Source organism: Megalops cyprinoides, chromosome 10 (assembly GCF_013368585.1).
Source record: "Megalops cyprinoides isolate fMegCyp1 chromosome 10, fMegCyp1.pri, whole genome shotgun sequence".
Lineage (NCBI taxonomy): Eukaryota > Metazoa > Chordata > Actinopteri > Elopiformes > Megalopidae > Megalops > Megalops cyprinoides.
In genome coordinates this window covers 18,577,329-18,710,080 of record NC_050592.1, presented here as the reverse complement: position 1 = coordinate 18,710,080, position 132,752 = coordinate 18,577,329, and the positions used below count along the sequence as shown (strand labels likewise).

At 40.6% G+C, this 132,752-nt stretch overlaps 8 protein-coding genes across 13 annotated transcripts in view; 3 read left to right on the top strand and 5 right to left on the bottom strand.

Annotated features, from left to right (window-relative positions):
- Window positions 1–26,226: 26,226 nt before the first annotated feature.
- On the top strand, window positions 26,227–30,593 carry LOC118784765 (hairy/enhancer-of-split related with YRPW motif protein 1-like). The gene is made up of 5 exons (XM_036539176.1): window positions 26,227–26,383; window positions 26,578–26,653; window positions 28,634–28,717; window positions 28,938–29,019; window positions 29,800–30,593. Exons 1-5 carry the CDS (start codon window positions 26,298–26,300, stop codon window positions 30,390–30,392), a joined length of 921 nt encoding a protein of 306 aa, XP_036395069.1. The 5' UTR covers window positions 26,227–26,297; the 3' UTR covers window positions 30,393–30,593.
- A 2,037-nt stretch (window positions 30,594–32,630) lies between these two features.
- Window positions 32,631–40,005, bottom strand: LOC118784767 (stathmin-2-like). Its single transcript, XM_036539177.1, has 5 exons — window positions 39,652–40,005; window positions 36,542–36,637; window positions 35,977–36,152; window positions 34,800–34,991; window positions 32,631–34,046 (listed from the first exon to the last, which is right to left on the bottom strand). The coding sequence occupies exons 1-5, from the start codon at window positions 39,668–39,670 to the stop codon at window positions 33,987–33,989; spliced, it is 543 nt and encodes a 180-aa protein (XP_036395070.1). The 5' UTR covers window positions 39,671–40,005; the 3' UTR covers window positions 32,631–33,986.
- An 11,781-nt stretch (window positions 40,006–51,786) lies between these two features.
- Window positions 51,787–77,640, top strand: LOC118784639 (rho family-interacting cell polarization regulator 2-like). Its single transcript, XM_036538981.1, has 23 exons — window positions 51,787–52,047; window positions 62,862–62,979; window positions 63,657–63,815; window positions 64,094–64,172; window positions 64,595–64,618; window positions 65,017–65,070; window positions 68,044–68,193; window positions 68,637–68,700; window positions 68,946–68,989; window positions 69,332–69,457; window positions 69,938–70,086; window positions 70,194–70,323; window positions 70,712–70,858; window positions 71,418–72,080; window positions 72,648–72,814; window positions 73,258–73,423; window positions 74,109–74,241; window positions 74,516–74,677; window positions 75,218–75,388; window positions 75,926–76,128; window positions 76,692–76,775; window positions 77,280–77,370; window positions 77,473–77,640. Exons 1-23 carry the CDS (start codon window positions 51,978–51,980, stop codon window positions 77,571–77,573), a joined length of 3,255 nt encoding a protein of 1,084 aa, XP_036394874.1. The 5' UTR covers window positions 51,787–51,977; the 3' UTR covers window positions 77,574–77,640.
- A 3,573-nt stretch (window positions 77,641–81,213) lies between these two features.
- c10h6orf62 (chromosome 10 C6orf62 homolog) lies at window positions 81,214–86,128 on the top strand. Its single transcript, XM_036539806.1, has 5 exons — window positions 81,214–82,883; window positions 83,195–83,371; window positions 83,911–84,036; window positions 84,409–84,543; window positions 85,088–86,128. The coding sequence occupies exons 1-5, from the start codon at window positions 82,755–82,757 to the stop codon at window positions 85,211–85,213; spliced, it is 693 nt and encodes a 230-aa protein (XP_036395699.1). The 5' UTR covers window positions 81,214–82,754; the 3' UTR covers window positions 85,214–86,128.
- Window positions 86,129–91,587: 5,459 nt separating this feature from the next.
- upp1 (uridine phosphorylase 1) lies at window positions 91,588–96,444 on the bottom strand. Its single transcript, XM_036539398.1, has 8 exons — window positions 96,280–96,444; window positions 95,625–95,675; window positions 94,650–94,767; window positions 94,250–94,408; window positions 93,680–93,794; window positions 92,931–93,140; window positions 92,307–92,453; window positions 91,588–92,119 (listed from the first exon to the last, which is right to left on the bottom strand). Exons 2-8 carry the CDS (start codon window positions 95,669–95,671, stop codon window positions 91,971–91,973), a joined length of 945 nt encoding a protein of 314 aa, XP_036395291.1. The 5' UTR covers window positions 95,672–95,675; window positions 96,280–96,444; the 3' UTR covers window positions 91,588–91,970.
- Window positions 96,445–99,353: 2,909 nt separating this feature from the next.
- On the bottom strand, window positions 99,354–106,897 carry gra (granulito). Of its 4 annotated transcripts, XR_005005261.1 has the most exons (7): window positions 106,743–106,897; window positions 105,764–105,846; window positions 105,287–105,345; window positions 104,357–104,432; window positions 102,284–102,390; window positions 101,084–101,135; window positions 99,354–100,077 (listed from the first exon to the last, which is right to left on the bottom strand). XR_005005261.1 is itself a non-coding variant. In XM_036539734.1 (6 exons), the coding sequence occupies exons 2-6, from the start codon at window positions 105,840–105,842 to the stop codon at window positions 101,103–101,105; spliced, it is 354 nt and encodes a 117-aa protein (XP_036395627.1). In that variant the 5' UTR covers window positions 105,843–105,846; window positions 106,460–106,525; the 3' UTR covers window positions 100,871–101,102. The 4 variants fall into 4 exon arrangements, 3 of the variants coding, with proteins under 3 accessions (XP_036395627.1, XP_036395626.1, XP_036395625.1); XM_036539734.1 differs by lacking the exons at window positions 99,354–100,077; window positions 106,743–106,897 and adding an exon at window positions 106,460–106,525 and having other exon boundaries at window positions 100,871–101,135; XM_036539732.1 differs by lacking the exon at window positions 99,354–100,077 and having other exon boundaries at window positions 100,874–101,135.
- A 1,849-nt stretch (window positions 106,898–108,746) lies between these two features.
- On the bottom strand, window positions 108,747–120,425 carry LOC118784999 (type 2 phosphatidylinositol 4,5-bisphosphate 4-phosphatase-like). The gene is made up of 7 exons (XM_036539521.1): window positions 120,117–120,425; window positions 116,265–116,413; window positions 112,386–112,492; window positions 112,063–112,186; window positions 111,296–111,348; window positions 110,003–110,093; window positions 108,747–109,372 (listed from the first exon to the last, which is right to left on the bottom strand). Exons 1-7 carry the CDS (start codon window positions 120,220–120,222, stop codon window positions 109,229–109,231), a joined length of 774 nt encoding a protein of 257 aa, XP_036395414.1. The 5' UTR covers window positions 120,223–120,425; the 3' UTR covers window positions 108,747–109,228.
- Window positions 120,426–125,917: 5,492 nt separating this feature from the next.
- Window positions 125,918–132,752, bottom strand: part of LOC118784538 (protein CBFA2T1-like) — a 25,111-nt gene continuing 18,276 nt past the window's right edge. For 2 of the 3 annotated variants that reach the window (XM_036538817.1, XM_036538815.1), the window contains exons 5-11: window positions 132,005–132,186; window positions 129,995–130,233; window positions 129,327–129,421; window positions 128,723–128,924; window positions 128,171–128,239; window positions 126,533–126,723; window positions 125,918–126,275 (exon numbers count right to left, since the gene is read on the bottom strand). In XM_036538817.1, the coding sequence (XP_036394710.1) occupies window positions 125,958–126,275; window positions 126,533–126,723; window positions 128,171–128,239; window positions 128,723–128,924; window positions 129,327–129,421; window positions 129,995–130,233; window positions 132,005–132,186 (1,296 nt within the window). In that variant the 3' untranslated portion in view covers window positions 125,918–125,957. The remainder of the gene's footprint in view (window positions 126,276–126,532; window positions 126,724–128,170; window positions 128,240–128,722; window positions 128,925–129,326; window positions 129,422–129,994; window positions 130,234–132,004; window positions 132,187–132,752) is intronic. The other variant, XM_036538816.1, reaches the window with a different exon arrangement.

Genomic DNA, 132,752 nt, shown 5'->3' with positions numbered 1-132,752 from the left:
AAGGATCTCCAAGGAGTGAATATTCATCACTTGCCACAAGGAGATGTGTATCTTTTGCGATGTGCTGACGAACCCAGTTGTAACTGTCGCTTGCCATAAAGTCATGGACGCCAAAAGGGCACAGTGACTTTGGATTCATTTTTGGCGAGGCTAAATTAACCCCACAACAAGAACTCACTATTCTTGAGCTCTGCACTCACATGCTGGCAGTAGAAGTTGCAGCTAAAATCTTGGACCAGTTCATGGCACCCTTTGTTAGCTAGGGAGCCCTTATTAACTCCACAGTAATGGTGGCAAGGTGGGGAGAATAAAAAATGTGCTAACTCCACTACCATGCTTAAGCAGCATCAAGCTTGTGCGTGCAATAAGGGGTCCATTAGTGATGTTATGGGGGTTGTATAGAGTGCGAAGGTATTTTTCTCAGACACATACTTCCTAACAGGATCAATTTGTTCAGGTTCTGGAGGGGGATTCTTTAACTTGCTAAATTCACTTAGTTTATGGGTAACAACAGTGGTTAGAGGTTCGTCAGGTTTGTGAAAACGATCAAGAATAGCTCTCCGGGTCCTCTCCTGGCTATCTGTGGGGAAAAAAAAATCTGCTTGGAGAAGTTGAGAGCATGAGACCATGAGATGATATGAGTCTTTAACACACTGAACCATTTCTGTGGTTCTTTGGCTAATAACTGTGGCAATACAGCCAGAATGTGGACATCAGTCAACACAGGATACTCCACTTTGGAATGATGCAACAGAGAGGAGGAAACTTTGCATGCGTGGCTCATGTCCAAGATGCCAGTTTGCGAACAGTAATTCCCATCAGTAGTTCTCCAGAGGCTTGCTTCTGCTATGTCATCACTGATTAGTAACACATGCTTAAGGCCAGCAGGTACATGCGGCAGCCATGGGGTAGAGGTGGTAAGGGGGCCGAGCAAGTGCCCCCAAACAGTGTAGGAAACTTGGCCTTACATCTCTCACCGCAACTTTTGTGTGTGTAGCAGCGGTCTGAGAAAAGTGGGAAACACTCTGTCTGTGGCTCACTCCCCTTGTAACATCAAAGACTGGGAACACAGGCCCTGGAACCATGTGTCTGCTGGGGGGGGGGGGGGGGGGCGTTGTCGGGGGGCGATGGTGGGGTAAAATGTTTCCCCCGTCCAGCATGGGGGTGTGGCCCATCACATTACAGACACTCAGCAGACACTCTTATCCAGGGTGACTTACATCACAGTTTTTTTTTTTTTTTACAATGTTATCTATTTATACACCTGGATATTTACTGAGGCAATTGTGGGTTAAAAGTACCTTGCCCAAGGGTACAGCAGCAGTGCCCCAGCAGGGAATCAAAATGACCTTTTACTTATGAGTCCTGCTCCTTAACCACCATGTTACATTGCCACCCAAGACCTCTTTCTATCTAACTTTGAAGAGCTTCAATATCCATGCTTAGGTTTTGGAACTGTCTTTCTACTCTTATACGGTCAGGGCGAGATCAGTCTGTTTCAGCTATCACCCTGCCTGTCAGTAAATGTCATTTTCTTGTCACATCCTGTAGAATGTTTGTTTACACTTTCTTAGTTTTATAGCACATTGCATTTGACACTGATAGTGTATGTGTTTGTGCATCAGAACTTAAAAAAAAAACATATGGGTTTGTTAGTGTGAATACCAGTCTCTTGGAAACTGATAATCCCACGCAAACAACTCTGCATGCAGAAGCCACCAATGCACGCCGAATCGTTCTGTATGCACTGATCTCCGGTATGCACTAGGCACGGCCTGCTGTCCAGAGGTCTTCTCCGCAGCAAAACGTGATCCACTAAACCCCAAGTCCTGTTAGCCTATTCAATTAGATATGCAACCTACTTGTAATCATACAGAACAAGAATGTCAAAATAAACGTTGTCCAATCTGAAGCAAAAATACAAAATTCAGGAAAATCCTACAAATTAGCTTGACTGGGCATACCATTGTTGCAACGAAACATTAATCTCCAAAATGCAAAACGCCTAGGAGTGGGATGCTACATTGCCTAAGGAGAAATGGGAGGAATTGAGAAGATGGAGACACTCTCTGAAGGATCTCCAAGGAGTGAATATTCATCACTTGCCACAAGGAGATGTGTATCTTTTGCGATGTGCTGACGAACCCAGTTGTAACTGTCGCTTGCCATAAAGTCATGGACGCCAAAAGGGCACAGTGACTTTGGATTCATTTTTGGCAAGGCTAAATTAACCCCACAACAAGAACTCACTATTCTTGAGCTCTGCACTCACATGCTGGCAGTAGAAGTTGCAGCTAAAATCTTGGACCAGTTCATGACACCCTTTGTTAGCTAGGGAGCCCTTATTAACTCCACAGTAATGGTGGCAAGGTGGGGAAAATAAAAAATGTGCTAACTCCACTACCATGCTTAAGCAGCATCAAGCTTGTGCGTGCAATAAGGGGTCCATTAGTGATGTTATGGGGGTTGTATAGAGTGCGAAGGTATTTTTCTCAGACACATACTTCCTAACAGGATCAATTTGTTCAGGTTCTGGAGGGGGATTCTTTAACTTGCTAAATTCACTTAGTATATGGGTAACAACAGTGGTTAGAGGTTCGTCAGGTTTGTGAAAACGATCAAGAATAGCTCTCCGGGTCCTCTCCTGGCTATCTGTGGGGAAAAAAAAATCTGCTTGGAGAAGTTGAGAGAATGAGACCATGAGATGATATGAGTCTTTAACACACTGAACCATTTCTGTGGTTCTTTGGCTAATAACTGTGGCAATACAGCCAGAATGTGGACATCAGTCAACACAGGATACTCCACTTTGGAATGATGCAACAGAGAGGAGGAAACTTTGCATGCGTGGCTCATGTCCAAGATGCCAGTTTGCGAACAGTAATTCCCATCAGTAGTTCTCCAGAGGCTTGCTTCTGCTATGTCATCACTGATTAGTAACACATGCTTAAGGCCAGCAGGTACATGCGGCAGCCATGGGGTAGAGGTGGTAAGGGGGCCGAGCAAGTGCCCCCAAACAGTGTAGGAAACTTGGCCTTACATCTCTCACCGCAACTTTTGTGTGTGTAGCAGCGGTCTGAGAAAAGTGGGAAACACTCTGTCTGTGGCTCACTCCCCTTGTAACATCAAAGACTGGGAACACAGGCCCTGGAACCATGTGTCTGCTGGGGGGGGGGGGGGCTGTCTGGGGGCGATGGTGGGGTAAAATGTTTCCCCCGTCCAGCATGGGGGTGTGGCCCATCACATTACAGACACTCAGCAGACACTCTTATCCAGGGTGACTTACATCACAGTTTTTTTTTTTTTTTACAATGTTATCTATTTATACACCTGGATATTTACTGAGGCAATTGTGGGTTAAAAGTACCTTGCCCAAGGGTACAGCAGCAGTGCCCCAGCAGGGAATCAAAATGACCTTTTACTTATGAGTCCTGCTCCTTAACCACCATGTTACATTGCCACCCAAGACCTCTTTCTATCTAACTTTGAAGAGCTTCAATATCCATGCTTAGGTTTTGGAACTGTCTTTCTACTCTTATACGGTCAGGGCGAGATCAGTCTGTTTCAGCTATCACCCTGCCTGTCAGTAAATGTCATTTTCTTGTCACATCCTGTAGAATGTTTGTTTACACTTTCTTAGTTTTATAGCACATTGCATTTGACACTGATAGTGTATGTGTTTGTGCATCAGAACTTAAAAAAAAAACATATGGGTTTGTTAGTGTGAATACCAGTCTCTTGGAAACTGATAATCCCACGCAAACAACTCTGCATGCAGAAGCCACCAATGCACGCCGAATCGTTCTGTATGCACTGATCTCCGGTATGCACTAGGCACGGCCTGCTGTCCAGAGGTCTTCTCCGCAGCAAAACGTGATCCACTAAACCCCAAGTCCTGTTAGCCTATTCAATTAGATATGCAACCTACTTGTAATCATACAGAACAAGAATGTCAAAATAAACGTTGTCCAATCTGAAGCAAAAATATAAAGTACAGGAAAATCCTACAAATTAGCTTGACTGGGCATATCATTGTTGCAACGAAACATTAATCTCATTAATGCAAAACACTACACGTCGCGTTAAAAAGTTGACATAGCTACGAGCAGCAAATATAGCTCCACTAATTAGCCAACACCTAGCTCTGCTATGTCAAGAAAAATTTTGCTACACAAATAGGAACTTAGCTGTCCATTCAGAGTCTGAAGTCCCAGGAAATTATTGTTTGACGCTCTTGTCCAGATTTGGATGGTGGTGCAATTTCCTCCCATACAGTGTAGCCTAGGTACTTGGCTGGGATTTCTCTGTTGACAAGTTCACCTTTCAAGTTGCCATCGGTGAGAAACCCTACAAAGGATGTGGTGTGCTGTCAAGAGTCAATAGCCTATACAATCCCCTGGGATTTTTCAGCTACTATTGGGCCATCCTTGGGGAAGTCAAATCTGAAACCTAGGAGAGGGATGTTCCATTGCCAATGGAGAAACAGGAGGAGTGGAAATGGAGAGACTCTCCGCAGGATCTCCAGGGAGTGAAGATTCATTGATTGCCACAAGGAGATGTGTATCTTACATCCAAAAAATACTTACCATTTCCCAACATTCTACACAGTTGTGTGTTAATCTCTGGGCAAATGTACAGTGATGTTTATTCCAACTGTTAAAGAGGCTGGTAAGCCCAATAAATGACATCAAATTAATGTTTTTCCAGTAACTAGCAAGTCTGAATCTGCCTGTATATTCTTAGCAGGCACCACGCAGATGTTTTCTCATGGTGCAGTGTTATTTCTGTTGTTTTTCCATGGTGTAATTTTCTCATAACATAGATGAAATATAACTTAGTTTTCAACATGATGTTTCCCTGAAAACTTCTCACAGTTTAGATTCCTTTCTATAGGTTTCTTATGGCCTGGTTTGTACATTGTAATTTTCAACAAGATACAGGCTTTATCCTGTAATCTTCTCATGGTGTAATTTTTGATATTCAAGCATTTACATTTGTATACTTGTACACCGATTAGTAGTGGTAAAATACTGCATGACTGTGTACAAAATGATATGCAAATGCAATTATGCAAAAGCAGACAAAAGAAGGAACTGCTGGCATTCAAATAACAAAATGGATGGGTGCTTTATGGGTGAATTAGATTTAATTTCAGTCTGTGTTCATATTGACAATACATTTATGTATAAAGATAAATAAAGTGTTGATATTCAGCCAAATGTTATCATCGTTTGAGGGTTGTGGTTTTCTGAGAAATGGAGAAGCTGCTACTAACAGCTAAACCTTCTCACGCTACTCGCATCAACAGCTTTCTTTATTTGGACTAGTCCAAGTCATCTGATGTATTTTTGATCAACTGAATACACATTAAAGTTGTGTTCCGTCAGGCTGGGTCCATTCCATGGGTTCAGACCACGGCTTCCAGGTAGCCTGACCAAGCTCAGATGACGGCAATGAAGTCATTGAGTTGTTTCATGGCCGAATGAGGGTGATAAATCGAGCATAATCCTATCCTTACCAGGTGGCCAGGGCCATACACATTTTGAAGATGCAGAGAGAAAGCATTGTAATACTTGGTTTTGGTCAAAAATATGTGTCCATATCCCCTACACAACAGCTTGTCTCTTAAAGGGAGGCAGTGTTTTTTATTGATTTTTCACCTGTCAAATAGGCTCTCAGTGCTCATATTCCCTCCTGCCTCACCCTTGGCCCCCTCACAATTTAATGCTTTATTTTCAAATTAGTTTATATGTTTAGTTTTCACAATGTGTGGCTCAAAATGTAAGGACTTTTATTCACATGAGAAAATTACTAATGAGAGCACACATAATATATACAGTTACTATCAGAGCAGTTTCAACCAGTATGACATAAAGGAATTATCTAAGATCACATTATTCAACATGTACAATTACTGTTGGTAGGTACAATGTGAAATGTTTTCAGACCTGTATAGGGGTACACCACAAAAAATATTGCCAACTGGTAGTCATTGTGATCACAGAATAGGACCATGTAATTGCTCTCCTTTACAACAGATCTAAGATCTGCTTGCTCATCCCCAGTCTTAACCTTAACCATTACAACATTTATTGTTACTAGAATTTTACAAACCTAAGTGCTGTTTTTTTTTTTTTTTTTTTTCCTAGAAGGCTATTGAATGCCAGCCCAAGTGAATTAGGTAACAGCGTTTAAGTAATGAAAGAGAACAACGGTAGAATCTGTTATGACATTCTGAGGCCTTTTTAAGTTCTTCTTTTCCGAGAGAAGCAAAGGCGTTTCTTAACGCTGGTCTTAGCTCATCAAGTGGCTCTGGAAATGGCGCCTCAATCGATAATCTGACCTTAGACACTGGCCAGGCCACTGTGCTCAACTCATACAGGGTGCTTGACTGTAACCCCCTCTCCTAACTCACATCCCAGTCACCCTACTCAAGCATGATTTTTCACTCCCTTTATGTGTAATTGCATATGGGGGTAGACAAAATAATGGAAGCACCACATAGTATATGAATATTTATTGACTAATAAGGAGTTGGGCAACACTTTTTCTTCAGCTTCTTTTCAACTGTTTTAGTGGGATATTGGACCATTGTTCAGGAACGAAAATCTCCAGTTCTTTTAGGGATGAGGAGGTTGAAATTTGTGCACACCGTGTTCTACATTTCCCATTAAAGATCAATTATGTTAAGACCTGGTGGGGGGGGGGGGGGGGGGGGCAATGGAAAGTGAGTGTTATCATTTTGGAATATGAGAACATCTTGATGAAGCAATATTTGCACCACAGGGAGGGATGCACCTGGACCCCAAGTGGGGGGGTTGAGTTTTTTTGGGGGTTGTCTTCTTGGGGAGAGTATGTTGAAATTAATCAATTTCCCTGTATTGGGATTTTAATTACATGATGCTGACATTAAGTGCATCATCATATTTTCAATACCATATTAATGAGAAAAGATGCAATTATCCACTATGTTAGCTTTAAATTACAAAGAATGTAAAGCCGTATTCTGTGCTGCATTTCTTAAAATCAAATGCAGAACACCAGATACGTTTGCTTTATCTAATCGTGCAATTTCAAGTAGTTTATTAGTAATTCTTTTTCAAAAAATAACTATATAGTGGGCAAGTTCGCTGGCACATTAACAATGTGCTAATGCAAAACTGAAATAAAATTAGGTAGCACACAGTAACGGTATTAGGCAGAATTAGGTAACTATTTAATGAAAGAGAACAACGGTAAGATCTGTTGAGACATTGTGAAGCTTTCTTAAGTTCTTCTTTTCAAGGAGAAGCATGGGAGGAAGGGCACTCCATCTTAACTAGGAGGCCATTGATGCATGTGAATTGGTGCTTCTTTCCAACCTAAATAGCACTCCCTGCTGACCCAGACTGATGGGGTTTGAAAAATTTCCACTCTTGGACTCCTCTGACATTTTTGAAGCACATCACAGATTTCAACAATCGAGTGTGCAAAGCGGATGAATTGCACTGGGTTGTCATCAGGGGTTGCCCATTTTAAAGACAGGTGAACATTTCATATAGCTTAGCCCGCTGACACACGAAAAAAGCAGATTTAATTTGCAAATGGGGTTTTTCAGTAGTTCAGTAGGAGTGTTGCATGTGACCAAAAAAATTACAGGTTTGATTTCTAAGAGATTCTAAGATACTTAGCAGTCTACTTAACCTCAATTGCATCAGCAAACTTGCATCTAGCTGGATGAATGGACTAAACAGCAGGGTGATGTGGGACAACAGGGGACTGTTCCTATAACAAGATTTGGCCTCCTTAGTGTCAGAAATGATTTTTTTCACATATGGAAGGATAGTCCTGCATAATGATGCGGATGCTCAGGCCTAGCATCTGGAAAATAAAATTTTTCTGCAACAGTAGTTTTTCAGAATCACATCAAATTAAAAGTCTTTGTTCTCCACAGCAAAACACTACGATTTGTTCAAATCAGTGAGTCATTGATAACACGATAGGTCTGCTAACTTTGGGATTCATGAAGCCTCACTCTCCCATCACTAAATTTCTCTCCCAAGTAAAAAAAAAGGTTTACTGTTGTGAGCACTTTGTAGAGCTAGGGAATGCAAGAGAGATGTCACATCAAAGCTCTGTTATTCATATGTTTCAACAAGTGAGGAAAAACAATCTATGTATGTTTATACAAAAAAGTTATATATACTGCATAACTGCAGGTTGACTGCATAAGTATTGACCTTTGACCTTATATCTTCTTGATGAGAAAATTCATCTTGCTAAACTTGCCAAGTTCATTTACTCATCACACAACCACACTGAAAAATTGCAGAGGAAGTTATGCTTGTATTATTTTAGATCACTGTGGTTTAGCGTCAGAAGAAGAGGTTGATATAAATTTATCCAATAGTGAGGGGGTGTGAATGAAGAATTTCCCCTTTTTTTTCCATTAGTTCCTTTTTTGCCCATCTCTTTTATCATTTTGTTTTTGGTTGTTTGGTTTATTTGTGCATTTGTATTATCAGTAGTGTAAGCCATTGATTTTATTGATTTATCCTGAAATGTGCGGAATACCTTGAAACAAAATACAAAAAGACATGAAAATAGAATGTTACAAAAGGAAACTTACAAGTCTCACAGAGAAGATAATTACAGTTGCAGTCTTCTGTCAGAAACCTAACTGAAATGTGAGGCTTGTAGGAGTAGTGTATGACGAGTGAGTTAAAAATTCACCAACTGACCACCAGCCCAAGGCATGTTTGCTCATCTTGCTATTTGTGATATACCCTAATATTAAGTAACCTAGCATTAACAGTCCAGCTGTGCTGCAGTTAACCTGATTGGCTTTGCTTATTGCCAGTAAATTTACATTTTACATTATATCCAGACCAACTTGCAAAGTGCATTTCATAAAGTTGCATGAAAAGAACCATAAACAGGACACGTATTCCACGTATGAGGAAGCGTCAGTGCTAAGTGTAGTGTGTGTCTTGATAAACATGTAAGTGCAGAGGAATACACACAATATAAGTGCTTAACCATTCCAAACGGTAACACATACCCTGACATATATAGTTACACATAACCCTGAAGTATGCTTCTGCATATACAGTATAATTGCACCCACGATCACATTTATGTAGGGGCGCGTCATTCACTTTTCTTGTGTTATGGAACTTGAAGACTCTTACATGCTTAAATACCGCTCTCTAGTGGTTGACTTGAGTAATAGATATTTCCTAACAAAATACAACAGGCCGGTTTATCAATATTTATAATTGTAACGTTGTATGGACTACTACTTTTTCATGTTACCAATCTTTCATTATTCTTCAGAACATATTTGCATGAGTGACTTGTTTTGAAGGGTGAAATGCTGCTTTATTCTGGTTAAGTTGTATGTCTAATTCGAGACTATCAACAATCAAATTAAAAATTTTTAGGGGAGCCCATGAAAAAAAAATTAAAATTTGGAATGTGTAGCCATAAAGGGGATCAACATTCAGATGACCAGAGGTTGCTGAGTAGGGACTGAAGGTTGGATGGACTGAAGCTAGGAAGAAGCCGTGCACCTGATTCCACAATAAGTTAGGGTTTTGCATGTGAACTGAACAATAATCAAAAGTCAGTGAAAAGGGTTAAAGAGGCTTATGTCTTTTTTGAAAAAAATATTTGGCAAAATTAATCATGTGAAAACAGATTCATTGAAAATGTACAGGTTGTAAAGAACCAGGGCCCTCAGGTGGGAGAGAAAGGTGACAAAAGGTTAAAATGCCTTTATTGTGTCACAGGATCTATACAATCATATTTTAAAAACTCACATTTCTGCATCATGCCTTCATTAGGGAGTTAAATAGAGTTGAAGTGAACAAAGTATATAGTTGTCAATTCACACCAAGGGGTCAATTATGATAAGCAGGACATATGTAAGAATCACTAGGATTACAGGAAATCACAAACAAGATCAAAGAGTTAGCCAGTTTACAAAATGAACAAAGAGAAAAATGCATAGGTTTCAAGTGCCATTTATTCAATATGTCATGAAGTATGAGGTCCATCAGAGGGCACTAGCGGGATAGGTATGGATGTTTTACAGATATTGGGTTAGATCTTGATTTTTCCTTTAGGTCAGTTTGTAAATCTGCATACTCTATAATCGTGTTTATGATTTTGTGTAATACTAGTAATTTGTCACTTTTATTTCTGTATTATTTCCTTAGCAATAACAGTTTACTGTAAATATTCATTATTTTCTCTCTCCAGCTCGAATACTCCCTCCTGTTGGTATTTACCCTACATTACTAGTACATTTCCCAAAACAGGCAGTCTTTAGGTTGCTGTGACTATAACTAATCATATGTCCTAATTATGATAGTTGACTCTTTGGTGTAAATTTACTGCTACTTATATATATTTTTACCTTTATTCACCTTCATTGAGTGCCTTAGTTCTTTCATTTCATTTATACTATCCCTTTATCAAAGAGCACCATCCATTTGTGGCTTTAGTTTATTTCCTGAGGTTCACCTCTCTATTTCTGTCTTTATTCATATACATATTATAGTTCAGACAGAATACCAGGTCTGACAGCGTTATTATTCTTATTCACCTGATTCAACACCATTTGCATAGATTAAATCTGTCTAATCCATTCTATGTTTTTTATGTCAGGAACTGGATATGCTGGAGTATGCACAATAGTTGCATTTCAACCTGCAGTTGTTAGTTATATTTTCTTTCAAAAATGATCTCTGTTGTAGCCATGTAATATGACAGGAAAAACACACACGCAAACATGTATGTTTCTTACCGTTATGTATTACCATGTCTTTCTTACCTGCATTAACTCATGCCTAAAAGTACACTTCTTCCAGTTATACAGTTTACAAGCGGAATTACTCTGGAGTGTGAGTGTCTGTATTTGTGTGTTAGCGTCCTGTGCTTTGTTTACAGGTGAAAATAAGAAAACAATTTTGCCTTGTTTTGGATGATGACATCTCTGATTTCAAGTGTCATCTGAGAGCTTCTCAGCTGGCCCTTATATATCCCTATGAACTCCCCACCCCTTTTAGGCTGGCACAGAGAGATGAAGGGCGGGGGGAGGCTTTTTTTGTGCCCTGTGTCTCCTCGGCACTTTAGCCCCTATTGATCCATGAGCAGTGGCCCCAGACAAAAGCTGCATATACTGTACAAACACAGGCCAGAGCGGCAGTATACTGACCCATTCATCTCTGTGTGTGAGAACGGAGGGGGACCTCATTCGGGGCCTTTGTGCGGGTGTCTGTCAGCAGTGTTGTTTGAGGCCAGGCCCATTGTGCCAGCTGGTATCTCTTATTGACTCAGGAGCCCACTCTGCTGGTTCCCAGGGTCCGTCATGCAGGCGCCGCCAGTGACCGAGGCTCACAGCTCCGCCGCTCTGTGTGCCAATGCATCGGACCTGAACTGTGCTGTGCGTTTAAGCAAACACAGGTAATCGTCTGGCCACAGCTGGCACCCCAAAGCACGGATGACGTCCCGTAGTTGATCTCTTTTGCAGCATTGGTACTTCTAGGGCAACATTGCCAACCCTTTCTGGGAAAAAAATAAAATCACCAGATTATATACTGCTTGTATATATTTAGTATGTTTATATTAACAGACAACCATTTAGGGCCTGTATGAAATGTCTCCCTAACCCCTTTTCTTATTCCCTAACCTTTCATTTAGCCCAGTAATACCCAATTATGTGTTTGGGGGTTCCAAGCCCTAGGGGCTAATTTGGCCTCCAAATGTCTCCTTCAATTAAGTCAGCATCTTACAATTCTTGTTCAAGTTTGCCCTCTGCACTCGCATTGGCTTACGGCCATTGCTAGGACTACACCACACATCATGTTGGCCTCATGTCTTGATACTGCATTGTTATTTATTTGGTTATCCACACAAATAGACTCTTGGAAAGTATCCTTCCTGGCACTTGCAGACTTTTCTGTAGAATCTATGAACATAAAGCAACAAATACAATGCATAATGTGAGGAAATCCAGACTGAAGAAGCAAAGGCATATTTTTCCCTTGGGGTATCTAATGTGTGTGTGTATGTGTGTGTATGTGCACGCATGCATGTGTAAAACCTCATGTGGATTTGAGAATGTGAGTTACTGTATAAGATCACGTTTGTGTGTGTTTGAATGTTCAAAGGATGGTCATATGGCAGGTATAACACCTCAGAAGACTGGGGTAAGCTCTTGCGAGTCTGTGCTGGTTTTGCAGCTTTGGCCCATGCTGTAACTTCAGCACTCACACAGTGAGACACTGGGTAAAACAACAACCGCCTAATCTGGATGGATTTCAACTGTTTCCATCATGCATTCTCTCATGTGAATCCTGCTACTCCCCGTCCCAGCTTCACCCACCCCCGTCCCTGTCACTTTATGGTAAGCCCTCACCTAAACACTAGGATCTACCACCTCATACAGCAGGATTACGGTCATGGGGTTAAACTGTAACACAGCCCTTTATGTGATTGCTGCGTGCCAGCAGCGGGGAAACGCTTCGGGGCTTACCTTCAGAGCCCATCTGGGGAGAGGCCTGATTCCCTTGGTTATGCTGAAAATCCCTCCTTTGAGGCCTGATTTTAGAGCAAATTCTTTACAGGGAAGACCTGTCACTCCGGAATGCCCTGGGACAGCCACTCAGGGACCCTTAGCTCTGGCTCAGTGATGTCATGTGTGCCTTCAAAGGCATTCTCCCGGGATGGGAATTCAGAACAAAGAAGAGCTGATGTTCCCTGTCTGGGTTCTGACAGGTGACTTTGCTCTCTGATGCTTACCCCAGGCGTGTGATCCCAGTGTTATGCAAGGGTAGGTTTGGACTTATAAAACAAAGATGACAAAAAGATCTGAAAGATGTGAAAGTATAATGATGAGAACAGGTCATTCAGCCCTTCTTAGCTTGTTATTTTTCTTACAATCAGGAGTGAATCCATGTCTGTGTCAGATTTGGTTTTGTTGGGTCCAAGGGTCTGACTTCACTACAAGCCCTGGCAACAGTACAGTACATTAATCAGGCTTTGTGTGAGGAAGTACAATCTGTTATGAGTGCGAAATCTTCTTGCAACAAATTTCAACAACTTTGCAGACATTAGCTTAAAATAGCTATCATCTTAGATCAATTTAATCCGTTTTTAGATCAGAAATACTATTTAAATACTTCAAATGGCTGTTTGTCTGCACATCGTAATACTGTGACATCACATTGAATGGTAAGACTGTTGAAATGTAACATTTGCAATACAGTTTTGACTTTCAGTGGAATTACGTGATCAATGTCAAATCATCTAAACACAATATGAAAAAGAAATTAAGCAAAAGTACATCAAAATGCGGAGGCAAAAGTAAATTCCTTCATAGACCATTGTTCAGAGCAACAAACCAGAAAAACACACCAAAGTCAGCCATCTGAGGTAAATTAGCCAGCTAATTGCCGAGGTGATGATAAGAGACATTCATAAATAGGTTAAGAGACATCTTTAAATAGGTTGGTGCAGCAGGACTGATTGGCTAATGTTATGAACTTGAAATGTTAGTCATTGTGGCATTTACAGATATGTTTTTGCTGTAATTATAAGAATTCGAAATACTAATCTTGTCAGAATTTGACATTCATTAATTTAATTAACAGAGGTAAAGTTACATTAAATAGTTGTGATCACTACAAAGAGATCAAGAAACACTTAACTTAAAAGCAGATGTTTTTTTATAGTAACTAAAGTTGTGCATTAAGATAAAGCTATCACAGATACCCTCAAGGGAAACAGTCAGCTGCTAATGTTTGATCCATATTCAATTTGGAATGTTTGTTCATTTTATAAAACAGCACAAAAAATGGCAATAAAATTTAAAGTTAAATTCTTTCCTTACCTTATTTGTAGCTGTCACCACCAATATAGATATGTATTTATACATAATTATACAGTATATGTGTAGTCACACCCATTTTCCTGCAGTTAAATAGGATGCTCCATGAATTTTGGTAGGATAGCATGCATATGAATTCACATATGCTTCTAACATTTGTACTCCATAGGCCTAGTTGTAACCCTCCAATCCTGTGAGTATGAAAGGAATTCACTCTATATGGGTTATCCATATCATCTACAAACTGATTTGTTTATCATAGAAACATGTTTTTTAATTATGAAAAAAAATAAAAGCAAGTTCAGGACAATTAGCATTTTAAATGTGACATCGGTGAGAATTGACTCAGGAGGTGTGATGTGAGGGGGTGATGTGTGGATAAAGGTCAGTGCCTCCACAGACAAGGGCAGTGGGACAGAAGGTTTCAGCCTCGGTCTTCGCAGCTGGTCCCTGTCACATCTGTGACACTGCATGTATGGCTGCTGAGACCCACCCCAGCCTCTCCCAGCTCTGTTTGTTTACACTGCGTGAAGCTGTTAACCCAGGTGGGGACCAGCGGGGCTGAGGCAGTAGACAGCTGGAGGGGGAGGGGTGGGTAATTGGGGAGGGGGGGGGGGGGGGGCAGAAAGAGGTGGCCCCAGTTGCATTATGGGAGTCCCTCTTTCATGCATTCCGCTTTTGATCTACTATGCTCTGGAGCTGACCTCTCCGTGCACACAGCGGTGCATTACAGACCCTGGCCTGCACATCAATCAACCGCTGACCCACACAAAAACGTTACTTGTTCCAAATTAGTTGTAGCGATCGCTGCACGTGGGCGCAGGGTAGAAGCGGGCCCCTTCGAGGACGGTGCATGTTGGTGTGCGTGTGGTGGCGGCCATTCACGGGGAGGTGAGCCTTTCATGTTTTCACGGGCTGCCTTCTTTCAGCACGGCAACAGTGGGCCCGAATTCTTGCGCGGAAAAAAAACAACTGCCGCAATACTTAAACAGTCACCTTCTGACCCCTGACGACATGGGAAAGTGAACTTCTCAGCTGTTGGTTATATAAAGACTCCTGCAGTCATGAGAAATGCTGATAAATCAACCAGCTCCAGGAGGCTCCAGCAGTCTATGAAGGCTGTTCTTTAAGTCAGACTTAACACTGATACAGTTTAAAGTCAAGTCATTGTCATAAAAGCTCTCTTTTGCACGGTAAGATGAGGATGACTATTGTTATTGCTAAATATTTTTGATGTGCAGTACAAATTGTTGTCAGCTGCCAACACCAGTGAAAGTGGTGCATTGATAGCCAGTCAGCTTGCTTAGCTAAGTATGTGCTCTAAAACCATCATATTAGATGAATGATAAAAATACTTTCACAACCTTTTTTCTTGATTTCTACATGATCATGGTTATTAGTATTTTGCAGTTTGAGGAATTGCTCTGTCTGATTAGAAATCTGAAATGATCAAGTAATGTAATTTAATGACAAAAATAAAACTTGCCTGGTAAACACCCTTTATCTACTTACATACCTTACATTGTACATGCTATGCTACCCCTTCATACTTCTAGATCTTAATTAAGTCATTTTCCCAGCAGTGCCATGACAGAGACCAACATGGGAATCAAACCCTCAGCCTTCTGTTTACAAATGCAATTGCTTAGCTGCTATGCCACAATGAATTAATTTAACTCTTTTGGGAGCCCACATTAATGCACACCTTAAGCCATTTAATATGCTTTTGCCATACAGGACAAATATGAGATGCTAAATGGTGTGTGATGTTAAGCAGGTCTAATATGTGTGAAAAACACCACAAGACACAATGACCAAAACAAAAAACAGCAAGCCAAACACTTGTCTGTTTTTGTTGCTGGCTAAAAGATAGCCAGCCATGTGAATGTCCATTCAGCATTCTTGACTTATCTCAGGGAGTGCCTTTGAGTGTTGACGCTCTCTGACTTCAATGCAATGCACACCTGTTTCTCTCACCAGATCATCAAAATATAAAATGCCAGTGGCTTTTCAATAAAATACAGAAGATGAACACAGCATTCAAGACATTCACCTTGAACTTTTTTTTTTTATTTTGTTCCTAAGCAATTGTTCTGAAATATGCAAAAAAAAAAAAAAAAACAAAGCAATAACTAAGAAAATGTTTCAACTTAAAAATGTTTCAATTTAAAATACTGTTTTGTTTTTTTTGTTTTGAGAATAACTATTATGCAAAGATGTAAAAAAAAAAATTAACAATAAGACAATGCCATATAAATATGGCATGTATGTGGGAACATATGAATTTCAACACGCCCCTATACATGCACAAACATCTCCCCTGTGTCCCTGTGTCTCTCATTCTCCCCACCCCGACACTCTCACACTCAGTCAAGTGACACACTCAGATGCACAAAGCAGAACCTATAATATTGAATAAAGTGGAAGGGTGAGCACTTACTTTTAATTAGACATGTGGCCACAGTGCCCAGACCCCTCATATCAGCAGCTGGCTGTAGTTAATATTTAATGTCCACAAAATGGGGGGACAGGTATAAAAGGCTGATTTAGACCACATATTAATTGCAGTGACAATGCATAACCAATCAGGAGTGAGGTGCTGTCTGTCAGTTTTTAATCTTAAAATCAGACGATGAGGGAAAATAATTCCCTATTATGAGAATATTGTTCGTAATAAAGGACTCCTTTACATTGCACCATTTTCTCCAAGAACTATAGTTAATACAATGGTGTGTCGTATTAACATTACATGCAAGGCAATACAACTTTAAACTAGCATGTCTGTCTTTCAAAGGTAAAAAGCAAAAAGGGGGGCATGAGTAATAGTAGTAATAGTATCTAGAGAACGAGTGACTTCCATTTAGAAATTCAGAAATCAGTCATATCAATCAATCAATCAAAATGAAAACATGGCAAAAACAATACACACACTGTGCTAAAACAGATGAATAATCAAAATCTGGTAAGGAGCAGTGCATTGTAGTGTTCCTCTTGCATTCAACAAATGATGAGCTGGCTGAGAAAAAGCAGACCCTTGCTGGTAGATGGAGAGTTTGAATGACAGAATTTTCACAGCCCTCCATCTAAAATTGAATACCAGTCGCATACTGTTAAATACAAATTCAGATGTCAAATGTAAATGACCCCACAAAAAAGGGAATTATGCACTCGGATAAAAAAACGTATTTCTTGTGGACTGAAATCCATCGTCAAGATAACAGTCCATGACATTACGCCCATGTGGTTAACACTGATGGTTTGAAAGGAGGTGGTGGGCGAGGGTGTACGTGCGTGAGTGTGTGCCTGCGTGCTGCACGGCATGTGTGTGAGCGTGTGTGCTGGAACTGCCCCCTGTGTGCATTGTGCGCCGGGCCACCGAGCACATCAAAAGGGGCTGCATATGCACTGTCAGGTGGCCGGGCGAGCAGACAGGCCAGGGTCAGCCTCTGCAGCACGGCGGGGAGCAGAGGGGCCACAGAGGAGGCTGCTTTTCCAGGAAACATACGGAGCAGCAGGAGAAAGAAGGGAGATATGGGGGTGGGGAAAGAGAGGGAGAGGAAAGGAAAGACTGAGAAGGAGAAAAGACAGGACGGCAAGTGGGAGGACTGTGCGAGAGGGCGGGCGGGGGGGGGGGGGGGGGTGCTAAAAGGCGGACTGTGAGATTGCTGGCGGATTGACTGCGTTGTGGAGTAATGGAGGTGGCAGGGCGGAATCAATTACTGGCCAGTGCAGATTTTTCCCACAGGCCCGGGCTTGGGAAAGCAGGGGCTTTATGGAGGTCCAGACAGCTGGCACAGAGTGTCCACTGGGAATGGGGCCTGATCCCAAAAAAATAAGTAAATAAAGAGGACATTTTTCTGTGATAAAATTGTGACAGACATAAACTGCTTCTTTTCTCCCCTCCCACCCCCCTGGCTTTTTGCGACACTAAGTTCACATTACCTCTGCCACAGTATTAACAAATTTTTTTGCCAAGAATTTCTGGCGAAAATCATACCGCAAGGGAGGGGGGGATGGGTGAGCAAAATTAATTGGGGTGACACAAGCTGAAGGGTTTCAAGGCTTGGGCCAGGGCCTACCACTCTGCGCCCCCCTCCCCCACCCCAAAATACACCACAGCGATTACACATCACAGAAAAAAAGGCAAAAGGCAGTTTGCTTTAGTTATATGACACCTTGTGCATTGTTAAAAAAAAACTGTGTTGTATTTTAAACTACTAAAATGCAGTGGACCTATCAAAACAGTATAAATCCAGATCCCTGTTAAATCCCAACCCCCACATCCCTCAGTGAGGAGGGGCACTAAATGAAGTCTGGGGGGCTGGGACTGGGGGGGGGGACTACATCTTCAATGGACACCACTAGGGAGCAGAGCCTCCCTGACACCAATCCAAAAGCCACTGTGGCTATTCTCACACACCCTACCCCACAGATAATGTGACGTGTGTTTTTGTGTGTGTTTGTGTGTGTGTGTGTGTGTGTGTGTGTGTGTGTGTGTGTGTGTGTGTTGGGGGGTGGTGGTTTGCATGTAGTGTGTGCTGGAATTCCAAAATGTTGGTCTGGGTGGGGTCAGCATTGAAGGTAAAATGTCTGGAAAATAAGTGTTTGTCCTGCAAACAAACCAGTAACAAGACACAAGTAAGAACACTTCCGCCCCCTGTCATCACCAGCCTGAGGATCACAGTGGAAGGACCGGACAAAGTGTTCTGGGGGAAAACAAAGGGAGGAAAGAGAAAGAAGAAAAGAGGAGGTGTGTCTGGGGGGGTGTTGGTGTTGGTGTGTTGATCATTCAGAGACAAACATTTTCACGTTTGCGGAGTTGACCCCCCCCCCCCCCCCCCCCCCCCCGAAAAAGTTAAATATATAAATAAATAAAAACAGGCATTTTACATCCCCATATACCACTTAGATAACCATTTACCTGTATCCCAGGAAGTTCCTGTTCCTTCTAGTCAAATCTAGTCAATAGACATTTGAAAATTAGCAATGATAAAGGCCCACCTGGAGAAAATTATCAATGAAAAGCTAATACTACTGAGGAACCCCTCTGACACCATCAGTGCTATAATGAACTTGTGCTCCAGCATTGCACTGCAAAGGCACAATGACGCAGATGTGAAAAAGCCGTGCCAAAGGAAGCCTTTGAAGACAGAAACTCGCTTCCCTCAGGCTCGTTAGTTAACAAGCACTCTTGCTGTCGTGTTGGGTGTTATTAAGCGCGGGTCTAACTGTAGGCCATGGTTTGAGCTGATGCAGAAGACAAGGGATGAAGGTCACATCCCCAACACCCCACCAAAGATAACCCACAGACTCTCAATCTCCTTCACACACATCTGTGGTCTTTTCCACACAGTCTGCTTTCAGTACATCCCTCCTGGCCCCTGCAATCAAAACACCATGGAAGAACCCCCCCCCCCCCCCCCCCCCCACCTCCTCTCCCTCCGCACCCCTCCTCCACCCCTTCCCCTCACCCTCTCCCTCCCCTCCTTGCAGTTGCTGAATGGCAGGTATAGAGTGTCGGGATGGTGTGCAGACAGGATGCACAGGAGCATGTGAGCGCTGCGGCAGTAAATCAGTCCGGGGGGAGCCTGCGAGGCTGACGGTGGAAATGTGTGAGACACCCGGCCAGCAGGGGAGGGAGGCGGCCGGCGGGTGGGAGAACGCTTGCAGAGCAGCGCTCACACGGAGATAGAGTTACAACTGAAATAGATCAGAGCTGTGGGAAACAGCACCCCCCGAACACACACACATACACACACACAGACACACACACACACACACACACACACACACACACAACCTACTCACACATGCACGTAAGCACACACACACACACACACAACCTACTCACACATGCACGTAAGCACACACACACACACACACACACATACATAAGTACACATACATATGCACAAGCACACACTTACATTTTGTCAGTCAGGGAGACCACAAGCAAAAAAAAGAAAGGCAACTGGAGAGATGCCAGAATTTAACAAATGTTCACTTATACCTCCTTGCTTCCTGGTATTGGAGATGGCAGTTTTTTACTTGGTAGGGGGTAGGAGGTGGGTAGTGTAGGGATTGGAACTGCTGTAAGTAAGCCCTGGCCTTGGCTGTAAAGCTTTCATTAAAATAAAAATGCAGAGCAAACTACAAAAAAGCAACCCAAAAATAAACAAGCAAGCAAACATGGGATGATTCACTTTTGATTATTGCCATTTGATATTCTGAAGTTAATGGCAATGCATTTGTTTGGCCATTTTCTGAATATAGTCCAGAGTTAGATAATAAGCTTTATCTTTGTGGGAGAGCTGCTAGGCAAAACCCTATTTAATCTTTCTCATAAAGTGCTGTCAATAACGATGGGGAGGTTAGCAATCTGTGCCCTCATTTATTGCACATTTTTAATCTCAGTAAGAGCACTCTTTGTTCCTTCCTGGTTCATTCTAAGAATTCTGCTCGCTAAGTTGTTGGGAGGGGGGGGGGGGGTGTACAGGCTTGAGGATACCAGAGTCAAGTGACATGAGCACCATCAATGAAGCACTCAGTGGCAGAGACAGATTTCCCATTGTTAAGGAATGTATATAGAGTTAAAACATCTTGATTTAAATGCAGAATCTTTGATCTTGCTGTTTGCACTCTTTACGTCCCCCTGAAGAACAGTGGTGCCACACAGACTGGAGTGGCAGAGAAAGATAGACAGATAGGCAGACACCCTGGTTGAGTGATGGTTTGGTATGAGTACAGAATGTGAATCAGTCACAAATCAGTCGTGAGTATCTAGACAGCAACACACAGCAGACTCAGGCCTTAACTGCATGATTTTTATGCAGTCATGTTCAAAAGGTTCATGGTCACCGATCTATACTGCTGAGATAGACATACTCCAGATTTAATGTGCCAACAGCAGGAACAGAAACCTACATGTGAAAAGCAAAAATAAACTGGCCCTGCCTCCCAAGACTGGTGTGTCCTACACTGCAGTGTCTTCTGGTGCCTTGGAGCCGAGCACATGTTAGTGAAGGGGCTGTCATTCTCGAAGAAAGAGAGGAGTTTCAGAGTTTCAGCAGGGGATTATGGATATATTAAGGCCTATAAATTGGGAATGATAAAAACTGATCTTGGAAAAGCAGGCATTAGGGCCACCATCTCGGGATTTAGTGAAGTGGGGGTGGATGTGGTTGTGGAGGCTGGGGCTATGGCCTGCTGACTCTGCAGGGTAAGCAACCGGCCCACGTTTTGGGAAGCTCAGGGCGCGGGGGCATTGCGCAGGCTCTGTGCAGTTTGTCTTTCACTGCTGACAGCCCTCTGACATCTGTAAGCCGGCCGCTGGCATGCAGTTGCTCCCTGAGCTCAAGCGTCTGTCTTCACTTGTCTCGCATGCAGCACAGCAGGTTAGCAACTGACACAGAAGGGTGTAGCTGGGAGACAGGTGCTCCACCTCAGAGTGTAGAAGAGAGTCAGAGAGTACACGGTGATGGAGGGCATCATCTACACATCACAAACAATATCATGATGTCACGATGTCTACTGATCAATGGCTAAACATAAGTGTACAGCGCAATTTCCACTGTATTTGTGTCCACTACTGGACAGGGTTTGAGCAATGTGCCTAGATATTCCCCATGGTTTCCATTCCTTTAGTAAAAACTTATAAAGGTCCACATACATACAAATTTAAATTTCAGATTCGGATGGGAGAGAAAACCTGTTCTAACACAGTATTCTGTACCTCACAATAAACTGGTGTAAGATTTCATCAATTAGCACTTCAGAACAAGTACACAATTTACGTATACGATGTGTACATTTCGCTTGCGTGATTAGTTATGTGGAACACAAGCTTCTGGTTTATCCTACAGCAAATATATCTGTGCAACCCTGACCCTAACATAACCCCTCTGGCAAAATCACTGACACCAACCGTAAACCTAAGCCCCAAACCAAATCAAAAACCTTTCCGGTAACACTGAGAAAATATTCAGTATTTGAACTGCATTTACACTGTTGTCTCAACATTCTAGGTCATAAATATCTGTAACCCCTGCCCGCCCCCCTATCCTGATTCAGAATGACACTACATGACACATCATTAAATATAATAACATGATAAAACATTAAATATATTAAAAAATAAAAAACAGACATTTTAAAAAATGTATACCCCTGTCCTCCCAAAATATTTTAACAATGAAGAACAGACAAATGAAAGTCTTTTTTTTCCTTTTTTAAGAGGTCTACATGGTGACTGGTATTTTGAGGCGCAGCATTACACTGCCAATGTCTCATTCCTCCATTCCTGTTTCTCAGCTGTTCTAATGCAGAAAACAGTCCTGTCATAGTCGGCCATCATGCTGCTCCCACCCACACCCCACACACAAGCTCTCTCTCAAGGGATCATTTATACGGCATGACACAAACCACACCAGTTCCCAGCCACACACATGACCTGGCTCCTGACCTTTCCTCATTCCTGTGGTCACAGCGACCAGCTACTGGTACAACTCTCCCAGAGGGCCCAACAAAGACTGTCTCACAGCCACTTGGTCAAAGCAACTGTTGAAATCGACATGTTATATTCACAGCTTACTATCAGATAAGGGAGTGTGTGTGTGTGTGTGTGTGCGTGCATGCGTGCGTGTGTGCGTGTGTGTTTGTGTTTGCATGTGTGTGTGTGTGTGTGTGTGCGCGCGCGTGAGAGGTATGTTGGTGTGGTGGTTGAAACCAGCCACACTGAACGGGGTGTCAAAGAACTCAACACAATAAAGAACACTGAAGGTCCAAAGTTAAATGGTGACAATTATATGTTTGTTATTTTCATTTCCATTTCAACTTTCGCTACATTCACTTACATGAATTGCGGAATACAGTAGCAATGACTGCTTAGAAATTTAGGAAAGTTGTGAATTTAAAGCCCCAGTGGACATTACAGTTCTACCCTCTGACAAAGTGCTTAACTGGTTTCCTTTTGTAAATATCTAGCTGCATAACTGTTTGCTATGTGAGTCATTTTAGACAAATTCATCTTCTGAGGAAAAGATTCATTTTTTAATATTTCAGTTATGGCAATGATCTTATACCAAACTAGAAAAACTAGAGTTTTTGCTTTCTGTTGTTGTACAGGTATTTGCTAAAAAGGGATTAAATACCCGCATGGTTCTTATACTTACTATAATTATAGCTTCTTGACCATTTCTAAATATAAGCAAAGCATTATGATGATGAAGCCTACATGGAACCGTGATCCAAAGTGTAGAAAAAAACACAGAGGATTCTTCAACCATATCCCTTGTGCGATCTGTGAGTTCTTGGCTCAGTCTGGCAAAGAAGCATTCATACAACAGCGTGCATCCAAGAACATTCAGAGAGCACATAATAAGAACACACTGGGAGAAACCCCATTTGTTTAAATGGGCTGCCAGCCTTGAAACATCCTCCACTCGTGCTACAGGAGAAATAAGGAATTTCACAGACTCAAAGAAGGAAAGCAGAGTGACAGCATTGGTACAGGGATCCAAACAAGTGCTTCGTGGGACAACGTCTTTTAGGAGACTGGCCACGATGGCAAACAATATCGTTGTTCGCCAGCACAATGAAAGGTGTCTCACTCTTTTCAAAGAGGAATCAGTGTCGGCTTCCTGTCTCTGTTTCTGAAACAAAGCCAGCCTTTCCTCTGAGCAGGGGAGGATGCAATGTACACTGCGATTCTTCATAAACAATGTCATCTTCCGCTTTTTGTGTCTCCTGGAGCATTCTGGTTGTTAATGCATTGTTTGTAGGAGGAACATTTGCCTGAGTGGGGACACTCTGCTCTACGATGCCATACTTGCTGCCAGTTTAAATGTTTCCATGCCAAAGTTGTACTAATAGCATAGCTCATGTTTGTCTGACTGTGTTTTTCTGGTCTAGGATTCACTGTCACATGTTCTTCAGAAAAACATCAATGAGTGGCTGTCTTGATATAAAAAGCACAAAGGAGATAAATACTTTGAGAAAGATGGAGAGAAACATAGGGGAGCAGGGATAGATAGAGACAGAGATGGAGAGAGAGGTGTCATGCTATGAGGAGATCTATCATGCTGCCTGAGCATGCTAATGTCCAGCCCTCGCCCTCTAAGGAGCGCCTGCAACTGCTAATTAGAACATATGATAGGAACGAGGAAAAAAAAAACAGTAGAAAATAGCAGCGTGGGAACACTGGGGAAACTCAAATTACAGCAAGCCATCCTAAACAAAACATTACCACCAACAATTAGGCGCGAGGCAGGAGGAAAGAAACAATGCAGCCACTGAGTTACCCTTTGTCATCTTGACCAGTGTCGGATAGTACAAAAACAAACCAAAAAAAAATCCAAGGTCTTCCTGTCATTCATGGAAGCTAAAAATGAGAGCTTCTCAGAGTGTTGATGAACATTATGCATGCTGTATTTAGACTGATAAGAATCAATGTTTAAGGATATCAATCTAATCATAAAGGAACTCATGGTGACCTACTGGCGGCTAAACAGGATAGCATTTGGAGACCACAGCCACTTTGTCTTCCCCTTTTTTCTGAAAGGGATTTTGAAACTTTGTTCTTCTTTGTCTTTTAATGTTTGACTGTGCTGTTAATTAGTGATGTCTAGTTTGAGGGAGAGAATATGTCACATGTCAAGATGACAGACCATAACTGTATGGCTGTGCACTGTAGTATATCTATGTACCTATAGCTGTGTGATGTGCCTATGTGCCTATAGCTGGGCAATATGCCTTGATAACTAACTTTAACAATTCATCATCTTTTGTACAGCATCACTAGTTTAATGTCTTAATTTTTTAAGGTATGAAAGATGCAACGTGCAAGAGTGCTTCTGTCTGTTCTGTTCTTATCTGTAAACTCTCTATGAATTTAAAAAATAATGAATCTTGTTGCAGCATCCTTTTAAGTATGCTTGTCAGATTATTGGTATTCACCCACATGGTTCACCACAAAGTTCACCACAAAGTGAAGGGCACTACTGCAGGCCGTGCGCTAGCCTTAGGTACAATAAAAAATTATTAGTTATTAAGCATGTTATTATTATATATATTATATTATTATAAGTGCAATGCAAGGTATGAACGGGCAGATTCTTTGTATGCTAGATATTCCACATTGGCAGGTGATGGTTAATGTCACATGCATTCAATAAGAAAGACTGTGCAGTATTACTGTGAGGTTATTGTCAGTTTGGGAGATGGACATGCAGAGGAGCTTAGAATCATGGGTTAGCACGTGAATGTCTGACAAACAAGGTGACATCATCCCTTACAGCCACTTTGGGTACACCATCAGTTTCATTTAGTAAAGACTTTTACCTCTGCTGAGCTAATTGTATTTCATACCAGTGTCTTGTGTGGACAGCAAGGCCCACAGTTTGAAACCTGCAACATACCTACCTCCTTTACAGATGTTGGTGGGATAAGTGAGATCCTGGACCAAAGGGCTTGGGTTTGACTTTGTGGACAGCTCTGATGAACAGAGATCTGTGTACAGAGGAAGAGTTGAGACTCATCTGCATCACAGCTAAAACAAAACTCAGAGGATGCTTCTAGGGCCCAAGGAATCTGGTGTCCAGAAATCAGGTGAATGCGTAAACTGAGCTCAGACAAACATTATGGTGTTCAAAAGGGATTCAGCTAGGAGCCATTTGCTCCTCAGAACGGCTAAAAAAACACCGTCTGCATTGTGGAGCATCTCTGTGGCTTTGATCACGCAGCATAGTTGTGGGTGGGTTTTGTCTTTACAAGACAGAGTTTTGATGTAATTACATTTTGCCTTTTGATTCAGCCTGACGCTCAAACGCCAAGCACGCTGCCTCGATGCGGCGTTAAATGTAAACCTGCTGGCTTTCCTCTCCTGCGCTGCTCTAGGTCGGATGAGTTAGTATTGAATTACAGGTTCACACGCTCGACCGTAGACCGCCCGTCGCCCCCCACCAATGCAACCATTCATTCCGGCACAGGAGATTGCCGTCGCCTCTCATTGGTTATTATGACTCTGCTTTGGAACTTTCCCACGGCCAGCGCGTGCTGACAGCCGGCCAGCCACTGTTCTACGAGGAACAGACAGCCACAGTTCTCGAGGAACAGGGGGGGCGGGGCGCGGCAGTCGTGAACTGTAAGTCTATTGGACCGAAGTCAAAAATATTCAAAGGAGAAGGACGCAGTTGGACCTGGCGCCGCTTAATAGCACTGTCACTCAAGTCAGAATTCGTTCTTGCATTGGCTCACTGGCTCAGACCCTGCCCCCTTCCCGCCCTTCGCCTTTCAGATGGAGGAGAAATTACATCGTGGGAAACAGTTTTGCTGTTTAAAGTTGAGATCTACGGGGCTGGTGACAGTCACTGACTGGCAAGTGGAGTTCTGAATTACTAGGCATATTCTGTTCAAAACTACGGTGAAAATGAAACGGAATCACGACTATAGCTCATCTGACAGCGAGCTCGATGAAAACATTGAGGTAGAGAAGGACAGTTCTGACGAAAATGGGTAAGAAACCTCAAGCTTTTGCTTGAAAGCTAGGCGATTGTAAACATTGTAGACTATATAACTTGCATAACGTTATCTTACTAGAGTAAACATGCTTATTTTTTAAATGAGTCGCTAGCTAATTTAACGTTAGTTAGTAGCCATTTGCAAATTTCAATTTGATTTTGAAATGCGATCACACTTAACCACTTTAGGAGCTTCAGTTCTCCCCATGGATCGATGTCCCCATCTACAACAACCCAAGTTCAAGCAAGGAAACGCCGCCGAGGAGTAAGTATATTTCTTAATCTGTAATCCTGCTTAAATGGCTATAAAGATATTTGCAAACATCTTTATTGGTTATGAGTTTAATCACTTTACCTCCCTTTCCAGCTGTTGGTCAATAATTCTTAATATCAATACCCAAATATGTTTCCAGCGTAAAAGTACAGCTGTGTACAACGTTGAGTGGTCAGAGCTCCAGTCATATATTGTATTGATAGTATTTCTTAATGACACGTAAAGCTTACTTGATGACATTTTGCCTGTCAGCACCTTAATAATCATAGCTGACGTCAACACGAAGCATGTCCAAAGCTTTGTGGCCTCATAATGATCTTCAAATTTCCATGATGATGATCATTTTTCTCACTATATTTCGGAGGCCTAGGTTTTATTTGGGGAATTGATCTATTTTAAGTAGACAGGAGGAGGCTGGCTAGATGGAAGACAATTTATGCCTTTAGAAACTAATCTTGAACCAAAATCGGGATTTTACATGAAATCGTTGGGGCTAGGATCGTAAATGGGAGAGGTGATCAGTTGATAATTGCAGCCAGTACCTGAAGTTAGTTTGTGATCACAGTGGCTGCCAGTTGGCAGTGGTCTCCCGACAGAAAAAAAAGAATCAACCCGCTCTGTACATGTTCCTACGAACTATATATGCATTGTAAGCATTTACAGTTTAATTTATTATTATTATTATTATTATTATTATTATTATTAAATTATAATAATAATAATACAAAATGAACTTTTCTCATTTATTATTGTTACCATAACTAGCAAGTTATCAACAAATATTGGTTAACATTATTCGCTGTGTTGAACCTGAAATACAGACTGGTGTCGGACGTCATAGAAATACTGTCCATACTGGCTCATCGCATTGACAGCTACGACCCACAGACGTACTAGCCGCTGTCCGCATGGCTTAGCGTTTGTTTCATCTAGTGAGCATCACTTAACATATAACGTGTTTTAGCTTGCCAGTCAGGTAACTTACTGTGAGTGATTGGGCATATTGTTCTTTGGCCCACTGTAAAATACAAGAAGACACAGTGACTTCATTGATTGTGCTGTATGGTGCATGACTGGAGTATAATCACAAATTGCTTTATAACTGATGTAATTGCTAAACTTCTCCATCAAACCATTAAAAAATGTTTCCTGTCTAATTGTTGTCTACTCAAGCAATTAATCAATCAGTAAATCAATTTTATCAATCTTTTTTTGGCATTCCCAAGAAACATAATGACCTAATTTTAAGAGGTTCTTGCTAAAATATTGAATATTATTGAATGTTAAGTAGTAAATTTTATTTCTTTCTACCATACATTTTAGCTACATTAGGGACACACGAAGTTACAGCACTAGGAACGTTTGTTCAGCTGTTTGACTCAAACGAATTTGACGTGAAACAGACAACGGTGTAATCGTTCCTGGATGCAAATTTAAATAAACAGAACAAGATCACTGCAGAGGAGTGCTCTCAGTCTATATGGTATTGAGCTTGATGTTTTTGTCACTTTGGCCCACTGCTCTCTAATTTCTAAAGATGGTGGAAAAATATTGCAAAGCACAGAAAAAAGTAAAAGTTGTTTTGTTCAGTATGTGTATAAAAGATCAACAGTGAAAGAGAATTAGCTAATTTAGGAAGAAGATTGCAGTTAACTTTCTGATGATGTGGCATGACACTTCTACATTATGCAGGTTTCTGTGTGTGTATATCATTTTGTTTAATCCTCTGTATGTGGGATTTTTTGTAGACCATAAATGAATACACACACATCCCTAATGATCCCTTCTGTTTCAGTTACTCTGTATTTACTTTCTCTTGCTTTAAGCACCTCCTTTTTAAACCCCCAGTGTGCTATGTCCTTTCTGCTTAGCTAGTTAGCTACCTTCAGTAGGTAGGTACATCTGTGGTTAAGTTATGGAATGTTGATTGTACTTATACATAATTTGTTAAACCAATCCCCTGTCCTGCAGATCATTGAGAAACGGCGCCGTGACCGGATCAACAATAGCCTCTCAGAGCTCAGAAGACTGGTTCCCAGTGCTTTTGAGAAACAGGTCAGTACAGACAAATTAGTGCACCTTTTTATGATTGCTTTAATTTATTTTTTAAATAAGGTATGGGTGGTTTATTTTTGAAATATGAAAATACTTAAAACATGTGAAAGTTACTTCCCTTGTGGAACTGTAATTTATTGAAGCTATAAGACTCATTGGACTTATCTTGAGCTCAAAAGCTTGGTTTATATTTATCTGTCTTCATTCTCCAAACTGGCAGGGCTCAGCTAAACTGGAAAAGGCTGAAATTCTGCAGATGACTGTTGATCACCTGAAGATGCTGCATGCTGCAGGGGGAAAAGGTTGGTCACTGACTGTCCTGTATGATGTCAATGTTTGTTATTACATGGCAATATATGTATATATATCATGTATCATGGCAATATATATATATATATATATATATATATATATATATATATATATATATATATATATATATATATATATATGTTTTAATGTATCATGGCAATATATGTATATATATATATATATATATATATATATATATATATATATATATATATATTTGTTTTAATGTAATTGTTGGGAGGCATAATCCCACAAATTTTGTCAGCATTGCTTTTGTCTACATTTGTCTGCTTTTAAAGTCTCACCTTCTGTGAGTTTAATACTGTTGTCAGATTTTTCTGGGCGCTTGTTCACTTATTATTTTCTCTGCAGAATTTTATTTAGTGTGTTGATATATGATGCACTTGTATTGTAAACCTTTTTAGGTCCTGGGGGTGGTATGCACAGGTAAACTTGCACAGGTGTTTTCATTCCCAGGAGAAAGTATCTTTTTCTGCCATAGGGCAGAAAATGCCTACTGGATTTACATGTTTGGACTATTCACATGAAATGTGACCAGCTGACATGAAGTTGATTAATTGATCTTTTTACATGACCAGGAAACCAGTTCACAACTAATGCACAAGTGCTCTCAGCTTATTTGAGTATTGCTCCTGGCAGAACTATAACCTTGCTGGCTGTGGTAGGATTGCACTTACTGGTAGTGCTGTTCTGTTGATGTGGTCCAGAGACACAAGGCTTTACTGACCGCTGTGCCTTATGACTTGCAGGGTACTTTGACGCCCACGCTCTGGCCATGGATTACCGCACCCTCGGGTTCCGAGAGTGCCTGGCCGAGACGGCACGCTACCTGAGCTTCATGGAAGGCCTGGATGGCGCTGACCCGCTGCGGATCCGTCTAGTCTCGCACCTCAACAGCTACGTCTGCCAGAGGGAGACGCACTCGGGAATCGGACACTTGGCCTGGGGCTCCGCGTTTGGGACGCCCCCTGCCCACCTGGCCCACCATCTTCTCCTTCAGCACCAGCAAGGCCAGACAGCTCCCCGCGGCACCGGCAGCCCTTCCTCCTCCTCATCATCTCCCTCCACAGAGCCTCACACTCCCAGCAGGCTTGGCAGCACAGCGCACAGCGAGCCCGGGCTCCTACGAGTGCCACCAAAAGGCACCCTGCCCCCCGGCTTACCCGCCTCCACCTCTACCTCCACTAAACTGCCCCAGCCACTTCTCTCCTCCCTCCATGCATTCCCTCTATCCTTCAGTGCTTTCCCCCTGCTCTCCCCCAGAGCTCTCAGTCCCAGCACTCCCCCCTCCAGCCTGGGGAAGCCATACAGACCCTGGGGCACGGAGATAGGGGCCTTCTGACCTCTGGCCCCTGACAACGAGGGTGCCAGCAGAGCAGAACATGACGGAACACTCTGAACTCATGTTTTGTTCTTTCCATAGAGGGGAAACGGACTGATGCTCTGTATATAGTTTCATTGTTTTGTTTTTGGAACGGGGTGGATGGCTGGATAATGTTGCCACACACCTCCTCAAGAATGTATCACTTCTGAGTGTCATCAAATTGGGAACACAATTAGAATTAAGTGCTGAGTTGCTGAATGTTGATATTTGTCAGGTAAAGATGTTCTCTGTTCTGTGTGGTTTTCATATTAAAGTTTCCAGTTAACTTTTAATTTAGTGTTCGGTTTGGTAATAATGTAAAAGTGAATCTGTTTTTACCCATAGAGAGAGTAGCCTCATTTTTGCCAGTTGAGTCTGCTAGTTGCAGAATATTGTGACTACATGCAGGTTTGAGACTTGAGAAACTAACTTCTTTTTTAATATTTTCATTTCTTATCAATGAAGTGCATGGAAGTGAAGATTCAGTGAATACCTTACGTTTGAATTTGACTGGTTGTCAGCACTGCTACTTGTCAAGCTGTTGACTCTTTACCAAATGTAGAGACCATAGTATCCATAATACTTCACAAAATAGAGCCAAATCACCTCTATGCAAGTTATTTATTGTTTTGTGGGAAAGGCTTTGTTATTCACCACGTTATCTGCCGTCATGCTACCCTCTCTCTGAAGACTGTGATCTTATTGGCATGCATGTGAAAATGAAAACAACACAATTCCAGCACACACCAGCTGCCTCTTCCTGTGTGCTTACATGTTTTTCTTGGGAGTACACATTAATGACGGACACAGTAGGTGTATGTTTACATTTGTTAAAAGGAAAACAAAAGAAGAATACTTTGTACGTTACGTTTGAGAAGAGAGCGTGAAACAATCAGTCTGATTTTGAGGTTAGAGGTTAAGGGGTGGTAATGAATATTGGGAAAGAGTGACACCCTTCAGGGAGTTTAAGACGCTGTATTCCATTACCATGCCCTTTGTCCTGTGATGTTGCAGTACATGAAACACTTTGTGTGACTTTTTTCACAGTGTTTCAGTCCCTCTGCCTCTAGATTGATTGGGCAAGATTTGCCCTGTTAGTCTGGTAAGAGTATGCTTTTGTTTTGCTTAAATTAAGCTGAACTTCCTCAGTTTGTTCCAGATATTCTATGCATATTCTCTAGTGTTGTCACAATAAATTGATTATAACCCCTTCCCAGTCTGTGTTCTAATTACAGTTCTAACAAATAAGTAAGCCGGGTCAATGTCTTGAAGTACAGAGATGTCATTAATCTACGTTTGGTTAATGGCAAGCTGAATATTGTTTTAAACCTTGAGCTGTAATCCTTAAAATAATTTTTTATCTTTGAAACCTTTAGTCACATCAATGCCTTTTGTTTTACATTCATGGTTTTTATGGTGATGTAGTGTGTTAAAAGTGGTATTGTGTGCAGAACAATAGCGTATAAATACACTATCTGTAAGAAGTAACTGTGTGAACGTCTCAATGGGCTATTGAAATGGAGCGCTTTAGACTTCAGACATAACGCAGTGGGCCCTGTGGGCTTGCCTGCGTGTCCAGGAAACGATTAGCAACCAGAGGAAATCCTGAACAATGGCCTCCTGGCCCTGCACTGTGGACTGGCCAGGCTGGGTGGGAAAGGGAGCGGTGGGGGTGGCGACAGGCGCACGGTTCGCCACATGGCCGGTCGCTGCTGTTACGTCCTGCTGTTAGTGGCCACTTATGCACCAGGCCCTCCCGCTCGCTATCTTCATCTCCCACTGTCTCAGGCTCCTCCTCATCTCTCTCCCTCTCACGGTGTCGTGTTTGCAGAGGAGTCAAATTATTCCTACTGCTGATATAACTGATGTACCAACACATGAATGTTTGGTGTTGTGGATTGCTTAGAGAAACTGTAAACCACTTACCCCACCTACTGCTCAGTTTTAGTATCACAGACATCACTTGTGCTGAGAGAGCACTAGTACCATATTACTGTGCATTTAAATATAAAGTTGCATTTTATTGCTGGAAAAGTGATGAATTAAAATAAATTACTTATTGTATAGTCTCAGCATTAACATGTCCACTGCAGCCACATATACACACCCACTCATCTCACAGGGACCCAGGGACACAAGTGAACACCGACACCCTCCTCCTTAACAGAACCCTACACCTTTATTCACCACAGCTTGCTTACAGAGATATAAGGGGGGGATGGGGGACACAGACAGGAGGCTGATGATACAGGCAGGCAGATTCCTCTGATAAATCCAAGCAGAAGATCTGAAGTGTACTGGAGCTACAACACTGCGCATATCTCCTGTTTGGCATCCAAAGGTAGAGGACACATTATCCATTACCCTCTCCGGACAGATGCATACATGTACACAGTGAAAGGGTTGCAACGGACAAATTCATAGACAAAGGCTCTACTTCGCATCTTTATCATGACTGTAAACTAGAGCTCTATCTCCTAAAAGTGTGTCAGTAGGGATGTGCTCTCAAGTGTCCTATATTTTGAAATACTGTGTGAAATACTTTTGAATACTGGTCAGGCCAGCTCAATACATCTACACTCCTGTGCGCATGTTACCTTGTATTCATGCTTATGACTGCTTGCTTGTACCACAGGCTAAATACTTCAGACTATACATATGCAAATCAGCTTGCTCTAAGGGTGCATTTAAGAATTTGTTCCAGAAAAGGTTCACCAGTTGTGTAGTGTAAAAGCACAATGCATTCTGCCACTGAATTGGTGGAAGGAGGAATGACCTCACATTAAGTGGCAAACCTGGGATTCGGCCAGCGAAAGAGACATGCAGGCTGGATGCCATTGGTTCTGACAAAGAGATCAGGACAGAGCAAAAAATCCAATTCCATGTGTTTGGATTAAAATTAGATCCCCAATATTCTTCTTCAAGTTTTTACAGAGAATGATACTTGCTCTTTATAGTAAAGGGGAGGAGGTATGTGTCTGTTTTGTGTGTGTGTGTGTGTGTGTGTGTGAGAGAGAGAGAGAGAGACAGAGACAGACAGAGAGAGAAGAGTGATGTTTTTTTATATAAACTAAACCAGTCAACAGATGCCTACATATACCTGGAGCCCGAGTGTACCAACCTCTTGCATCAATGACACAGAAACAGTCACCTTCAGTCAAAAACACTGCAAATGCCAGCTAACTGCAAATTCACAACACAAAGTCTGTTACGAGAGAAACAGCTGCAGGTTTTTAGAGCCCATAAATGAACAAATAAATACAATTTGAAACTGCACAGCGCAATGCCCTTGTCTCATATATATTTATATATAGATATATGTATATATAACAAAAAAAGAAGTATTTACAAAACAATTCCCAACTATACTTTTCTATGTTGAATAAAGCAAACCATTGCTCTGGAAGGAGTGTGACACTTTTTTTTTTTTAGTTTGGTCTGAATAACGTTGACAGTGTGGAAGGGGGCAGCTTTGTCCACTGCCTTATGGGTACCCAAGGCTTATTTTACGCTGAAGTAGCAGGACTGGGGGTGGGTGCAGGGGTGGGGGGTGGAGGTGGTGGATGACCAGACTCATGCTGTAAGGTCCTCCCTCAGAACTTTGTTCCTGCGGACCATGGCGGCGTGCCTCTCCTGAACACAGAAGAGAAATACTGTATGTTATAAACCAACGCTGCTTACTTAGCCACTGTAGCATGTAGCATGCAGCCTGTGGTCATGGCACTCTCCCTTCAGGGAGAGATGGAGAACTTGTAGTGGATGGAGTGTTGGAGGTAAATTAAAACGTCAAGCAGAGAAGAAGACATGGTAGCATGTTGTTCCCCTCACCACACACAGCGTTCGCACTTCAGTGGTGGCCCAGAGATTTCATGCACATCAGAAAGAGGAGCTCAATTGGTTAATTATTAAACTGCCTGCTTAGAAAGTGTAGCACTGCCACTCTCAGTTAATCAGTTAATCAATACCACCAATAAACAGTAGCCTGCAGCCCTGCTACTCATTCAGTGTGTCCTAATTATTCACTAATACTGCCTGCATAGTCGCTGTAGCTTATTGCAGTACCACTCTCATTTCGCTTTATATTTGCGTTTCAATTTTCACTGTATTTAGATTTCAGGTTACTATTGTATAACATGCCTTTAAGGCAATAGCACTGTCTATTCTGCTAGTGATGGGAAGGTGAGATCTGAGGAACCCTCTAATGGGGGAAGGTATTTTGTGCTATAAATCACTGACACGTACAAAGGAAAAAGACTGTGCTCTCCATAGAAAAATGTTATGTTTGGTTCACATATTGACAGCACATAACAGCTTTCATCCACTTTGGGATTAATCAAGCCTCACTCACCTGTCATTGTCCATCCTTGGTAACCCCCCCCAGCTCACCTTCTCGTGCAGGCGTTCCATCATGGCCGCCAAATAAGCCTGGCGGTTCTCCTTGATCTGCTCCATCTTCAGGGCCAGCTTCTCCTCGGCCATCCTGCTGAAGTTGCTGTTCTCCTCCATGGCCTTCAGCAGGACGTCCCGCTCGTGCTCGCGCTTCTCCGCCAGCATCCTCAGCACCTGCGCCTCCTGGGACTGGGGGGGTGGGGGGGGGTGTTAACTTTAACTATTTGAACTATCAATTTTATCACTGTCAAAACAAAGCATCATTACTACCTTCTATTTGTTTCTTATCTGTGATAAATGATCACCTCAGAACACAAATAAAACTACTGAACCTAAAATTTCAGGTTCACAATGAATAAAAACCAAGAACCCAAAATAATAGGAGTATTAAGACATGATGGTGGGTATATAATAATAACATCACAATAGGTAATTATATTTACTCATGCACCTGTGACCTGGATGTACACAACAGCATACAGTTACTGTTTGTTGTCATTTTTGGTGCATAATAATAATAAAATTTCTTTTCTTATAGTGGGTCATGTTTGGCTCCTGAGCCAGTACTGAATAAGATCTACACCATATATAATGTAGTACTATGTGTGTATAGCAAATGCATACATTCATGTATACAGTACTGAAACAGATGGATTTTAATCACCACAATTTTGGTGATTAAAGTCATTTGGGAACCATTCCAAAAACACAGAGATTTAGTTACTTCACCAGCACCTATGTGTGAAAGGTCACCAGATCCTGCTTTGTTACCTATGTACAGTACAAGTATAATGTATATATATGTGTGTGTGTGTGTGTGTGTGTGCATGTGCGTGTGTATACATTGTATAATGTATAATATACATTGTATAGTGTATTATATATATTATATATAATACATAATACACACAAGATATATATTTGTTCACCCTTACAATTTGTTGCTGAGTGTTCAGTTTAATAAATGCATGCAATAAGCAACACATTCTCTCGTACACTTTGAAGCATAGTTTCACCCTTGATCAGAGGGTATTTCTCTTGCCTTCATCTGCTGTCTGATCAATACTTTATTCTACCACTAGAAGGCATCTGAGAGGCAGGGACATGCAACCTAGGATGAATAGGAAATCAGTCTTGTTGAACTGCAATCAGAATGGCCAAATGGGACACTCACCCTCCGTCGGTCCTCGGCTGCCTCCAGCTTCTTCTGGATGTCCTCCAGGGAGACGTCCCTCTTTTTGGGGGGAGAGGCGATGCTGTGGGCTGCGTCCGACACTGGGGAGGGCGGTTTGAGGATCACCTCAAAGGCCTGGCCTGAGGCACGCTTGTTGATGGGCTTCACCTCCATGTCTGTGTGTTAAACAAGACATAAGAAAGGGGAAATTAATATATATCATTTGCAAAAATATTTTAAAGTGTAATGAGACCAGAAAAAAATCAAATGACATATCCATCCAAAAGACATGTATCTTGTATCCCCATCATCATCATCCAGAAGCAGGCAATAGAAACCGTTTTATCACTACATTTACTCTTATTCTTATAGTTGTTTTTATGATTTTTTCTACTATTTATAATTAGCTATTTATTCATAAAGATGGTTATTTATTTTCAGATTGAGTACAGTAAAGTGATGACTCTCCCTGATTACATTTCAGGAGTCTTCCTGGAATTCCAAGCCAAGTTCTGTAACAGTTAAGCACAAAGAGTAGAAAAAAACAATATGATCTGACTCTTACCTTCAACCTCACACACTAGGTTCTTGCGGGTTTCTGGGTAGAAGCAGGAGCAGATGAGGGAGACAACAGACAACTCCTTCATCTTCTCTTTGTATGCTACGGAAATGAATAACACATTTCTCTCAAAATCTTATCTAATAACACCTTCAGATGCTGAAATGAATATATATTACTTTCAGGAATTATGTCATATCATTTTTTTTCTTTAAACTCCGATTATAGCATTGCAGGACGATATACTGTAACATCTATCATATGCATAGGCTTGCATCTATATCCTTTGAGGATTCTGGGAGCATTTTATTAAGTGTGAATCTCTTTGTATTTGCAAATGCAAAATTGCTGCATTGCTAATTCCCCAGTGATCTTTGTGATGCTGCCACATGAAGCCAGGAGGTTTTCCTTTCTTTCCAAGATCACAGGGGCACGTCCTCATGCCAACCACCACAGATTACAGCAATAGTCTGGAGGGAAAATATGCTGCATCCATTTTCTGAGGGGAACCCTGACTAATCTCACAATATGGATCAAAGTGTATATTATGAGGTTCACTGCAGACAAAGGTTCTGTCACAGACAAACGCCACTGTCCAGCACAGCATCTTACTGGCATTCTGCTCTTTATCAACAAGTTTGCCACACCCCTCATGTATCAACTGATGGCTGGAGATAGAGACATGGTATTTGAAATGATTATGGTTAAATTTGTAAGCTGTTGATGCTCTGAGATGACTGCAGCCTCCACAAAGGACTTTTCCTCTTTATTATATTTTTGTAGTGTGTGAGTTCCCTTTATTTGCTCAATATATGGATGGACCATGCTCTGATGGAGAGAATCTCTGTTAAAGAATGGGGTCTCTCTGAGAAAGAAAATCAATATAACATATACAGTACACAAAGCAGTACTGCTTATTGGTCAAAAGATTTATTAAAGATTTATCATTATCATATCTTATCATTTCATTCATGACAATACTATAACTCATTCATACAAACGGAAAAAAGATTAGGTACTTCTCAGACAAAATCCTTGTCTGTGCCGGTCCTTCAGTGGTGGAATGAACTCCCCACGGGGGTCAGGACAGCAGAATCACTGGCCACTCTAGATAAGAGTGTCTGCTAAATAAATGTAATGTAATGTAATGTAACTTCACTAAAAGGTAAAACTGCCTACATTTCTGTTATCTATCATGCTAGTCCACAACGCAGAGGTTCATAGCACAGTGCTTTAAAATCTGTGCCACACTGCTGTGTAGTGCTGCTAGCATGACTTTATAATGTAATAAGGTTATTTTACTCAACAAGTTACAGACAGCTCTCAGCTGAAGCTATGGACCCTTTAGGGTTTTTTTCTGCTGTATTATCACTGTAATATGTCTGCATTAACCTTTAAACTAATGCAAAAAGAGTTGATTGGGGTGGTACAGTCCTCAGTACTCTGTGATTAGTCATAACAGACCTATGTGTGTGTAGTGCATGATGTAAGATGAATCCATGGTGTCCTACCAGCTGTTTGTTTCCTATAGCGAAAGTATTTATCAATGGTCAAGCAGCACAACCTCAACCCCAACACAAAAAGCAGGAGGATCTTCTCCCCACAGTAACAGAGCGGCACCCACTGCACCCTGTAGCCGTCTCTCATTGGCCACTACAGATTGTCAATAATGATTGGCTGACCGCTGCTGCGCAGGCCACCACGCCACAAGGCTGGCCTGCTTCCCACTTTACTGTCTTTAATGTCCACCTGTCTGTTAACCTGCACAATCTGGATTGGCTAAGTATTTAAATGCAGTCCAAAATAATGCAATAGACCAGCATATTGTAACACAGCCACACACAACATAGCGCAGTCCAGCATAATGTAACACAGTCCAGAGCAGTGCAGCATCATGCAATAGGAACTAAACAGTCTAATAACATGCATCACCCTCCCAACATAAGACAACACAGTCCAGAATACACATTCCATAAAGATCCAATGAACACTATGACACCCTCGCAGATAAGCATGTCTCCGTATCTCTCTCAGTATATATCTATGTATCTCAACAGTCAAAGTGTCAATACATTGCTGGAATGGCATCAGTGATGCTCATTTATATGTCTAGCTGCCTCCCCTCCTGGCCTACAATTCATGCCACTAACAAGACAACACCATGCCTTTATTTATACTCCTGAAGGTTCGTTCATCTATTAGCATTCATTTATCTACCAATAAAAAGCATAATTACACCTGAGAAAGACTGATCTAATTGCAGTATTTATAAAATACTCGAAACGTGTTGCATTCTATTTTCAAAGCCATTAATAGCATCTATTTTTACCCTTTGTTCAAATTTAAAGAACCCATTACCTGTGGAGTTGCTTTCTTGGCCTATGAGGCAAGATCTAATGCGCCATTTTATTTCAATAGTAGGAATTTAGATACTATTAAGTTTAATTATTTGGCAGTTTTAATTTCCGTAATTTATTATAAAATTCTTGTAAATGGGTGCTCGTACGCAATATCCGTTATTGCTGTTTACCTAACAGCTTCTTATACATGTCGATATGGTTCCAATTTTATTCATCAAAACCTTTTTTGGGAGTGACTTAAAATGTCGAAGAGACGGAGTATCTTGGGTGGGGTCCCTCTGCATTATGCTGTAGTAACGCGCGCCGGGCTGAAGCGGCCGGTGCAGCATTATAAATAACAATTCTGCTGGTGTTTTAGGCGAAACAACATCACATGAAAATTCTTTTTTCTATCTAATGTCTAAATTTCACAAAATAGCGAATGCCCTGACTTACACTTGCCCTCCTGAGATTTAAGAGAAAACAAATTCCCCTACACGTCTTATTTCATCATGAGAAGCCTTGTGTACGCAACAGTATTAGTAATGCCGGCGAAAAGCAGTTAAACGTATTTTAGTGATTTGCAATGAAGAGATATTTAATCGCTTCGTTTTAACTTTCTTTTTTTCATGGCCGCTCCCTTGAATTGAACAGGCTCAGACCCCTACACGTCTTTTGTGGTGAGGATGCTGTCGCATCTCACGGCATCATCTTACCAGGGGATTACAGACAATTGCATGTCCCCGACCACGAAAAGAAAGACTGTCATCCTCTTACCGATTGCGGTTTTAGCCATGGCTGTTGTTGGCGCAGTAACTCTTCGGTACCGAAGCGAGCCTTGCAGTTCTGGTCCGGCGGTTAGAGAGAGGCAGCTTTAAGGCACTGAGTCAGCAGATCCGGGGTCGGTGGGAAAGAAAGAGCTGGAGACAGGACCTGGTGAATTACCATCATCCTCTAGCACGAGCAGATTGGCTGCCGTGGTCCCCTGTGACGCAGCGAGAAACAGTGGCGCTCTCTTTACATCCCAGTTTGAAATGCTGTTAAAAGAGATCATTCCCTTTCTTCTTAAGGATCGGATGCGACATCCTTTAATGGCTGCTAAGGATTACACGGAGGAATATACATTGTTAAATGAGGCGGAAATACTTGGTGGGATCAGGCGAAAGTTCGGGTGGAACTGGGTCTACATGGTGCACAGTTGTTTTAATGAAGCTTTTCCCCCTACAACTCCGCAATAACTAGTTATTCCACATTTCCTATATATAAGTGTCCTATATCATGTCGCAGCGATGAAAGATCACGTTAGTGTCACCCTCCTAAACAATATGATCAATTTTCATATTAATATTGATGCCTCACCTAAAAACAATATCTTACGGTTGCTTCACTGAAATCCCGTTAACGCCCTGCAACAAAGGGGTTTAAAATCAATGACAAAATCACAAATTTTATCAACATAATTATTCAACGAAAGTCATAAAATGTAGTAAACTAACATTGGGCAATATCATTCAACCGGTGAACAGACAGGTGAATCACCACATGTTCAAGGCTCATGAGATAAAAATAGTAGTGGTCCTGTTTTTGATTATTTTGCATAATTAACAGTTGTGCCACTTTAAATGCCTCAACCACCAATAAGTCATTTTGTGTGTCCTATGTAACCGTTGAGCACTTCACACGAAAATTTTAATAACAGAGAAAAACAGCATAAAGACTTGTCCACAGCCTCCTCCTTACAAGTTATTTATCACGTTGCAATGATTGAAAAATATATGTAAACTGAAACACACAAAGGCTGCAGGTTTCCCTCTAGCTTTTGCAGAATAATGATGCCACTGATTCTGCAGTAGTTAACTGATATATTGAAACATAAAGACAGCTTAACACCTGTCCTGTGGTTAAAATGTACCTCTAAGCATTCTCCAAGCATTACTAACTCTGCACAAATCACACTGACATCAATCACAGCACAATGAATACGTGCTGATATCCCCGCTTAGCCAGCCTGCGCCAGTGCTCACGTCCATCACTGCATGCTGCATCTGCTTCATCTTCCCATTGGATTTCTATGCAGACTGAGAGCAAAAAGATACTGCAACACACCCGTGCACGACAATACTCAGACTAAAAGTCAAAACATAGCTACGTAATCTAAAATAACATGTAATGTAATGTGAAACACTTTTTATTCTCGTACTTTGAGAACAAGCCAATTGCTGTTTTGTTCGTAAACCACAAGATGGCAGTAGTATTTCAGTGTTTCAACCATAAAACTTGAGAATGAGTTACTAGTGAGGCAATTGTTTCAGGTGACCGACAGTTTCCACCTACGAAACACAGTGCAGAGGTAGTAGCCTGTCCTGCAATACCTCAAAATGGGCAGGGCTGGATGGTAAAGGACTGGATGAAAATATCAAAAAAGATTTTAATTTATAATTTATTCACATGCAAAGACTAATAGTTTCTTTATATGTTGTTGCACTGTTCTTGTTTCCAGTTAGCAATGAGATTTTCCTTCAAACTGCACTCCCGGAGTTGTTCTAGATAGCACCAGTGTGTGTGTGTGAGTGTGTGTGTGTGTGTGTGTGTGTGTGTGTGTGTTTGTGAGTTCGTTTTTGTGCTTTGCTTTGTTCCGGCCTTGTCTGGGATCATGTTTCAACGGGTTGTGTGGCCCCTGGCTCAGGTGCTGCCTGCTGACAGGCCCCGTGACGTGGGGAAAGGCCACATTGTCTCAGCTACAGCAGGAGTAGTGTTCCCATGTCTCATGCATTAGTGATAGACCTGAGTGACCACACACAGGATGTTATTTGTTACCACTCAGACAAGAGGGAGCAGAATACATTGAAGTAGAATTCTAAAAATAATATCACAGAGACTAGCCCATCTGGTTGGCTCTTGGGCCAAGTGGTCTGCCTGGAGGATTTGTCATTGACCAGAGGACACAGACCAGGGGTTAGGGGGAGGCCTAGTAGTGCAACTCTTCCCTCCCTGACAAGTAACAGGCTATGGATGTACTGCAATGGCAGGGATGGATGTCGGGTCCTGCAGAGTCCAGGGCTACTGTAAGAGTATGATCTGTGTGCTGTGCTGAGCTTGTACCAATCTGTGCTTTTATTATGTTATCCTGTGACTTATGTTCTTTTATTGTGTGTTGTGTGGGTAGTAGTGTGATGTAGTAGTTAGGAAATTTGACTTGTTACTGCAATCTTACAGGTTTAAATCTCAGGCTGAGCACTGCTGTTGTACATTCTTCCGGGTTCTGATGCATGGTTAATGCCTAACTGTATAAGTAGATAACTTGTAAAATGTAAGATTCCAAAGCTGTCATGGATATGTGCATCTGCAAAACGTGTAGAGTAATTATTTGTTGATTCAGTCAAACCACAATAGACAGTGGCTCTGGCAGTATTGTGGTGTAGTGGATAAGGAGCTGGGCTTGTAACCTAAAGCCTGGGGGATCAGTTCCTAAGCAGGATGCTGTTGTTGTAGCCTTGTTTAATGTGCTTAACCTGAATTGCTTCGGTAAATATAATCCATCTGAATTGATGAGTAATGTGTTAGCTGTTTAAGTTGCTTTACTCTCTCTAGGAAAGACTCTGTGTGTTCAAGGTACCAAAATACTCACTTGAAATTGTAAGAGGATGCAATAATCAGTGTAATGAATGTGGTTTATTAGAGCATCATTCTTTCAGAAAAGAATCCTCTCGGTACACCTGTTTGATGATGAGCTCTTTTGTTTTGAGTGTCGTTTTCTCCTCATGGAATGCAAATCTGTGCATAGGAGTGAACCTGGCTGATAAATGAACAACCAGAACGTTCTTTGCATGACCCAGATTCCCCTCTCCATCTCATTACATAAGTAAATTACATTGTCGCTATTCTTAGCCATGGGTGAGATACCCAACTATAAGCAGACATTGTCAAGCCCCAAAGGTGGTTGCTCATTAGTCTCTTAATGTAAAATATGGTTTCTTTTTTAACCCGCTCCCTTGTGGTATTTTCTCCTAAAATAGCTGTGGAAGTGGCCAAGCCCACGCAACATTTTTTATGGTCACTATTACAATAGAGTTTTTCTGTAATTAGGTGAATCTGTACCTCTTAACCAGAATGTTCTTTTGTAGAACGTAGAATGCAGAATGTTCTTTTCCTGAAGTACTGTGCTTGGGAACAATAAGAAATTAACGCCAGGAGGTGCCGCCTGATCTGCAGTAATGCTCAGTTTGTCGACGCAATTCCCTTTTCCAACGCCATTGACATTTTTAGTACTATCCACTAGGGGACAGTGTTGCGCAGTTGTAGTACTCTCCGTCAGAAATTTTAACGAAACGATAGACCAGATAGAGGATCTTACATTACTCTGTCTGGCATGTACTGTTTTCCCCGGTTATCCAGAGTTATAACTGATGGCAATGAAATTGCATCACAAGCGCCTGGCTTTGTTTTATTTTCAGTGAAAATGTTTCCTGTTCCTGTTGTTGAGCAACTCTTTTTAATACATTGAGCAAACTCTTTGGTACAGTGATTGTAGGACAGCAATCAGTAACACTGGTATTACACTACATATATTAAAGCCATATTTTTGATTTCATTAAAGTGGGGTATGCAAAGAGGATACAGCATGTCAGTGTTGCCAACCGTTGGGGACAGGAAGCATAATTGGGGTCAAAGGATGGATAGAGAGAGAGTCTGGCTAAAACACAGATGCCTGTCAACAGAGATGAAGATTCATATTTCAAACACTGCAATAAGTGTAATGTTTGTGCCTATTTTATCCCTTTCCCCATCCTGCTGCTCACATGTGAATAGTAAATGGTTTTTAAGGCAGTTCTGAGAGCTGATGGAGAGAGAATCTTCCCACTCTAAAGCAACAAACCCTGTTTCATAGCTCAGCTCAATAGATGTGTTGCAAATCATGAGGTCTGAAGTATAACAGACTGAATCAAATATTAACTGGATAGCTGGGACAGCTTTAGTTCGGAGGAGTATACAGAGTAAGAGTAAATATCTTAATGCTATTTTATTATTAATTATTATTTGTTTCTTTAACTGATGCCCTTATTCAGTGTGGTACTTGATTTTACGTACCGTGTCCATTTATGTTATACACTGGAAGTATACTACAATATTGTTTATTTCAATATGAAATGCCTTTTAGAGGGCAAAATCAACATTTTATACATTTTACGTATTTATTTTATTTTACTTTTAATTTTTTGGTTTCTGCTTTTTTCCAGTCTGCTAAGAGACAGATACTGTAAAAAAGCAAGCATAATTAGCATATGGCTTATGCACATCTCTTGCAGCTTCTTTCCATGCAGCTGGAACAGACTGTCTCCTACTACTGGCCTCTCTAACGGCAGGTTGGGACCCACATCACTCACTAAAGACTACTTCCTTCACACTGTCTTGTCAGAATTTATTTACTTCAAAAAGGGAAAATCACCTCAGAAATGGGCATTTGGAGACATTTGTGCAAATCCACACTATAACACAGCTTTATGTATTTTTTATTTTTATCAAGAAAGGTTCCATTGAGATGTAACATCTAATTGACAAGGGAGTCCAAGAGACAGCATCAAAAATTACAATACATGTGAATTTCAGACTCAACACACATTAAAAGACAATATAGATGTATACTGTATCCATGGATAGAATCAGGATAGAAACAGTTTGAAACAGGAACATTCCTCTGTAATAACACACCCAGACACACACACACACACACACACACACACACACACACACACACGCAGAATAATAAAACAACCTGTACATACACACACACACACACACACACACACACACACAGACCAACAAATAAATTAACCCACACATGTACATGCATACAAACAAATACACAAATACATACACATATAAATGAAGATACACAGAAACAGATACATATATATATCATGTATGTAAGCGCACAAGCAGACTGCTATAAGTACATGTACACATGCACGCAAATAAATATACACACACACACACGGGCACAAACCACTATGCTCACACATACTCAGCTACACATACAATACATACACAGATGCTATGCCATGGGAGTTTCCAAGGCAACAGAACTAAACAACAATTCCGCCTTTTAAATAGCTCTGTCTTGCTCATAAATCAGGGAGAGTGGACGGAGTCAGAAATGAATCATCCAAATATGTTTATAGCACACTCTGAGAGCGGTAAATTATCAGAATAATGCTGTTTCTTGAGGTGGCATTTTCACTATGTCCATGAGATTTGTTATTAGAAGGTTTTATGTTCATTGTTGCTGTACCTTCAGAAAAGATGCAGATTAGAATAGGAAGTGGACCTCTAGGGCAATGCACTAAGAAAATGTAGGTTCAAATCAAAGCAGGGGCACTGCTGCAGTACCACTGAGAAAGCTGCTTATTTAACTTAAGTTTATATCCACCTGTATGTGTGAATGGCATGTAGATGTAAAGAGTAAGAGTGGATGGTATGGAAAATGTAAAGTAATTGTTAATCCATCACATTGCTTCAAGCATAAACGTGTGGGAGGTGTAGTGTTCTTTTCTGACTTGCTTCTTTCCTTAGAGACTGAACTTTTGACCAAAGCACAACAGCAAGATATGTGGGCAGAGTCTACAAATATCTTCTCCCCTGCATCCTTGATCTGCTCGTGTTTACTTATTGATATTTTTCATGTTATGTTATGCCACTCAGGGCAGAAAGTTTGAGCTGTAGCAAATCATGGGAAGACACTAGTATTATATTTTTTTCACAGTAATAGGAAAAGTCAGACTTCACAAACTCCATAGTGGGTGGACCTAGCATGTTGTCAGCCACAAACTTGATTGGTTCACATGGCGACTCATCGCCAGCACATGTGACTCCACACATTCCGGGGTTTATTAACCCTCACTCTCACATAACTACTGTTGCTATCCCATTTTTCTGAGGGAAGTACACACTCTGAAGTAATAATCAACCTATAGCCATCAATTGTTCTTAGTCAGACAATGGAGAAAGCTGTATTGTTTCACTCGGCAGTGCCATCCTCACAGCTGCCTAAGGGTCACAGCTGCAGAGCTGACATGTGGATCAAGCTCAGAATGTGAGCAGAGGCGGATGCATAAGCAGCTCTTGCATAAAGCTACTATTTATACAGAACAGAACTGTGCCCTAAATTGTGCCTTTGTCAAAAAATGGAAGAAATAAAGGCACTTGGCTGAGTGAAATAAGCCATTGTTTTTCCTCAGTAATCATGTCTGAAAGGTGGACGGATTGGCAAATCTGGTGTCTTTGTTCCTGGAGGTTGAGGATTGTACCCAATGTGGTAAATTCCCTACCAGACCATGGTGTCTGGCAAACCAGAGCCAGAATCATGTTTTACAGTGCTGCCTTCGTTATCGTTACCATGGATACCCTGCACAATTTCTAAATGAGCCATCATTTTATGTAAGTGTGGAATCTACTGTGACAGAAAATGGCTGGTGGAGTGTCCACTTTATTTACTCACAGGCTGTGCTGTCCAGGGAATGTGAAATGTGGCTGAGATGCACGGAAAGAGTTTTAGCATGAAACCTGAACTTGGCCTTTGAGAACTAGTTCAGCTTTCCTTACCCGTTACTTCCTTCCTGATTAATTCACCTGCACAAAGTCACTCAGCAAGAGGTTTCACATCGGTAATCATATGTGTCACTTTTTCCTGAAATTGGTCTTTGCCATGAGGCTGTTGGGCATTCGAATTTACAATACGCAGATAAACAATATATACCGTTATGAAAAGAAACCAGGTGATGTCGAAACAACGTCTGATGGTATTTATCACCGTTTACAAGGCTGAACACATTTATTTTATTGTCAGCTCATGAAATGTCAATTGCAAGGAGGTAAACTAACAATGGCTTAGGATTTGCAGTCTGATGTGTGTTCTTTGTGTTAGAAATGGATTCTGTGTGGCTCTGGAAACAATGTCCAATCTGAGTTCAATCACAGTGGCAACTGTATGTAATCTGCTTTCTCCAGAAACATGGAACTTGGTTTGTGCTTTTGGATCAACTCTGCACATATTCTGCAGACACTCACTGATCTTTAAATCCTTTATATCTATTCACATGCGCCTACTGTGTCTGAATCTGCACAGTATAGTTCCAAATGACCTGGCCTGTAGTCACCAGGAGCAGGCAACTCTGGACACATTCAATCAATATTGCAGCTCAGCAGGTTATGTGAACTGGTTGAGACAGTGGACTTGATGAATAGGTGGAGCCATCCAGGTGAATGAAGGACCAATGCATTTGTTCAGCTATGGTGAATATCTAGACCTAGACACATGTGTTTCCTGCTCCTGGAGTGCCACAGAACGACAGATTCACAGAGTATCATGACTTCATTTTCAGCATGTTTAACTGAGATACATGACCGCATGTTCACCTGCATTCGTTTAATCTAATACTTGATCCGATTACATCATTAGGGTTTAGCCACTTTCACTAGCTTGCTATTGAGCTATGCGCCTTGCTTGCTTGCTACATTCTGTAGCTAATTCTGTGAGCTAGAAGCTACAGCCAAACAGACAAGCTGCTTCCATTAGAGCTATCAACTGTCTGCAACAGCAAAGATCAGGAGGTCAAGAGAGATTAAAAAACATGGAGCAATGCCCCTCTGCCCTGATATTGGCATGCAAACCCAAAAGGGGATGAAAATGGAACATGCATGCTAGACCTTCAGGAAAATCAGATGAGGATGGTATCCTGACAAATGACAAAATTTTCCAAAATGACTTCTGTGACCAACAATCATAGCTATAATAATAATATAATAATAGCTTAGCTGTCAGCTGCACATCCATCTGGCTGGATTGGCACTGAGATTTCAGTGGCAGTTTGCAGTGAACAGTGATATTTACTGACTACAAGATATAATCAATCAAATGTCTCTCTTACAGTTTTTAGTTCCAGAAATAAGCACCCTTAAATGAATACCCTTAAATTCCTGTGCAAGCTATTGTGCACATCTGAAGTGTGAACATTGCACAAGCTTGGAATAACCACATACTGAAATCACATGAATGCTAATATTTTTCTCTTCTCACACCACTGAAGGTTTCATTTGATCAGAAATGCATTTTTGCTCACAGCCCTGAAACCAGCCAACATGCAGAGGCAAATCACGGAATGCAAAGCAAATCGACTTCAGACTTAACAGCTTGTTGAGTGGGATGTGTTTAGTGGGGGCTTGAAACATCCTTTTAGTTGTGTGACTAATGGATGTGGCTGTAATTGGCATATCTGCTCGACGACAAGAGGCTTTCTGGTGGCAAACAAATTCAGCCACTAAAATGGAGAAAAACCTATCGGCAAGCGTGGCCCAGGAGATCTTGGAGAGGGTTAGTCTGGTATTGAGAGTCTTTGAGTACTGAGGTCCTCTTTGGGTTATTTTCTACCTAAGACATCAATTAATACGCTAAAAAATCTAAAAGGTCTGAATGGCCATAAATAAGGTGGTGGTGCTATGTATTGCATAAGCTATGGACCTATGGACATCCTTTGAAAACGTAAGGGATTTAAAGACAGTACCTTTGCCTGCAGGGATAAGCTTTCTCTGCCCTCTTTTTTCATTCTTATGTATTATCTAATTTTTTTCATATTCTGCTAAATATCAGTTGCATCAACATCTCTTGTATTCTCAGTAGTCAGTTTTTGTAGTAGTTTCACTGGTTTAAAATCTTTCAAGCACACAGGTACAAATAAATGATCTTAAAGCAGGCATGGTAGCAAGTGGTAATGGCACTGTCACAACGTTCAAGCCTTGTGGAAAGAGAGGGAGAGAGAAACAGAATCTTTGAATGCCAATAAATGCCAGTGCCATTGTAATGCATTAGCCCTCATTTGGTGCTGATAATACAGAAAAACTGACTGTGAAGAACATAGGAGCAGTCCAAGAAGATATGGCACCAATGCAGAGCTTCACTATGTGCCTGGTCTGCTGTTTCCTCTGCTGACTGCTTCATTATTTATAGCGGCCTGCAGGGGTATATGTGCATTACCCATGTAGCTGTAGACAGATCTGTCTTAAAGAAGATGTAACAACCCCTCTTAAAGAAGATGTAACGACCCCTCCAAGGGACATCAAAGACATTACATCAAATTTATTTGTTTTTGTCTTGCTGTCCATGCATGGACATCAATAGTCATGCCCCTCCAAGTTATCGTATTGGTGCTCAGCAGAGGTTCAGAGTTAATGAAGTCATAGGATGGTTATGTCACTTGTTTTTTTTTAATTTATTTGTTTCCATTCATATGCCCTACCCACTTCTTTAGGTTATTCAGCATACTGTTAATATGTGATGAAATGGGATAATATCGCAACACACGCTGAAGAGTGGATGTCATTTATGGTATGGTATGTCCATTCCGCGTTATTATTAATTCTTTCTGCAGGTACCCTTAACCAGGGGGACCAATATAATATATTTTTTACACATTGTCCGTAGACACTATTGGACAGCTCTGGCATGAAATCAGTTAGGGAACAACATCAATATTCCACCTAAATCTACAGCTATACACCAATGTAGTGCTTTTAGCTCTGCTTTAAACTGCTTCCAAGAACTCTGCAGAACATATGTCAGTCTCACTTCATTTTACATCATTTGCTTGCTTTGCAGACACTTTTATCTAGGGTGAATTTCTGTACAGAGCTTACATTTCAACCAATTATACAGTTAGTTATTTTCATAGAGCGCTTTGAAGGTAAACCAGGACACCCTACCTGGGAATCAGGCCTGCAGCCTTAGGGTTGCAAACTGAGACCCCAGCCCTTGAAGTGAGATGCACCACCTGTGTATGCTAGGGGTTAAATGTTTTAACTGACCTTTTATTTGGCAAAATGGCAGCAGTGTGGTTGAGTGACTGGCTGAGGAATTGATGCCCTAACCAGAATATTTGGGGCTCATATTCCAGGTGGGGTAAATCTGTTGTAGCCTTAATCAAGGTCCTTCTATCTAAAAAGCTTTCGTCAGCATTGTATCTCTAGCTGTGTCAATCGATGACAGAAAAAAAGCAGGAGCCACCCAAGTCAGTTTGGGTAAGTGGATTTAAAATAAATAATTCACTAAAATGCTCTGAAGTAAATAAGTACCACAATCTTCTTCCAGTTGTCCATATGAACGACACTGCAATAAGTTTTACATCTGACCGGTACCATTGGGTATAAGAGGATCAGATCAGCGGAGAGAGTAGAAATCAAATCAACCTAGTTGCTATTTCAGGCCATTCACTTTCATCTAGCGGCATCTAAATTTCTTTTAACCAACTGAAGTCCCCATTCTCCAAAGTGAATGAGTCACAGGGTGCATCTTGTCCAGGTAAAACTAGAAGCAGGACCAAAGGTTTGGATTATTTTCACACTGTATTGAATGTCAAAAATTCAGAAATAGATACAGGTATAATACTCTGTAAGGTGAAGGTCTTTATTTCATCTCAGACAGAGTGCATCATTATGAGTGGTAGCACTGTGGGATTACATTTACTGCATGGTTATTATGGCTTTTGGAGGAGGTTAAGGAATTCATGGGTCATCTTAACCATTAAATTGATTGTTGTATATTTTAATATGCTTTTGGCAACTAAATCCAGCAAGAACTGATTGCCTAAGTAAGAACCCCAATGACATAAAAAAATGACCACTGTACAAGCATAGGCTGTCATGCCAGGAAAACATTCATCTTATTGCTGTCCTTTCTTTAACTACCTGTAGCTTCACCCCCCAGCTCTAATACTGCAAGTGGTTTAAGGACAGGTATGGCCTTCCAGAAAAAGACTCGGTGTCCTTTCATAGAGTTTCCATGCTAAAGTTTAGGGTTCTACTAACTTCTGTTGGGTAGGAGTAGATGTGTGAATCTAACATCACCAACGGGGCCTAACATGGGGTCTTGCAGCCATATTGACTTACACTGAAACTTTTGTTTCACAGTGTAATCAGTGGGCTATGAATAGACTGTGCACAACAAACCTTTGCAATGACAAGTCTTGCAGTGTTTGGCTAAGTAGGATTAGCCTATTTAAAACTGAATTGTCTCATAACTACAGCGTCATACAACAGCTTTTAAATTTTCACAGCAATTTGAGGCCAAAATAAATGTGCCCCTGTGATGAAGACTCTTGAATATGTGTGAAACAGCCAATAATCATCCATCACATAGACTAGAGGAAAAAACACTACTTATATTTAGTCATTGACTAAAAAAAGATGCTGTCACCTTATGGTCAGAACTGTCTATTATCTTTCAGGAATCACAATTGACTGACCTTTGTCATGAAAATCATTTTCTGTTATTGTGCTTGAATTCTTGAAATTAGGTCTTTGTCTTAGTACTTAGTACTGACCAAAAGGCAGTGCAGCACTCCTTGTGCTGAACTAAACTGACAGATGGCTAGTTAGCACACTCCTATGGAAAAGGTGCTGACTGGGATTCATATTTGAAGCCTGCCTATCAAATTGACTGACACTGCACCACTCCATAGGTAGCTCTTGCTTATTCAAATGTTTTCCTTTTTAACTTTCAGCACACATTACTTCATATATTTAATTATCTCTGCATGAATCCAAAGTTTTTATTTTTATGATATTCATCCTGCAAGTGGTGGTCACTTAAGTGAGCCCTGTTAGTGGTCATTCTTCACCTTGTTCACATCAACAGCACAAATCAACTTGTTTTGGTCCAGGAGGGGAACAATCCCATGATGCCGAAGCATGTAATTATAGATTGAAACACAAAGCCTGCCTGACACCCTTCATCACCACCGCTGTTGAAAAACACTTATTCCCGTTAATTACCAGCAAAAACAAGCAGATCTGCATTCGCGTTCCCCTGCCTCTCCACATGAGAGATTATGAAACAGGCGCTGGTGATGAAACTCAGCCAGGGCAGTGGAGGCTCTTGTACAGTCATCTCCGTGCAGTGAGAAGACACGTTGTAGCAGCCTGTGCCTCTCCTCTGAGGCTGAAGCTGGGAGATAGGTGGTCCGTCTTTCTCAGGAGATCACCCCGAGGGATCTGGTTTCACTGACAGGGGTTCCCCATTCCAGAAACTGCCATTTGACTCAAAAGGAGTGGTCATCATGTCTGAGATTGCTGAGGATGACCTAAACGTCGTGATACGAGGGGAAGCAGAGGATGTCTTCTTAGAAGGTGGGTTTGTCTCGGGGGGGGTGGGGGTGTCTAGGGGGGGGCTCAGGGGCTCAGAGACTTTGTGGTTTCATAGTGAAAGGTGTGACCTGTCATATTCAGGTTTTGAGTTTGGGAAGAACACAATGTCTCCAGGAAATATTTGTTAGTGTGAGCTAATGTCTGAGGCTGCAACAGAGAAGCCTCATTAATTAATATTTCAATTTTACATCCTCTCATGGCATCTTAAATCGTCCTACAAGATATGCAAGGACGGTCTTTGCAGAGGAAAATTCAAATGAAAAACAACTATCGCTGAAGTTCAGTGCTTCTTTAATGTTTAAAGACATATATTTTAAAGAGGATAAGAAGCTTAGGTTTCATGTCCTGGTGTTCTCATAAAAAATGAATGTGGTCCTCGTGCCAGCAGAATTTGTTTCCACTTATGTTTTGTTCCTGCTGTAAGTAATTATGATGAATGTTTTCAGCATTCTGTTTGCTTCATATAAGATTGGGCACCATAGGGATATTAAGACACTTTTTTACTTTCACATCTATAATCAAAATATGCAGTGTGGTGTTGCGTTTTACAACCTTTCTATATTATATGTCATACGGGCGGTTAAATCTGAGAGATATTATTATATGGCACTTCAAAAACAATGCATTTACTCACCACATTACTGAATTTCTTTTCCCTGAGCTGCTCGGACAGACTTAAAAATAATAGGACTTATGTTCTTACACTGGTCTGACAATGTTACACTGCCCTACATTGGTCTTGGTCTTGTTCATGGGGAGGACTTGTATGTAGCTGTTTATATCAAGTCTCTAATGAATGTTGCTGTACTTTACATTTAAAAATATGATCATTTTAACAGCACATTGATACGTCGAGGAGAAAGGTCATGGGTAAGACCAGATATAAAAGAAATTTATAGCCAAGTTACACATGCAAACAATATTACCAGGAATAGCTCTTTTGAATATTTCATTGTTTGTGGAATCATTTTAATAAAAATTTACCTCAACATCTACGATATTGTGATATTCTAATATCTTCTACAACCCAGTAATTGGAGCAATAAGCTTTATGAATTCCATAATAGGTGGAGCTAATGTGCTGTGACTTCCTTTAATAAATCAGACGCTGCTTCCCACAGGAAGAGTGTATGACTGATTTAAATCAGAGAGTCACTGATCTAGATGCCATTTGATAGCTCCATAATTTTTGGGCTCATTAAGCCTAACAACATTTCTAGCACTATTACGATAATTTCAATTTGTTCTGTAAAGCCAAACATTTTTAGCATAGATATTTTAGCATTAGATTCTTTTGTTGTCTTCTCACATGGGGAAAAGCAGGTGGCCACTGAAGGTCATGTAGTGACCATCATTATCGAAAACCTGTGTTTTTGCCCAGAGACGCATGTAGACTTTCGCTCCAACGTCCAACTGCAGTGTTGCCCCATTGGACGCACTGTCACCGGCAGAGTATTTTTCATCATAAACAGACACTACCCTTTGTCCGTTATGGTGCAAGCTCAAAGCACTGGTGTGTGAAGACCAACCAAACCCAGTAAACCGAAAGACGTATACTCCTCTCACTGGAGCCACAAAGATACCTGCATCAGAGGTCAGTAAATAAAGAGATGATGAGATCACTCAAGAAATGATAGTATTTCATCTCATTGTAACATGAAAGCCATGAAGTTAAGCTAGCAATTCATCTGTTATCTCATACAGATATACATGTACAGCAGATGAATATACACAGTACCTGTAGTTGGGTTGTAAGCATTGCCAATGTTAGTGAAGACCTTTCTGTAGACCACAGTGACATCAGTGTTGAAGGGTCCAAAGTATTCATGACCAGATCCTAGCAGGGTGGCTGAGAATGCCACTTTTGGTCTTTCTGTGAATACAGCAGTCAGCACACTCTTTTACTACAATACAAATATATTTCAGATAGATAACGAATATCTAATGTATCTAATATCTATCTTCTATTCAGACCTATATCCTGGCAGAATAAATTGTTAAACTTTAAATCACAGAGCAAATGTAGGTTTCAAGACATGCTGCTGTTATACAAAGACTCTGTTATCAAAGACTCAGTGGTATTCTACCACATTACAGTGTACTGAGATGTATTACCTGAGTCTTCTTCTCATTAGAATTCAGGACTGGATTGTACACAGGGATCTAACTACTGTTCTGTAGTTAGATTCCTGTGTTTTCTGTGGCCTGTATTTTGGACCCACAATTTGTTGGAAAACTGCCTTTTGTAAGGTAATTTGCTGTGATTAAATGTTAATTCATTCAATAAATAGATCAATGGCAGTTTCATTCAGTCCCTTATACTGTATCATTGTAAGACCTCTGTTCAGACCTCTGATTCCAGCACTTAGCCTATGTGCAGCCTGGAAGCAATGGCAACTATAAAATCATTAATCATTATATAATTTCCCAACTATAGATAATGCTAACTTTCAACAACAGAGTCAACTTTTTCCCAGAAATACTTAGTTTTACTTAAAACACGATTACTTTAATGCAAAATATGAAAAAGTGTAAATCTGAAGTTTGTGAAAAGTTTCTCACTTTTATTTTACAGCAATGAAGAATACACACAATTGCATGCTTAATATTCTTTGTTAGACACATCACTACCAGTTGGTTATACACATTAAAGGCAATGCTGCTGAATTGAATTTGATCAATAGACATACCACTACTGTAATGGATGTATGAAATGAATAGCAACTAAATGACTTATTTGTAATGAAACAATCATGCACAATGTGGCTTTCCCTGATTCAACACCTTAGAGCCAGGGGGCTGAATTGCAGGTTTCAAAATTAGGTTGCAACACAGGGCCATACAAATAATACACCACCGTGGACTGAACTGCACAGTAAAAATGACTCACTGACAGGAGTCTGATTCCCATCTTTGCATTACCTTCATTTTGTCTGATCAGCTCCATCAACAAGGTTTCCTGCTTTGCCAGCTTTGTCTCGGTGCTGTTTGCTCTCACCTCCATGGCTGTAACCTCCGCTGTCAGAACTAAAATGACATACAATGAAATAAATAATCAATGAGATATCTGAATGTCATCTCCATTCTGACAAAAACCAATGACGTACATTACCTTCATTCTCTCTCTTCACCTCACCCAACAACGTGTTCTGCTCATTCACCTGGCCATCGGTGGCTTTTAAATTAGCATCCATGACTCCCAGTTCCCCTGTCATGATTTCCAGTTCAGTGGTAAGCTTTGCCACATTCATTTTCTGTTCCTCAAGCTGGTTTTCACTGACGTATAACCTGCCATTCATAGTTCCAAGCTCTTCTCTTGTGAGTCTCAGTTCAGCTCTCAGCTCAATCACTTCAACGTTCTGTTCTTCCACCTGGCTCTCACTGGCTTTTAATCTGGCTTCCATGGCTGTTAATTTCTCCTCCATGGCTCTCAGTTTCTCCCCAATGACACCTATGATTTTCAGCAAAGAGCGCATATCAGCCTGGCAGCTGGATTGGCCAGCTGCAGCAGCAGCCTCTGCCGTCAGATAGCTTTCAGTTTTAACTTCATTCTCGTGGCTTTTTCCATCTTCAGCGTGAACATGCTGAGTTATGTCCCTCATAGCGACCTCTCCGCCATCTTTCTGCAATTGTGCGGCAGATTGATACAGCAGTAACAGCGACAGAACTACAGCGGTCCTCATTTTTAACTGGATGTCCAACCCTTAAGCTCAGGGCATGCCCCCCATCTTTATATACATATGCCAAATTAATCATTACATTCGATAACTGCCTCTTTAAAAACGACATTGGGTAAAATGTGGCATGAAGAGTCGGAGATTAATCATTTCACATGATTAGGATGATCACGTTTACTCAGAACCTGTACAAAACCTCCTAAAAAGGCAATGGAAAAGCACAAACCTGTTCTATTTGTCAGTCTTCTGTCCCCCCCCCCCCCCCCCCACCCCGTATTTACTTTTGCGTGAACGTGAAACTTATCTGCAGTTGAGGCTGCATGTGTTGAACTTCTCAGGACGTCCTTGTAGAATTAATCAGTGAGACACAGGTCTCATTGGTAAGAATGAAGAATTTTTATAAACATTTGGTTTCTTTACTGGAAAGTGAAGTGCTCTGACATAAAACCATAATTTGATTCATACCCAGCATATCGAATAAAGGTGTGTAACTAATTTGATTGTGGTCTGTAGGTAAGTCGATCTGGATAATCGCGTTTGCCAAATGACAATAATGTTATGTCATGTAATATTAAACGATATACAGTATGTCACTGTGATAATTGTTTACATGCAGTCGACATGATCAGAGCAATGCTGCATGTGTTACTTAACCTCACAAATTATTTGATTGTCTGGAGGACCAAATAATGTAGAACCATTTAAACCCACTGTAAAATGAACACAAGGTATTCCTTCTCAATACTATTGCAGTTCAAAAGACCCTGTCTGCAAATGGCCATAAATATCATTTTGGGTGACACTTTAACACTGCGATACTAAATTTTAGTGCAATTGTTACTTTGCTTTCTGTTTACCTGGGGGGGGGGGGGGGGGGGGGGGGGTTCGGGTAATTTCATTTTAATACTGCAATATCACCACATTACATAATATACATATATTATACTGTATATATTATTATTCATGTAATCGAAACATTACTGCCCCTTGTTTTCCAGTTACTGTGTCTTTAATTCTTGTGTCCTCTAACATTCTGGGATGTATGCTATTAAAAGCCAGTCAGCGCCTCCTTAAAGCGCTGGATGAAGTCTTTCAAAGCAGTATCATTAGATTTTATTGAGGATTATATTTGCTTTTGAACATCTGAACATTCTATGAGCGATATGTCCTTCAGATTTCTGCTTGAAGAATTAGAGATTCTCACACAGCCTAATTCAAACAATTACAAAGGCAAAAAGCGTATGGCGAGTGGGCTTATTTTTCTTCTGAAAAAGGCTATTTTTGTCATAGGATCGTGAGGATATGTAACTAAATCTGAAGTTGTACAGTGTACAGTGCATTGTACAGTGCAATTCTACTTGCTCCTCGTGGGTGACTCCTTGTTTTTGAGACTTTGAGATATTTCATAAACGTCACTGAAAAACTTAACTGCTGTTGTTGAGCATTATCATCTCCAGTTGATGTCAGCCTGGTCTTTGACATCCTCGCTGGAAAGATGTGTGGAAGACATTCGAGGGCTGATGGTCGCTACTGAAAAGGTATAGTATAGAGTATACTGGCTTGTTGCATGTGGAATTATTACACAGCAGAAACACGTTATCAGCAGTTGACATCAGCTAAACCATCAAAGCCTTGATGGATGAATACTTTCGCTTTTATAGGCTCTCGTTCGTTAAAACGTTGCAATTCAACGCAACAAACGGCGCTGGTTGTTAGGCATTGCTTGGTGGAGAGACAGTTGTTGAGACATACTGATTGGAGAGCCTTGTAAATTTCTGCTGTACTTTGCTGTGGGATTCGGTGAAAGTAGTTTTCTAGAGGTGGGTGCGATCATTTGTGGATACAGTAGTTATGTGCTGGCGTTAAATGTAAAACACGTCGTATGTGCTGTAAGTACAAGTCTAAAACTGTTCTTGTGTCGATATTGCGCACTACTGGCATGTCGCAGTACTAGCGACTTGTATGACTTAAGTAGCAGCAGGCAAAGGGATGTGCACTGGGTGCGCTTGCATAAAGTTAGTTTCTCGATGTGTTTGCGATATTTAATTTTATCATTGTTATGTTTGTGTTTTCTTGGTAAATGGTGGGGTACTTTCGTCATGGTAACTGATGTGTAATTGTCTTTTCTTTTGAGGAAAAGATAACTTTGGTGCTATGTATACAGATGTATGGACCCAATTCTCTTCAGTGGTTGTCCATAAAGCCTTGAGTGGCTTTTACAATTTTACAATATGAGGTGCATTATTGCTGTGAAAAGGTCATGTAAATTACGCAGTCTGCGCTAAGGTCAGAAGCGTAAAGTTCTGTTTCTCAGAGTTTAAAAGAGGATGGTTCTGGTCAATTAAGTGATCTCTGTGGACTCCCACCACCTTCCCACCCCCACCTCATGCGTGTATGTGCATGGGTGACAGAATGGTAGAGAGTGCATTACTTTACATACTAACTGGAGACTGCTGATGTGAGCACTGACCAATATCAAACCAACTTAATACTGAAAATTGTTAAACTGCAGACCCATGTGTTGTTAGAGATGCCTGGGTTCCAGATGCCTATTTTTTCACACTAGGTACCAGGTGTTGACAGACAGCCTAAACACCTGCTCATTTTGGATGGGACAATTGTGTATCTCTTTTTTTCATCTGTTACCTGAAAGATAGGTTCTCTGCACTGCATATGACCAACCGAAATGGTGTTAACAGATGGGGGTGAAACTGAGATATGGGGATACATTAACTTCTCTGCAAAATATGAGTCTTCAGAAGTGGGGATTTACTACTGAGCTGTTTGTTATGATTCGCCTGTCATGAATTATTGTATGGTCTGGATGGTACTCTCTTGCCATTGTCTCTGAGAGTGACATGTTTTGTCCTGTGGGCAGCCATGTGGTACAGTTGTTTAAGAGCTGGGCTTATGACTATAACATTGCAGGTTAAAATGCAAAGTAGGGCATTGTTGCTATTTCCTTAAGCAAGATATTTTACCTGAATTCAGTAAGTGTTTACTGTTTGTCTTGGCCTGAGGGATTTATTTAAAAAATCTTTTAGCAGCTTTAAACAGATTTATTGCATATGATAAGGAAAACATTTATGAAAACATGAAGGAAAAGTATCAGGCAAAGAAGTACAGATGAAATACCTGAAGGTGTGTCTGACCAGATTATCAAGAGGAAAGAAAACAGAATGTTGAGTGCACATTGTAACAACCAATCAGACCCCAAGGTCTGTCAAAAAGATTTTATTTCATGAGCTTACTTGTCTTACAGGACTTGTCTTTGCAGTGAATTAAGGTACCAGTGAAACTTGTGCTGTGGGTTTTTAAAATGCATGCTGTTGTTTAAGAAATCTGGCAGAATGCATTTACCTCTCAGAGGGAAGTACATGACTTTCCCTCTTCAACAACACCCACTCACAGTGTCCAGAAAAAATGTTTCCTAAGGGGTAATGGTTAAAACAGTGTGTGTGCATGTGTGCATGCGTGTGTGCATGTGTATGTGTGTGTGCATCTTTTTCTTCGTCTTCTCTCTTTTTTTCTCTTTCTCTATCCCAATGAACATTGCTATGAGCATTTTTGGAAAAGGAGTGCCCAGTGTTTTCTCAGCTGATGGTCATTTACTAAGGCAAGTCACATTCTTGTTAACTGTAATGTCACACGCCGGTCATGCTCTCCCATGGACAATATAGGCCCCTATATTCCTCTGAATGTTTATCCTAGTTTGCTAAAAACTAAGAGATGGAAGTTCAGTACACTGTAGTGACCCAATGATTCATGTGTAATGATTATTTTATGCAGCAGTGGCATGTGCCATAGAGGCCTTTTTAAATCCAGTTGGCTATTTCTTGTAGCTGCTTCTAGTTTTTGTGCCTCTTTTTGACTTTTAGAAGCTGGCTAGCAAGCTAACTGTGACTGATAACTTCTAGCAGAACTTCAAAATGCTCATAGCAAATTAACACAGACAATCTCATTATTTTTCCTAAGTATCTAATGCAGGCAGATGCAGCATGTATTGCATTTTTATACAGTGTATGGGTGTCAAAACATAAGTAAAGTATAAAGTAGTTGTTAAAAATGTTGCATTGTAATTACAAAGTTGCACAAGTAAATTTGTGTTTTGTACATATAGGAGGGTGTGTTGCTGGCAGCAAGTTATTTGGAGAACTGAAGAGCTTCAGGGCAGAGAGGTTGCTGCTTTGCTAGTTAAATACAGTTCAGGTGTTTTTCTGTTAGAACACAGACAAGTCCTATTGATGTTTGCCACATTCCAGGGGAAAGCTATTTCTTTGCTCCCTTATTATAAATGTGCAAATTAATTGGAACTGAAAATAATAAAGTTATTAACAGATAAGCAAAGTCTTAAGTAATGGTTTTGTTCTGGAACATTGGAAATTAATTTGGTTCCGTATGTGGTTCTGCTCCAGGGAAAAGGTGTTCATTTTTGTCTAGTTCCCTGAACCAGTTCTATTCCCTTCTGTTCCCTGAAGTGAAGATGCATCTGTTTCAGTGGTTCATCACTTAAACTGATGCTGTTTTCATGCATTGCTTGGGAAAAAACAGTGCCACATTCAAACAATTGATCACAGGAACCCTAGAATATTCAAATATCAAATGAATCTCAATGCTTATCCTTGGAGTGAAGCTCTCTGACAGGATGTAGAGAAGGCAGTCAAAGGGGTTTCACAGGGTTCGCCCTGGGCTCTCTCTCTCCTCGTTGTTTAAGCAGATGAACAAGCTTTTCTGCAGCTCTGCAGGGAGTGTCACATAGCCCCCCTGATGGATGTGATGGATATGCAGTGTTGAAGCAGCATGTGGCTTTAAGCTATTGCACATTTCAGTAAGCTGCTGTGCCCTGCTGTTGTGGCTTGATACTTAAAATGAACTGCTTCAGCAGCTATCCAGCTGTTGAAGGGAAAATGAAAGCTGGGCAAGTTTCCTTGATGTGCTGTGCTGTGCAAATGAACTATGTGATAACTATGTGATAATGAAGCTTGAGCCCAGAATCGCAGAAAGCGCACCACTGACTATAAAAACTCCAACATACAGACACGTACAATTGCTGATAACCTTTTTAAACAGCTCTTTAAAATATAGCTCTCCAATCTCTTGGTACAGTAGGGAGGTAATTGGAGATGCTGGTTGCTACGTGAGTGGGTGTACAGACAATTGTTATCTGGTTGTTGTTTGTAACAGTAGGTAAAATAGCAGATCCTTTTTTGTGTGTTTGTATTTGTTTTGGGCGACCATTTACACTGTAGATGGCTCTGTTTTAAAATAGAAAGGGGTGCTTTTGTATATATCTTCATGAACCATATTTTTCACATTATATTATTTTACATTTTATATATATTACACATTTTACGTATCTACATGGCATTTGAGAGACCTGTACCAATTTGCATAAAGGAATTTGACACAGATGTACAATAATGACCTTTAACAGATGGCTGTGTGTGTTTTTATATGCATATGTATATGGCAGTACTGACCTGCAAAAACATATTCTGAAACAATTTGTTCCACAGAAATTTCATAGTTCAACAGGATGTACTTAGCCCAAATGAATTTACTCTGTAAATGAAATTGTATCCCTTAACAATGAAGGTATAAGATTGCTTTATCGAGTGTAATCTCAAATAATGTAAAGAATAGTAGATCCACCTTTAAAGTAAGAGCAATGACTCTTTGGCAAAAGAAACATTGCTCAGAACCAGCAGAGGTTGCAGTAGAAGCCACCAGACTGAATCAACTATACTTGATCTAAAGGAATGTCTTTCAGTGATGTGTAAGGTATCATATCAGTAACTCACACTTGAGATGTGAAAAAACTATAGTTAGTGAGAAAAAATGGACATCTTTCCGTCCTTCCTGTAATGTTTGCTAAAGAGAAACTGTAACAGCAAGTTGTATGAGTTGCAGCATCAGTGCCACATCTGGAAGAGGATTTTTACTGAACTGGTTTGTGGTGGGGAAAGAACAAAGCCCCAGTGTTTGAGCCAGAGTTGGCTTCCCACGTCTGCATGGTGGGCTCATAACAGCCCTGTTGTTTTATTTAATGTACATTGTTTGCAGTCACCATAGGGAATGTCATTTCTACTGGAATAGCAATTCATGACAGGCTCCCATTGAAAGGATAGCGTGTGTAGTCATCTACAGCTCCCACACTTTTCTACTCCACTGTCCTGCTCCCTATTATGTGATCACACAGGTTGGTTTGATGCCTGTGCCAGCATGGAACAATGTGAAGACCCACCTCAAAATCCATTGCTTTACACAATACTGAGTATTATGTAAATATTAGTATTACAGTATGAGTACACAATGCATAAATCACAGCTTTTCCACACTAAGTGATGTAGGGAAAAGTTTGGGGTGAGAATCCTGTTACAGGTCCCTTGAGGTCAAGGACACAGAGGGGCTGACATCAAATTGTTCTTGGCAGTTCTTAAATGGCTGTTTTGGGGTCTGATTGTTACATCATGAGATTATTGTTGGAAAAAGTAAGCCAAATTTGAAAAAGGTTCACCTCTATTTGGAGCTCATCAGCTGACACTTATTTGTACAAGATATGCTTTGTTTTGGTTTTAGTCTAATCACAACTCAAGAAATAGTTTTATGGATAATGTGTCAAATGCTGCAATTAGGATTTGAGCAAACTTGCATGTGAGGGCCTCATACCAGGATCTCTCTGACATGGCCTTATGAGCATAAGTGTCATGTGTAACAAAAAGATCAGACTGGTGTCTCGGTTGAGGTTGGACCATACTAGAAGGACACATGTATATACCCACAGTTAATTCCATTTTGAAAAGTAAACTTTTAAACACAAGGAAAACAGTTTTTTTTTCTTCTTCTTCTTGTGTTAACTTTTGTTTCATGCACATTGATGTTTATTTCAGGTCTAAAGACTGGTCCAGGTTCTTTTGTCTTGGGTGGAGGTACACAGGTCTAGGTTGTGCTCAATGTGATATGTTACATGACAGTGTATAATTACTATTTCGTACATGTGGTGCGCTGTAATGCACAGTTTGGAAAGGTGAGGAACCCTTTCCCCCTTTGGATTCAAATACACCATACAGTTGCCTGTATTCCCTTGCCTTACCTGTCCTTTCCTGTATGTTCCCACAGGTTCCTCCCACTACCCAGAGGTCATGGCAGCTGTCCCCCACTCTCCTGGGGGCCCCAATGGCATCATCCGGAGCCAGTCCTTCGCTGGCTTTAGCACCCTACAGGAGAAGCGCTCAAGGTGAGTGGGAGTGAGAGTGAAAGTGGGAGTATGAGTGTGAGAGTGAGAGCAAGTGGAGCAGTGAGAGTGTGAGTGGGTAGGGTGTGTGCTGTAGGATTGGGAGAGTGGGAAACAAGGAGTGGGAGTGTCTCTGTTTGAGATTTGCAATGGGAGTGCAAGAGAGAGTGGAAGTTAGCGTGGGAGTGAGAATAGGAGTGAGATTGAGAGTGGGAGTAAGACTAAGACTTCTGATGGGAGTGGGATAGTGAGGGGGTTAAAACCAGAAACAGGGTCGGAGGCAGTGTTATTTAGAGATGGAGTTCAAAACCATTCAGGCTTCCCACAGGTTTTCTTTCAAGCAATGAATAATTATTAACGGTTCATTAATTGTACTTTGAAGAGATAAACAATAGTTGTGGTCATGTCATCAGTAAGAAACAGGTTTTGATGTGCTATTCTAAATTAGTAACAAACTGCCAAAGGGGAAGATGCTCCTGTCAAGACATCTTTGCAGATTGGCTGGTCCACAGCCATTCTGGTAAAGAATGTGATGATAAAAGAGTATATTTATAACCAGTCAGAGGTCAGTATACAGAAAAGTGCAGATCAAATGGAAGAATGGAATCCAGATACAACCATACTGCTGTCACATAGAGGTCTCTGGCCCTGCCTGACATTCTGTCTGGTTTTGTCTCCAGATGCAACTCTTTCATAGGAAACTCTCTTGTGCTGAAGAAGCCCCAGGCCAAGCCAAAGAAGACACAACTGTCGGGCCATAAAGGCGGCAGCAACAGCTCCCGTGAGCCACAACCGAAGAGGGTGGAAGAGGTGTACAGGGCACTGAAACAAGGCCTGGTGTGAGTATCTCTCTGCTTCTATCTCTCGCTCTCTCACACGCACACACACACACACACATACACATACACACACACACACACACACACACGCACACACGCACATGCACACACAAACACACGCACACACACACACACACACACACACACATACACATACACACACACACACCCACACACAAACGCGCGCACACACACACACACACACACAGACACACGTACCCTCCTTGTTACCTACAGGTGTGGTGAGAGCTGACCTGCTGTTTGTCTCCTCCCATCAGTGAATATTTGGAGGTGCACCAGGTCGAGCTGGACAAGCTCACTTCCTTGACGAAAGACATGCAGAGGAACTCCAGGCTGGTGAGACAGGAAATGACATCATCGCGACAACATCTGATGCCAAGGCAGCTGCAGCAATTCATTTTGACCCTGTTTTTAAACTTGAATTTATGCTTATTTTTAAGGACATATCTATATGCAGGGTGATGTACGGCACTAAGAATACAAAGTATGAACTATACAGGGCAAACAACCTCCTTACTACTGCAGAAGAGCTTATTTCAGTTTCTTATCTAATACTGAATGCATTACACCACTATTTAGTTTCTGAGTTAATGATACTGCAGTGGTAATCATGGTCCAGTTTCACATTTATAGACTGCACAAAAATCAGACAATAACATTGATTTCAACAATTCAAAACTACTTTGCAGATTATATCCAGACATTAAGAAAGTTTTCATTTCATAATATTGATCATATTTTTGTTTTGTGCTCTTCAGGGGGTGTTGTACGATCTTGACAAGGTGAGTTAAGAGGGGCTTGACCACTCAAATACTCTGTTAATTGGTAAATCAGTATATAAATCAGCTATTATCTTTCATGAAATTCAACTACAAAGATAACATGCAAAGACTTTTTATGCAGACTTAACATGAATTCATTAAAATTTATTCATGTTACAGCCATGTGGCCTTGATCAGTTTTATATGTGATGGGTGAAGCCTTCAATGGATTTGAAGTAATAATGATGCATATTTTTACATATTTATATTGATGATTTAATTACATTTTTTGGATAAAACTCTGACTGTAGTACATTGGGTTTGTATAGTGGCATCATGCCGTTGAGCGCAAAATGTCTGCCATTTGACCCATCCACAATGATGCAAGTTAGAGAATGGCCATTCATGTGCTTTCATAGCAAATCAAGACATTGGAGAGGTACATCCGCCGGCTGGAGTTCCACATGAGTAAGGTTGGTGTTTTTTTTTTTTTTTTTTTATTATTATTTCTGAATTTCTCTGTATCATGTGGATAATGACTGATGCAATTAATTTTGGATAACTAGCCCCACTAGTTACACCAAGTGGTTCTTGGGTATAAGAAAGTGTAACAGATGTAATGTTAAGTGTTATTGCATCAAGTCCTTCTGTACGTCACTATTCTCCTGTCTTTTAACACAGTAATTTCAGAGTGTGAGTGTGGGTGTAGGGGTTGTGTCATATTCCAGTCAGACCGAGGCCACAAAAGATGTGGTTCAACCACCTGTAGACACTGCCCCTGTGAGACTGCAGTCTTTGCAGTGCCATTCCACCTTGATCCTGGAGGGCTAAAGGTTTTTGTTATAAATACATTTTAATCCACCTGGCTCCGTCCAGTGCTGTGCGTAATTTCTCACAATCTGTCAAAAGGGATAATTTTCTAATCTGGACAACTTTACAAATTGATAGATTTGGGAGAATATTAGGGGAAAAGGTACATAATAGCGCTCTGATACCATACATTCTAATCTACACTGCTGGAAGGTTCCGTTCCCAGTGGGGCAAAGCTCTTGTTTCCTTTAACAAGGTACTCAACCTGAATTGCTGCAGAGACTGTGCAACCTCTGACCTCCTCCTCCCCCTCTGCCTCCTACACCATCGGCTGTGCTGCAGCTCACCCGGCACCGGCGCCCCCTGCAGGCGCCTCCCACTCATGTTTAAACACAGACCTGACGGGTCACAGAGTGGACACAGAGTGCGTCCTCCAATTGCCTTGACACACCTCAGTCTCCAAAACCTCTGACCACCTGGTCCTTTCTTCACACAGCCAGCGAGAAAGAAGGACAGAGTATGGTGTCTCTCCCACGCTCAAATGCAACCAATGTGTCTCTTACATAAATCAACCGCTCAACATTCGGTATCCATGGAAACTTGGCCTGGAAACACACAGGCTTTGAAGCACAGTGAGAAAGAAGAGAGAGTCATTGTGTGTGATAACCCTTGTTGCGTATATGTTCTTTTCCAAATCCACCGATTCCTTCAGTTCTGAGTCTCAGGTGAATCCTCATTTGTTTTGTAATTTCCTCAGTTTGGTCACCATCTGGACACATTTTTTTTTTTCTTATTTTCCACATCTCTTTGAGCAAGCTCTTGACAGTCTCTTTAACAGCTCTTAAACTTTTTAGTAGAGGATTCAGCCAGGGAGCTAGTTTTTAAATCCACCCTCAAGAAATGGTATGTCATGGTTTGTGCCTATAAGGTTGGGTTTTTTTTTTTCAAAAGTACAGTACTGTAAAAAAAAAAACTCAGAATGTAACTTTTGTTGTACTGCAGAGCCTGCTGGGATTGCAAATCCAAAAGTAGGCGGCTTGCTGAAGTGTATCTGATGAATGTCTTGATGGTGGATGTTGCAGTAGGCCCAGATCTAGTCAATTTTTATAGAGCTCCATGAGGACAATTTGACAGTCCAGAGAACTCAGCACTTACAGTTCTCAGGATATCATTCATCTCTTTTTCCACTTTCACAGCACAATCTTTTTTTCAGGATTAAAGTGTTACATAAGTCCTCCAAATTTCCACACCATCCGTGCATGAAATCCAAGGCTGTGATATGTACTGTTTCAGTGCAGTTAAAAACATCTCCATCATAGTGTGGGCAGCAGTGTAGCATACTGGTTAAGGAGCAGGACTTGTAACCAAAAGGTTGCTGGCTTGATTCCCCACAGGGGGCACTGTTACTGTACCCACAACTGCCTCAGTAAAAATCCTGATAATGTTGTAAAACAAAAACTGTAATCGATGCAAGTTGCTCTACATAAGAGTGTCTGCTAAATGCCGGTGATGGTGCAGTGTTGTGATAGAGCTGGCTGTGATAGGGGTGTAACACAAGGAACATTATCTTGACAGGTGACAGGAGTTAGGGTTGGGCATACAGTGGCCACAGTGGTTATCATGATTGCAACTACACGTCTGCTATAAATACCACAAAAAATGCTACATGCTAAATGTTACAAATCCAAATCTTTATTGGAGGCATTCAAGGAAAGTGCCACTCATATAAGGTGCAACATTATTGTGTCATCTTGGATTTGAACCTTCAGCCTTCACAGGTTCAGTGCTGTAACCACAACTCTATCCATAGAGTCCCAAGGCTCTTGGCATACTCCACGATTCGTCCTTTATTTTTTCTGGTCCTGAGAGATTATGAACAAATTTATTTTGAGGAATTGGGCTTTTTAATTTTTGTCATGCTTTTGCCTGAGAAAAACATGTAGAAATAGTGTACTCATATGTCTACGCAGCTGATAATTATTTAAATAAATATCAGTTCTCTTTTACTCTCCACATAGACTTTTGCTATTTTTATAGTTATCTTAGATACAGGTGAACATCAGAATGACTTTTTTTCCTGACTTCTTTTCCTTTTGATTCCCTCAGACAGTTCTGACTAATAATGTGCCTCAGAGTTCAAAGGCCAGTCCTAGTCCCCAGGGAGATTTTTATTCCCAGTAGAACCTCGTGTTTCCCCCTGGATGTGACTGAGGAACACTTGTATACCTCCCTTCGTGTCTGTGATATGAGAAGATTGGAAAGTGTGAATAGATATAACAAGTCCTTCTATCAAACAGCAGTAGTGAGAAAAGTCTGCGTCATTTTTTTCTCTGCGGAAGCAGCAGGAGAGCAGGTCAAAATCCCATCTGTAATACAAACTGCAGAAAATCCTTTGGGGAATGTCTCTCTTTCAGAGGCACACTCAGCCTGTGTGAATATGTGCGTGTGTGAGTATGTGTGTGAGTATGTGCATGTGAGAGTGTGGATATTTCTGTGCGTGTGTATGTGTGTGTGTGTGTGTGTGTGTGTGTGTGTGTGTGAGTGTGTGCATTAGTGTGCTTGTGAGAATGTGAGCATTTCTGTGTGTGTGAGACTGTCACTGCTGTGACGGGGCTGTAATGAGACCTGTCCCCCAGGTGGATGAGCTGTATGAAGCCTTCTGCATCCAGAGGCACCTGCGGGACGGAGCCTGCAAGATGAAGCAGGCCTTCTCCACCTCACACTCCTCCAGGAGCTCCCGTGAGAGCCTGGCTGAAGTCAACCGCCGCTACAAGGAGTACAGCGAGGTGGGCGAGTCACGCACACATACCCTGAATGTGTACATTTCCTCACATGCACACACACACAGACACACACTCACATGCACATGTACACACACACACACGAATACGCATGCACATACCTAGCAGGTGCGTTCCCTCCCACACATACACATACCCAGAAACAGATTCTCCCACGTGTACCTTGCAGGTTGCATTCATACACATATAAGCATATCAAAATGAAACAACACCCTGCAGTATGTCCTTGACTTTGTTCAAAAGCACACACACAGAAGAATATTTTCTAAGCACTGTCACTTTTAACCTCTCCCTATAAAAGTGTATGCCTTTCCTTTCTGTTAGATTCAATGAATTAGTGAGTGAATTAGTGAGCACACAGGTTCATACCGCAAGTAATTTTTTGTGTTTTAAGAGGTCGTGTGTTATTTTTGGAATTGTCCCATCAGAATATGAGCACTTTTGAAAGTGAGCTGGAGAACCTGCTGGGGGAGTTCCACATTAAAATGAGAGGTAAGACACCGGTAATGATTCATCATTATCTGAATAGTAACTTGAATGGTTCTCAAAGACCTCAAAAAAGCCTGGTGTTGTTTCTTTTCTGGTCTACAACTTTTTCTGTCTTGTGACATAAATGGTGTTCAGTAAAAGCAGTAAGTTAGAAAAATCAAGGTGTTCAACAGTTGGCAAATAATAACAAGTACAGAGAGACAGCAACATACAGTATATCTGAACTGCAACATCTCTCTGTCTCCCAGGTCTGGCTGGCTTTGCTCGACTCTGTTCAGGAGACCAGTATGAGGTTAGTACCACCAATTACGGGTCGTATTTCAGTCCAGTAATCTAGTAATGGGAGAGAGAGGCTTTATGAACCCAATAATTGACGAGGCTGACCATGTGCTTTCAATCCCTTCACACACACATTTGTGCTTCAAATCACTTGTGGTGAACTTTGCCCTGTATAGCAAAATGCCAAATGGTTAAAATCAGTGAGTTAATAATGACACACGACAGCTACGTCCATTTTGGAGCTCATGAACCCTCATTCTTGCATTAGCGATGACATTCCTGTCCTTCCTCTCTGAGGCTGACTGCAGGCGAGGGAACCTGCAGGGCTCTTTCAGCTCCTGTTCGCTCCCCTCAGGTGTTCATGCGTTACGGGCGCCAGCGCTGGAAGCTGAAGGGCCGGATTGAGGGGAACTCCAGGCAGAGCTGGGACGGGGAGGAGATGGTGTTCACTCCCCTCATCATCGACCTCATTTCCATCAAGGTGGGAGGAGTCAGAAGCTGATGGCTCCTTCTGATGTTTGTAGCACGCAGGAATGCAAGCATGACCCCATGAATTCTCCGTTCAGCCCTTAAGCTATAGTGATTGTCCTTCAGTTTTAGGGACCATGCAAACCACAAGGTCAGTGTTTAGCAACGAATATTCCAGAGAGGTACATTCCCCCAGTGTCTGTGAGAAGGCTGACATCTGCTGGCTGTATTTTGTAAGGGAATCCAGCTGTAAATAAAATATTTATTGATTTTTGAATGCATGCAGTTATCACATTGGCACTGGACAATTTGGGGGAAGCAGTAAATGAAGTATGGGGCAAAATATAGGGAATTAATATTAATTGTATTGTATTAATTGGTTGGTGAAAACTATTACATAAAGCCTAAAGGGACCTAAAGGGATGGAAATGTACTTCATCACTCAGCCATTTTTAACCTTTTCCGCCTCTTCCTGATGTGTTGCTTCAATCAGGTTTCTGAACTGAAAGGTCTGGCCAATCACATCCTGGTGGGCAGTGTCATCTGTGAAACCAAGGACCTCTTTACAGCCATGCCACAGCTGGTTGCTGTGGATGTCAATGACCTGGGCACCATCAAACTCAACCTGGAGGTTGCTTGGTAGTAAGTGGAATTTTTTGATTGAATAAAGAACCCTGATGATATTACTGCCTTGTTTTTGACCATAAGCTCTCAGGTTAACCATGTTGTTTCTGTCCCCTTCCTCACAGTCCGTTTGATGCGGAAGACCTGACTCTTTCCTCTGGGAACTTGTCCAAGGCAGCTGCCCTGCAGAGACGGGTATCTGTGTACAGCCAGGACACCCCTGAAACTCCCATCTTCCAGGAGTCCCCCTACTTTGTGAGTGGCTGTCTTCCTTCAGAGTTAGGCAATCAGGGTGCGGAGAACAGGATGAAAAGGTGTGAAGAACATGGTATCAGGGGCTGGAGAGCAGGGAGACGGAAGCGGGGAGTGTGACTAGCACAGTGAACATGCTAGAGAAAGGCAATTCAGTGTTTCCATACTCCCGATGCTATCTTTTTAAATACAGTCACAAGCAACACACTGATGTTTTTTGCTGTAATTTCCTCTGTCAGGGAATTCTCAGGCTACAGGGTGTGAAGAGAGTGCAGTTTGTCTGTGATAGCGTGTGCTCGTTTTGCATGCTGCTTCATGTTGCTCACCCCCGCCTCCCTCCACCACCACCACCACCACCCCCTCCCCCCACTCTGGCGTCTGTCACGCGAAGAGCTGGCACACCCCCCAGCAGGACGGCCAGCACCCCTCATTCCTCCACACCCTGCGCGACACCTTCTTACAGAAGATGAGGCGCAGCCGCTCGCTGGCCGACCTCCCCACGCTGCGAATGCGCCCCACGTCCAGCCTGGAGGTCTACGTGAGTGCGGCGTGTGCCCTGCTCCTGTGCCCAGCTCTTAGTGTGCCCATTGCTGTTTGTCTGGTTTCATTTTCCCTGGGGTGTTGTGTGCACTTCAGTAATGTATCATTGGACACCTTGTTGCATTCTCTTAAAGATTACTCCATATCAAATACTCATTCCTAGTTATCTCATGTCTGTGTCATATTACTCATATCAAAATTTTAGTTTTAGATTTCTGGATAATGTAAAATGTGAAAATCCCAGAGGGGGAAGTGCTTAGTTGGATATACCGAGCATGTACCAATAAATGTCCTTCCCACACAGATGCTTGTTACGTTGAACCAGGTACCTTACCTGGGTTTGATTAATGAAGCCACCTGAGTTGTCTTGTAAAGGGTTCTTTCAGGCAGAGCAGATGAGTAATGATCGCAAAAAGCTGGAGGATCCAAGTCCTCATGTTGAATTTGGCACTTGAGGGCTCGACCCAGAATTGCCGTGGCAAAGAGTGTGTAAAACAAGGCCTTGTGTCTCTAACCTCTCTGTCTCTTTCTGTCGCTCTTTCTCTCATGCCTAGCAGTCAACCCTGCCTGATGATGTGTTCGAGAACGGGGGGTGTGGTGTCACCGAGTGCAAGCAACTGTTCTTCACCTTCTCTGACACACCCCAGTCCAGCCCTCTCACCCTCCCTGGGCGACCCAATCCTGCGATCATGGTCACGCCGCCGGAAAATGACTGCCAGTCTCTGCAGTCCGAGAGCATGGAGGATGGCAGGCCACAGAGAGACGGGGACGAAGAAGATGGGGTGGAAGAGGAGGATGAGGAGGAGGAGGAAGAGGGGAGCATTAGCATCAGCCTGGCCAGTGAGGCTGATGGCGAGTGGGAAGAGCAGGCGGAAAGCCTACAGAACGGATCTGCTTCACAGGGCTCTGACCGGCTCTCAACCACCGACGTCTTCCTCGACCATGTTGTGTCTGATGCCCTCCTGCAGGACGAGGGCTCGGACCTGAAGCCCGTGGAACTGGAAGCAGAAGAGGGCAACCTGACCAAGCAGCTGGTGCGGAGGCTGACATCGGGGGATGTGCTACTGGACCCTGCGCGGCCGGAAGGAGCCCTGGGCTGGGGCAGCAGTCTGGAGGAGGCCTTCCACGGCCTGCTGCTGACACTGGAGGGCCTGCAGGAGAAGAGCAAGGAGCTGCAGGAGCTGGAGCAGGAGGTCCTGCATCTAGAGGACGTGCTGAAGGTGAGAGAGGACACCCTAAGGGTTAGTGGGAACACATTGAGGGAGGGAGGGAGGACATCATGAAGGAGAGAGAGAGAACATCATAAAAGAAAGAGAGAGGGCAACCTGAGAGAGACAACACCATAATGAAAGAATCTTCTCCATTCTCATATATTTGTATTAGATATATTGCTAGGTGGCCTTTTATGGCCTACATTGTGGACACATATATGTTGAGTATGTCAGTAAAACTATTTCTGGACTTCTCTTTATCACTTAAAACAAATTCATAACAGACATTTGGCCCGTATTGTATGCATTTCTGAAAATGTCTAAGAGACAGTTCATATTATTCTGGTATATTCTTGGGTTCTTGTAAATGTTTACTTTTGTTCTTTCTATCTTATAGAGATAATATGGTTGACATATTAAGAATAAGGAAAAATACAGCAATACTATGCACCATGCATGTTTCTTGCACAAGGAAAGACTAATGAAAAATCATATGAAGAAAAGAAACTTGTTGGTAGTGATTTTTGCAGATGACATCTGTTCCACATTTAAACTTGTTTTGCATGCCTCTCTCAGAGCAGAGCTCCCGCCCACAGGAGCAGATCTTCCAGTCTCAGTCTGACAGTGGAGAGTGCTTTAGAGAGCTTCGACTTCCTCAACACCTCAGACTTTGATGACGATGACACAGGTGACGATGACCTCCCTAACTCAGGCTTCTTCAGCACAGAGTCAGAGAGAATCGGGTGAGTTTGGGGTTGGACAACCAGCCCGTTCCCCATGCCCCACCCTGTCCTCGTGCATGCTGGCTACTGTCCTCTGTTCCTCTGACAGCCTGGCCTCCACAGCATATGTGGGCTAACTTGTCAGGGCTAGATGGACAAGTGCTACTGTCTGTGTGTGTGTGGGTGTTTATTCCTTGTGAGGTCTGTCTGCTCTGAGCATCTCAGTACTTTGTGGGCTACGTAGCTTTTCTCTGGAGTGTCTGATCTTTCTGTGTGTGTATGTGTGTATGTGTGTATGTGTATATATATATATGTGTGTGTGTATATATGTGTGTGTGTGTGTGCGTGGTGCACATTACGTCATAATTATCTAGTAGGTTTGTTGATTCAACCCATGGGGAACCTACTAAATACATTTTTTTAAAAAGGCCTCGGTGGATGTGGTGACTGTGTTCCTGTTTCAGGGCAGGCCAGCACCCGGAGGCCAGGGGCCATCTGAGTGAGGCTCTAACGGAGGACACGGGAATGGGGAACAGCGTGGCTGGCACCCCCCTTCCCCTCACCACCGGGAGCGAGAGCCTGGACATTGCTGTCACCAGACACCTGCAGTACTGCTGCCACCTCATCCAGGTGACCGCACACACCAGAGCTCTCACAGATGCAGTCCTGCAGAGTCGCCACCCAGCAGGACATTTACACTTACATTAACATGTATTCATTTGACAGACGCTTTTATCCAAAGTGACTTACAAGTGAGACAGAGTACAACACAAGGGACAATTTTCACATTTGGGAATTGCTTTGCTCCATGTGTCGGGGCCAACACAGTGCTGCTAGGTCAAAAATTACAACCCTTCACACCCAGTCCTGCATTTTGTAAATGTAGGCTAGCCCCATAATGTGCAATTTCAAATACACTATTACCTTCATTTTGAATATAATAAAAGGTAATTCTTACATTTCCTTATTTTTCTGATATAGCTTTTTGTGTTTTAAGAATCATATCAGATCATAACATCAGTACTGGAGAAATATCAATCAATGGATCTATGTTGATACTGTAATATCATTTAAAATTAGACTGTGATGCAGTGTTTCACAGTAAGCATTTCCTGAGGGAACAAAAATATTTAAGCTATTATTAGATTGGAAAACCTGACCCCTCAGGCAATCCACTTAGACTCTTGGAAATAATTGGATCCAAAAAACTACAAAAATTATTGTAAACCTTCAGGGTCTTTGAATCAATGTTTAAAAGTGTGTATGGAGTGTACAGTCAGTGAGATTTGTTCTGATAATCTGAATGTGATTGCAGCTCCTGTCCAGTGGTGGAAGCCCCTCCCATGTCAGAGCTCAGCTCCATAAAATCTCCTCTCAAAGCCAGCTTCTAGAGGAGCTGGGAGAGATCTGCACTGACCGGCTAGGGACCATCTGCACACCTGCTGATGGTCAGTGGCTTCGAGACCCTGGAGCAGCACCAAACGTTATCTCTGCTTCTGCAAAAGACACTTACCTTTGAATTTTCCATATGCTCTCTCTCACATCTTTTGCTCAATGCCTTGGATTTACTGTACTTTAACTGTGTCTTTATTATAACCCAAGGGTTTTTTTGCGAAACTATAAATCATAGTAGAATCAATAATAATAATAATAGTAACCATAATCATAATAATAATCATAACAATAATCCTGTGCTGTGACCTCTGTCCCTCCTCTCTCCAGTGCTCCCGGGACTGGCCGAGAGGCCTGCTCTGCTCCTCTTCTGGTCCCAGCTCAGTGGTCCAGGCAGTCCATTTCACAGCACCCTGGACAGAGCACTGAAACACCTGCAGCACAACTATACTGAAGTCTTGCAGGAGAAACACCTCAAGTCTGCAGACACGGGTACAGTCACATTTCTAAATGCGCTGTTCTAATATTAGTTTCGAATTTAAGTCTGGGAATCAAGTGTCTTTGGTCTGATATAAGAGAAGCCCCTGTAGACTGGAATCTTGGCAGTGTTTGTTTATCTATGACAGTTTTTTGTGTGTCTCATGAGAAGAGATATGCTGTAGCACCTGTTTCTGTGACTTGAAAGATTCTCTGAAAGAGATGCATCTTGTGCAGGTGTGAATGGGATGATCTCTGTGAGACGTGGGTGTGTGCATTGATCTCTTAGAGGGATATGGTATGTGTGTATGTGTGTATTGATCTCTTAGAGATGTGTGGTGTGTGTTTGTGTGCATGTGTACATCCATGTGTTTATGAGAGCAGTGCGTGTGTATATTGATCTCTGAAAGGGGCGTGGCACGTGTATGTGCATGTGCTTACGGACCTCTTAGAGCAGCATGGTGTATGTGTATTGATGTCTGAGAGAGGTGTGGCGTGTGTACGAGCTTTCATGCTCTGATATCTGAGAGTGGAGCGTTGTGTCCTGTGCCTCAGTATTTCGGCTGGTGATCAGTGAGATGGTGGACAGGAGTGAGCTGGCCTCCCCCTGCCCTTCACCCTCTGCCCTGTACCAGGATGTCCTCACCGTGTTCCAGTTCCACAACTACGTGTGCGCGCACGACGTGCACAGCATGGAAGAGCACTTTCTCCAGGTGGCCAGGGAAGGTATGCCAAGGGACTGCATCACAGCAGGGAACACACATCTCCAGGACTCATTTCACAGGGTGACACAGTCATTGTGCAACTATGTGGTGCAATGATCATAGGTCAGGACTTACACCACTGATGTTGGAAGACTGAGTCCTAGGTTGGGCACTGCTGTTGCACATCTTAATGCTGACCTCTGTTAGTAACATGAATATTTTCAAAAAAACTGATGTAATTCCCCCTAGATACTGACCTCTGCTGAGCAACTAAAAAGCTTATTCAGCAGCAGGTTTGATGCAATTCTCTTGAATACTACAGAATTCTTCAAGTCCTTTTCAATCTGTTCAGTCTGTTCTTCAAATCAGACTGATTGGTCAAAGTCAAAAAATTTGTTAAGGTTCTTAAACAACATTTTACCATTCAAAATACATTGCATTACAGTACATTGTATGAAACTGGAATCTAAGAAAATAGCATTTCTGTGACCGCATCAGGTTAAGTCTTCAAGCACCTTGCGCAGATTGTGATGTTGTTTTATTATCGTGTCCTGTCCAGTGGACTTTGTGGCAGGGCTGCGCTCTGGTGACCCAGTGTGGACACTGAGGGAACTGCAGGAGGTCCAGGCCTCCAGCCTTTGGCCCCAGGAAGAGACTCTGAGGGCCCTCGCCACACTCCTGGTGGCAGATGACCCCCAGCTCAGACAGTCTGTAGCCACCTTCCTCACTTCAGCTGCCACCCATTCTTCCTTCAGAGCAAAGGTCTCAACACTTGGTCATGCTTGGTCATGATGTCACTTTTCTGCACACCTGTCCTCTTTTCATTTGCCAAACCAGCATCCGTACACTGCATTATTTATCTGTTTGTCAAGTCTTCTGATTAAGCATTTTCTTAAACTTTGAATGATTTAATAGGATTATGGAATGGTATGGTTTGTTAAATGAGAACCCTTTTTTAATTTGTAAGTGCTATGTAATAAGCATCAGTTTGTAAGGCCTCAATGGTGAGCTGTCTGTGATGTGACACTTTTACACTTCACGTTGCCACTTTTTTTCCTTCTGCATGGTCTCATACTGCGACAAGTGTGCGCATGAAACTTTTTCCAGGTCATTAACATCATTAGTCCTCAGAAACATGGATTATATTTGATACTGGAACTTAATTTACATTGGAACTGCGTCCCAACCTTGGCTTCTTAGTATCATAAATGTTACATACAACCTGCCTGTCAGTAGATTTTGATAAGCTGATATGACATTGACTGTGTGCACGTGCCTATGAATGCTTGCATGTCTGTGTGTATTTGTGTATTTATGAAGTACAGGCGGTGGATTGCTACATTCAGGCCCTGTCGGAAGCAGGGGTTCAGACTCAGAGAGAAGCCTGTGTCGCTCTTGGCTGCTTACAGGTCAGTTGTCAGAGATCAGAGGCAGGGGTGTGGTACCCAAGGACAGGATTAAGATGCAAAGGGAGAAGGGTGGGGATAGGGTGGGGCCATTAGAAGATTGTCGGTTTTTTCCTTTTTTTAAAATTTGCAATTCCCAATGCTCTTTCTCTATTTTCTCCCCAATCTGGAATGCCTTGATGTGACATAGAAGCTGCTCATTGCTGCAACCCCCTCTGAAAATCCAAGAGAGCGCACATAAACATGTACTTTCCTCTCAAATACAAGATGTCTCTACCACTTAACTCCATGGCCCCCATGCCAAGCTTACCAAGACACTTCATGTGCAGCTCTATACAGACAGACTGCAGTTCCTTGACTAGTCTCTGGGGGTTGCTAATGAACAACAGGAGAAACAAATCTATGGCCAGCTTACCCACCCCTATACCCCTAGTCAAGACAAAGCTAATTTGTTGCACTGCTGTGGGCTCATGATTATAATGTTCTGTCACCTCACCCATATTTTAGGCCAGTGAGGGCATTGAGGCGGTGGTGTCCCTGTGCAACTCAGCCGATGAAGAACTCCGTCAAGTTGCCATAGAAACCTTGCTTACCTTCGGTGAGTGTGTGTATGTGAGAATTTGATTTGTGTGTGTGTATGTGTGTGAGACCTGGTAGTTGAGTGCAATATGACAAACAATTGGTATCTGTATCCCTACAGGTGAAGAAGGGCAACTGGCCTATGAACAGCTGGACACAGTTCCCAGGGAAATGGTACATCTGGGCTCACGACGAGGGAACGCCATCACCACTGCCCTTTGAGGGGCCCATCACTGCTGGCACACTTTGGAGGGCCCATCAGGGGAGGCTCCAGCCTAGCGTAGCTGCAAAGGCCCTTTCATTCAGAGACTGGAGCTTTTCACATATGTTCATTCTGAACCATTTAGCCATTTATGTGTACACAATAATTGTTATCAGAACTATTATGAGAATACTATAATAACACTATAATCTGTTGTTGCACACTCTGCTATAAGTATGAGTAAAATTACTTGTTTCTGTTGTTAATAGTCAAGATTTCTTTTGCACTTTGAAATTGCATTGTAAGAAGCAGGTAAATACAGCATATTGTACTTCGTATAATGTGGCATATTATAAATGATATATTTTTTTTTTCCTAATATTTGAGGGATTTTACATATAACATGAATACTTTTTGGCAGTAGGGATGATATGGTCCCACAATCCCACAGTCCTATCAGCTTTTAGTCCTATCAGAAGCTTTTACAGCTGGGAAAGGACCAGTGTAGGCTTACAAGCCTAAAACCATGAAAGGTAAAACTTACTTTTAAACCAGGCATGAGTTAGGGTTTGTGACCTCCATGATATGTAGAGCTGCCATGCACTGTCAGTCACACACTCCTATGAACCATTAAAATACTGCTCTCCACAGCAAAACACTGTTATTGACTCAAATTAATGAGTCATTGATAACACCACTCATGTTTTAAGGTCTATGAAATTTCACTTTCCCATCACTACTATAAACTAGTAATTTTGCTGAACCTGCTTTGGTCATTTTGCATTATCAACAGGTGTGCCAATTTGAAAAAGGATCATCTATCAGCAGCTGATACTTTTTACTTCAGTGTTCTCCTGTGTAACCTTAATACATGTCACATGAAAGTTTTGAGCTTGTAGACCAGTCTGTTTCTTATAATTATTGAAAGTTAAGTTAAAGGAAATGCTGCTACCACATTAAATGCAGTCAAGTAAAAAGGGAATCAATTGCCTATGGAATATCATTAAAATGGCACACTTTTACTGATGTAAAACAATCAAATACCATTTGTGTGTTTAAAGGCAAGTATGTAGTTACCTGTATCAAGCTCACAAGTCTCCACTGAAGATCTGGTATGTAAAATGTTCTCTGGGATGCACTTTCTCCAGAGGGAGAAGACATCACACCAATGCACAGATGCAACATTTTACTGCAGAGCTCCCATCTTTCATATGGCTTCACAGATTATTTTGGAAAAGGGTCACCTTGATTTTTGGCAACATAGATTCCTGATGCCTTGAACCAGTGGTCTGAGCATGCTCACTTTGGCAGGAGACAATGGTGAGCAGCACCCTGTGGATTGATCAAACTAGTGGTGTCTGCTCTTGGTCCTTAAGGGTATAAGGAAATTATACAATTTTATTTGCACATTGGGATATCTACTGAAGTAATTCAGGTTAAGTACCTTTTTCAAAGATTAAATGTGCCCCACCGGAGAACTGTACCTGTAAATGTTGTGTTACAAGCTTCACTGTGCAACACCACAACCACAGAGATGCCTTTCAACCAGCTGTTTGGCTCACAAAACAATAGGTGTCCCAAGTTCCAGTTAGTGATTTCAGTTAAGCCATTAAGGCCTGAGATGGAGTAAAGACCAGAATCCTAAGGGCCTCAAGGACACCACTATATTTGTTTCAGTTGAGGACTATATTTGGATTCCTCCATTTCACACTGCTTCTGTGCTTACTGCACTACCAAATCAAGCGGAGGTACAGCTCTGTGATTAAGGGTTGCATCAGTGTATTATTATAGATCATTTGTGTATTTCTAAAAAATGGTTTGGTCACTTTTTCATTACGTAAGATATGCTTTACCCATTTTGTTTAAACTATAAATAAGCTGTGAATATACAGAAACATCTTGGAAAATGACAAACTGTGGTCAGGATCGCAACAAGCAAGCAAGGATGGGGATAAAAATAGATGATATTTTCAAATTTTGCACAGAAATGGCTTCTTTCTAACAAAACCTTTAGTTTACCTCTGTTCTTTGCTTTATAACATATTAGTATGGTAAGATTATTTGAGAAACTTATTGTTTATCTTTAGCTGCTGTTTCTTATGAAATTCATTGTTTTCTTTGTGCAAAATTATCCAGTGACCTGCACTGTTATACCTGTTGTGGCTTAGACCCCCTGTGTCACAGTATTGTTTGTGTTACATCCTGTTTTTGAGTTTACCGTATTTTCTGTTAAAGTGGTAATAAAGTTTATTTTTTCATACTTAAATAAGCATTTGTCTGTTTGCATTTTCATATTTGATGATTGTTTTTTTCCTTATGAATTTATTGTTGTTATGAATTCTCTTATGGACATTCCTGCTGCTGTATTAGGGCATTTTTTTCATTCATCCTTTCATTCATTTGGAGAATGCCTGCAATAAGAGCAAATTTCATTTATAGGTGTGAAGGACAACCTCACCATGGAAGATGATGAGGTTGTGGGCAGCTTATTCTACCACTGAAGGTCCTGAAATGAGAAGAAGCTGGCCCTTACCATGGGGCCACAGAACTCCGATTTATGGCGAGAGTGGTTCGTGAGAACCGTAGCTACTCAAAAGATGCAGGTTGCAGTCATTTGATGATATGGAAGATAAGGAGACTAGTCATATAGATGTAGGTTGGCAGAAAGAAGACCATTCATGAATTAAAGTTCTGAATGATTTCAGATGGATACTCCTGGTGGGGTAACATGTCAGGAGTGCAGTTGCAAATGTTCCAAAAGTCTGTGAGGGAATGTTCTTGGGAGATTGGACAAGTGGCTGGGCACAGCTGTTGATCAACAAGAAGAACGACAAGCTGGACGAGTGCACCCCTATACCTCAGTGACAATAAAGTGACAGTATCATCCAATCGAGTTTAGTAAAGTTAAAAAAAAAAAAACAAAAACAATTATCAACAATAAATATTATCAACAATAATCACTGATTGAGATACTCAAGTTATTGGTTATTACAAAAATCAAAACATTAAAGCCTCACAACAGCAGATTAAATTAGGCAAAATATTTTTTTTAAAAGAAAACATTACAAAAGGAAACGGAATGCAGGGGTGGTCAGGACGGTGGTGTTGAGGGGGGAAAGAGGGTTTATACTATATCCTATAGAAATATATATAGACTATTTTGCTGTTTTATTTGTAATGTATCACAGTAAAATGATCATGGTAACACATACGCGCGCGCAGTAACTTACAGTTCTTCACTATAAAGAGCTCACGTACATAAATACTTAAGCAGTACTGTGGCGAAGAGATTAGAAGCTGAAAAAAGACGATTTCCCGGTGGGCCACCGCTGTTGTTTGCCTCCTACTTAACCCGAAATAATATTTAATTGCCGAAGCAAGCAGAGCTGGATGCAATACGATTATCTGTTAGGTTAATGTATAGCGTTGGTGAAAGTACATAAATACGAGCACGTCTAAACTATTATTTACGGTAGCTTGATAGTCATAAGGATACACCTGAATGCGAATCTAAAATATTGCTAAACATGATTAATTTTTCTACTCTATGTGTTCCACACGATATTTCCTAAAAGACTATGAAGATATAATTACGAATAATAAACCGTAAAATATTCTGTCAAAAATACTCATTCGCACCTCTTTATGTACGTAGCTAGCCAGACCGTGACGTAGGTCAGCCATTTTGGGTTGTTTGTTGAGAAGTGAGCAACTTATTCTTTCAGACGACAAGGAACCGCAGGCCGAGGACAAAAAACGACAGAGGAAACAAAATTTATACATATATTGTTTAGTATGGGGCCGCCAGGGAGCAAAATCCGATTCCTATTGTTTGAAAGAATGGGGGATTTCAGTTGGTTTGTCCGTTTATCTTGACATGGCTTGTATTAGGTGTGGAAGCTGACCAGCTAACGTAGCCAACGTTACTGAAAAAGCAAAACAGAGAACAAGTGAAACAAGCTAGCTAAAACCTTAGCTAGCGAGTAAGCTGCCATCAAGAAAGCACGGAGAACGCATATCTGCGGTATCTGTCTATCTTGCTTGCTAGCACAGTTGGCTAGCTAGCATAGCTAGCTGTTCGTAGCGTGTTGTTAGCTTGATAGCTAGCTTGCTCATAATTTAACAACCGAAGGAGTGCAGATAGCTGGCTAGCTAGCTACGCATATAGACTACAATGGCTGTCGACATACATTAAAATCGTTTTTGAAAATGGTAGCTAGCTTTCTAGCTAGCTACAGCACGTAGCTAGCTAGTTGATAGCATTGCTGGATAGTGAGTGACGTTATAACTGAACCAGACTGAGAATGTAAAAAAACGGAGGGCTGTTTATATGGTAGGCCTCGATTACGCCGAGCAAGATAAGATGTAGCTAGCTGGCTGGCTAGTTAGCTAGCTACACTAGTTGCGAAGTAGCTATCTTTGGGCACTTAAATTACGCCATAACTATGAACGCAGATACCGGGCCAGGTTTAACACCAGTGAACTCCGCTATGACTACTCAGTTTTCTTTTGTTTTTCTTGGGGTCATGCTCTCCTCGAACCTGTTTTTACCTGCCGCGAACCTCTGTACCCCCCAGCCTTTGACGGTAACCCGTTCATGAAAACGGTCTCGCCATATAAATACGAACAAACACGCCAACCATGGACGAGGCTGGGAGAAAACCGACTTAGCTAGCCACGTGTATTGTTTTATTTTTTGGTTTTGTATTACGGTAACGTCAGCTAGCCAGCAACGGCTGGGTCAGCATGTGTTTGGAGGCATCATGTATTGTCAGTTGCATTTTGTATAGGAATAAATCGCATCTTAAGTTTAGCTAACTTTACCTCTCTTGGTTAAAGTAGCTGTTTATGTTAATCCTCGGTGAGACGGAGTTCATAAATTGAAGGGTTTTTGGGCTTACAACTAACTTGATCCTCCTATTTTTACAGCATGGTCTTAACTAATTAAATCAAAATATTTCCCTAAATGTAACCCCCTTCCCCTGCGCACCCTTTAGAAAAGAGCAAAACATGACTTAAGTTGTCATCAGTCACTTTGTTTAGAATTAGACTAGCTATTCCAATTAGCTGTTGTAGGAGTCTTTGCTTTGTCTTGTTTCCAAAAAGGGAACTCCTCATTTCACACAATGTGCTAGTTACGGATAGTTAAAAGACAGAAAATAATACCGCAGAAGGAGAACGACAGCCATCAATATTTCACAATGGGGGACCCAAACTCCCGAAGAAAACAAACAATGAACCGACTACGTGCTCAGCTTCGGAAGAAAAAGGAGTCTCTTGCCGACCAGTTTGATTTTAAGATGTACATCGCTTTCGTGTTCAAAGAAAAGGTGAGTTTAGATGATCCATTAACTGGTTATTATAGAATCCATAACCCTATTAGCCCATAGAATATATGTGGCCGTTACTTTGCCACGCTGACACGGAATTGTCATGTAATATTTGTCCTTGTCAGCAACCCCTGTCTGACCGCAGCATAATCTGCACATTGCTGTGCTTTTATACCTGCTCGCAACATCACTCATACAATGTGATTTCAGTGGTTCCATAACAACTAACACCTCATACGGTTTAACCCACAGTTTATCGTTTAGCTTTTGAAGCTGTAATAACCACCCCGCCTCCTTTTTTTGATCCTCAGAAGAAGAAGTCTGCACTTTTTGAAGTAGCTGAAGTGGTGCCGGTCATGACCAATAACTATGAAGAGAACATTATCAAGGGCGTGCGGGATTCCAGCTACTCGTTAGAAAGTTCTCTAGAGCTGCTGCAGAAGGACGTGGTTCAGTTGCATGCCCCTCGCTACCAGTCAATGCGTAGGGTAAGTATTCGCTTACCAGTTCCTGTATATTTTTTGTTGAGAACAGAAGGAAATACCCTTCCAGTAGTGTCAGTATTGGACGTTTAGCCTTAATTTATTACATCAGATTATCACAACAGTTCATCAGTGTCAAGTTTTCAAAACCTGTTTGGGACCAGGAATTATAAAAGAACTTTCCAAACATTTTGATATTTTCCATATTAAACCTTTGGCGAAAGGCTTGGAAGTTAGTTGTGTAGTGGGTGCAACCTCTTGATGTCATCAGTAGTTTTTCTTTATGGATTTTATAGAATGTTTCTAAATGGAATAATTTATGCCTATTTGATGCTGATAGCTATATTTTTAACATTGTGATTTAATCAAATTGGGAAGGGATACATGCCATGGTATTATGCGGTTTCTGTTTTGTTTATGTCCGTGATTTTATTCATCTTTCATGTAAGCAGAGGACAAGTATATGAATTCACAGATTAAAAGGGAAACCATAAACAAAGGACTTCTGTACTGCCTGGGTCTCCTGCATTTTTGTGTAATTTCAGGATGTCATAGGATGTACCCAGGAGATGGACTTCATCCTGTGGCCCCGCAATGACATTGAGAAGATAGTCTGTCTTCTGTTCTCGAGATGGAAGGGTTCTGAGGATGAACCTTTTCGGCCTGTTCAGGTGAGTTTATGAGCTTTTAAAGATCTCCCCAACTCATGTTGAACCTGTTTTCACAGTGTGATGCGGCACAAATATGCCTTTGTTTAATCACTTTCAGAACAGTTACTATTTTGCGATGTGTATTGGGTGAGATTTGCAGTATCTATTCAAAATTCCCAGTTTTCAGTGCTGTTACCACTGCTTTAAATGTTCAAACACGTGAACAGTAGTGCAGCTGTACCAATGTAAGGGTCTGTCTGCAAGTATGTGTTCAATTTAGTAGAGTAAACATTTCAGCTTTCAGAACAAATAAAGATCATTTTAAAATGTGTATGGTGTGCCCTGTTGGTCTGCCATTATCAAATGTTAAGGTGTAGTCCTATCTGCCCATAGGCCAAGTTTGAATTTCATCACGGAGACTACGAGAAGCAGTTCTTGCACGCTGTGAGTCGAAAGGATAAGGCTGGAATGGTCATGAACAACCCCAGTCAGTCTGTGTTCCTCTTTATGGACAGACAGCACTTACAGGCAAGTTAATTCTTGGCATGTGAATGTTGTTCTCTCCCATGCTTCTAAGTTGCAGATCTATTTTTATTATTATTATTATCATCAAAGTTTAGCAGTTAGTGCATAGTATCAATCTTGAATGTGGAAGAATTTTCAGTTTTGTCTTTTATATATTGGGCTAAAAAATACAAGCTGCCTTCAGTTTTATTTATTTATTTTTATTATTTATTACTTAGTTTTTAGTGTGGTTGTTTTGGCTTTCACTTTTTAGTTTGTACATTTTATTATCAGGCAGCTAGTGATGGGAGAGTCAAGATTCATGGACCGCTGAATGGGTGGAATTATCATGGGGGATTAGTGAGTTACTTATTCCAACCAGTCACCAGTTTTGCTAAGGAGAGCAGTCTGATGGTTAATCTGAATCAGTGATTGACAACATATGGTACCTCCATCCTCTCATGAAGTTCTTGAAGCTTTACTCTACTATCACAACTTGCAGCAACTTCTTTTTTCCCCCACAACTATGGCTGATTAATTGTTTTTTTTTCCCCTCGCTGTTGAGTAGACTCCAAAAACCAAGGCCACCGTTTTCAAGCTGTGCAGCATCTGCCTCTACCTGCCGCAGGACCAGCTGACCTCCTGGGGGGTGGGTGGCATCGAGGACCACCTCCGTCCGTATATGCCAGACTAGGGTCTCCGCCAAGCCATGCAGGGAAGATGGCCCAAGATCACTGCAGCAAGCTCGCCTCCTCGCCTTCACGCCTTTCATTGAATACAAGTGAACTTGTGCTTGGAACACTCCTTTTGTGTTAACCTTCTCATTTTCATCCTGGAGCTTCTTTCCATTCGTTCATTCATTTTTATTTTCCTATCAAAACCGTGAATTTTGGTTTCATTTTGCACTGATTTTTTTGTGTGATCATGAATGATTGTAAAACTTGCTTAATTGACAGAAGTGCTACACCAGATTTCTTAGAATCGTCATTCAAATCTGTTATGAGGGAGGGCAGGTGAGCTTACGAGGACTGACTTAAACTCAATTTAAGATCCTTAAAAAAATGGGGCGAAAATTTCTTGTCAACGGTCAAAAGCTGTAGGCATCACTTTGTAGTTGTGTTTTTCCCTGTTGACACACTCAGTTTTGCTGGATCTTTATTTTTTGGGGGGGTGTCTCCCTGCGTTGGCTAAGAATTATATACGATTTCTTTTGTTAAGGAGATTCACATAGGTTAATGCCTGGCAGACCCAGGATAAGACCCGGAGCATGAATAGCTCAGTGGAAGGTTTGATGATATTGAGATGCAAAAATAAGCTGGAAACTGTTTTGGATGCATAAGGACACCTTAATAGCACACAAGCAATACATGCACTGTATTCTGGCTACTGCAAAAAAAAGATTTTAATGGGGGAATGTGAGCTGTTCTATGTGGGGAAAGTTTAAAAGAGGGTAACACATGTAACTAGAAAATAAAGTTGGGGTGATAAATTTGTGGAACTGTTAAGATTTTTTGTTTTTTGATTGGCTTAAATCTTGGTTACTTACTGTTTCGGAGCTGCATTGGGGGGTGGGTATTTTTAAGCTTGTTTTACTGGGTAAAAGGCACAGATCAGCAGGTTTAATTTTGCTTTGTTAAATCAACTGCAATTAAAAGCCTTTGAAAACTTAAAGCAAATGTTTTTGGCCATATTTGGAAAATCATTTCTGAAAAAAAGAATATTAAAAAAATTCTGATTTTTTTTTTTAAAGTACAAGAGCAATTTACTTGGATGTTGTCAAAAAGAGAACTTTTTGGTGACCAAATTTTAAGATCAAGACTTGGTAATTATTTAAACTTTTGTTGGGGGGGTTCCTAAGAATATTTTTAGTAAAATGTTTATCTTAAAATGAGGCTAATTTAAATTTAATCTTTAAATGAGACCCTAAGGGGTTTTGTAGTGTGGACTGAACAGGCATTCTGGTTTCATAGGATTGATTGAAGGAAAGGAAAAAGTGCATTTTATAAACCATATACTAATGAACCAAAAAAATCAATCTGCTTTGTCCCTGATTTGCATTTTGATTTTGCAGTATGTTTTGTCATTGTTGGCTTAAATGGTTATGCACTTTGTCATACTGGTGCAGTAAGTTTTCCTGTTAGGACAAATGAGATCTGTTGGATGTATCTGTACATTTTTCTTTCTAAATTTGAGATCAGCCTAAGGTAAATTTAAACTGCATTTACAAACTCAGTTTGGTTTTACACTTTACATCATTTTGTCTTCACCTGGGCAGTTATAAAGCATCTGTGGTGCTTTAAAACAAAATCTGACTACTAAAAAGCTAATGTATTGTTTGCTGCTGAATTAACTCCATAACAAATATGAAAATAAAACGCATGGAAATTGGCCAAGGTCTTGTTTTAAGAACCGGTTTAACTTTACATTTTTTAGACCCCATGCAATTTTATTTCAGAATACTGTCCCAAAAATGATATGATTTACACAAATAAATGCTTATACAATGTAATGCCAATAACCAGCTCTAAAGTAGGGCATTGACGAGTTTTAAAGATTAATCTTGAGGGGGAAGTCCTATTCCAAATTAATAAGGATTGATGTTCAGCTCCTGAATACGTCCAGTTACCCCTGGCCAAGTGGCGAAGCAAAAAATAGCAAAACAGATCAAGTTTTATTTAAAACTGGGATTTTTTAACCGATGCAAACGATTTTTGTAACTTCAGGAAGCTGTTAAACGGACTTCAAGCAGGTAAGTTATCTTGGACATTTGTAATGACGTGTGTGATTAGTCTGCAGTATTTTTTTAATGAACCTCATTTGCTGGAGTGGTTTCAGTTTTTTTTATATTTCCTTGATATACAAATGTCAAAACCGGAACTTTCTTTATATACGTAGTTACACTAGGTTTATCAGATATACATTAAGAACAGTATGTTACATTTTCTAAGACCACACTGAATTCATCCTTTTATTGTATGCATTCCTTGATCTCGCTTGCAAGGCAAAGGTTACCCGTTACCTGAAAAAGGGAAACCTTCGACAGGGCAATTCAATTTTAACTTCTGATTCGACATTCTGGTTGCACATTTTTCCTGTCAAAAAAAAAAAAAAAAAAAAAACTACAAGCTTTAAGCGTGTTGGTAGGGTTAGTTTACAGAAGCTATGGCTCACTAGCTAACTAGTAACATGATTCTTGGTTTGTGTTCGCTGACTTTCTTACCAAGTTAGTGGTTAGCTAGTTAGCGTGGGGAATTCACTAGCTACCTAGCGTTATTTTCAAACCAAAAAATGTAGTTTACATCTGTCTGGTTGTTACTATCTGCTATATGATGATACGTTGTAATGTTTACGTATACGTTGTTGTAATCATATGACGCAGAAAGCCGTCCTGAAACATCCCGTGTAGAGCGGGGTGGAGCAGAACGCTACTTGTTGCAACGGTATTGCTCAGTGTTGCATAATGGAAAGGGTGAGGTGGTTAATGATTGTGGTGGCAGCGGTAGATGGGTGACACCGCAACCTATACTGGTGACGGTGTTCTCTAGTTGAACTGGCGTATTCCGATTCAGCCAACCACAATAAAGATGCTCAAGCTTTACACGATCACACTATCACTATCATCGAATTGCATTGTGAGTAGGAAATTGTGGTGTTGAGTTAGGCTTGTAATCAGTCAAGTTCAAAAACTGCCACTGTCAATATTCAAAGAGAAAAGTAAAAGTTGTGAAAATACAATGATTTGTCAAGAAAGACTGACAGTAGGTCGATTCCCTTATTTTACGTAAAAATAAAGACATCGTTTATCTTACGGGTTCGTGTTATATAATAATATTACATCATACAGTGTGTATGAACAGTTTGAGATTAAAGTAAGTTTTGTTATTGTTTTATGCGTTCCCAAAGTAAGGGGCGCGAAAGGTAAAGGCTTGGGTTACCTGTTTTGACACAAACATCTTGCCATACCAGAAGAGGTCGAAAAGATCTTATCCTGATCAGTTTTGAGCGAACTAAATAAAATGCATGAAGTCAATTTTTGAGGACACTTTAAGTAGTTTGTGTTCACAGGCCAAACGATACAGTTTGATTTCTGCATATAGTAACTACCTTACTGCATTCCCAACTATGCGATAAGAGAGTAACAGACCGCTGCAGACCAAGTGTACGGAAGCTGGCTGGAAGATTTTATATGAATCCAACAACTGAAGAAGTTAGAAAAGAAAGACGGCCAGTTTACACGGCTAAAATTTAGTTGAAACAATGTGTCTTGAAAAACTGGACAGAGTAGTACAAAGGATGCAGTAACCAAAATTGTCCCTGTGGGACTATAATTGTTTCCTTAAATTTTTTCGAGCTCTTGGTCTATGTGTGGAAAGATGATACAGCTATTAAGCTATGACTAACATTAAGAAAAATCAATTGTGAGGGGCTGTTTCTGCCCTGCAGCTACGGCAGGCCTGTTTATTCTGAAATTTCAGCTCCTATGATCACAATGGTAAGACTTTTTTTATTGTTTGGAGAAAATACACTGTGTAGCTTTTAGGATACAAAAGAATTAGTCAGATACCATCCCCTTGTGGCGACTTCGGGTAAATGGTACTTACACGACCACTTGAGGGCAGTATAACCACTCTGGAATAGAACAGATCTGAAAAGTCTTTGAACCCTCAAAGACTTGGACGTCACACATCACAGTCATTTGAAATGTGTGTGTTGTTCCAAGGTGTTCAACATCTTTAAGACTGAAATAGTTAAAAGTCTTTGTGTGGTTAGTTTATCTAAGAAAAACGGGTACTCCAATGACTTTTTTGATTGCGCTACCCATGCCAGTATTTATAATCTGTATCTGAAAAACAAATCAAACAGCAGGATCCCTATCTTGAGGAAATATAATCTGCAATAAAGACCACGCTCTTTTCCTATAAATTCTAATTTGGTGGTACCAATTAACGTTTGTGACTGAATCTAACAGTGCATTATAGAATATCAAGCGACTGTAGAAACCAACCATTAACCATTATATACAATAGCTTAACTCTGCATTAAGTGGTTGAAAAGACTTGATAAGCCAGTTTCTGTTATCATTTTGTAATAACTGATGCAACAATACATCTCCAATATTCAGGAAATGCCTTTCAGGGATTCCTTTTGGTCATTTGAGGAAAAATTTCAATGTTTCAACTATTTTGGACCTAAATAAAACAGAATGAGACAATGAGATCAAGGAATGTTCAGTCAAAAAATATTAGTACTGCTCCTTTGACTTTGAACCTGCAATTGAACTGACACAAGAACACCAATGTAAGATGCTGCTAAAAGGAAAATTCTTTAGAAGAGATTCATTTAAAAAAAGGCATACAATATACACACTTGTTTTTTGTATTAACAGATTAGGGAAAAACAGGGAGTGGGGAAAGGATGCAATATGAAACTCAGATCAAAGAGAAAGCAACACATGTACTGGAGTAAGTGAGTAGAGACTCACTGAGTTTTAATCAAAGAAGCAATCCTACTCAAAAAAATGGAACAAAAAACGGCAAAACAGTAAAGTACAGCAACAATAAATAACAGTAGCAAGGCTACCAACATTATGTTTGGTCTCTGCAATATAACACAGTACACATGCATGCCATTACACAGTGATAAGGTTATTCAAGACTGACTGGAAAAAGCATTAGTGGGAATTCCACAGGATGTTCTCAGACTGAGATAAAGTGAACAGGTGTTCATCTTAAATATCCCATCATTAACTATGGTCAGGCTGTATGGGGTTTTGGAACAGAATATGCAATAACCTAAAATAGAGGAAGCCAATTCCTCTATATTCAAGTGACCCAAAATGGTTTGGTTGTTATACTGGTTCACTTGATTTCACATTAAAAACTTTTGTCTATTTTACTCAGCCTGACATTAAAGACTCACATCATTAAAAAGTATAAAATCCCTTTCTCCATGTTCCATGTAATTTTGACAATTGAAAAACCAATGATTAATGAAATACCTATTAGCTATAATGTACTATAAAGGCAACAGAACAGCAGAGCATTAGCAACAGAAGGAATATGTGATGAGTACATTTTTGGTCTGTCGTCTGAGCTTGAGGAACACCACATGTTGTAAGAGCTATCTGTCATTTTCATCTTTAAAATAACTGTCTTACATCCCCTTTGACAGAGGGTTTTCAGACTCAAGGCTTTGTACGTGAAACAAATTAAGACTTTGAATGTAAAAAAAAGGACAAAACTGATGTCCCTGTAAAAAGCACCAGAATATTTGACTTTTAACATTTAAAACAATACAGTAATTAGAGTCTTAAGCTCAAGGCCTTACAGCTTGTATTGCAACAAGTGCATCCTGTGACTTATGAGACCCATTCAGTGAACCAGCACGTTAATTTCATGGCTGCAGATGACTAATGATAGTGATAGGAGAGTGAGGCTTCATGAACCCCTGAAAATGGGTGAAACCTTCATATGTTATGTTCTTGTTTCGCAGCTCTTTCAGAATGCACAAAGTGCACGCTGCCACGACAGCCCTCTAAGTCACCCTGGTTAAGGGTGTCCGGTGAATAATGATGTCACTGATTTTATTTGACCCAATCATAGTGTTTTGCTGTTCCGAGCACAATGTGCTGATTGATTCAAACAAGTCAGTGACCAAGAATGCACAGCAGCTAGTGTGCATCATAAGATGCATTGTAGGATTCATGAAGTTTAACTCTCATCGTATAAAAAATGCCATTATTCCCACTTTTCACAGAGAAAACTCTTTAAGAGGGATTGGATTTAATATAATTTTGTAACACACTTCAGTGAGTTATTTCAATGTATGTATCAGATAAAACAAGTTCCCTTTTCTAAATCCACATCATGTGGAAATTGGTGAAATTATTTCTGACCTCACATTCAGGTATGAATATTCAGAGGTAGTGCAAAGATTTTTCTTCTGAATGATTTATGAGATTTAAACAAATACAAATATAATTTAGCTATAACCAAACATATTAAAGACATGGTTCAACCTATTTGTATATTACTATAGGCAAGTTAAATAGGATTTAATTCTGGCACATTTTTATGCTAGCAAGAACTTGGGAGTATTTACACTGTTTGCATATAATCAGTCCATAATGTATACATAGACTGTGCACCAAATCTAGCATTAGTGCAAATGTTTCCTAAATTAATTTGTTCACAGACACAAAAACAAAATGTCTACAAGTAATAAAGATCATTTCTTCAGACCACAATTATTATAGGAAAGCTAAGATCAGACTCTCTAGAATGACTAACATTGCATGACACTTTCTGGATCAATGCTGTGCAGATTCACACGTCTTGAAATCATGTGGATAGATTTTCCTATTGGCCAAGCCCACTGTATCAACCAACTGACATCATGTAAAGATTGCGAATGTGCACAGCATTGATTTTAAAAAATGCATACCTTGGTGATCACTTTTTCTGTGATGCATTCAGCTGCTTCTTGATATAGTGCCCCACCAGTATCTGGGGACGTTGCTGGAAGTTGTGGAGAACATCATGAGGGCTTGTCAACTGATCCCCTTTCAAGCGATCCAGCAGTGCCACGCACACCACCGCACCTGGAGATCCCAAATGAGAAATGTGACAGTATTAGAGTAGAGCAGAAAGAAGACAGGGAGGTCATTCACACGTTCAGGTTTGCTAACTTTGCTAACATTCAAAAATTAATACAGTAGCTGAGGCATAATTGGAGCTACCACAAGCAGGACAGCCTACAGCCGTTTCCTGTCATGGAAAATAACACACCTCGAAGACCACTGAGTTTGCACATAGCTGCAAACACGGACGACTCCATCTCAATGTTACGGACTCCTGCAGAGTACGCCTCAGCCAAGTAGTTCTGCTTGTCCTCTTCAGTGTAGGAGCAGAAAGCACCATCCAGACGAGCTTGACCTGCAACAATACAACACTATTAAACTCTGCATCCATATTCACAGAGACGCCGGGGTTCAACTGTGAGCCCTATACCATTCAGTTCTGGTCCTTTCACTCACATATTTACCCTCCTGACACAGCTCATCACCATTCTCTTTAATACCACAAGAAAACAACCAATGGCAGTAACTCATAATTCACTTAGACCTTAATGTGCTCAAATATCTAATTAACAAATGTTGCACTTTTGAACCTGACATTATGAGATTTGTGGTCACTGAAATTAAAATGCAAAAACACTTGCTTTAAATTATTACTTTGTGACAGTGCATAGCATAGGAATTTATTAATCTCAGTCTACAAAAATTACCAAACAATATGGCAGTTTCCAAGTGGGTCAGACTAATTAGCAAAAATTCTTAATTTCACACAACACACTTCTGTACTTATTTAGATGGGCTTTTTTGGCTGTTCCCCTGCATCTGTAACAGATACCTTCATAGAAGTCCAGTGTGCACATGGTGTTGCCTACGACTGTCTCAAATTCATCCAGCTCTGCCCCACACTGGAGAAGTTCCTCAGTCAGATCTTCATCCAAGTCTGTACTGTGAACCACTGTCTTCCCAAGAATGACCTGCTCAAACTGCGGTTGGAAACGAGCATCCACAGACTGCTTGGTGATGACCACAGTACCTGGCTTTAGACCTGTGGGGAAAAAGGAAGGAAAAAGCATCATGCACACATGTAGCTCATATTCTGAAAGTATTTTTCAACCATACCCACAAATCACTTGGGAAACCTACCGCGAGACGTTAAAAAAGGTGTGTTAGACCCAAATTCAGAATATTTAATATTAATAGAATATGCATATTACATTATATCAAGCCTGGTCTTGAGGGACCATTGTATTTACAGGTTTTCTGGCTAGATTAAGCTCATGATTGAAAGTTAATCAGTCCATCTGCATTTCCCTTATGACTTTATGGATTACTGAAAATATGTTTTGTACAAAAAAAAAAATCAGTAAAAGTACTTCCTAGGATTATTTATGCCCATTCGTACTGCTCAAACATGTCAGTATTATACACACACACACACCAGTGCAGTGTATCAGTATTGAATTAATCAGGAGTTTATTCAGAACTAAAACCTGCATACAAAGTGGGTCAGCAGGACCCCTTCTGAGAATCAGTCTATGTTGATGTTAGCTCTATGGGATGGTCAGTGAATGAAGAATGAGCTACCTATTCCACCTGAAGTCCCAATGCGCACTACTGTGACATCAGAGCATTTTGCGTGGTACAGGAGCTTGATGAGTTCGTGTAACATTATAGCAATTGAAGGGATGCCCATGCCATGCTGAAACACAGTTAAACACATCACGTTAGGCCTATGATCTCAGTGCCCTAATCCCAGACAATCCCACGTCAATCTGACTTTTGGTATACCCTGGTATGCCCTGAATCCCTTCATTCTACGTAAACTCTGGCGGGAAATCCATCTTCCCAGAGTTGACAGTGATTTGAGTTCTCTTCTTTTATGCATGCTGCTGTTATGCAAGGTCTTGATTGTTGACTCAAAACAAGACTGGCACCTGGATTACCACACCCAGCAAATTAAAATTAGCCCAGCAAAATTTAACTAATTTAACAACAACTTCAGCAACAGCATACTCTATGCAGACCATGATGTGTCCCATTAATAAAGTGAGTGGTGATAATAAAAAAAACTGCTGAATTACTGTTATGGGATTGTCTGGAATATAAATAATTTACTACCATTTCCACGAGCAAAGGCTGGATGTTCACACTTACGCTAACAGACAACACAGGGCCCACTTTGTACATGTTGTAGCGGTCAGTTCCTTCACAGATGTTAGGGTAGTCTGTTTTGGGGTCCCCCAGTCCCAGCTCTCCAGCGATGTATTGGATGAAAGCTTTCATCCTCCAGGGACTACCCCCAACACAAACAAACTGGGAAAGGAACAAGAAGCACAGAACACAGGTGAGTAAGATTGTATTCTTTTTATACACAGGTATACGGAGGTTTGTTTTATCCAGAGACACCACAATCTAAAGTATGTTTTAATATATACATACCTAAATATATAAGATACATACATACTAATCTGTCAATCCATGAAAATAACGTTAAAAAAACACAATTTAATGTGACTTCATAATATTAGCAAGTGAAATAACTGCTAGACCTTACTTTAACATCCCCAAACATTGCTGGTAAGTCATGCGATGCTGTTCCCAAGTTGAAATGGTACAGTATATCCTCTTTCATTGAGTCCAAGTGTGGATTGTTCACCTTAATGGACTTTGGGCTAGGGAGGAGAGACAAATGAAAAATAATTTGCTAGCTAGGAGGATTACATTTGTATATTGATTAGTTGTTCTTATCCAACACGACTTACATAACTTGCATTTTATATGTAACCCATTTATACAACTTAGTATTTAGCGATTCAGGTTAAGAACCTTGCTCCAGGGAACATCAAACTCATGACCTGCTAGTTCCAAGTGCATTTCCTTAACCGCCTCGTTCCTCCTGTGTGTGTGTATATATATATATATATGTATTTGTATTTGTATATTCTTGTTGTGGCTACTTGAATTATACTTTTACATTTAGAATATCACAGTTCTCATGTCTTTGAAAAGAAGGGAGCCAGACTGAGAGGATGTTTACTCAACCACTTCCTCCTGGACAGTTTGCCAATCCGCATTTTTTTTTTTTTTTCTCTATTGCTCATACAGGAAGTTTCAGCAGGGTTTTACTATGGTCAACTGAGAAACACAGACCCAACACAGAAAGCCATTTCCTTATATCCTGCTTTCATCACTTATTAATTACTGCACAAGAGAAGGATCTCCAAAGGACATCCAGTATGATACACAGTCAAGGGATGATTGACAACGCAATAAAAGAATATGCACTTTCTGAAATATGCAACTACTACTCATAATTTTACGTAAAGCAGCATTAAGCTACATGTGAAAACATGACAAAATGCAACATTACACAAACATCCCTACTTGTCGAAGCAAATATACGTTTTATTTGCATTATTGTTTTTATATGCAATTTAAAACAATGTGCATGAGGGAGCAGTTTTTTTTTTGTTTTTTTTATTATTTTTTTTAAGTTATCTGAGGGTTTTCAGAGCTCGGAATTCCTCACCCTTTACATTCCCCATTCTTTTCTTCATCGCCGAATCCTGGAGCCATTTTCCTGGGAGGAGAAATTTCAAACAATAACTATTATCCACAATATTCAGTCAAAATAAGACTTTTGTTAATGAACAATTTTACGACAGCGAGGTAGCTGGGCTAAATTCGTAATTTTATAAAGACCTCGCGAATGATTTCGTTAACAGCTGTATACATCACAGTGACATTTTTAGCAACATATATACTAACATGCTACTTTTTTATTTGCCCTGACAGCTAGATTAGCTAGCTACCATCGGTTAACATTAGCTACCTAGCATACGGAGTCTGAGAATTCCTGATACTATGGTTAGCTAGCTAATAGTAAAATCAAAGGTAGCTGTTGTTTACGGTAACTACCTAGTTGATACAGTTAGCACTCCGCAGCGAACATTAGGTATATGCAAGTAGGGGATAAATGTGGATATAAATTGCATCCTGTATGTTGCGTTCAATGGTCAGCTAACCGATTTTCTCATTAAACTCTCAGGAGTGTGGCTAGGTGGCTTGCTAATGTTACTGTAGCCAGTTGTAGTTTAACTATAGCTTCAAAAACGGTAACTACATCAATATGATAGATTACATTTACTCACTCCAGCTAGCTAACTAGTTAGCGAGTGACTTACCAACACTAGACGAAGATCTTGAATCAGTTTGCCTTTTCGCGTTAATATTACTTTCCGTGTGCTTGGCGTGGTGTTGTATTCAGTATGCTTATTGCTGCACTGTCTGTCGGCTTACAGGCTGTCAGGAAAGCGATCCGTCATGCACATATGCGATGCGTGCGCGTTTTCGCGTCTATCGTCAAATGACTCGGAGCATGCGTACAGCTACGCAGATCTGCAGGTAAATCGGCCGACGGTGTACGGTAGTGTGCCCCTTCCAAATGCTTAAGTATAAAACTTTGATGGCGTATGTATTACAAATAAGATATATCATGACAGGAAAACCTAAATTAGTAACATATATCCCCAATTGCAAAAACATACTGGAATTGAGATTGCAATAATATAAACAGAAAAGCAGTGTGGAACAGTAAACATTAACACATTAAATGTTGTTGATATTCCTCTGCACAGTTGTATGTTTTTATGGTTAAATATGTAACAATTTTTGCATTCATAAAAAAGAAAAATGTTTAAATAGCAAAGAACCTGTCCAGATACAACCTAGGTGAAAGTAGCCATTCCCTGCGGTTGCGTGGTTGACCGTATCAATTGGCTTTGATACAAGCCTAGAACCACACAGCTGTGGTTACTGATCTGCGATTATTTATGTAACGCTGTGTAGCCACAGCTGCGTGGTTGGGCTACGAGCACATGTACACGTACAGTATATCCCCAGCGTCATTTTGAAGAAGCGACTCCCGGAAGACTTTCTGAATTGGTTTTTCCACAGAGGACATTCAATCAATCCTGTTACATAAACCCAATAACAAATAACTCGATGAATATACCCAACAACCAATAAATACACCCAGTAACCATTTGTACGTTTCTGTGTTTTAATACTCATACATTAAAGCATTCTAGTTTTCTTTAAGTTTATAACGTCAAAACGTTTTAGCTAGTCTACACGACTCTGCAAGCAGTCACTGATCCTGAAGAGTGGGAGCAGTGCTTAAAATCAAACATTTAAAGTAAACCACATATCTTTAAAAGTTGATCAGATATAGCGGTTCTGCCACAATAATTACATTGGTTCGCATTGAATTGACCTGTGTTTGTTGTATAAACATTGTCACTCGTTTAAACATTTTAATAAACAAAAAATAAACCAAAATTATGAGTGAAGACCATGCTTCATCTTAAACCCTTCCCAAGCCCTCTTGCCCCGAATCAGTGTAGTTAGCAGTCCATGTGACCTCTGAAGGGCATTCTGACCACTGGCCTCACTGAAAGCAGTCTGAGAAACTCTTCATTCTTTCTCCTTTACAACATATCCATGATTCCTAGTCATTGTTAATAATGAGCAGTATAGCTTTCTGCCTTGAAGTGGATAACTTTTTCAAGCTTGCTGACAATTGTAGCCAGCAACTGTGGACAAATCAGTAACTGTCCAATTACCTGTGAGCTTTACAATGCAGGACTGAGAATTAGATTTTTCCGTTCCTCTACATCTCCCAAATGTCAAATAAAATCTAACCAACACAGTGGAAAAAGAACAAGTGGCCTGTAGATGGGTTTCTGTTGGAGAGCAGGTGCACTGAGTTAACAGTGGGTTTATTCACAAAAAATGTCACCCCCTCACACATTCCATTTAGGAGCTTACTATGGAATCATGTCAAAAAACAAATTGTAAACCTACATGCCACCTGTCACTTGTTTAGTGATTTCTGTAGTTTTAAAATTTATTTTACTACATTGTTTACATTTCCATGGCACATCTAGAGTACCTCTATATCATGTTCTGCATGTAATTTGAAAGCACACAGATTTATAGCTACCATTCAGACATTAATATCCTTAGTTCAGTGAAGTAAGTGACTGGTTAACTGTCAGTGGTGAGCAGGTGGTCTGAGTCTTCCAAAACCATGTGATCTTAGGACACAAGAAAGATTTTAAAAAACTGATTGGTGGTTCTCCAGAGTCTGTACATTACTGTAGCAGGCTAACAAAGGATTATTTGTGGAAGCTGTAGTGTCTTTTTGAAAGCACAGCAGGTGAAAGAAACTGAACATGAGGTTCAACAAATGACTGTATTCTCTCTTGGTGGTCGTTTAAATACTTATGTAGACTCAAATGCTCATACCAGTAGATGGAAAACATGTTGGAAAACCTATTATACAACATTAAAACTTATGATGAAAGTAAGGGTCACAGTATCAGGAGGCTGAAAGACATTGAGGTTTAGTTCTAGTGCCTTTGCAAGTGTTGTACTGAGCAACTACTGGTAAACTTTCTTTAAAAAAACACACACACAGACAAATTACTGAGAAATACAAGACCTTTTATCAGAATATAGAAATGTACAAGGCATTCCCTCCTCATTTTGTGAAGATGCCTATGCCAATTGCACTTTCAAGTTTGGTAAGACTTTGTGCATCACTGCCAGCTACAGGAGAAAGGCCAACATTGCAGTTTGTTTCATTTTTCCATCACATCCATTGCAAGTCTTTGCAGTATAAATCTCTTCAAAAACCTTCAACTCCATCAACCCCATCAACAGAACTTCACCACAATCAAACATAAAGAAAACAATCACACAACAAATAAATTATAAATAAAATAAATACGTTGCAATACAAAAATGGGCATTCACTTGTCACGTTCCCCACACCCGATTACAAAAAGCGATTATTTGAACAGATGTTTGATTTCACAAGGCAGGCATGCAGGACAACTTCATATTAATTTTTTTTTCTCCAAATGAAGGTGGAGAATCTTAGGCAATTGTATGAAACTGAATTTACACCATAATATACTGTATAGCACTGAAGACTTCTTTCCATACTATTTTCGCAACCTTCTCAGACCTAAGCAAGGTAGGCCATCCATTCATCCAGTCTTAAAACACCAGTTTGTGCATATACTTCAAGGTGCCCACATAAAACAAAGAGGCAACAGATACATATCTTGTGCATTCAACCATATATTCTGGGGTCAACAGAAACACCTTCTACTTTCTTTTTTCATTGTAATAATACATTTTGGGCAAAATGAATTGTCACATTGTTACATTTGTGATATAGATGTTAATACTGTAGCCACCAATGAACAACATTTCTAAAAAACTGAAAAAAAAAGATGGGGGGAGGGAATCAAACCTCAAACACTGTATGCACACCAAATCTGTTTCACTCCAATTCTAACATTAACGTTGAGAACAAAAGAAAAGACCTCCCCTCCCCTGTTAGTAGGCTACAGAAACATTGCACCAGCTGGGAGAAGCTTAACGGAACCATTTCAAATGTAAATAAAGTCACAAAGGAAAAATCACCTCACGTGCGTAACATCAGAACTTTCACTATGACGTTCACTGAGACCCATATCTTAAAAGTTTTAGTTTTTAGTTCTTTTTTGGCTTGGTTTTTGTTAGCAGTGGGGTACAACACTCACAGCATGACTAATCAATAAGCACACTGCTAAAACCTAAAACATGTAATTTGCACATGCACAGTACAGCATCAAAAAGACAAGGCTCTGCTGTAAAGTGCTGCTTCCTTCCCCACCCTTGGCACCATATTTACATTTTTTACTGTGCAAAAACCTTAAGCTTTTCCCCCACGCCAGTAGAATTTTCTTCCTTCCCAGCTCGTTTAGGCATCTCTTCTGTATCATCCATTCAGCCTGCAGCTCATTAGAGAAACAGAGTATTTTGCGTACCATGTACACAGGCCATTAAGCAAACAGGGAGGAAAGGAGCTGGAAGTGTCATTAAACATAAAATTAGCGCCGATCCAAATTCTTCATGGTACAGCAGATCTGGGGGATTCATGAGGAACACAGGCATTTTAATACATTTACACAGTAAATGCACTTCCAGGGCTCCAGACTGCGACCATTTAGTCGCATTTTGCGACCATTTTTGGAGACAGTGCGACTAATTTTTATAACTAGGCGCACCAGTGCGACTTGCAGATATGCCCGCATATATGACCATTTTTTGAGTGTTGTGCGAGTTGTGGTTGAAAGTAGTACTTTTTCTTCTTCACTGCGCTAAACAGCTAATCACACCGATGTGACCGTACACGCGAAAGGGTTGAAAAAACAAAAAGAGGAGAAAGAGGAGGAGGCTGGTGGAGAGGGAGAGCAAACGAGAGGTCCCGACTCAGACACAACTGATGATGAGAGTGCAGGTGCAGGCAGGGAGAGACCAACTGAGCCAGTGAAAAAGAAAAAGTACTACTTTCAACCACAATGGCTAACGCAGTACACGTGGTTGCGGTACGAGGGAAACAATGTTCAGATTAAAATATTTTGCAAATATCAAGTCTGGACTCACTGTCAATCTTTACATCAATGCAAAACTAGGGTATGCAAATTATAACTATTCATCAGCATGCAAGGTCATTGATTAATATCATATTGTGCGACCAAATCATGTGCTGGTGCAACCAGCTGAGAACATTGGTAGCACCAGTGCTACCAGTGGAAAAGTTAGTCTGGAGCCCTGACTTCTGTAGGACACAGTATAATACTAATCACTGTATGGTTCTATAGGCCATCAATAAACAAGAATAATGGAAGCCTCACATGATGATGTAATACACCTAATGCAGCCTTGCATCTGACTTGGTGTATGTATTCTATCCTCACTGCATGCAATACATTCTTACAAGAATGGCATTTTTATGATGACAGCATTTTAATTATAGATCAATTTATACGGCTGGATTTTTAAGGGAATATTTAGAGACAGAGAGAGAAAGATCTTGGTGAAAGGTCAACATGTACCATCTACCAGCTAAAACATTTGAGCTTTACTTACAAGTCATCCAGGGCTTTTGCTAGTGACACAACCATGATACATCAGGTTCTCTCTGGAGGAGAGAAAAGTCAAAGTGTTGATTAAATGTTAAATAAAAGCCAACAACATTGTGAACAAAAGCAGCAAACAGCAACAGTAGACTCCATTTAAAGTATTTCTTCTCCCATTATCACTGCAGAAGACCCATGAATACCTACTTAGTGGCTGGTCCTCACCTGAATATCAGTTTTCATCTTTTTGGAATAATTAATTATAATAGTAAACCTCATCTCATGGGACTTGTCTTACTGCAGACATGTTCATGGCCACTAACAAACATGAAGACTATAGCTAACAGTGATGAGTACAGAGGACCTGCTCTCCTCCAGAATACCACAATGTTCAGTCAAAGACCTGCAGAACCAGGACAATGTACGGTGTGAGAAGTATCTAGCCTTGGCTAGACACTTCGTACAGTTCACAGAATGTTTGTTAATGTTCACTTTCTTGCTCCCCAGGATAATGGCGTTTCTTGTGAAATGGTGTTAACTTTAGTGCAACGCTGTCAGATTTTTTTTTTTTTTTAAAGCTCATACATTTGTATGTGGAGATTTGAACACAAGAAAAATTTATAATTCACATTATAAATAATTTCTGAGACAAACAAACCTAAAAAGCCACAAATGTATCAGGGCACACCAGCATATTTAAAATAACATCAAGAATGTGACTATCTTGGTTAGCTGCAAATTTAAAGGAATCTTAAAGGAAATCTCAGTGAACACAAAAATGTCAATAAAGGACTACTTCAATTAAGTGTATCCAAAAATGGTTTAAGATATGAGTTTGAAATTTTGTTTGAATCTCCACATTACAAATTTAAGTATCAACATATATAAAGAGGCTCTAAGAGGGTATTTTGTTCATTAGGTTATAACATTGAATGTCTCCCAAACCAAAGCTGGCCTATGACAATTCAGCTGTGATTGTTGCATTTTGCTTCCACATCAGAAATGTCTAACTCGTGCAATTTTGAGATGGGTCCATGGGATAGTCTCTGAACATAAAAACTCGACAGGGGGTTAGAGAACACACAAAGTGTTAAGAATATTTCTGGTGTCACCTTTTTATTTGGTATGGCAATCTCATTAAACAATGTGTCATGGAATCAAATATGTATTTTTCTTAATGTTTTGTATTTTTACCAACCAAATAACTCACCGGCTTCTCCAAAACAACGGGATGTTCTGGTAAAAAATCAGGCCTCCTCTTCGCAATAGGTGAGCTGGCCAACTTAATCAGAAACTCTCTGCTGTAAGAGATTCTCTCTGATGGATCAAGACAAAAAGATACAGCTGTCACATTGACCATTTCAGATGAAAATAAACTATAACCACCTCTGGTAGGAAATACATTCAGATTTATAACTTAATGCATGGTAGGCATGCATGCTAGGGACAATCCTTCTTAGCACAACCTGAGGCCAAAATACAAGGCTCCATAATATTGTGTGTCACAGTTCTTACTGTGACACACAATTTAACCTGCTGATTGAAGCTAATTGGATACTAATTAATTGGTATAATTCACACAGACATAATTTCCATCATTAGGATTACTTTACTTGTAAGCTATGGCAATTTACAGAAAGCTACATTTGTGAATTTTGATGCCCACTTTCCTGGGTATGGACACTGAGAACTGTAATCTGTATACTAAGTAGAAAGAATTTCAAAAGTAAGCAGTCTGCTGAAAACAAAACTCAGACCTACAGTCTATGTCACGTATAGCACCATCTTAGTTGTTACAGTGAAGTCATTAAGGTAACCTAACTTGAATGGATTACAGCCAAGAACAACTGCAGCTGTTACCCATGAACTTTTGTCAGCACACTGTTGTTTTCACTTAAAATGACAGATGAATCAACTAATATTAAAAATGTAATCAACTACAATGACACTCACCTCCTCTTCATTTTAAATAATGTTAAAGGTACTGGCCGGGTCTATATCGCTAGCGGGATTGAACTAGAGTCAATTTAAAACAACAAAAACCGTGTATTCTATGAAATTGTTAAAGCAATACTTCCATTATAATTATTGCTAGTTTGGACATCTTCCTTTATCACTCTAGTGCACATCACTCATACTAGGATTCATAGTGTCATTTTCCCATGCCAGTAAGAACAATATTGCAGCTTTTTTGCATCTGCTATGATCCTGTTATTTCAAAGCATTGCATTTAAATAATTGGTGGTATAAATACTTAAGTACATTTTGTTCCTCTTCATTCAGCATTACAAGATAAGGAAGTATGACAATAGGCAGAGAGTGACTATCAGAATTAGTACAATGCACAAAATGTACACAGGGTGACATGTGTTTTTAGATTTAGAGAATGCAGTACAGACAGGACTGTGACTGGCTCCACAGAGTGGTTTGTGTCTTGTGGCCATACCATAATGAACGAGGAAGACACAAAACATGTTTATCAGAATGTGAGGCAGTAGAGAAAACTTAACCAAGATGGCATTCCTCCTGCATCAGCAAGATGGCCCTTTACTTCACTCACCACTCACATCATTAGTGTGACATTTTATCTTCTCAGTTATCTTCTCAATTGTCTGCTCAGCTGACATAAGACTTCAGAAACATAATTGGCAAACCTATGGTTGTGTATATAATATCCAAAAGAAACATGGACTTCCCTTCTCTCTGTCAGGAACATTATTTTGTAAGTGGTTTCAATCTATTTCATGAATAAAAACAACAGAAACTATTAAAAACTGCTGCAGCAAATTCTGAATTCAACCCACAGTTAATCAGTGACTCAAATAATATATATTTGACACCTCTGGGTGACAGCTGAAATGCTTTAAATGAATTTCACAAAAAATATATATATTTTTTTTAAAGATGGCCATTTTTCAGCTCAGAAACTGTCAAAATAAGTACACATTTCCTTACATGACACCGAGAAACTAGTCCCTATTTTTATTAAGAAATGCATCTATACTGAACCTTTGTGGTGTCCCTCTATTTGGGTGGATGAATTCCCTTTCTGATTTCCCTCTGGCAAACACACTCTTTACAGAGTTTCGTGACAATTTACTTTACTTTGTGACAATTGACTGCTGGTATGAAAGCAATGACACATTTCTATGTTGTGTGTCATGACACTGGATACAGCTGCAAACACAAACAACCGTTAGCAAAACAAAACATTTAACAAATAACAGTTTTGTGCTCCATAGAAACAAAATCTAGTACCACAAACTTCTCAGTAGATACATACGTTTCTTGGGTTTTTGGTGACTCTGGGTATGTAAATGGATGATTTCGTACAGTTGATCCACACCAATGCTCTTCACCTTTCCAAAAGGCAAAACAAATTAGCAACAAAATCCTGAACAATGAAACTGCCCCAGTCCATATCAAATGGTCATATTCAATAGAGAAGCATTCATAACCAGTGGCAGCAGGTGAGCTGGAAACAGGGGAAGCCCGAACACTACCTTTAAATCTGTCATTACTTTCAACCTGTTCCCCTTTAATCCTGTTCCCCTTTAATCCTCCTTGATTAACAATAAAAACAAATAATTCACAGAGTAATCAACACCAATCGCTTAATTAGAATAAATGATTATGCTCAAGAAACACTGCAGATTGTCTGTAGTTTGTGTGCTTGCAAAAACTATGTGAGATTGTTTAATTAACAAGGATGTCATTTATCGATTTAAATTACGTTAAATGCTCATGACACATCACAGCTTTTGTGAGGTCTGTGTTCTAAACGTTATTGTTCATTGCCATCAACTTAACTTAAAAACTTTATTCTCAGTAATTTAAATCGATTTTACTCAGTTTAGCTCCGTTTTGTAATTTGAATTTTGTAAAGAAAGCTATGTGAAACATTTAAGAGAAAGCTTTGGGATTACTTGCCACTTAATTATTCAAATTGTCATCCCTTGTTAATTAAACAATCTCATGCTGTAGCTTTCGCAATAGCACACAAATTTCAGACAATCTGCGGTGTTTCGCGACCACAATAATTTATTCTAATTACCCGATTGGTGTCGATTATTTTGGAAATTATTTGTTTTATTGTTGATAAAGGAGGATAAAGGGGAACAGGTTGAAAGTAATGACAGATTTAAAGGTAGTGTTCGGGCTTCCCCTGTTTCCAGCTCACCCGCCGCCACTTCATAACAAGAAAGACGCTTACTGGGTTGTCGTCTGCGTGTGCGCATGCAAACGTCTCTGTTCCGTCATTTCTCAGAGGCTCTTCAGTGTTGAATCGGTTCACAGGTACATGTCAGTAAGAAGTTTGAAATTTTGAATCACAGAGTAGGTTTAAAGCTATTATAAATGGAGATACAGATTCACAGACAGGGCTATAGATTTGTTAAGCGCTACCTGTAGAGACAGAAAACTAAAAGATTTCTCTGCTATCAGGCTATAACGTTACGTTATCAGTGGTAGAGCTTCGGTGGCCCAGTTTTAATGAAGATATTATTAATCTAACTTAGCCACCCAACACAGCTGGACATAAAGAGTAGAGTGGTTCTGTAAAACACTGTAGAACTATCCAGACTCACCCTCTCTGTTTCTTTACATGACAGGATTTCTCTGTATGGGTTATTGAGCTAACGTCAGATGCGCAGATGTTGGCAAAAAATTCAATAATAAACCCGAAAATTACCTTGATCAGTATTTAAACGACGAAGGGGCCTTGCTGGCTGGAGGGGCTTGCTGTAAATTCTTCTCCTTGATACTTCCATTTTCCTATGGCCGGGAGATAAAAACGTCTAACCAACATTTAACATTTAGCCAGTCAATTAGCTAGCGTGCGCTAACGTAAGCAGTCACAGCAGCGTTGCTAGCAGTTTTAGCTATAGCTAACGTTACATCAGTCAAAAAATGCATCGGTCCCAGAGACACCTTCAGCATTCCCACTTTAAATACGCACTTTCGTGACATGAAAAAAATATATTTTTGTCATGACAGAGCTTGTTAGCTCAGACACTAGTATAGTGCTTCAGGAGAGCATATAAAGAGCCCCAAGACGACATCCAATTTGTTCAAGGTAGAAATAGGCTGCTAGCTAACGTTGTATAAGAAATAAATAATCCATTATCAATATCAAACAGTTGTTAGCTGGTGATAAATTAGCCATTCACTGACACAGCGAGCTAGCTATGTTTAAAGTAGTCCTGCCATCTAACAGATACCTCGCTATGGCTAACGTTACAGAGATTTAACTGGCCACAACTGGACTACAACTGGCCAGCTGGCTAAAATTGTATAATTTACAATCGGCTAGTCTAGCCATTTAAAAACAAATTTTATATCGCCTAGCTGTAGACCCAGTTTTCACGCATCTGTTCTATCATCTTACCAAATTAGCTAGCATAGGCTAGGTAGCTAACAAACCAGCCAGTCTTGCTAGCTAACACTAAGTCACATCACTTAACTTTTCAACACTGCTTGCTAACTAGCTAACTCTGTATTTCATACCAGAGCAGCAAACTTCAGTCATGTCATTCCAGCCAAGAAGGGGCGGGCCCCGAGATACTTTTTTAAACATATCTAGCTTACCAGATCGTCAGAAATTATCCTACTATTAATATAACGATCGAGAAAATCTTTAGCTAACGTTACAGGGTTAGCTAAAGGCATACCTTGTATTGTAGAACGGATTCGCTAAAAGTTAGCGCTAACGTTACTGCATGGCAGACGGGACAGATTCTCTCTTCAGTGATCTCATGTGATACGGTCCTCCCCAGTCACACTGCCTCCCCCCTCTGTCCACAGAGATGCGTTGAGCTCCGCTCGCTAGCTCTCCTGCCCCAGAAAACACACTGTTGGGATTTGAACTCGTGACGCTTTTTTTTTCATCGCAAAATCCGGGTATGTTACGAGTTTAGACTTTGATGGACACAAGATTTTGGAAAGTTTCAGAATCAATGTCCGATGTGGTTGTCCTACTTTTTAAAAACAAACTACTGCATTTGATTCGCTCATAGTCAAAATTTCTCTTCTGACACACTGGAAACCAGAAAGTTTCAACCCATGTTGGTTTTAATATGCATAGGCTACTGAAGTGAACAGTACAACAAAGCTTATATTTCAATATCAAGCATATCTATATACACTGAGACGTTTTGCGTGGTCTTACTCCATATTCTGGAACATGAAATGGAACTTTTGGTTCCATTCCAACTTTTGGTATTTTTGTGTGTGTTTCCCTTATTATGACAAATATAAATGAGGTTTTTTTTTAAACTGATGACATTTTCCAAATAAAAATGCACTTAAACCGTTAATGAATAAGATTGTATACCATATAATGCCTGAAGAACTGGAGTTGCTCTATAACTTGGTTATAGAAAACGCCCACGGCTGGCAACTGCTCCAAATAAAAGGTCAGCTGCAATAATGTACCACCGCATATATAAGATGTCGCCTATGTTTTTCCTGTTCGTTGTCTTTTCCAAACTGGAGAAGGTACTCCTGCACTATGCATCACAGCATCACACTGCCATCCAGATAAAACAGAGGTTCTGTAGATTGACGTTACCTTTTCATGCCACAAGAGGGTACTGTTGCATATTGGGGATTTTTGTGGATTAAATATCAGCCAATAATGGAAATACGCACCTTTGTAACGACCAAGTGTTTTTGAAGAATGTAATAACCAAGAGAGCCGTGAGACACTTTCACAACACCTTCACATCAAACGTTTACAGTAGTTCGTCAAAGCGATGTGCTTTGGTGTAGTAAATGAATTCTCCAGTGAGCAATCAGCAAGGATGAACCTTTCCAGCAACAAAGCCATAGACACTTTGTAATTAGCAAGTGACTACAAATTAGAGAATATCTGCACAATATATGGGTATTCACTGTTTTGATTAATCTATTACATAAAATGAGATAAATAGTAAATTTACACACATAACCAGGGAAATATATAAAGTACAGATTTGACACTTTATCCATCAGCTGGATATTTACTAAAGTAGAAAATACAGCACTTTAATAAATGGTTCAACAGCAGTGACCAACCTGGCAATTGCGTCTGTGGGCTCCAAACCCAGTTCCCTAGCCACCATGTTATGTACTGTACAACAGTATGACAAGGGAATTACTTATTTTGGCCATCACTTGACACAGCATCAAGGCAAGCAAAAAGAAAGAATACACAGTTTTACAGTTTTATTGATAAATTATGATCCTTTTTTAAAAAGACAAAAGGCATACTCCAACTCACACTACATGTCAGTGTTTATGTATGTACAAAGAGTCTTTGATTATTCACATTCAGAACAAGATTAACTGTGCCCATTTTCTCATCAGAACATTGAACTAGGTAAAGTTGTACCAACAACTCAAGTTGTGAGCAGGAAGGACTGACATACAGTATACAACAGGGAGTACAAAGGTGCAGATGCTGAACCACAGGAACTGTACACTCTCTGGAACAGACAAAATAAAACAGTGGTGCAGAAAAGTCATGCAGACTTTAAATGATGCACTGAGAACACCTCCTTTAATCAGCCAAAGTATAATAACTGTGTGAATATGCAGAGTACTTTTTTAAAATGTCAAACAATGATTTAACTTGAAATGGAAATTTGGCATAATTTCACTTTAAAATCATAAATATTAACATAAGCTGTTTTTAAAAGGCCAACACAGGCGTATGGCAAGTTTGTTGATAGTGGCATGAATGGATTTTACAAAGGTTGCAAAAGTAAGTTTATGCTAAAAGTTAAAACGTAAATTTAAAATGTATGAACAAAAGATAATTTATGAAGTTTCAGCTTTTAACAGCTGGGTAACCTAGCAGCAGGATAATGAAATAATTGCATAACACTGTTGTGCAATGAGCAATTGACAAAAAGATGAACAATTTTGGTCTAATTAGTAACAGAACAGTACTTAAAACATGTACAATGTCCATCCAGTGGTGGCCAATATAGGCCTTCAAGAGAAAAAATTCAGAAGGTATACCTAGCAGCTTTCTGTAAGACCACTGTTGTTTTATTACAGTATTACAGTATTTATTTTATTCTAAAACTCAGGTATAGGACTGCTGTTCTCAGACACCAGCATTGGCAGACCCTAAACTCAATCCAGATAAAACAAACACTTAAAAGCAACTTGTCTATGCAAAGCTGTTCTCTGGATAGCTGACTTTAATGATTCCCCAGTAACAGGCCCGCACCAGACAGACCAGACCCAACAGGTATGCCAAAGCCCAGGACACATATGTGGCGTGGTAACGTCTGGCAAAGTCCTGGGTTCCCACCTGAAGGACAAGAGGAATATGCAGAGAAAGAGATCAAGACACACAATTCTGGATATCTTTCACATTTCACTTTTACTTATCTTTCATCTATACACGTCTATACTGTGTTTTCTTTGGAATGATGACAACGAGGTCTAGTTAAAAAACACAAATAAATAAATCAGGAATACAGCTCAGCCAGGATTGCATAAAGTTAATGTAAGTTTTGTGGCTCAACAGGTCCCATCTTTTATTACTTTGTTTACTTTGATGGGTTTATTTAGTCTTAATTAGTGCATGGTTTAAGATGGGCTTCATAATTATAGCTGGATATCTACTGAAGAAACATATGTTGATTAATATTGGTGAAACTGGTTTATACCCCTTAGCTACACATCCAAGTCTGCTTTATATGACTTAATTTAATATTGTATTAGGTATCCATGTTGAACAAACAAAGGTATCATCACAAAGTGCTTCATGTCCACAACTGTACATGCACAGCAGTGGAGACATCCACAGGGGTTGTAATCCACATATAAATTACAATTTATAGCCTTTAAAAAGTAGCTCTTCAATTCAGTAGCATTGTTAGTACATCCTCTAGAAATAATTATCTGTGATGCTCTGGGAGTGCTGGCGAATACTCACAGTTAAGCCAACACCAATGAAGATGCAGATCATGCCAACAGTAATATAAGCACAGCAGCGCCTTCGCGGGAGGGCACTCCCAACTGAGGATCTGGAATAAAGCAGAGCAATCAGATCCCACCACATTAAAACTGAATTTTTAAAGCTAATTTGCTGAGCAGACTATGTCATTGGCTACAGCCAATGAAACCTTGCCCTTCTTCTATGTCATACACTTACTGCAGCCCAATGAAAATTTACCTTACTTAAGGGTTCTTTCTGCTTTCCTATTTGTGTCCACTGCTATCGTAACGTTACCTCAAGCTGTTGCCCAAACCCAGAATTTCATCATGAAAACTGTTTCCCCTTTGATACAAGACAATGGCCAAACACTAACTATAATCTGATCAATTGTGTGTCTGTACTAAATTTGTTCTCGTCTCCAAGTTAATTTTGCATGGCAGGAAGTATGGACAGGGTGATAGGTAGGCAGTCGTTAGCTAGTAATTATTAATTACAGCTAGCTAACATTCTTAGAAAACTCTGCGTTTTAACTCTTGACCTTGAATGAACAACCCGCACACAAGACTTTACTGACTTTACAGTCAAGACCTTCTTTTACAGCTATTCTCATTATACAGCATAAGCTGTAAATTGAAAGTGTTTAATTTAGAGTGCATTTAAAAGCATGAATAAGGAGACAGATGTAGACTGGTGAGCCAATAAAGTGAACTGTGGGGTGGAACCCTCTGATTAGTGCTTCTTTGAACTTGAAGAAGACATAGGTGCATCACATGACCAGAGCACCTCCTTGTGGAGTAGCACCCAATGGCCCTTCACATGCCATGTCTCATGCCTCACATTACTGAACTGAAGAGAAATCTTGCACTATTGTATCATCCCAGCTGGCCTTACATAATCTCTCCCCCCCACCAGTCTCTGGGTCTTCTCCATGCATGCCTGCACTGTATTTATATCTCTCTGAAACTAAACTGATGCACCTGTTTGGGTGATGTGAAAAGGACATTTGACCACTTCCAACTGAGCCTGGATAGTGAAAACTCCAAGGGTTTCTGATAAACATGATTTACATGATCACTGTGTTACTGATGTGCACATTCATGTATTCATAGTTCTGAGTCACATATACCTGACTGAATGTCACTGAACTATTGAACATCACCACACATACATGTACACACACATATATCCAAGTCATTCATACATACATTTATATGACAGATCTGTATGTTATACATACACACACACCTATACAGACAATGCATATATAAATGTAATACTTGAGAAACTCACATTTTTTTGCAGTGTGGACACTTGGCCAATGTGTTAAATCTGAGCTCCATCCACTGTAAAGACAGGAACATTAGACATGAGAAAGAGAGCGAGAGAACACTCCCTGTTTCAGGTTTTACGCTTCACTGAATCCATCGCAGGTCTTGTGCTGCACTCAACTCGACTGGGCTCTCCATGCGAGAGGGCTGCAGGAGAGCATACCCTGGAATTCTTCTCACTAGAAGAAATCTCCCAGTTTCTCTGATTCCCCTTCACTGCAGTAAATATCCCTGTTTCTCAGATTCCTGTCAATAAAGTCCATAACCTCAGTTCCCCTGATTCTAACTACACAGTCATTACAGTTCAAGCACGACCGGACCAGCTTTTTTCCTGCAGGTAAAATCTGGGAAGAAAGCAACTAACAGAGTATGTACCCACAAGATAATCAATCATTTTTCCTGTAATCCCGTTACATAAGAAAAATAAGAAAAATGCTGTATATCATATATGGGGTAGGGATGTATTGAGCCTAATGCTGAACTGAGGTTTATCTTCACGTCATAGCTGATGTCATAATATGCTGTTACTTCTACCATGAAAAAAACAACTGCCACAACACTGTGTAAGCTGATCTGGAGACAATCCTATCCTTAGTATTTCTAACCCTACTTCTAAGCACATCTATGGAAAACCATGTGCTACACATACACACATTCCAGCAACTGAGTGGGCTTTGGGGTTTGCCTAATGTAGTGCACGGTTAAACAGAGACACTGGGGAGTACATACGAGGAATGTGTTGCCACAGTGCCCGCAGACAACACGCATGCCCTCAGGCTGTACTGGCAGGGCTGGCTGGGCTGGCTGCTCCTCTGGGATCACCATCACGGGGCTCAGGTTGATGACACGTCTGCTGTGGGGGGAAGGGAGGGGAGGAACAGTACGATAATGTCACAATACCCGCTGATCACATGACCATTCAACTTGCAGTCTCTGCATTCCCACACACACACAATATTTTTAATCACTTAGAAGACTATACATTTACTGGTCCTACTTAAGATGTTTCAGGGGCAATACAGCTGCACATAAGCCCAGTATATGACACTTACCAGTTGGGTCTTGGACATCCTATCCTTCGGGATGTGTCTTTACAGATTAGAAGGCAATTACATGGACACCTCACGTACTTTTTGCCAGTGGGTGGGTTTTTGATGGGCTAGACAAAAAGAAATGGTCTGTTAATAATGCACTACCAAACACAACATGAAAGGACTACATCAGTACAGCTATCATAGCAGTTTGGTTTCCAAGTTCACAAAGTATTATGCACCAACCTATTGTGTCTCAACGTTCAGGAAAAGGCCATGAATTAGGGAGTACTGCCATGTTGAGGAGATTTAGCTGGAGCATGACCATAGATCCAGATCAGTCACAAGAACTGTTCTTATGACTCTATTCATCCAATGACATCATACTAGACAGATGTTAAAACCCACAGATCAATGGAAGCCATTTTAACATGTACACAATAAATGTAATTCAGTATAAACAAACTTTACTCCCCAAAAAACAGAATATGCTGATGTCATATTGAGACTTCAAAAATGTTTTGTTTTGTTTTTTTTAATGAAAAGCATGCAATGAAGATACATCACTTACAGAGACAAAATATTTTGTCATGATGGTACTGTAATATTGTATAATATTGCACCTACTTCTATACTGCAATACTGTTATACTATATGTAATATATACCAATGGCATGAAATGATGCTGAAACAAACATAAAGAAACAAAAAGATTTATGTTAACATAAATATCAAAACTACTGGGTGAAAAACTCTTATAGCTACAGTGTATAGCTACAGAAGCTAACATTCTGATTAGCTACAGGTCAAATAAAAAGAGTCAGAAATTGAGGAACCTTTGAGTGTTGACTGACAGTTAACATCCCCATACATTACCACAAAAAACACTTATTGAGGTCAAGAGAACAATACACATGAACAGACTGAATAATTGATTCACCCCAACAGAGCCTGACTGCTGAGAAATGCAGTCCATCTCTAGTATACCACAGAGAGCTGCACAGCATTATGGGCACTGGAAAAACACTGGCTGATAAACAGAATTTGCCCTCTATTGGGAATGTAATAATTAGACCATGGATTTACTGGTACCTAAGAATGATGATAACAAGAGAGATCAGACCAGCTGGTTTATGACTCTGGTGTCTTTATTTGCATCAGATTATCTGCAATACATTTAGCCAGTAGGGTTAAGTATTCAGTTGTGTGTAACTTCTAATTGGCCTTGACTGTATTCAGCTGGCCTGGCCATGATGATGCTGGCCTTTCTGGAAGGTTCTGTTAACTGTGACAAACGGACAACTGAGTGATAAAAATTGTGATGAGTAGGAATTTGTGACCTAAAATACCAACTAAAACCTTTACTCTGGATGTGAGGATTGCATAAAAGCATTCATCATAAATTACCATTCTGGGTCCTTACAAGACACAAAGCTGTGGAGATTGGATATACTGTGTTCACAGAGCAAATTTAGAGCACCCTGTATAACTGGCAGATGCATTCAAAATTCAGCCTTTAATTAGTAAGCCAGGATTGCATACGGTTAATGTAAGTGACATGACATGTACTGGATGGATTATAAAGTTTCAGGGAGTTCTGTGAATGGAAAAGTAATAAAAAGTAAGGAAAACACACTGTCCAAAAATTGCTTGATGATTAGGGGCCACTGTCCGGTACCAGCAGCAGCTGACAGTGATCAGGAATGACATGTTATTCAAGTTTCTCAAGAAGAACAATAAAGAATGTAGGAATGTAGGAACGGACTATCTGATAAAATGGCAACATAATGCCTCCTATTTTTACTTTTTTGTCATTATTCTGGCTCTGAAAAAGGTTATTAATCCAACTCCCTTGAATCTATTAACAGCGTTCTATGATCATTCACTGTTTCCAAATGGCTGCATTAGGACTCATACTTTCATAACAACATTAACAGGGCTTTCTTTCTCATTATTACTCTTTCCTATAAGTAAATATACACTTACCAGTGTAATATTATTCTATGCGCCCACCACACTGGTACAGTGAGTAAATATGCTATATGGGTGTCCCATTTGTTATTAATTGTTGACCTGAAAACATTGATTTAGCATTTACTATTGTTTGATTTGTTTAATTAGCACTTATCTGCTCATAATCAATCATTATGGGAAGTAAATAGATGGTAATAAAGATTCCTTGTTCTGAATATGATAAATAATAGCTATCAGTATTTTAGGAATGTGTCTCCATTGTTTACACGCAAATATATATACTATTTATTTACGTGCCGTTTTATCAATAAGAAGTGGAACTTGTTCAGCCCGCCTATAATTTTAGACACCTGCACTCCATGGACAATTAGTTTAAAAGCCCCATACTACAGTAGACCCCACTAGAAGTAACAGTGACTGGATCAGACACAATTGTTTTCTTTTTAAATAAAACTCCACCTCTGCCCTCTGCCATAAATGACTTCATGTAACTGGACCTCCTTTGTTTTTTGTATTAGTATTTTTAGTTTTTTACCACATACCACACAAATCAGGAATCAGCTTCAAATAAGGGATCTTTAGTAAAATTGTTAAGGTTGTCAATCATGAAAAACATGTCTGGTATCAATCTCAGCTTAAAGGCAAGTACTCTGCCATTTCTGTTTGCTGCTAGCCGACCTCCACTAGCCTAACAGAGTGGTTTCCTCTTTTCAGAGTGCATTTGTGATGGACCCTACCGGAGCATACGGACAGTGTTGTGTGGGGGCTGGTATGATTGTTCAATTATGTCGCTTAGCTCAGATTCCATTGTACGCTGCTGTGTGCCGGCATGGTTTCTGACAGCACAGCACTTACTGTAATCCATCACACCAGCTGGACCAAGCATTTATTGATGCCTTGTTTATCCGGGGGGGGTGGGGGGGGGGGGGGGGTGGTAAACCACAAATCACAAATCCTGTGCACTAGGCTGAACAGGACCTGGATGAATTGAATCAGCTGTAGAATGCTAGTTGATAAACAAAAAATATGAAAAGTTTAGTTAATAATTGGGAAAGACAGCTGAAGTGCCCCACCTAAATTGAGACAGTTCATTTATATTAATTTACCTCCCTAGAAGTACAGTTATACATTTTCTGGGGCAAGCCTGGATTAATTAAATATTTGATCTTGGTAAATAGTTCTGCAAATAATAAAAAAGTAAAAAGTTTTGCAAATAATATTTTGCAAATTAACTGAATTGCATGTTCATGAAACTGACACTGCATCAGAGCTATGCTGTCACTGGAAAAGAAAAATTGGTGAACTTGCCATCTACAACTACAGAGGTAACAATGGACAATTCTGGAGCATCAGTGTGGTGTAGAGGTTTTTGGGATTGGGCCCGTTTCCAGGATTGTATTCCAGGTAGGGGCATTGCTTTTGTGCCCTTAGCAAAGTACTTCATCTAAATTCCTCCATTAAAATAACCATCCAGGTTAGATTCAAAACATACATATATGCACACTATGTATGTTGCTGTGGATATGGATATCTGCTAGTCAAATCAGTAATAATAATTTGTGAGAGAAGAACCACAATGGGGTTGGTACTGCAGCCTAGTGAATTTATTGAAGCAACAGGAGTTTGAAGCATCATAAAACCGCTAAAAGCTACCAATCAAGTCTTTGTTCTCCACAGAAAAACACTACTATAGGTTAAAGTCAGTGAGACATCAACACCCTGATAAAGCAACCAATACTGGGGTTCATAAAGCCTCACCCACCAGTAAGTTTCACACCCTAGCCTCGTAGCCCCACCTGGCCATTCTTCACAAGAGACTGTTAACACGAGACAGAGAAACAGCCTATCTGCAGCTAATGAGCACAAACCATTACCGACACAGAGGAGCAGAAGGAGGAGCCAGGACAATCACTGACAGGCTCTTACCGTGGCCTCATTACAGATGGTGCATTTCACCACATGCTGGTGCAGCTTCCCGTCCAGGTTGATGAGAGACTGACACACGCGGCAATTAATGACGGGCACGCCCCCCGCATCGGGACTGGCGATCGCTGTGTACGGGGGAGGGAGCTCAGCTGCAGGGGTGGGGGACAAAACACAGACACAGGAAAAAGTCAGTACATTGACTGTGGAAATAACAGCAGCACGGGTAGGGAAGTGCATTTGTGAGCAAAGGATTTAAAGTCTGAATCCCGGGAGCAGCACTGCTGGTATGCCCTTGACCAGGGTACTTGAAGTCAGTCTCCAGTGGAATTTCATTCCCTTTTTTGGTCAAAATATTGGAACAAAGTTCATTTGAAAGTGATATATGGGATCTTGCCATTGAATTAGTAAATTATAAGATAAGAATATCAGATTTTCATAACTATCGAGCAATTAATGTGGGTACACAGGTATGTTTTGATGCTGGAGGTGCTGTTACACAGGCTGTCGCAACAACTCCAGAAACAGGAGCAAGCGAGTTGCTGACAGACACAGACAGGATTAAGGAGTCACCAAAAATTTTATGTGTTTTGATTTAGATATAAAATCAAAATAAGGTTAGCACATGTGTGATGTGATAATTTCCCTTTTTAACATTCAAGATTAATGTTAGTGCAGATAGCATTGCTGGATAGACATCTTTTGTGAGGCAGTGGGGATAAATCTTGAATACCAGCAAAAACTTAAATGTGCATGTATCACTCAGCATGCAGTGGCTGGCTGTCAACATATATTCAGGATAACTGAAATGAAACCAAAATCTGGCCTGGTTTAAGCCTGCTTAAGATCATAATTGCATGGTCACGATTGCCTAAGCTGTGTCAAATTGTGTGCTCAAGTCAGGGCTTAATGGAAACTGAAAACATTTTTACCTCTACTGAGCTCTCTCCTGACACTCATTAATTCAGCCATCCTTTCCGCCACAGTGTCTGCCAAGCAGCGGCTCGCCATTTTATACAGAGGGCCCATGATGTTAGCAGTGACTACAGTGGCTCCACGGCTGCTTAAATGACTACAACATCCACAGAAAGCACATCTCTTTAGGCACTTTGTCAGTTTTCACCTTATCCACCGAACAAGAAAACAAGAACAATACAAAATTTACATAGGATAAACTCTGGCATCACGCAATGCATAAACTCTTAGATAGCACACATTAACTGTGTTTCAACATGCAACCTAAATTGTTTTAATTTGAAACAGCAATATATTTTTATGCCAATGCTACACCAGCTTTTGACTTTTTGGCTGAGACATTAGACACAGGTCTTGAGTAACTACTGCATCAGGACAAGTCGTCTTGATGTTATCAAGCCACTTTCTACTTTCTGTGAGTGGGTATCACCACACCCACCTGTTCACACTCCCTGCCATTAAAGTTTTTTTCCCTCACTGTTCTCTAATCAATCTGATCAGCCATGTGTACATGGCTACTCCCCAAAGACAATCAGTATAACAAAGATGGTGACTACCTTGATCAGTGCCACCTAATCCACAGGTCTTTGTATTAGCTCATATCCTCTGTGGCTCAAGGGAGAGCTCAGCTTTTGACTTCACACCTTTTCTGAGCAAGCCAGGGGGATATCCCTATGGCATGTCTGTGACTCCCTTTGGAAGCAAACCCTTGACAATTCAAGGCTGAGGACCAATGGATTGTTAGAGCTCTGCAGCTCCCCTGTGTTGCTGGGCAGATGTTTAGTTTCAGAGCTTCTCCACAGTTCTAGTATTTACCTTTCCATTTCTGCAGAGGCCCAGGCATGCAGGCCCTCTACTGGGTCTATGCTTCAGCGAATCACTGAAAACATCAAGGGCTTGGTACACGTAAACAAATAAAACCAGAGAAATGGCCACGTTCACTGTAAGCCAAATCTTGAATATACAAAATCTTTAATATGCTACAATACCTCACCTTTCAACATAGTAGCAAAACAAGACATAACATGGAACTAAGAGGAGATATGAAAAGATAGATAGACAATAGGAATATCAGTGCTGTCATTTTCCTCATTTTCACAGTCCCAAAATAACAATCTAGTGCATATTGCCTGTGTTATGTTACTGTGCCAGCTTGTAACACCAAAAGGTCCTAAGTAAATTTCTTTAACCCTAAAGCCTAGAATGGCTTTTATAAGAGAACCTACACCACTGGGAATGCTGTGCAATGAAAACAAATGCTTCCGTTAGGATGCGAGTGCAGTTCTAATTAGCAAATTTATCCTTGTATTATTTCCACTGAGGAATACCTTCACTCATGTAAGATAATGTACCCTGAGATACCACACAGCTAAACAACATACCACACAAATTCTTCAGGAAACAATTTTTAAAATCAGTTTGATCTAGAAGGGGCAAACTTAGTCAAAGCTAAACTCACAAATACAGCATATAATGACTTGTTTTAAAATGATAACAAAAAAAAACCTAAAGAGGAATGGGACTGACTTTGGAATGACCCACACAAATTGTTTTGAAAGTTGCTATGAGTATATCAATATAAATAAGTATAAGATGCACTAGCAAATATCTTCTACACCTTTGTGTCAATGCAAAACAATTTTAATGTACTACTCTTCCTAACCAAATGCAATTCACATATTTCGACCATCAATGTATGAAAGTAAGTAAAAATTTGCATTTTTTTCATAGTGACTTTGGACCCTATTTCATGAATTTAGAAGAAAAACAGCTCGTAACAGTAATGCTGGCAGAAATATGATATAACAGCACAGTTAAAGAAAAATCTGTGCTGCTTCCTGGCGACCTTCCTTCCTTAAGACTTGATGAAGCAAAGTCATTTTAAACTACAGTACAAGTAAACACAGTAACTATGTGTCTATGTGTCCCTGAAGTCAATTCGCATACGAAATATAAACAGATGTTATCAATATTACCACTACTGTTCGAATGTGGGCAATCCTATTCCACGTCTTTCAAAATACTGCATAAGGCAAGTAAACAAATATAAAAACTAGAAAAACTAAGTGTCATAAAATTATGATTGCGGTGATGGTTAATGAGATGACTTTATCCGAGCTGACTAATTATGCACAATTAAAACAGGCATATCAAAAACACAGCACAATGCAGCTGATTAACATGGTGCATAACAGTGAGCATTAAGAGAAACAATTTTTCATTCCAGCAAATCCATAAATACAGCGTAAATTCATAGACACGCCATGCGCATGAGAAGCGGGCGAGGCCCTATGCAAGCTTGCGTCCCTTACAAACAACTTAAAAACACTAACGGTAGCTGGCTTGCTGGCTAGCTAGCTAGCTGGCGAGTTTCATATACAACAGCCTACATCTAGTAAACCAACTGGATAGCAATCGTAGCTACGATGGCCAAACTAAGTTTGTCAGTTATCGACATAAGTTACTTTCGTGTACGTGTACAAAAATATTTAGCAAGCTCTGTTAATAAACATCAGCCGGTTAGCTACCACGAAACATACACAATGCCAATACGGTGCGTACCGATGGTATGGCTATAAAGATAACGATAGCATTAGCTAGCTAACACCCATATTGTAATTACTCATCGCAGCTCAAGGACGATGAAAAACATGCACACCCTACTATCACAGCTATTATTTGTGTTAAATTGTTTGCCGACAGGCCTAGTGATCGTTAGGTTAGGGGTCATCTCTAACTGTTCTCTTCGTTCCAGGAACGGGGCAGTTCATGCCCTGCAGTCAGATGCCAATCGGTCAGCTAGCATTCTAGATAGCAAGCATTTTACGCATGTAAATATTGAACACATAGCGCACTGCAATGCTGTCAGCATCGTTTTACCTCTTGGACTGGTGTTCCCCAGGTACGGTGGTGCCGTAGGAGTGACATTCCCGGATTTCGGTTCTGACAGCAGCGGAGATCGCTCATCCATACCATCGGAGGCCATGTCCGCAGCTGTGTCCCCGAAGGTGACGGTGGGAAAGAACAAGGAGTAGCAGCGACTTCCCCCCGTGTGAGACCCCAATTTCAGGGCGCTTCAACTGGACAAGCTGTTTAGGGGCGGAGTTAAAGACATGGAACGCAGCGAAGTCCAATAGACTCCGTGCTTCCCTGTGTCCTTCTCTCCAAAGCAACGAATTAAGACATCGATGGGGCCTCGGAGCGCACAAACTGCACAGACCGAATGATATGTAAAAAAAGTGGAAAACTCTTACAGCTCAGTGTTGCTTTATTATACTCGATCCCGATGGGATACGCATTGATGATTTTTTTTGTATAATCTGCGCAGTATGACGTTACAAAGCGCCTATGTAACGCCAAAATACTGCCTTTAAATTTGCGTCACGGACCAAAACTCTGCCTATGTCGTGACTCGCGAGATTCATGCGAAAGATGAATTAAAGAAAACTCGTGGCAAACCAACATAGCTAGCAACATAAGGTAGCGGTCAAGGTGGTATATGACATAAGATTGCATTGCAAGTACATGATGCAAAAGTTTTAGGGCAAATTAATGGCGTGAATGCCATGAATTTAATGGCACTGAAAAATGGCATGCTTTACTCTTTTCAAGGCAGAAAGTGACTGGATTGGCTTTCAGGGACCCGGGTCAAAAATTTTAAAGTATGTCTTTTACCAATATCATGTCAGGTTTCATTTCTGCCACGTCCCCTGTTAACTGTAATGTAATGTAATGTCAGCTACAGGTTTTGGTTGCTTCATGCTGCAGTCATGGTAATCTTAAACTATCCAAAGGAATGCCACCTTGGGGTGTGTCACCCACACCCACATTCACACCTGGGCCTGTCAGGTGTCATCATTTAAGAGGCTTCCCATTTTAATTGGGGGTAAGAAGATCTGGTCTTAAACTGTTTTAAAGGATTTTGGTTCTATCCCTCAACCACAAGTCCTAATTAATTAATTTTTCACTTTATGAAGATTGCTTTTGCAAAGTGATTGTGAACATCAAGTTAAATGGCTGAATTCCACATTGATTAGGGATCAAAAACAACAAAAAACCTTTCAGACTACTTCAGGTGCCCAGAACTGCACAAAACTAATTTATATGCAATTATATACAGTTGTTTATGAGACCAGAAAAGCGGTATTCAGTTAGACACTGCTTAGCCCAGTGTGTGTATCATTCCTTAAAAATTAATTCAGATAATATCTACAATGGCTGGTTTCCTGACTTGTGATCTTTAACACCTGCACTGGTCTCCGGAAGGGGACAGATTGTCTGAAAGGTTATGCATTGCTGCGTAAGATTTATAGAAAGAGTAAAACTGCTAAATACAGGTAATAAATAAAGTGGTGACCTACTGCAAATTGCATTTATATGGAATGTGTGAATCTGTGATATCAGAGGCATCACATGTGGAGTTTAATGCCTCCTTTTCTTAGTCAAAGCACATCAACTATTCCAACTTACATTGTGCTACGGTGAACAATTTTCACCACTAGATGCCAGTATGTCTCCTGTTGCCTGCGGATAAGGAGGCTGCTCAGTATTATGATCAGGTATAGGAATGTTTGGCCTTAAGAGGCTGTTCCCTAGCTATACAGTTTCTATAATACATCACAATTTAAATTTTCAGTACCATCTTCTCTCAGTAATTTGACAGGTATCCTTAACTTAACTTATGCTAAAAGTGCAATCCTACAAAGTGAAAAATTCTATAATACATTTAATCTTAATGATCTTTTTCTGGTATAAATGTATTACCGATTTAACACTAGAAAACCTGCAAGATTTCAACCACCTTTTACAGGAATGTTGTTGCTGCAATAAAAGCAAAGACTGTTCATAAAATCCAACTAAAAATAAAAACCAGTAGTCCTGCTTGAATAGAGATACTACCATATTTATTACACATTACGGTGTACAACAATACCCGAATCCAACTTTAAAGATTCACAGATTTAAAGATCATACATTAGAGTCCAATTAAAGAAGACAGGATAAACAAGAGAGCAATTCTCACATAATGGATGTAAGTCCAACATATTGCTGACAATGCATGATTCCGGAATCCCAGTGTTGGTCTACCTTTAAATTGTGGTAAAAGTCTGAATAATTTTATACTGCACAAAAGCTTCGATTCTTTAATTTCAAAGGTAAAACAGAAACCCTTAAAATTCACACTAGTCTACATTTCAATTACCTCCTACATCTTTCTTTTATGGAAATTAACATATTTTTTTTCCCATCAATTGGTTGTCAAAACAGGCATGCATTAGTCAACGAGCCCATTTTCTAATATCCTGCATTACAGAAAAATCTTCTTGGCATGCAATCAAACACGATCAGTAGGTGGCGCTGCCATAAGTGCAACAAATAAAAAAGCCAACATTAATCAAGTCAACATTTTATTTCAGACCATTTTTATGCATTATGCCAACAAATTATACTTTCCACTTGATTTGATTAAGTCACAAGCACAAAGGAACATAACAAATGTTACTGCTCTTTTTGTCTGCTGTGTAGGCTATTAAGTGCATGAGGTCTTCATTGTTACCCACTACTGATATGGTTATACAGCTGTGCAAGCTGTATATTTTGGTTTTTCCTGTTTTCTTTTTGTGCATTTGGTTTGGCTAGACCGGTGTCTATTCTGCTACTAGTGCTATTGCACGTTATTAGAGGTAGAGTGAAACGTTTTCACACTGAAGAGGTTGTGGCAAAACAAGAGCTGGAGGAGAGGGGAAGGAGGGGACTTTTTTGTGTATTTGTAACCTCCAGTTTGGTAAAATTACGTGACATAACACTATTCATTTTGTTTTTAAAACACAATCCACAATTTCATGTTATACTATAAAACCGGTTCGAAGTACAGATTCCAGTTTTATAATTTTACAGAGACATACATGGGTGTCAGACACTGTTTTGGAACACGGTACACCCACAATTCTCAGACTGCACAAATACATAATCAGGCCACATCAGCAAGTTGAAAGGTCAAGGAAATGCCTATTAGCACCACGGTTTATGCCTACAGATCAGAAAATGTTTGGTGTGGCTCAAAGTAAGTGCCTCAGTTTTCTCTTCTTTTAAACTGTAAATACTTTTTTCTTTCATTTAGGCCAAAGCTTCCCTTTTATTATTATTTCTCTGAATATAAATATAATGACACAAATCAAACGGTATTTTATGATAGTGAAAATTCAGAAATGCAATAATAAAGGATAAGAAGATGCCCTAATTTTTATCTCCCATGATACTCTTGTGCTACATTTTCCATTCCTGAGGGTCACAACTGTCTGTCATAACAAATGAATCTCAACCTAACTTTTTGCAATGGGTGAAACTTTACTGATGATTCTACAGATGCAGACTTCTCATTCCCTATGAACTGAGAAGATCAGTGACAGTGCAGAGCAGCTTTACCTTCACCTAGGGATTGGCTTGCCAATACCTCTCACCCTTGTGACTTTGTCTGGCATGGGCCTAAATGCTGCTAAAGCTCCCTGGCTCTGTTTCTGATCTTATTGCTGTTTGTGGGGGAGGAAAAACCTGTGCCAACACAATCAAAAAAATCAAGTGCACCCATTGCAAATACACAAGTTGCTCTCTCTTTCTGAGTGCCTTCTATGCATTTGAGCAAGCTTTGCTCGCTTTATCAATGCCCAGTGAATCTGCATATAAAACACAGTAAACACAAAATCTGGATGAATCTTACAAGGCTAAATGAAGAAGCAAATAAATTGTTAGAGAGGAATCTTATCTCAGACAATTCTACCAAGTTGTCTCAGCACAGCAGATTTTCTTTATGTTGATATTATTACATATAAAAAATGCATATGTCCACACCATTCAATATTGTCTTCTCAGGTTAACAGAGAGTGCCGTAGAAATTGTCTCCTGAAATTGTAGGGTTAACAAGTGAAGTTTAAAAAAATCTTAAAGTGGTTTCATCCAATGACCACAAGGACAAGACTTTGAATGTACTTCTGTTGATTTGATCAAATCTGATTTTTGGTCCTTCATATCTGTCTTTGGATGAATTCCATATTTTTACTAAGGTTTTTTAAAATAAATGTTTTAACCCAGCATATAGCCACTTTTAAAGCTGTTGATCTACACCTCTGCATTTGGAACATCTATATATTCTCTTTCATTTTTTTCTCCAAAACCTACAATACTTAACAATCTTGGTGTGCATGCACTGCCCATTTTAAAACTGCTACTATATTCAGGGAACATCACTAACAACAGGGAGATTTTATTGTGATTTTCCATCCACATATTACAGTAGAATTCACTGGTATGCAACAACTGTGGATAAATTCCATGAAAAATATGCTCTGGTAAAAATGAATAGTTTGCTAAAAGAGCCATACCTTGGGAGTCTTGGTGACAGTGCAAAATGCATTTCTGTACATCTCTTATACAAAACATTGATGTTGGCAATCCATAAAGCATGCTGATTCTCAGAAAAGATGAGTCCTCGGGGTGAAGTAGCAGCCATGAGAGAAAAAGCTTATTTCATGTCTTCAGGACAAATAAGCAAATTTTCTTTGCTTTCTTTTCAAAGAAATAAAGAAGAATTACATACAAATATAAATGTAGCTGGAACAGAGTATACATTTTCCTTTCATAAGATCTACAGTGGGAGACTACAGTTGACATGATTAAACTGCTCTGCAATACACCTGTCAATGACACCAAACAATGAATCACAATTTAAAAAACAACACAGGACATAGGTGTTTTTACACTCACTACAAACTACTTAGAAATAAAACAAAATGGGAATGAAACTGTAAAGACTGGAACGAGGAAGGGAGATACAAAAAGGGGCCAGACCCCACAGTGGATATAAATTTTCCTCAGATTTTTCATCATTTCCACAGATATTTTTCTTTTTTCCCACAGGCAGAAGGAGTAATGCTGATCTCACCAGGTGGATGATGTCATAGTCTGGTCTGGAGTGGCAGCTGATGTCTGGCTTATGTGAAGTCTGGCATTTCAGCGAAAGCCTCATTGTTTAATGATGACTTTCTGTTCTGTTCCTTGCGCTATTGCACAGTGCGCCTCAGTGCCATTTCCACCAGCTTTCAAACAGCTTACACTTTCATCCCTTTAACCTGGATTAAAGTATTACACTTTAAAAGACTGAAAGGTCTGTGTTGCTTCACAGTCTGGTGTATATTAGGTTGAGGGTCTTCAGAGTTCCATCAGTGATCCACTGAATCTTTTCATCTTCCATTTAAAATGTATGATCTCTACCCAGTGCCCGTTGTGACAAGGTTTCTTCCACTCTCTTCGTATTTTTAAGCACAATTATCGCTTTATGAACAGCATATCATAATCCCCTGGTTTGTTGTGTCTTACTATGAGGTCAGCTTGTTTGGAATCCCATCTTCTGGAAAAAGAGCATAACAGTGTGGAAGTAAACTGTGATCATCTGCAAATTTCTACAATCTTTATACTTCACCTTGTAGTGCCTTATTTAATAATAATAATAACAATGATAATAATAATAATATAATACTAGTGTCTTCAACAATAATAATGACAATATCAATAATGAAAGCAAAGAATAACTTTGTGTTTTTACCCATAAGTCAATATGACTCATTATTGGCCTTCAGTGTACAAGCACTGCCTCCAAAGAAATTTTCATTGTCTTTGTGGTGTAATAATTATCTTTAAGAAAGTGACCTGTTTTGCGGGTGGGTTTCACCCACGGGGTGTTGTGTCAGTGGCAGAGGGTGTGCCCGGTGTTACGGAGCAGGGCGTTATGGAGCGGGGCGTCACAGAGCAGGGTGTGACAGTGGGTGGTGTATCCGGGGGGCTGGCCATGTCGCTGTGGAGTGTGGCCGCCGAGCTGGTGGTAGTGGGTGTGTCGCCCTGCGGCTGGCCCTGGCCCTGCAGCATCTGCCCACACACATGGTGGTGTTTCTCCCAGTCCTTGTGCTGGCAGAAGGAGCCACAGTACCGCGCTGCATTGCAGCCACTGCAGGTCTCACTGGCCTTGCGGCCGCAGTTCCAGCAGCTCTATGCAGAAGATGGCAGGGAAGGGAAATTTGCTTAAATTTCAGCACCACCACATGGAAATTAAAACATACAGTACATGCTAATGTTGTCAGAACTGTCTTGAACAAAATGATATATGTTCTTGGTACACACTAAACTGTAATTCAGATACAATATCTTGCCTGTAGGATTAAAACCCACAATCCTTGGGTTACCATTCCAGTTCTCTTTCAATCACTGTGTAAAACCTCCCTGTACGAGGCAGGGCAGGGCCTCACCTCACTGGAGTCCTCCTGTTGGTTAATGATGGAGAGTGCCTCTTCGGCTGCTCGCCGCTTGGCCTCCGCCACAGTGCTCTCCATCTTGGCTCGCTCTGTGCTGATCATCTCATGGGCCTTACGCTCCGCCTCTGACACTGCCTTCTGCAGCTCTGACATCGCCTGCCTCTTCACCTCGTTCACAGCCTCCTCTGAAAGACAGCAAGAGCTTTCTTTATGAGCAGTTTACACACACTCACACACACATACACACACACAAACACACCAACACATACTCACATGCATGCAGATTTCTCTCTCTCTCTCTCTCAGATACACACACACACACGCACAGAGGTGCATGAACAGATCCAAAACACAGACAGGCACAAAATGCACCTACAAACATAAATACCTATACACTCACACAGACATAAAAAAGCAAAGCGTTTTTCTGAATTGCTTTGAAGCAATGTGATGGGCTGTTGTGTTGAAATTTTTGCACTTTGTCACTATCCCTTGAAAAACATACCAATGATTTATGAAGAGTATTTGAAAAATTAGTGAAAGCAATTGTAATGGAAACCCAAAGAAGTACTTTTCAGCTCGGCAATATTAAGACCAATTAACATCCTGTTCAAACAAATTTCAGCTTATCTCTTTGGTGGAACGCAAAACTAATAATTTGTTTCACCTGATTGTACTCATTTCATATTTGGTTGAATTAACAAATTGCATGTATGATTAAAGCACTTCAAGCACTGACGAGGAAACACATTCATGTCAATATTTATGAACAATATATCCTCAAAATGTAGATGGGTACATTCTGCTTTGAGCTTTCAAGGGGAATCAAAATTCCATTCAAGAAGCGGTCCTTTTTTTGCTCACGATTAGATCCGCAGTTTAACTAATTGTGTATGCAAATTGGGTGATTTCTGTTTAAATGATGCACGTCTGTTGCAGTCCCAAAGGGTGCAAGCAGATCAGTGAAGGAGAACTGAAGGAGTACTATGCTTGATGGGCAAATATTTCCCAGCTAGCCATCACTTGAAGAAAATCAGTCCTCAACATCAATCAAAAATCATCAATTGACATATTCATTGATATAGCATATTTCATGTCCTGTGTATATTTCTATTTCCTTATTAGTTTATCCTAAAATGTTTCAGGGAATGTTTCTCACTATGCAATAAAGACTAGATTTACTGCCAAAAAATCCACACAATAGTAACATTCCAGAAAAAAAAACAGACCATTGTTTTTGGTGTGGTACTCTTTGTGTGGACAACTGAAAACATGGGGCGCTGGATACCAGTAGAGGATATTCTAGTTGATACCAAACAATTATAGTTATGGGACAAAGCATTCCTGTGTTTTACCATTGAGTCTCTATGAGGATAATTACAAGTTACTTTTGCTTGCCAATTATTGCCTTTCGACCTGGGTTGTTACTCTTCAAGAAACCTCCTTGGTCTTCTCTATCCATAATAAAATATTTTTGTGTAACAAGACACATTGTGCAAATCAGGATTTGGTCTCTGCCTCCAGTGTTCACATTCACAGAAGGATTGGATAATACAAACACTGAGAGACCACCAGCACCCACCCAGGATGGAGACTGACACCTATGGCAGAGAGGACAAATGTAGCTCTCACCAGCTTTTTTCCAGATCTCCTCTGGCACGTACCCCAGCCCTGTTCGGTGAAGAAATTCTCTGTGAATTTCTGAAAGAAACGAGAAAAACATGAGTCCTCATAGCTTTAAGAAATTGTTCTTTTTATTATCTGTAATTCACCAAACAATCTAAACTAATGAAGAATTTTTCAGAACAATCAATATCTATTCGAATTGTAAATGTTTCCTGAATGCATCCAACTAAAGGCTTTAGCCGTTTTGTTTTCTCATAGAACCCTCGGTGCCTTTTAAGTGTACACCTATGTCTGTACTGTACATGTGCTGCAAAGTAGTAATGGAGCTGAGTTTCCATGGACTCCATGATGGGTGGAGCTACTTCCTGTTGCCACTGACTCCTTGAGTTGAATGAATCAAAGTGTTCTGCTAAGGACAGAAATTGTCATCATTAAAACACACGAGTCGATTATTGACGGTACACAGTAGGCCCAAACCTGTGAGGATCATGGAGCTTTATGTTTCCATCAGAACTCAATGCTTCTTGCAGGCCTATCCCAGAGTGCCGTGCTTGGTACCTGGTGTGGAGGCATCCTGGCTGATGGGACTCTGCTGTCTGGAGGGGGCGCTCTTGTTGGCGGAGCCCTTCTTCATGTCCTCGGCGTCGCTGCAGCGGCGGATCCAGTAGCTAAGCTCCTCGCGGTCAGCCTCCTGGCACCGGCGAAGCACCATGAGAGAGTGGCGTGTCTTCTCCACCATGTCCATGATGCAGTTTAGCAGCTGCAAAGGGTGCACAAAATTCATTATATTTACTTTCTGTATTCATTGTATTTACTTCCAATTTACCTATAAATTGGATGTTACTCAAATCAAACCAACTAAAGTCATTTAAACCTAAAGACTCATTTCATATTTCTAAAATCTGGTAAACCAAACTCAATATCAACATTTACCATAAAGAGCAAAAACATTCAATACCAAGTGGCTTCTTGGGTATCTTGGTGTTAGCTGAAGCAAACAGCCAGACATCCTTCAGGCCATGACTGTATTCATCAAGCCATCCAACAGCTATACTGCTCTGTAGCCACTGTGCTTAAATGCATTGGGATCCCTTAATGACACACACTGTACAATACACAGGCAAACTTGTTTACAGTCACAGTAATAAAAAGATGCTATTACTTTTCTTACATGGTCAAGGTGTTTCCACTCCTCTGCCCATTCCCTGTCAGTGAGCCTGTGATCGATGACCCCCTCCTGACCTGCTCCATGCATCACTATTGTCAAAGTCAAAGTCAAAATCTTTTATTTGTCATTTGCACAGATCACACAAGGTAACTGAGCATTGAAATTCTTGAGGTAGGCTCAGCTAACATTTAACTCTGTTAACATGTATTGGCCAGAAAGGAACAAAGATATATTGACATTACATTTTTATGTACTTAAAATTATTTAACAAGACCCAGTTTCTTTGTTTTAATTGAAATTACTCAATGAGAAGCACACTAAGGTAACACTACGACATGAGACACAGTTGAATAAAAAGGAATTTTCTGCCAAGAGAATTAGTAAGCTTGCTAATGATGACAAAAAAAGGTAGAACAGGTTAAGGGCCAACGTTGCTTAACATGAATGTTCTCTGGCTCCACTATTTTTAAGACATTAGCCATGACTGGTCTATTGCCTGTATTTTAAGGGCATTACATTTTTTTGCTATGCTGAGGAAATGTGAAACCACTGCTGATGTAAAAATGACTGTGTTTGAGGTTCTATTTAAGGACTCCTGGAAGAGTCCAGCTACTCTCAGCATGGGGTATGTTCCCACCCTCACAATACCCTGCCCTACTCACCCAGCGGCCTGGGGCGGTCTCTGAGCTCCCGGTGGGCAGAGTGCCTTTGGAGGCGAGCGATGCCCACGTCCTCCAGGCGGTAGTGCTGAGGGGGGGGTGGAGCAGGGTGCGGCAGGCCGTTGGGCTGGTACGATGGACCACCATTGGGGCTGAAGCGCAGGCCGGGGCTCACTGTGCAGGGCCTCTTGCTGGGAGGATCCAAGTTCGAGGGCTCCCTGTCAAAGTCATTCTCTTTGGCTCTAGGGAGGAAAGAAGGCGGTTAGCTCATTCACATGTCTGAGGCCTACTGTTGGGGTTTTTAACCCTTACGCTAATCTTTTTGTGATACTTGTGCACATTTTATTGTTTCAGTGTTATCGCTTTAAGTGATTTGTTCTCTGTTGTCATGGTCCAACTGCTCTTCCTCCTCTATCCACTTCATTCGAAATATCTTGTAACGTTGTTTCTTTTTTATTCACTCTGTAAAGTGCGCTGTTACAAGTCCTTTGTTAAAAGCACTCTTCTAATTAATTAATCAGTTGGTTTGATTGATTGATAAATCCTTCAATGTGCACTGGATCCTTGCTGGTAAATCAATAAAAAGCATGTGATGTGCAAATGCCTTGTCTTAATTTTCATGAATATATGCTGGTCTGAAGAGTATAGCAACATAAGAAGCAGGGCCCAGCTTTATTTCTGGAAGAACTGTGGTCCCCAAAGTATGGGTACCATACAAGCCTCTGTGTGATCGGATTGATTAGTTTGATAACGCGTCTACGCATTGTGGTGACTGTGGTGTGTCTCATATTGTCCTGCATCGCTTTCACATCAGAAGCAGAAATTCAAGTGCTAATGTGTGCTGTACTGCAACATGTTCCACCTATGAAATGGCAGTCCTGAAGTCTCCCAGATCAATGTCTCCAAGCTGTGATACCTGAAAGGATCCCACACACCCTATCACTCTCCACAGAGGGGTATATATTTGGGTGATGCAGCTCTGGTCCATCCATCCCTGCCCACACCCCCCAGTTACTCAAACAGCCGGCTGCAGGGATCCCACCCCACCCCACCAAGCCTCCCCTGCCTGCTCTCTCTGCTACCACAGCAGAAACAGTTGGAACTCTTTAATGAGCCATCTCAGTAGAATTCTATTCTTCTTCTATTCTTCTATTGCTCATCCATGACCGACCATATGTAACACAACAAACCCCGACTCCCCCCTCTCACTACCCGGTTATTCCCACAATCTCACCACAATCTCAAAGGAATTAAATGATGGAATATTTTCACAGAGCTTTCTGCAGAGCTTTGCTGAGCCAGGAAGAAGGATCCTTGTCAAACACCCACAGCGCACAAAGGTACTTTAGCGTCTATGATGATGACCAAAGTCGACGGATGATGGTAGAACGTATTGCCTATCATTAAAGAAAAGGCACGGCCTGACAGGAAATGCGCGACATGTAACGAGGCCCGCCGGGCAGATCTGGATCAAAGCGGTCTGTGGCAGCTGGCTGCGCTTCCTGGGGAAGCAGCACCAGCATCTGCAGTTTACACACACAGAGACACTGGGGAGGCTGTGTTATTTTATCCTGGGGCTCCGAGGCCCACATGCTCTTAGAAATATATTTTCAAGCAAATCCAGACACACATACATTAAGCGAAGGAATATATGATGGGAGACATAAATTCAAAGAAACGTAATTTAGAATATTTTGAATACATCTAAAAAAAGGACTGTGTCTGCTATATTTTAATACTAATACCATTTAATGGTATTAAAGTTACTGAGGCCAGTGCTGATATACTTGTGCTTATCCCCAACACCAAGCACATTATGGTACTAAGTGGGAAATGAAATCAGACATATTCAAAGAATTTAATCATTTAACAAACAGTTGAAAGCACGCATACAAGAAGCCTCCACATAGTAATATATATTCTCAGCTTCCAATGTCTTTCAATGTGACTCATCACTGGTCATTCTGTACATCCCATCAAAGCATCAGGTTACACTAGGTACTTTGGCCCCACCTGTCTGGTGTCTTCCTTTTGCTGTTCTCATTAGCATCTAGCAACAGTTCAGAGGAGTCCACAGGCGAGGTGTTGCTGGTGTCAAGGAGCAGCTGCTCATACTGCACCAGGTACTGGGCAGGGTTCTGCTTGGCTGTTCGCGCACAGTGCAGCAGCTCCCGTTGCAGTAGTGGCAGGTTGGCCTGTAGGGGGAGCCAAAGTAACATGCCAGACATTTCTCTGTTTCTCCAGTGTGCTTTTTCAATAGCAGTGGGTGATTTACATTCAGCAGGCACACTTTAAATTGAGTGGGTAAATAAATACTCAGGAAATACTCAGTTAGTATATAAGTTAGCATAGGATGTAAGTAGTAATAACACAAGGGGCTGTGGTTAAGTTTAGGGTCAGATTTAGTAGACTTTAGTAGACTTAGGACTTAGTAGACTGTAGACTTTTAGCTAAGGTTATGATCATGGTCATGATTATTAAGACAACCTGTGTTTCTGCAAAAACACAAAATTATCTTTCAAATCAGTTTGCAAAAAACATAGTCACGCATTAATCCAGTAATCTACAGTTATTACAAAAGAATTACATAAGTTTCCTATTAAAAAAAAGATCTTGCCAGAACATTACATTTTACCATTTGCACAGAATTGTTATTATTATTATTATTATTATTATTATTATTATTATTATTATGTTATATAGCTGTTGTTAAAACATACATATAACGCTTATAGTAAGCGCTGCAAGCAAAAGGCCTTAG

Bases quoted from the DNA above. Each gene is read 5' to 3' on its own strand.
- gra (XM_036539732.1), bottom strand. From the start codon at position 105,842: ATGGAAGTATCAAGGAGAAGAATTTACAGCAAGCCCCTCCAGCCAGCA. The intron at 102,391-104,356 runs GTATGTATCTAC...TTGATCCATCAG, and splicing joins TCACCAAAAACCCAAGAAAC to AGAGAATCTCTTACAGCAGA. The intron at 101,136-102,283 runs GTGAGTTATTTG...TCTCTCCTCCAG, and splicing joins CCGTTGTTTTGGAGAAGCCG to AGAGAACCTGATGTATCATG.
- upp1 (XM_036539398.1), bottom strand. From the start codon at position 95,671: ATGGCTCCAGGATTCGGCGATGAAGAAAAGAATGGGGAATGTAAAGG. The intron at 93,795-94,249 runs GTAAGTGTGAAC...ACTGTGTTTCAG, and splicing joins GCCCTGTGTTGTCTGTTAGC to CATGGCATGGGCATCCCTTC. The intron at 92,120-92,306 runs GTGTGTTATTTT...TGGGATCTCCAG, and splicing joins CAAACTCAGTGGTCTTCGAG to GTGCGGTGGTGTGCGTGGCA.
- LOC118784999 (XM_036539521.1), bottom strand. From the start codon at position 120,222: ATGGCCTCCGATGGTATGGATGAGCGATCTCCGCTGCTGTCAGAACCG. The intron at 116,414-120,116 runs GTAAAACGATGC...CCACCCCTGCAG, and splicing joins GGGGAACACCAGTCCAAGAG to CTGAGCTCCCTCCCCCGTAC. The intron at 111,349-112,062 runs GTATGTACTCCC...CTGTCTTTACAG, and splicing joins ACTGTGGCAACACATTCCTC to TGGATGGAGCTCAGATTTAA.
- LOC118784639 (XM_036538981.1), top strand. From the start codon at position 51,978: ATGTCTGAGATTGCTGAGGATGACCTAAACGTCGTGATACGAGGGGAA. The intron at 52,048-62,861 runs GTGGGTTTGTCT...ATGTTCCCACAG, and splicing joins AGAGGATGTCTTCTTAGAAG to GTTCCTCCCACTACCCAGAG. The intron at 76,776-77,279 runs GTCAGTTGTCAG...CCCATATTTTAG, and splicing joins TCGCTCTTGGCTGCTTACAG to GCCAGTGAGGGCATTGAGGC.
- LOC118784765 (XM_036539176.1), top strand. From the start codon at position 26,298: ATGAAACGGAATCACGACTATAGCTCATCTGACAGCGAGCTCGATGAA. The intron at 26,654-28,633 runs GTAAGTATATTT...CCTGTCCTGCAG, and splicing joins CAAGGAAACGCCGCCGAGGA to ATCATTGAGAAACGGCGCCG. The intron at 28,718-28,937 runs GTCAGTACAGAC...CCAAACTGGCAG, and splicing joins CCAGTGCTTTTGAGAAACAG to GGCTCAGCTAAACTGGAAAA.
- LOC118784767 (XM_036539177.1), bottom strand. The intron at 34,992-35,976 runs GTGAGTGTCCCA...CCACCCCCCCAG, and splicing joins CAGCCGAGGACCGACGGAGG to TCCCAGGAGGCGCAGGTGCT. The intron at 34,047-34,799 runs GTGAGCTGGGGG...TTCTGTGTTCAG, and splicing joins TGGAACGCCTGCACGAGAAG to GAGAGGCACGCCGCCATGGT.
- c10h6orf62 (XM_036539806.1), top strand. From the start codon at position 82,755: ATGGGGGACCCAAACTCCCGAAGAAAACAAACAATGAACCGACTACGT. The intron at 82,884-83,194 runs GTGAGTTTAGAT...TTTGATCCTCAG, and splicing joins CTTTCGTGTTCAAAGAAAAG to AAGAAGAAGTCTGCACTTTT. The intron at 84,544-85,087 runs GCAAGTTAATTC...GCTGTTGAGTAG, and splicing joins TGGACAGACAGCACTTACAG to ACTCCAAAAACCAAGGCCAC.